Here is a 144,179-nt window from a genome sequence, read left to right as displayed (position 1 = left end):
CACAAAGATATTCCTCTAGAAGAGCAACCCCAAGGCACATAATCATCAGATTTGCCAGGGTTGAAATGAAGGAGAAAATACTAAGGGCAGCCAGAGAGAAAGGTCGGGTTACCCACAAAGGGAAGCCCATCAGACTTACAGCAGATCTCTCAGCAGAAACCCTACAGGCCAGAAGGGAGTGGGGGCCGATATTCAACATCCTTAAAGAAAAGAACTTTCAACCCAGAATTTCATATCCAGCCAAACTAAGCTTCATAAGTGAAGGAAAAATAAAATCCTTTGAGAACAAGCAAGCACTCAGAGATTTCATCACCACCAGACCAGCTTTACAAGAGCTCCTGAAGGAGGCACTACACATAGAAAATAACAACCAGTACCAGCCACTCCAAAAATGCACGAAATGGTAAAGAGCATCAACACAATGAAGAATCTGCATCAACCAATGGGAAAAACAGCCAGCTAGCATCAAAATGACAGGATCAAATTCACACATAACAATATTAACCCTAAATGTAAATGGACTAAATGCCCCAATCAAAAGACACAGATTGGCAAATTGGATAAAAAGCCAAAACCCATCAGTGTGCTGTATCCAGGAAACCCACCTCACAAGCAAGGATACACAAAGGCTCAAAATAAAGGGATGGAGGAAGATTTACCAAGCAAATGGAGAACAAAAAAAAGCAGGAGTTGCAATTCTCATCCAGCGGAAGTTTAAAGGAACTCCTTTCATAGTCCTGGAAGCTGAAAGGAGGTGGAAATTCCTCCCAGGTTAAAAGTCCCCTTCGTCCACACCTCTTCGGATTCCATATTTGGGTCCCCTCCACAATCTCATGGAAGCTTTTCTCTCTTATCTTTTTCTTTCCCCTTTTTCTCTTTATCTGCCTAAATAAATCACTTTCTGCAAAAACTCTTTGAGGTCTGATATTTACTTGTGAGTGCACGGTGCCTGGCGCGGTCCCCTCTCCCATTCTTGGGTGAGTGAGAGACCGAGAGCCTGGAAGAACATCCTCTCAGGGGAACTGAGTCTCCCCTGCACCCCGGAACCCGGTCACAAAACCACATATACACACAGAAAATCTCCGCATACACACTCTGGATGGAGCGTACATGCATGCAGTGGAATACTACTCAGCAATACAAAGCAGGAACTATGGATGCAGTCAGCCACTTGGGTGGATCTCAAGGCAACCATGTTTACCGGAAAAAAGTCAGTAACGAAAGGTTACATACTGTAGTGTGATTCCATATCCTGTATGATAACACTTTGAAAATGACCAGACTATAGAAATAAAGTACACATTAATCATTGCTGAGAGACAGGGGCGGGGTGCAGGAGGTGAGCGCAGCTATGAAGGGTAGCCCGGGGAATTTCTTCATGGTGATGAAATACTTCCATATTGATCGTGGCGGTGGTCCCGTCATTCTACAAGTGAGATTAAATCACAGAGAACCACACACACAAATGAGTACATATCAAAACTGACGAAAGCTCAGTGAGGTTTGTAGTGTAATTACCAGGATGGTACCATGTCAGTTTCCTGGGTTAGCTTTGCACTGCAGTTTCATCAGTAGCAGCACTTGACGGCAGGTGAGGAAGGGTACTGGGACTCGAGGTACTGGGACTCTGGGTACTGGGACTCGAGTACTGATTTCACAGCTTCATGTGAATCTATAGTTATTTTATCATTTTTTTTCTTTTTGTAAATTATTTGATTTCTTCCATGATGATTTAGAGGGACTATCTTCAAACCAGTCCAAATATTTCATAAATAATATCTGTTTTCTAACCAATTGAAAAGCCATACTCTGTCATCTGTTACACAACAAGCTACCTCAATCTTTCAGCAAGAAATACATTAAATTTGAAGAGTAAAGTCATTGCAGAATGAATTAGGACACAATTAAAATTTGCTTTAAGTATTTCTTTGGGAGAGAGGACATCACATTTCTACTCAATGAAGAGAAACATCTGCACAGTCCAGAGAGCTTTCATTTTTTGTTAACACCTATTATGCCATGAATTCATAGGGAAGAGGTTCCAGCAGCTCAGGCTCCTTCCCATGGGTTCTCACACACTGCCCTTCTCTGGGGTCAGCAGGCTGGCGCTTCAGCGGAACCCAGGTGCCTTTCTCTTTGGCTTCCTTCTTTTGCTGATCATTTTCCTTCACGTGTTTCAGGAAGCTGTCTCGGCTCTCAGAGTGCTTGACATGTTCAATACGCACGTGAATTCTCTCGGCAGGAATCTTGCCCTTCACTTCCTTGTTTACAGCAACGCCAACAGCACACCGGGTAACGCTGTAGACGCTTGCAGTTTTGCCACGCTAACACTTGTGGCCATTCCTCTGTGAACAGTGTGCGTTCCCTTGATGTCCACAATATCACCTTTCTTACAGATTCGCATATACATGACCAGAGGAACAACTCCATGTTTTCCAAAAGGCCTAGAGAGCACATATCAGGTGCCTCTCCTCTTTCCCTGTGTTCCTCATTTTGGCGAATTACTGGAAGATGGTTCCAGACAAAAAAGTTATATTTTACTTTATTTATTTATTTTTTGAGACAGCGTTTCACTCTTGTTGCCCAGGCTGGAGTGCAATGGCACCATCTCAGCTCACTGAAACCTCTGCCTCCCAGGTTCAAGTGATTCTCCTGCCTCAGCCTCCCGAGTAGCTGGGATGACAGGCATACATCACCATGCCCAGCTAATTTTTCTATTTTTAGTAGAGATGGGGTTTTGCCACGTTGGTCAGGCTGGTCTCAAACTCCTGACCTCAGGTGATCCACCCCCCTCAGCCTCCCAAAGTGCTGGGATCACAGGTGTGAGCCACCGCGCCTGGCCTATAGTTATCCTAAAAAGGTTTTAAAAGAAAAAAAAATTACAAAAATGAAAAAGCAAGCCACAAATGGAGATAAATTATTTCCAAAACATATACTTGTATCTAGAATACATATAAATAACTCTTACAACATAGTAAGAAGATAAACAGTTCTTTTTTTTTTTTTTTTTTAAGACAGAGTCTCCCTCTGTCTTAAAGTTACCCAGACAGCCTCCCTCTGTCTCAGAGTTACCCAGGCTGGAGTGCAGTGGCGTGATCTCGGCTCACTGCAACCTCTGCCTCCCGAGTTCAAGCGATTCTCCTGCCTCAGCCTTCAGAGTAGCTGGGATTACAGGTGTGTGCCACCACACCCAGCTGATTTTTGTATTTTTAGTAGAGACAGGGTTTCACCACATTGGCCAGGCTGGTCTCGAACTCCTGACCTCAGGTGATCTGCCCATCTCGGCCTCCCAAAGTGTTGGGAGTACAAGTGTGAGCCACCGTGCCCGGCCAGTTCAATTTATTTTTAAGAACAAAATTTTGAACAGAGACTTCACTAGGAGATGTTCTACAGGTGGCCAATAAGGACATGAAAAAATACTCAATCACTAGCATTAAGGAAATGCAGATTAAAACTTCAATGAAAACAAAAAACTTGTATAAGATATCACCATATCTCTGCTAGAAAGGCCACTTTTCATTATGAGAGACAGGCTCTCGCTGTGTGGGCCAGGCCTCAGCGCAGCGGCAGAAGCTTGCTGTAACCTGCAACTTCTGGTCTTAAGCGATACTCCCACCTCACCCTCCAGAGTAGCTAGGACTACAGTTATGTAGGCTAAACTGTTTTATTTTATTTTATTTTATTTTATTTGTAGAGACAGGGTGTCGCTATGTTGCCCAAGCTGTTCTCCAACTCCTGGCCTCAAGGATTCTCCCACCTTGGCCTCCCAGGCACTGAGATTCCAGGCATGAGCCATCATGCCCAGCCCCAGAATGGCTAAAATTTTAAAACACTGGCCATACCAGGTGTGGGCAAGAACGCAGCGGAATAGCCAGTCTTACGCCCTGCTGGTGGAAATGAAAAATGGTACAATTATTTTTGGAAATCAGCTAGGCCGTCTCCTAAAAAGTTAAACATTTACTTTTCACATAATCCCAACTTCCCATTCCTAAATATGTACTCAGGAGGAGTGAAAAGCCACGTGCCCGCAGAGGCTTGTGCACGAATGTTCGCGGCAGCTTTCTTTGCAATAGCTGGCTGCCACGTGACTGCACCAGGGTCCCACGGCCAGGGCGGGGCGGGGTACATGTTCACCCTGGAATCCCCTTTCGGGTCATGCGTAGAGCTTAGGTTTACTCCGATCTTCGTGTTTGTATTTATACTTGCACAGAGGGATGAGAGGAAGCAGAGCGGGCCCGGGACACCAGGGAGCGGCTGCACAGGACCTTGCCCTGCCCCATCTTCCCGCGGAAGGCGGGAGCAGGCCCAGGTCCTGCCTCACACTTCCCGGCACCTCCCACCCTGCCAGAGCCTGCTCTCTAAACATCATTTTCCTCATCAAACTGACAGACAACTTTTACAGTGTTGGTATCCAGGGCTGATGAAAATGCAAAAACAGCGCAATCAAGGGCGCCCAGGTCGGGTGGTGCTGGAAGGCAATCTGCAACGTGTATTGTTTTAAACCTGTGAAATGTGTGTCAACCTTTGACCCATTTAGGACTTTATCCCAGAGAACTGGTTTAGGCGTTTAAAAAAAAAAAAAAAAACACGCGGCTGCGCGTCGTGGTGTCCACCTGTAGTCCCAGTGCTTTGGGAGGCTGAGGCAGGAGGATCACTTGAGGCCAGGAGTTGGGGGTTACGGTGAGCTATGATGGCCTTACTGCACTCCAGCTTGGGCTACAGAGCCGGACCCTGTCTCTTACAAGGAGAAATAAAATACGTAGCACCTAACGCAGTCAGTACACGAAAAAGTAGACACAACAAAAATGCTCAACGATAATGTAGGAAAATAACTCAGCCTCAGATTTCATTTTCAGCCAGTGTCAGGGAGACTTAAAGCATCTTCAGGCGTGCAAGGACACCAGGATGCCTGCTGTGCATTCTTGTTCACAAAGGATGTCCTCTGGGAAAACAAGATGGGAAGCCGAGAGACAGGAAGCTGTGGAACGCAGAACACAGGCTTCACCAGGGGAGAGTGAATGGAAGGGCGGGCTGGGGTGTGGCGGTAGAACCCTGGCCTCGAGCCCACCGGCCAGGATGGAGCCCACCCGAGGATGGAGGGTGGCAGGCGCAAACTGCCGATTTGGGGCTGTGGAGTCGGGAAGAAGATAGAAAAGCATTTCCTGTTGGACCACTTTGGGGGGAAATTGAGCTGGGCACGAGGCCAGGGGTGGTGGCGGGCACCTGTAATCCCAGCACTTTGAGAGGCCAAGGCGGAGGATCACTTGAGGCAGGAACTCGAGACCAGCCCGGCCAGCATGGCAAAACCCTGTCTCCACTAAAAATATAAAAATTAGCTGGGCACAGTGGTGCACGCCTGTGATCCCAGCTACTCTGGAGGCTGAGGCAGGAGAATTGCTTGAACCCAGGAGGCAGAGGCTGCAGTAAGTTGAGATTATGCCACTGCACTCCAGAGCGGTATAATCTTCTGGGCAACAGAGTGAGACCCTGTCTCAGAAAAAAAAGGAAAAGAAAACTAGACACAAAAGAGACTGAGACAAAGACAGAGAGACTTCACCCTCTGGTGAAAACAAAGTAAGTTATTCCAGACGGGAGAAGAGCTGTAGCACACAGCTTGTTTCAGCAGCAAACGACATTTACATAATTACAATTATTAGATCGCTGTTGATTTAGCCAAATTGTTTCTGTATTTGTCTACTAATAACTGATGGTTAACACTGTATTAGTTTCCTAGGGCTGCCATAACAAAAAAGCACAGACGGGGAGGCTGAGACAGCAGATGTTGCTTTGCTCCCAGCTCTGGAGGCTGGAGGCCCAGGACCGAGGTGCCCGCAGGGTGGTTTTCCCACAGCCGCTCTCCTTGACTTGCACCTGCTCTCCCGCCCTCTCCCTGTATCCTAACGTGGCCTCTCTCTGTGCACACCCACACCCAGTGTCTCTTCCTCTCAGAAGGTCCCTTATGACCTTATTTAAGCTTACTTACCTCTAAAAGCCCTACCCCTGAACACAGTCACATGGGGGGTTGCGGCTTCAATATATGCAGGGGAACACAATTCCAGTCATAACAGCTCCTAAGCTCCTAAGCTTGATGCCGTAGGAGGGGAAGTTGGGGGGCAGGAGACGCAGCTGGAGGGGAGCGGAGTCCTCGGTTTCCACACCAGGTATCAAGCAATGGCAGTGCAGGAGGCTATGAGGATATGCTTGAGAAATTTGGAGGGAAATCCTGGGAAAAACAGCATAAAGAGTTGAAAAATATTTGCCTCTAGATGAAACAGAATGAATGGGTCAGCAACTTGCTGGTGTGTGTGTGTGTGTGATTTTTAAAAAGCAGAGAGGGTCTCGCTATGCTGCCCAGATTGGCCTCGAACTTCTGGGCTTTAGTGATCTGCCCTCCCTGGCCTCCCAAAATGCTGGGACTGCAGGCGCCAGCCACCGCGCCCAGACTCATTGATATTTGTAAGCACTACTTGATTTTTTTTACGTTCATGATACACACTGCAATAGACGTGCTAAAGCCAGCCCCTTCTCCTAGCCCACCTGAAATAGCACGAATAAGGCTGAGGAATTAGCCCCAGCTCAAGAGACAGGCTTGGTTGGCGCCCAGTGGCTGGTTATGGAACAGGAGAGGCTTGCCCAGTCTTCGGGAAAGGTCTCTCCTGACACTAAATACAGGGTGATCGATGCGGGAAGCCAGGGTCCTCCCACCACGTGGACAAGGAAGCACGTAGCGCCAGATGTGGCAGGCAGCCGTCCCAGCACAAAGCCGACGCTATGGATGACGGGCAGGGAGGCGGGAAGAACCCGAGAACTAAGGACATCTTTGAACACCTGAGCCTGTCAGCCAGAAGACCGTCCTTGCTCTGACCTCTGATGTGTAAGCGTTAGAATCTTTTCTGAGTGGGTGTGTGCCAGCCTGAGGAGGGCTTCCTCTCAGACGCAGCTTAAAGCGCCCAGAGAGACACACAACTGCATTCGTGTACAAAATTGCTAAGTAAAACTGTCTTTTAAAAAGTAAAGTAGTAGATACAAGGCTGGACGCAATGGCTCATGTCTGTAATCCCAGCACTTTAGGAGGTTGAAGCAGGTGGATTACCTGAGGTCAGAAGTTCGAGACCAGCCTGGCCAACATGGTGAAACCTGTCTCTACTAAAAATACAAAAATTAGACAGGCGTGGCGGCACCGTGCCTGTAGTCCCAGCTGCTTGGGAGGTTGAAGCAGGAGAATCCCTTGAGCCCGGGAGGTGGAAGTTGCAGTGAGCTGAGATTGTGCCACTGCAGTCCAGCCTGGGCAACAGAGCAAGACTCTGTCTCAAAAATAAATAAATAAATAAATAAAAATAAAAAGTAGTAGATACTATACGTCCTACTTTTAATATATACGTGTGTGTGGATACAGATACAAATATGTGAAGATGTTAATAGTCGTAACCGCTGATCGGTTTTTTCTTTTTCTTTTTCTCTGTTCTTTAAGTTTTCAACATAACAAGTATTGTGTGATCAGAGAATTTTATTACTTTTTCCCCTTGCTTTGCTCATTGTTAACCTTGTTAAGTTTTATAAAAATATATTTTGTATTATTTGGTAAGGGCATTATAAATGTGGATTTATTTTCTCAAAATAAATACTGCTAACTCCCATTCAATATGAGGTCAAAACCAAATTCAAACAAAAACATTACCATTACAAGACAAAATACAGAGAAATATTTCTTATGTGTAGAGATGAAATCCTCAACAAAATACAAAAATTTGTTCAAAAAGATACAAAAATTAGCCAGGCATGGTGGCGCATGTGTGGTCCCAACTACTGGGGAGGCTGACATGGGAGGGTCACTTGAGCCCAAGGTGTCGAGGCTACAGCGAGCCATGAGCGAGCCACAGCACGCCAGCCTCGGAGACACATCGGGATACATGTCTATAGATATGTACGTATCTGATAAGAGCCTTGTATCCATAATATAGAAAGGACTCTCTCAATTCAATAATGAAAAATAACCCATTTTTTTTAAACTGGGCAAAAGATCTGAGTAGATATTTTTCCAAGGAAGATATACAAATGAGAAAAAAGCAAATGAAAAGATGCTTGGCCAGGTGTGGTGACTCACGCCTGCAATTCCAGCATTTTGGGAGGCCAAGGTGAGCAGATCACTTGAGCCCAGGAGTTTCAGACCAACCTGGGCAACATGGTGAAACTCTCTCTCAACAAAAATACAAAGATAGGTGGGCGTGGTGGTGTGCGCCTGTGGTCCCAGCTACTTTGGAGGCTGCAGTGGGAGGATCACGTGAGCCAGAAAAGGTCAAGGCTGAGGTGAGCTGCGATCGCATCACTGCACTCCAACCTGGGTGGCAGAGCAAGACCCCTGTCTCAAAAAAAACCAAAAAACAAAAAACATTGATGTCTCTTGGCAAAAACACAAACAAACAAAAAAACAATAAGATACCACTTCACACCCAGTAGGATGGAGGAAGGAAGGTAGGAATGCAGGAAAGAGGGAAGGAAGGGAGGGAGGGAGGGAGGGAAGGAAGCAGGAAGGGAGGAAGGGAGGAAGGGAGGGAGGGAAGGAGGGAGGGAAGGAGGGAGGGAAGGAGGGAGGGAAGGAGGGAGGGAGGGAGGAAGGAAGGGAGGAAAGAAGGAAGGGAGGAAGGGAGGAAGGGAGGGAGGGAAGGAGGGAGGGAAGGAGGGAGGGAAGGAGGGAGGGAGGGAGGAAGGAAGGGAGGAAAGAAGGAAGGGAGGAAGGGAGGAAGGGAGGGAGGGAAGGAGGGAGGGAAGGAGGGAGGGAGGGAGGGAGGGAGGGAGGAAGGAAGTCAGGAATGCAGGAAGGAGGGAAGGAAGGGAGGGAGGGAAGGAAGGGAGGGAGGAAAGAAGGAAGGGAGGAAGGGAGGGAGGGAAGGAGGGAGGGAAGGAGGGAGGGAGGGAAGGAGGGAGGGAGGGAAGGAGGGAGTGGGGGAGGGAGGGAGGAAGGGAGGAAGGGAGGGAGGCAGGGAAGGGAGGGAGGGAAGTGGGGAGGGAGGGAAGGGAGGGAGGGAGGGAGGAAGGAAGGAGGGAGATGGAAATGAAAAAAGGGAGAGAAGGAGATAAGGAAAAAGAAAAAATGACCACTGTTAATGAAAATGTGGAGAAATCAGAACACGTGTGAGTTCCTGGTTGGAATGTAAAATGGTGCCGCTGCCATGGAAAATAGTACGGTGGTTTCTTAAAAAGCTGAACATAGAAGTGTATGATCCAGAAATTCCACTCCTGCCTGTTTACCCAAAATAATGGCAAGCTGAGACTAGACACCGTACGCGTGTTCAAAGCATTATTCACAAAGAGCCAAAAGGTGGCAGCAGTCCAAAAGTCCGTTGACGTATGAATGAATAAGCAGAATGTGGTGTGTCTATTTACTCAGCCTTAAAAAGGAATGAAATTCTGACACGTGCTATGCTATGGACTTAACCGCGCCCTCAAAATGTGTATGGGAGGCCTAACCCCCAACATGATGGCATTGGAGACGGGGCCGCTGGAAGACAGTTATGTCTAGATGAGGTGATGGGGGCAGGGCCCCCGATGGGATGAGCGCCCCACAAGAAGAGGAAGAGTCGTGAGTGCTCTCCCCTGTGCCACGTGGGGACGCAGCAAGAAGCCAGCCTCTGCAAGCCAGTAAGAAAGCCCTCAGCAAACCCGGTCCTGCTGGCGTTCTGACCTCAGCCTTCCAGCCTTTAGAACTGAGAGAAGTACATTTACGTTGTTTAAGCCAGGGTTCCCAAGCCCTGGGCTGTGGCCCGGTGTGGATCGGAACCAGGCCACACAGCAGGAGGTGGGAGGCGGGTGAGGGGCGCAAACCCTCTCGTGAACTGCGCACGCTGGGGGTCTAGGCTGCACACTCCTTATCAGAACCTAACGCCTGCCGGTCTAGGGTGGGACAGTTTCGTCCTGAAACCATACCCTCACCAACACCCCGTGGAAAAAGTTGTCTTCCATAAAACCAGTTCCTGCTGCCGAAAAGCCTGGGGGTGCTGGCTGAAGCCCCCCAGTCCGTGGTACTTTGTTACGGCAGCCCGAGCTGACAAAGGCACGCTACAAAGCGGATGAACGTGGAGGACACTATGCTAAGTGAAATTAAGCCAGACATAAAAGGGCACATATTGTGATCCCACCTATACGAATAGGCAAATTCATAAAGACAGAAAGTCAAAGTTACCAGGAGCTGGGCGGGGCGCGGTAGTCACACCTGTCATCCCAGCACTTTGGGAGGCTGAGTCGGGCGGATCACCTGAGGCCAGGAGTTCCAGACCAGCCTGGCCAATATGGTGAAACCCCATCTCTACTAAACATACAAAATTTAGACAGGTGTGGTGGCACGCACCTGTAATCCCAGTTACTTGGGAGGCTGAGGCAGGAGGAGACTGGCCTCCTTGAACCTGGGAGACAAAGGTCGCAGTGAGCCAAGATAGTGCCACTGCACTCCAGCCTGGGTGATAGAGTGAGACTCTGTCTCAAAAGAGAAGAAAAGGAAGTTACTAGGGACTGGAGAGAGGAGAGAAGGGGGAACGATTATTTAAAGGGCACAGAGTTTCTGTCAGGATGATTAAAAAGTGCTGGGAACGGGCAGTGGTGATGGCGGCACAACACTGTGAATGTACTTGAGACCACTAAACAGTACATGTAAAAATGGTTCAAATGGCAAATTGTATGTGAATTTCACCACAATAAAAACTGCAACAACAACAAAAATACGTGGAGCAAGCCAGGCTTGCTGGTGGACACCTGTACTACCAGCTACTCAGGAAGCTTGAGCCCAGGAGTTCAAGTCCATCCTCAGCAACGTAAGGAGACCTCGTTTCTACAAATAAGCAATAAATACATGCAGCAATAATGGCCAGCTAAAAGGGGAAACACACTTACTGCATAATTACGCTGGAGTTTTAAAATTGAGATTCTGATTTGTAATTCTTTAATGACTAAAGATGTAGAAGATCTTTGCCTGGCCTGATTGTCCATTTGTACCTCTTCTTCGGGGAATGTCTATTCACGTCCTTTGCCCAGTTTTTCATTGGGCAGGTCTTTTGTTTGCTTTTTTTTTCCTGCAGAGTTGTAGCAGTTTCCTGTATGATCTGGGTATTAATCTGTCATCAAATGTATGATGAACGAATATTATTCTTATTCCCTAGGTTGTCTTTTTCACTCTCATGATGTCCCCTGATGCATGAAAACTTTTTATTTTAATGAATTCCAATTCATCTGCTTTTTTCTTCTGTTACCTGTGCTTTTGGTGGCGTCCTGAAGAAACCATTGCCAACTTAGCAGAGCTAAACTCCATCCTCTTGCATGTGGCTATTCGGTTGTCTCAGCACTATCTTTTGAAAAGACTGTTCTTGCTTTGTTGTTGTGGTACCCACATCACAAGTCAATTGACCACGTATACAAGGGCTTTCTTTCAATTCCATCAGTCTACATGTTTATCCTTACACTCATACCACACTGTTTTGAATACTGTAGCTTTGTAGTAAGTTTTCAAATTGGGAAGTGTATGGCCTCCAACATTGTTCTGTTTTATCAAGAATGCCTTGAATATTCAGGGTCTGTTGAAATTCTGTATGTATTTTAGAATAAATTTTCTTTTTTTTTTTTTTTTTTTTTATAAAGATGGGGTTTCACCATGATGGCCAGGCTGGTCTTGAACTCTTGACCTGAGGTGATCCACCCACCTCAGCCTCCCAAAGTGCTAGGATTCCAGGCGTGAGCCACCACGCCCAGCAGATTTTCATATTTTTACAGAAAACAACAGTGGGATTTTGACAAAAATACATTGAATCTTTAGATCAGTTTGCAGAGTATTGTCATTTTAACAATATTACATCTTCCAGTTCATGAACACAGTATGTCTTTACATTTATTTAGAACTTTAATTTCTTTCTTTCTTTTTTTTTTTTTTTTTTTAGACGGAGTTTCGTTCTTGTCACCCAGGCTGGAGTGCAATGGCGCGATCTCGGCTCACCGCAACCTCCGCCTCCTGGGTTCAGGCAATTCTCCTGCCTCAGCCTCCTGAGTAGCTGGGATTACAGGCGTGAGCCACCGCGCCCGGCTTGAACTTTAATTTCTTTAAGGAATGTTTTGTAGTTTAGTGTATAGCTTTCCTCACCTTTGTTTTACTTCTAAGCATTTTATTGTTTTTTGATGATATGTAAGCGGAATTCCTTTTTGGATTGTTCATTTCTAGTGTTTAGAAATACTATTGTTTGTGTGTTGATTTTGTATCCTACAACATTGCTGAATTCAGTCTTTTTTTCTTTTTCTTTTTTGTCAAAGACAGGGTTTCACCATGTTGGCCAGGCTGGTCTTGAACTCCTGACATCAGGTGATCTACCCACCTTGGCCTCCCGTGAGCCACCACGCCCGGCCTGAATTCATTCTTTAGCCCTAACAGTTTTTGTGGCTTCCTTAGGGTTTTCTATATATCAGGTCATATCATCTGTGAACAGAGATAACTTCTTTTCCAATTTGGGTATACTCAGGCACAGTGGCTTATGCCTGTAGTCCCAGCACTTTGGGAGGCTGAGGTGGGAGGACTGTTTGAGCCCAGGAGTTCGAGGCCAGCCTAGGCAACATGGCAAAACCTTGTCTCAATAAAATATACAAAAGTTAGCCAGGTGTAGTGGCACATGCTTGTAGTCCCAGCTACTTGGGAGGCTGAGATGGGAGGATCACCTGAGCGAGACCAGGAGGCTGAGGCCATGGTGAGCTGTGATCATGTCACTGCACCCCAGCCTGGGTGAGAGTGAGATCCTGTCTCAAACAAACAAACAAACAAACAAAGTTGGGTGTCTTTTATTTCTTTTCCTTGCCAATTTCTCCAGCTACATCTTTCAGTACTATGTTGAATAGAGGTGGCAAAAGCGGGCATCATTGTCTTTTTCCTGATCTTGGAAAGCTTTTAGTCTTACACCACTGAATATGATGTGGATTTTTCACATACAGTCTTTATCATGGAGGGGATACTCTTCTATTCCTAGTTTATTGAGTGTTTTTATCATGAAAGGGTGTTGAATTTAATCATTTGTGTGTGTGTGTGTGTGTGTGTGTGTGTGTGTGTGTGTGTGTGTGTGTGTAGACCGAAGTCTCGCTCTATTGGCCAGGCTGGAGCGCAGTGGCGTGATCTTGGCTCATCTCAACCTCCATCTCCCAGATTCTCCTACCTCAACCTCCCGAGTAGCTGGGACTACAGGCACCTGCCACCACAGCTGACTAATTTTTTTTGTATTTTTAGCAGAGATGGGGTTTCACCATAGTGACCAGGCTGGTCTTGAACTCCTGGCCTTGTGATCCGCCCGCCTCAGCCTCTCAAAGTGCTGGGATTACAGGCGTGAGCCACTGCGCCTGGCCGAATTTAATAAATGTTTACAAATCAACTGAGATTTTTTTTCTTTTTTGAGATGAAATCTCACTCTGTCACTCAGGCTGGAGTGCAGTGGTACAATCTTGGCTCACTGCAACCTCAACCTCCTGGAGCGATTCTCCTGCCTCAGCCTCCTGAGTAGCTGGGATTACAAGCACCTGCCACCGCACTTGGCTAATTTTTGTATTTTTACTAAAGACGAGGTTTCGCCATGTTAGCCAGGCTGGTCTTGAACTCCTGGCCTCAACTGATCCACCCATCTCATCCTCCCAAAGTGCCGAGATTACAGGCATGAGACACCACGCCTGGCTGAGTCTAGTATTTTTCCTTCATTCTACTGATATGGCAAGTTACAATGAAAGATTTTTGTATGTTGAACTACCCTTGCTCTGGGACACATTCCACTTTCTCATGGTGTCTAATCAATTTCATACATTTCTTGATTTGGTTTGGTAGTATTTTGTTGAGAATTTTTACTTCCTCAAAAGGAAGATGAGCCCCCGGTTTTCTTGCAGAATTTTTGTACCCTACAAGATACAAAGCTTTGGTATCAGGGGAATGCTGGAGTCAGAATGAGTTCCGAAGTGCTCTTCCCTCTTCGATTTTCTGGATGAGTTTGAGAAATAGTGTTACATTAATCTCTAAATATTCAGTAGAGTTCACCAGTGAAGCTATCTGGTCCTGGGATTTTCTTTATTGGGAGGTTTTTGATTGTTGGTTCAATCTTGTTACAGGTTTAGTCCGTTTTTTCAGTTCTTCTTGTACCAGGTTTGTTAGTTTGTATGTTATTTGTTCTTGGCTGGGTGCGGTGGCTCACGCTTATAATTCCAGCACTTTGGGAGGTGGAGACAAGCGGATCACTTGAAGTCAAGAGTTCGAGACCAGCCTGGCCAACATAGCAAAATCCTGTCTCTGCTAAAAATACAAAATTAGCCAGGCATGGTGGCAAATGGCTGTAAGGTCCCAGCTACTCGGGAGGCTGGGGTGGGATGATTGCTTGAACCCAGGAGGCAGAGGTTGCAGTGACCCAAGATCATGGCACTGCACTCCAGCCTGTGCCACAGGTGCTATTTGGGGTGAAGCTTTCAGGAGCACAGTCTTTTGAAGCTTCTTAATTTCATTCTTGATCATTCTGTTCCTCATTTTCTTTGCCTTCATGACTAAAATGATCAGAATCGATTATCTTGGCTTCCCCTTCTCCGGCTTCAATCTTCTTGGCCTGTCGCGTGGCTGTCCCTTCTCTGGCTTCAATCTTCTTGGCCTGTCGCGTGGCTGTCCCTTCTCTGGCTTCAATCTTCTTGGCCCGTCACGTGGCTGTCCCTTCTCCGGCTTCAATCTTCTTGGCCATTGCATGGCTGTCCCTTCTCCGGCTTCAATCTTCCTGGCCCGTCGCGTGGCTGTCCATTTCGTGTCGATGGCTGCCTTCTGCCAGGCTTGCTGACCATACCTCTGTTGGGCGCTTTGTGGGAACTGGAGGATGAAGTCAGGGAGCTGCATGCATTTGAACAGCATGGCCTGTCTCCTTACCTGAGTGCAAGGTCCACCAACCAAAGCCCTGTTCTCAGCAACATCTGCAATCGCAACCAGGTTTCCGGCCTGAGGTCCAGAGATGTAGGCCACTCGGTCAACCTCCACGAAGTCCCTGAACACCATGTTGGTGGCACCCGTAGAGAAGCTAAATCTTCTGATGGAAGGGTAAGCAGCTGCCACCACTGCCAAGAGGACCCAAACTAAAGCAGGTGCCTGTGCTGCTTCCTCAGGGAACACCAGACCAGTCAATGTGCACAGATCCATTGCTTCTGGAGGAGGACATCACCACTGCCCACCCTGGTACCAGTCAGATGCTCGAAGAGTGCAGGCAGCCATCCCTGCCGTGAGGCAGCACTGAGGAAGGGACGGTGGCGGTTCACAGATGCCACTCACTCACAAAGCAGCAGTCTCTCCCTCCAGAAAGTGCTTCCCTGGTGGTTGTAAGAGTTTGAACAGGGTTCAGAGTTCCAGAATCGTTGCTTCGGGTTGGCTCAGTGAAGTGACCACCCGCTAGATCTCTTTCACCCTCTCTGCTTTCATTTCATGTGCAATTCTGGTAAATTGCTTTTTAAAGTCCAGTGTGCAAACCTTAGCCTTTTATTTAGAGTGTCTAAGAAAATTAACTTCTAATGTAATTCCTGGTATTTTCAGCTTTGAGTTTGGGGGCTACTGTTTAGTCACTTGTCTCATCTGTACTTACTCTTTTGTCCTCAGTTCCTGTCTTCTATTGGGTTGATCAAGTTTTATGTTTCAAGGGAATTTTTTAATTAAAAAATTTTTTTTCCATTTTTAAATTTTTTGTAGGGGTGGAATTTCACTATGTTGCCCAGGCTGGTCTCGAAGTCCTGGTCTCAAGTGATCCTCCCACCTTGGCCTCTCAAGGTGCTGGAATTACAGATGACAGCCAGTGCACCCAGCCTTAATTTTTTTTTTTTTTTTTCTTCAGACAGAGTCTCGCTCCCAGGCTAGAGTGCAGTGGCACAATCTTAGCTCACTGCAACCTCTGCCTCCCAGGTTCAAGTGATTCTCTTGCCTCAGTCTCCCAAGTAGCTGAGATTACAGGCACCCATCACCACACCTGGCTAGTTTGGGTACTTTTAGTAGAGATGGGGTTTCTCTATCTTGGCCAGGTGGTCTTGAACTCCTGACCTCAAGTGATCTGCCCGCCTCAGCCTCCCAAAGCGTTGGGATTATAGGCATGAGCCGCTGTGCCCAGCTGCCCTAATTTTTAAACAGTTTTAAGCATTCCATTATACCTCTTCTTTTGCTTTTTGGCTGTAACACTGCGTTTGTTAGATGGCTGCGCTAGAGAAAGCGATCTGCCCTGAGCTTACCAGTTTCTCCTGCTGTGTCCTCGTGACAAATCACAGTAGCTCTACGAAACTCAGGGCTCACATCCTCTGTGTGACTGTCGTATATGTTACTTCCACGTGCTGCACACCCCACAACACACCGATGTTATTTCTGCTTTAAGCATTCAATGGTCTTGTAAAGAACTCAAGCAAAGAAAACACTAGTGTATTTACCCACACATTCACTATTTCCAGTGTTCTTCCTTCCTCCCTGGAGGCCTGAATTTCTTTTTCTCTTTAGCACTTTTCGGTAGTACTTTTCTCCTACAGTGAACTCTGTCAGCATTCCATGAAGTCGTTTTTATTCCAACTTTTTTTTCTTTTTTGAGACGGAGTTTCACTCTTGCTGCCCAGGCTGGAGTGCAGTGGCATGATCTCGGCTCACTGCAAACTCTGCCTCCCGGGTTCAAGAGATTTTCCTGTCTCAGCCTCCCGAGTAGCTGGGATTACAGGCACCCGCCACCACGCCCGGCTAATTTTTGTATTTTTAGTAGAGATAGAGTTTTGCCATGTTGGCCAGGCTGGTCTTGAACTCCTGATCTTAAGTGATTCACCCGCCTTGGCCTTCCAAAGTGCAGGGATTACAGGCGTGAGCCACCGCGCCTGGCCCCAACTTCGTTGAATGCATATAGAATGTTAGCTCTTCTTTCCCCATTTCAGGGCATCGTTCCGCCGTTCCTGATGGAAAGTTCCCCTACACACCCGGTGTTTTTGTTTTCCTGGCTACTACCTTTTCGTGATTGTATCTTTAATTTTCAGCATTTGACTATGATGCATCTAGGTGTGGCCTTCTTTATATTCATCCTGCTTTTAAGAGGAGGGAGTGGCGATTCCGTGAGGCCAGATGCAGATCAAGAGAGAAATGGTACATTTGACATGCTGTACTCACACCACGCACAGCCACTCAGTGGAAGCAAGCACCAGTTATGGGGCACAGCGAGCAGGGGAATATGGGTAAGACCCCTTATGGTGGTTTCCCAGGAAGGAACAGGTGAGGCAGGGTCAGCAAAGTGAGGCTGACTGGAATAATCTCAGCAGGCGCTGGGCCACGGGGGCTGTCACAGGTTGTCTGGTACTGCCTGGGGTTGTCAGGGTGCTGGCCTGGAGCTTGAGTCCAAGAAGGGAGGTAGTTATGTACGTAAACTTGATTGGCTACTCCAGAGGACTGACTGGCCTCTAGCCAGGACCTCAAAGCTAGAGCCTCAAAACTAGGTCAAGACCGCAATTTTAAAAAGCCAACAGAATTTTGGCCAATATTTCTCCGTATCTTTTTTCTGCCACATTCTCTCTCCCATCCTGGGACTCTAGTTGTGTAGCTGTTACACTGTCTCACAGTTTATTGAGTCTCTGCTCATTTATTTATTTTACAATCTTTTCTTCCTGTTTTTCAATTTAGATAATTTCTTTAACCTGTCTTCAAGTTCGCTGCTTTTCTTCTGAAAATGGGGAAATGGGAAGATGCTGATCAAAGAGTACGAACTCTCAGTTTAAAGATAAGTTCCGGGGAGCCGGGCACGTGGCTCACGTCTGTAATCCCAGCACTTTGGGAGGCCAAGGTGGGCGGATTATCTGAGGTCAGGAGTTAGAGACCAGGCTGACCAACATGGTGAAACTCTCTCTCTACTAAAAATACAAAAATTAGCCAAGTGCGGTGGCAGGTGCCTGTAATCCCAGCTACTTGGGAGGCTGAGGCAGGAGAATTGTTTGAACCCAGGAGGCAGAGGTTGCAGTGAGGCCAGATCGCAACACTGCACTTAAGCAGTCTGCAGCACTGGCGGGGACAGGTGTGCTAATTCAGTGGTGATAATCACGCAATGCACATGTGTAACAAATATCACACTATATACCTTGGATATACACAATCTTTGTCAACTGAATTAAAAAATACACACACAGACAAATTCAGGACATTTCAAAAGGCAATAAAGAAGCATCCACTTAAGTCTAAGAAAAATGTTTATAATTATTTTAACATTCTTATTGAATCATTTCAACTCCTTGGTTTTCTATGGGTGGTTTTGATTTTGTTTTTTTGTTTTTTTGAGACGGGGTCTCGCTCTGTTGCCCAGGCTCGAGTGCAATCGCAGTATCACAGCTCACTGCAGCCTCAACCTCCCAGGCTCACATGATCTTCCCGCTTCAGCCTCCTGAGTAGCTGGGACTAAAGGCACACACCATCATGCCTGGCTAATTTTTTGTATTTTTTGTAGAGATGGGGTTTCACCATGTTGCCCAGGCTGGTCTTGAACTCCTGGGCTCAAGCAGTCCATCCACCTTGGCTTCTCAAAGTGCTGTGGTCACAGGTGTGCGTTACTGTGCCCATCCTATTGATTACATGTCATATATTCTCACTTCCTCTCATGCCTCCTGATGTGATTATATACTGGACATTCTCAATAATATACTATAGAGACTCCGGATTCAGTTTGTTTTTTTTTCCTATAAAACCTGTTCTAGTAGAGTTCGGTTACTAGTCATCACCTTGAATCTGTGAAGCCTTAACTTTAGGCTGAATACGGGTAGGCCTGTTTTAGTTGTGCCCTCAGTCCTAGACCCTAGATTTGAGTTCTGTGATGTGGTCCTAATCCTAAGGCCTACACCCTGGGTTTTTAATAGAAAGCCTGAAATAGTTACCACATCCCTCTAATTTGATGGAACATGAATTAGAAACTTTTTCTCCCCAGCACCAGACATTCTGAAATCTCTGCTCAGCTTTTCCAGCCTTCCAAGTGTTGCTTTCCATTTGGAATCCTGCCCTGTTTATGTACCATACAGGAACCCGCCAAGAACTCACCGAGAAAGTTGGGGGCTTCTGTGGCTTCCTCCTTTCTGGATGTGCCCCCACACCAGTCTGCAGCTGCTGAGAACGTCCTGAGGTGACTCGGCGCCTGGGCCTAGTCAGACTGCCACCTTTTGTTTTACTCCCTGTGAGCCACATGAGGAACAGCGACTTGGGCGTGGATCGTACCCAATGTGCTTCCCTTCTTCTGAAGGCTGCTCCCCTCCCTCCCTTGCCTGTATCTCAGCAGGCTCCAGTGCATTTCCATCATTTCAATAGCGTGTGTAATGATCAGGAGTAGGCTGGTCTGATACAAGCCGCTCTGCCCTTACTGGAAGCCAGACTGTAATCAGATGTTTAAGTGTTAAAATAAACTCCAAACTCCAACTTCAGTTTCTTTATCTGGGTGATGGATAGGTAAGAGCTCTCACTTTGTGAAAATCTATCAAGGTGTGAGTTTATGTACTTTTCAATTTGTGCTATAGATCTCAACAAAAAGTTTATTACAAGAACAAACCCATTGCCTGCCAGCACCCAGTTTAAACCCCCTCTGGGGCCTTCCTGTGCCCCCAAGATCAAACCCAGTCCCCCTCTCCCGGCCGTGCGCAGGTTCCCATGCAGCTCCTTCCATGAGATACACACTAGCTCAAGCTCCTCCCTCTCTGCCCACCCCTCACCCACAGGGATAGCCGCTACGTAGTCTTCAGGCTTCAAGCTAAGCATCAGCTCCTTGTGGCAGCTTTTCCTGACCACCAAGTCCCTGCTCCTGAACCTCAGGGCCCTCTCTTGTGCCATCACAGGCACCAGGTGCCCCTCCCTCCCCTCTCCATCATCACACAGAGTCCATATCCTCAATGCATATCCACTCTGGAGGAGGAGCTCGGAACTGGCAAAATGCAAAGTCCACGCCACCCTCCTAAGGAACTCCGTGGCAAGGCTAGGCCCAGGGGTCTCGTGACACCATTCTTGCCTTGAGGTTCCTCCTCTCACCTCACCTGTTATGCCTGCCTGGGGCAGCTCCCAGAGGTTGAGGACCGAGAGGTGACCTAGGTGCCATCCTCAGAATCCAAAGAACTGGATGCAACCCAAAGGCAGCCCCAGCAGCAGACAGACTTAGGTAAAGCCCTCCTCCTTCTGTCCCGGCTTGCAGCTTCGGCTAGATGAAGGGCTTGGACTTCACACTCTATCAGTTTGCCCTTCTGAACACAAAAGCCGAATGACCGCGCAGTTTTAAAGAAGAGAGGAAAAGTTTATTGTGTTGAGCAGACCTTATTTTCATTACAGTACCAGGAAGTTCTTTCTCAGTTCCCTTCAGATGCAGAGATTCTGCAGACATTTAAAACCCCAATGCTGTTCCCAAGCAAGGGGCAGCACCTGAGCGCATTGTTGCATTTAATGGAGCAGAGTTACAGTAAAATCAGATGTTCATGAAGAAGATTTGCAAAGTAGTTTCCCGAACAATTCTAACATTTTCCCCCCTTTATCTTGTTATTACCATGAATCTTTGCTGTCAACCTTCAGTTAATGTATTCTGCTTTGTTGTTGCTGTTAAAAGGCACTCTGCCCATTTCTCTGGCAATCTCAATGGTGACAAGTAAGGTAAGGCATACAGTACACTCCTGTCCCACCGCAACCTTCCACGGCTGGCTCTGCGCTGCTGGGTACCTGGGAAAGACTCAGGAGAGGACCTCTTGCTTGCAAATCTCGACCATGGAGCTTAACCTTTATATGTTCCTTCTAGGGAGCATGTGGCCACTTGCCACAGACTTTGTGGTTTGTTTTTAAAAATTGTCACTGCTTAATGACAGCCTGAGGGAATGGGACCCTCTACTCAATTCATTGACTCCCTGCCACTACTGCCTTCCAGAAGTGTCATTTCTGTATATAGAGAAATGAAAGACAAAATAATGAATGCGAAATCTGTATCCTCTAGGTATTTCAGGTGTATATCCTGAAATATCAATACCACTGAAGTTCATGATGTCTCATTTGCTTGAATTCAATCAGGTAATTACCAAAATCCTGATTAAGATCTCTCCCTCACTACCTCAAGGCAGAGAAAACATGAATTTAGAAGTTATCTTACCAGACTAGACACATGACAAGCTATATCTGATTAACTCCAATGATCCCACAAAAATGTGCCCATAAAATCAAGTACTTAAAAAACTAATTATTAAATTACACAACAATGGGCCAGGCGTGGTGGCTCATGCCTGTAATTCTAGCCAGTACTTTGAGAGGACGGGGTGGGTGGATCACCTGAGGTCAGGAGTTTGAGACTAGTCTGACCAACATGGTGAAACCCCATCTCTACTAAAAATCCAAGAATTAGGCCGGGCATGGTGGCTCACTCCTGTAATTCTAGCACTTTGGGAGGCCAAGGAGGGCAGATCACTTGAGGTCAGGAGTTGGAGACCACCCTGGCCAACATGGTGAAACCCTGTCTCTACTAAAAATACAAATTAGCCAGGCATAGTGGCAGGTGCCTGTAATCCCAGCTACTCAGGAGGCTGAGGCAGGAGAATCACCTGAACCCGGGAGGTGGAGGTTGCAGTGAGCTGAGATAGTGCCATTGTACTCCAGCCTGGGCAATAAGAGCAAAACTCTGTCTCAGAAAAAAAAAAAAAACACAACAATAGAATGCATATATTTAGATAACTCTGCACATAATACACCCTCCATTTTTGTTACCAAGAGAAAGCTTCCATCAGGTGGCTTTACCAATACATTTCCATTCCCATGAAATGTAATACCACAGGACAAACATTATAATCAGAGAAATAGACTACAGTTCCCTTGTAACTCTTTTTCTTTTTTCCTGTAACTCTTGAGTTATTTATTTTAATCATTCAGGCCAAACTAGGTATGACAGATTTAGAAAAGGATTGCTTTCAAGTATCTAAATATAATTCCAGAGGGTGGGAGAGAAAGGGAGTCATTTTACACTTGTCATTATCAGGGTTGTGTCTGATTGTCCATGTCATGGGGTCAGTAGAGTAGGTTTCCTGGCGGAAGGAAACTCTGGGAGTTCTTTCCTCCCTGCCACCTGGGTCTCTTCCACACACTGATCCCCTATCCCTAGCTCTCGGCCCTCTACTCAGGGACTTGGTCCTCACGATCAGATGAAAGCTCATTCAGGCAGACCTCGACAAGGTTCGGAACACGAGGCTTTGGCTGGACGTGGCTCAAGCCAGTAATCCCACCATTTCGGGAGGCCAAGGCAGGCAGATCACCTGAGTTCAAGGCCAGCCTGGCCAACCAACATGGTAAAACCCCGTTTCTACTAAAAATACAAAAATTAGCCAAGTGTGGTGGCAGGTGCCTGTAATCCCAGCTACTTGGGAAGGTGAGGCGGGAGAATTGCTTGAACCTGGGATGCAGAGGTTGCAGTGAATCAAGACTGCGCCACTGCACTCCAGCCTGAGCGACAGAACGAGACTCTTAAAAAAAACAAACGAACAAACACAGGGGCTTAAGGAGAGCAGAGCAAATTAAGGTCCATTTCTGGAAACTGTTTCTTAACATACACCATGCATGTAATCTTTGCCCTTCCAAGAGGCATTCACCCAAGTAGACAGGCAAGCATCTATGTGTTCAATCTGAAATGCAACATTGGTAGATGCACAACTTTATCTCTCTTAGAGAAACGAACATGTCATCCATCACTCTCCATGTGGTAAACATTCAGCAAACTTCTAAAACCAAACACAGTACCCTGGCATATCCCACAGCCCCAGCAGCAGGCTGTGACAGGCTTTGATCTCAATCGAATGCCACTGTTTACAGAACATAAAAACAGGCTGACTGTGCTGCATGTCACTCTGACATATCACATTATTTCATATTTCTCTGTCTCTTATTCAGAAGCAAAGTTTCCACTATGGCATGATTAAGAGAAAAAACAATTCATTATATATAAATGATGGCTAAGAACAACATACTGTGAACAGTTTCCGGAGTCTGAACATTCAGCACAATCAATTCTTACTTCTTGGAAAAAAATCTCTTACCTATCTTTTCCATCATAGTATGCCTTCTTAGAGACAAATTTTGGTGGTAACATCATTTTCTGGGGCATTTGGTTAATTCTGAAAGATGATTATGCCACACGAACCAAAAAAAGAAACTGACAGGAGGAGGAGGGTCCTAGACCATTTTGGAAGCAAGCTGGGTCTTGCATTATTCAGAGTCAACGATTAAGCGGACTTATGTCAGGGTGGTGACAGGTAAGAGGCAATGAGTGACATCAGGACGTGCACACCACACAGAGAACATGGTCTACTCTGCACCTTCCCTGCGTAGAATAAACATAAGAGGCTTGGTAGAAAGACATGGGGAAAGGTTCCATGGGGCCAGCATTTGGAAAGCATATATCCCAGTAAAGACTTGAGTATCCCCCATTCAACCTTCTGGAAAAGAAACAGAAAAGGCACACTTCTGCCCACAGTTGTGGACAGCAGCCATCACCTCTCTGAAGGTTTCATTCAGTGTGAAGATGCAGCTTGAATACACGTTTTTTAACCTCACTGATCCCATCTCTCCAGCTGCTCTGACCACAGGGGCAGAGTGGGGGAAGTCATGCTACAGACTTTGTCAACAGCGGCCATTCTCAGGTACCTTTTCAGTCTCTTATCCTCTTTTGAGCTCTCCTCTCCTTAATTTTTTTTCATTGTACCATTAATCCTCTCCTCAATTTTTAATGGAATTACAAAAGCAAAGTCAAAAGGTCCTTTGGGATGAATGGGACGCTTCCTAGGCTAACTTTTGCATTGAAAATGGAAAAAATAAATTACGTGATATTTGTGATAAGACTATGATTTCTTTAAAAGTCTGCACATCAGTATATTCCCTGGCTTAGAAGGGTGAGGGTACAGCTATCCATCTGCACCCTCTCCCCATATTTTTTAAAAACAAGTAATATATGTAAGAAAAGGCCAGTGTGCGCTGGAAGTGTGCCTGTCTATGCCACTGCTGCTGTGCCCTGCAGCCTGGCAGATGGAGTCGGATGCCAGGGCCTCACGCCTACTCAGGCCAACAACACATCCAAGACTTTACAGCCTGTTCACCAGCACAGGCTGCCCCAAGGGGCACTAATGACTGTGGAAGTGAAGACACACAAAGCAGGGACTAAAGGCTAATGGGGCTTCATGACGCAACAACATGAAGACAGAACTGCCGTGGGCACCAAAGGTAACTACGGTGCTCAGATAGAGGAAAACAGGACAGGAAGCCACGAGTTCCATGGGCAGAATTGTTCCTGGTCTTAGATCTGAGGGCATTTGCAGAGAAAGGTCCAAGGCAACTTCCCCTGGGTCTGAAAGAAAATCCCCCACAGGAGAGGACAGACAACGTGGTGCTCGTCTTGAAGGGCCTGAACCCTAAGGACTGGACACGGCTTAGCATGGCTGTATCCAGTAAGGAAACTGATAACAGACTTTTTTAGAAAGTGGAAAAAAGAAGCAAAGACGTTCACAAATACAAAAATTGTTTACAAAACAATTACCTAGAAAGTTCACTGCAGTTGGTTGGGGAATAAGAGTGATGTTTTCATTTCAAACGAGCCATGATGCTACTAATGGTTTATAAAAGGGAATGGCCAGTTCTTGGTCTTCTTTCCCTTCCCATAACCCTCAGAACCTTCCTACTCCTGGTATTTTCCCTACCCTCACTGCAACCTACCCCATCATGGCCCCAAATTAATCTGCCCAGCCACTGTACCGAAGCAGCCTTGACACACCATGTTGGTTGTATTTTACTTAATGCGCCTAATGCTTGGGAAGAGAAGGTGGGGAGGGCACAGGTAGCACGTTGGCATAAACCTGGAGGTGTGTGGGCCTTGAACAGAGCTTCTCCCGGCCAAACCCAGGGCAGGGTGGGCATCTGCAGTACAGTGCAGGCTGCAGGTAAACTGAGGTAAGGAAGAACATGGCAGCTCCAGCTGGCCTGCTTTCCGACACAGTGCAGCATGTGTGTACTCTTGGGTGGAGGCACCAAAAGACTCATTTTCTTCCAGTTGCTGCTGCCATTCCACCCTCTGGCTAGAAGAATGCTCTTTACAGAGTCCAAAAGAATAGCCACTTGGTCTTCCTCTGAGGTACAAATCCAATAGAGCCTTAATCCCAAAGATCCAGCGCCCACTGGAGTGCAGAAGTCAGAATCAAATGCTCAGAATCAAAAGGTATAGCACTCCTGCCCAGCCAGTTTATCAGCAGTTGTATAGACAGATCAGAAAAAACTAGCATTTAGTATAAAAACTGTTTTTCAAATGGGGTAATTTCCTATCCTTCTCCAGAGATCATAATTCTTCACGTTTCTGAGGACCTAAGGAAAAGAACCACAGAAAAGAAACAGATGATCTTCAAATTATAAACCCCACCAAGTGTTTACAATTTTTCACTTTTCATCACTGTAACCTATTTTTTGTACCTCCACCTCCATCTTATCTCACTTATTGAATCTTTGGGACCTTGGCTGGGTGTTTTTGTACTCTATTTTAAAAGCAAAAACTAACTTCAGGATTTTTAAAAAACGGAAACTATCTGTAAATCCTACTCCAAAGGAATTGTTTTCACAAATACAATATTTGCTTTCAGTAAATTTACTTTCAGTAAATATGCATGTATTTTTTAGTCAGGATTTTTATTTTATCATTTAATAGCATATGGACATTTTCTAGGTATTATTATAGCTCATTCTTGGATGTTTAAACTGTTTTTAATGCTTTTGGCTTATAAGTAATAGTAAAATAAATTTCTTCATACATAACTTTTTTTTTCTGTTGAATTATTTCTTGAAGGCATATTCTCAAGAGAGGAATTACTGAGGGTATAAATGCCTTAAAGGCTCCTACTGGCAGATATACTGCTTTTTAACAAGGGCTATTCTAATACACAAAGCTTCATCAAGGCTCACAACAGTTTCACCACCATCTCCCAAACAAATGGCAATAAACTATGTCTATTTTTTTCCACGTAGCAGATATTAGTAACAGACTGCTTTAATTTGATTACTGTTTCCTCAAATTCATTTCTCATTTGTGTTTCCTCTTACTGAACGTGTGTCCACATTCTTTGCCCAGTTATCTACGGAAACCCTCAAGATTCAGCTGCTGAATCTGAATGAATGATTTTTACAGTGACTATATGACCTCCCAGCTGTGATGTTTAATGCCATGGGACAGTCTGAGGGATGCACAGGCAAATCACTCAAGATCCATGTTATGCAACTGCTTTTTTCAGTTGATTTTGAGACAGGGTCTTGCTCTGTCATAGAGTCTCTCTCTGTTACCTAGGCTGGAGTGCAGGGGCTCACTGCAACCTTGACCTTCCAGGTTCAAGCAATCCTCCCACCTCAGCTTCCTGAGAGGCTAGGATTACAGGTAGGAGCCACTACACCCAGCCACTTTTTTAGAATTAGTCTAAAGCAGAATAAATCTTAAAAATCCAGAGCCCATGTATATACCAAAACAGCACCATGTACTCCATAAATATGTACAATTATTGTGTGACAATTTAAAAGTAAATAAATTAAAACTTTTTCTTAAATCTAGAGCCCAGCTTATTAATATTTTTAAAAGTCACTTTAGTGTTCTAATGATTTTTTCAAGTAGTTATCATTCAAGACACACACAATAGGGAAAACATTAAAGACTAAATTCCTGTTCTTACACTAAACTAAATACAAGCATTCCATCTCCTTCCCAACATGCTTGTTTTAAAGAATACATTTTCAGCCAGGTGCAGTGGCTCATGTTTGTAATCCCAGCACTTTGGGAGGCTGAGGCGGGTGGATCACTTGAGGTCAGGAGTTCAAGACCAGCCTAGGCAACATGGTGAAACCCCATCTCTACTAAAATTACAAAAAATTAAAAATAAGTAAATAAATAAAAAATTAGCTGGGTGTGGTGGTACATGCCTGTAATTCCAGCTACTTGGGAGGTTGAGGTATGAGAATCATGTGAACCTGGGAGGCAGAGGTTGCAGTAAGCCAAGATCATGCCACTGCACTCCAGCCTGGGTGACAAAGTAAGATTCTGTCTTAAAAAAAAAAAAAAAGAGGCCAGGCACGGTGGCTCACAAGGTCAGGCAGTGGCTCACAAGGTCAGAAGTTCAAGACCAGCCTGGCGAAAATGGTGAAACCCCGTCTCTACTAAAAATACAAAAATCAGCTGGGCACAGTGGCAAGTACCTGTAATCCCAGTTACTCGGGAGGCTAAGGCAGGAAAATTGCTTGAACCTGGCGTAGGTTGCAGTGAGCCTAGATCGTGCCACTGCACTCTAGCCTGAGTTACAGAGGGAGACTCCATTTCAAAAAAAAAAAAAAAAGAATTTCAAATACATACTTGTCTTGATCTAAATTTATTCATTCACTAGTACACTGATAGATTTAATGAAAAAAACAAAGAATCAGACAAGAAATCTGCAAAAAGTTCAGTTTATTTATCATAAAACTCATGAACCTAAATAACAATAGTCACAATTAAAATACTCTTTATCCCTCTCACCAGAAAAAGGGGAAAAAAGGCAGTAAGTGCATTAATAAATACTGTTTAGAAGACCAACATAAGGCCAGGCACGGTGGCTCATGCCCGTAATCCTAGCATTTGAGGAGGCCGAAGTGGGCAGATCATAAGGTCAGGAGTTCAAGACCAGCCTGGCCAACATGGCAAAACCTCGTCTCTACTAAAAATACAAAAATTAGCTGGGCGCAGTGGCAAGCACCTGTAATCCCAGCTATTCGGGAGGCTGAGCAGGAGAATCACTTGAACCCGGGAGGCAGAGATTGCAGTGAGCCGAGACGGCGCCACTGCACTCCAGCCTGGGCAACAAAGCAAGACTCCATCTCAAAAAAAAAAAAGAAGACCAACATAAAAGGAAAATGAAAAACATATAATGGTTGATGTCAGAATGGAAGAATTAATGGGAGATTTTTCTCTTCCTTTTATTCATTATTCTATTGTCTTTACAACAAGCAGAAATCATAAATGAAAACAAGTATTGACGTAAAGCCAACGATTTGTGCTTACCTTCTCGGCTTGGTTCTTTTGTCTTCTCTTTATACAGCGTTCCTGTTTCTTTCTCCTTCTGAAAGCGGATCTGTAGCTGTTTGATCTCTTGATCGTAGTCCTGCCACTCTGGGACAATTCGCACAGCTGCTTCCAGTTTGGGCTCTTTGGTCATTGGATTATTACACTGTGAAAGTCAAAAGAACATGCTTCAACTGAGTTGAAGAAAGGCTACACAATAGAGAATTCAAAGGTTCTTGGTTCCAAGTCCTAACTGGACAAAAAAACAACAGTTAGGAACCAAATGAGGTACTACCAGAAGCAATATGGCAGTGGGCTATGTAAGGCTGTATTTACGTCTACAAAGAACCTATGAGTGGCTACTGGAAGGCAGGAAAAGTAAAAGCCCAAAATTACAGGGCACAGAGATAAACTGGAAGCCAAGGAATGACTCAGCAGATTGTAAGTTGTGAAAACAGTCCCATTAAATGCTAGGGGATTTGGTTTCCTAATGTAAGTGGGGAAAAAAAAAACCACTGAAATATTCTATAAGTCCACAGTTTTAAGACAAGCTGCCTCAGAAAACCCCCTCTTAAACCGGAGTAAGCTGACCCCCTCTTCCCCACTCTGAGTGCTCTGTAGCTGCATTTCTGAACTTCTATTGAGGCATCACATCACGGCTGCCAGACGTGTTAAAATTGAGTAAAGCCTGATTACAGCCATCTGGGCAGCTTGGGGGAGGACAGGGAAAACAAATGTTTGCTATCCATACTTGCAAATTCCTGTTTTATACATACTGTAAAATCTTGTCTTTTAAAACTGCCACCACAAAATCACAGGAAGTTAAACTATCTCTGTGCCTGTTACAAGCTAATGGATTATCTGAGTCCTAAAACTCCCTTATGCCCCTCTCAGCCCATATAAACCCCTCGTTTTGTAAGCTCCTGACTCTCTCCTCTGATTGTTACAGAGCAGCCTGGCAGGTTAATAAAACTTGCTTGCCTAACTTTGGGTCTACTCCCCTTTCTCTCGACTAACCTTACATTTTGGCGCCGAAACCTGGGAAGGGGTAGGCTCTGGCCAGGCGTCCTTAAGGGACTCTCTCTCTCTTTCTTTCTCTCTCCCTCTCCTATCGCCTCTCTCTCTTGGCCAACCTTCCTCCTTCCCGAACCTGCCGAACACCTGGAGGATCTCCCAGATTCTCCCATTGCTAGCGACCTCATCCACCATCAGAGCCTCAGCCGGGGTAAGAGGCACTCTTGCTGTTTACCTGGAACCCTTGACCACCTCTGCCTTTTCAAAAGACCCAGCGCTGGGCCTAGGGATTCCTCTGGCCTCCAGGCCTCCAGTTCCTCCGTCTCAGGGATGCCTGACTCGGTGGCTACCTCCTCTATTCCAGACAGGACCTGTGGGACAGGGGACGCCCTCTCCTGCTGGCCTTGTCACAACAAAGGGTTTCCTTCCAAGGAAACTGGATAGTCAAAGATCAAAACCTCATCCTGCCCAAGAACAAACCAAAGAAAATCTAACATCTCTTCACCAGTCCTTCCATGTTGGTGCACACCCCCTGTACCTTCTCCTTTGCCTTTATTTCTCTTCCCCTGACCTATTTACCCACTCAAAGACATAACCTCAAACTGTCATATATGCTCTGCCACTTCCTCCCAAGGGGCTCTCCTCTCTCCTCCTATCCCTACACATCAGGTAAGAGGAACATTCCCAGGGAAGACTAGCAAATAGACTTTACCCGTATGACTCCTGTTAAAAAGACTAAGTTTCTTCTTACTCTTATAGCCACCTTCTCCGGGTGGGTAGAAGCGTTTCCCACCTCCTCCGAAACAGCTGCAGCAGTCTCCTAAATTCTTTTAATAGAAATCATCCCTAGATTTGCTCTCCCGCACTCCATACAATCAGACATCTGCCCTAGCTTCATCTCCCAAATCACCCAACAAGTCTCTTAGTTCCTCAACGTCCAGTGGCACCTCCATAGCCCATACCAACCCCAGTCAGCAGGAAAAGCTGAAAGGGCAAATGGGATCCTTAAAACTCACTTAACCAAACTCACTCTAGAAGTCCAGAAACCCTGGACCTCCCTTCTGCCCATAGCCCGAGCCCACATCAGAGCCAGCCCAAAAGCACCCTCCTTCCTCAGCCCATTTGAGTTAATGTATGGACACCCTCTCCTCTTGCAAAGCAGGCCCCCTTCTAACTCTTAGCTAGGAGAATATCTCCCAATACTTTTCCTCATCCACCATCTCCTCCATGAAGAAGCAGACTAGGCTCTCCCAAAGCTCCACAAAGGCCCTACCAACCGGACTTTCCTACCAGGAGAAATGTCTGCCTAAGAACTCTTAACCCAGCAAGCCTTAAACCAAAGTGGGAAGGTCCCTTTCAAGTTCTTCTCACAATCCCCACCGCAACTAAACTGTCAGGACATATCTCTTGGTACCATCTTTCCAGATTAAAAAGAGCTCCTGAAGCGCCCACTGACCTGCCAACTGCCATCCTCTGCCGATTCTCCAGCACCCTCCTTATTCCAACCGAACTCCACCTTATGCCCATTCCCAAGGAAGACTCATGAGCGGTAACTCCTTCATGTATCACCTCTGCCCCTGCTCCAGGTGCCAAGGTCCTCATGACGAGAAACAGCCCCCCCACCCACTCCTGACAGCATACCAAATATTAGAATTCTTCTCCTCTCTCTCCATTCCCACACGTAGGAAAGTCTTAACTCACCTACCTATTCATTGCTCATTTGCAAGGAGAATTTGACTATCCATGGGATGCTATCAGACCCTCTAGAAGAGGCCACCTCCCAATACAGCCCCTACCAACTCCTTCCCCCAGATAGAGACTCCGATTCTTCCTCAAGCTCCTAACTCTTCTAATAGTCAACCCCACTGCCTCTGCTCCCTCAAAGTCCCCTCTCACTTCTACAAGGCTCAGATGATCTCTCAGTCTCAGTCACTTCTTGTTATTGTACTCCAACTCTACACTTGCTTCCCGTCGCTGGACTGTTTTTCCCTTTCCTCTACTGCCAACTCAAGCATCCCAGTTTCTCAGCCCTGGGACCATATTCCCATTTGCGTTTCATACACCGTCCAAAAAGGCTCTGCCTTGGTAGACAGAGTCCTCACCCTCACTGGGAACTGCCCCACTGCCCTCGCTAATGGAGCTACCAAACTTCTCTCCATATACACTGCCAATTACAACCATACAAAACTCCCTCACCCTGCTATCCAGGGTCCCATTCTTATGTGTTACCTCTTCCAACAGACACATACATGTAGGCACCATCCTTCCCTCTGCCTGTGGCTCAACTCAAACCACCTCTCATCCCTCTTCCCATACCTCATTCCGAGTAGATTATTCAGTTTCCCCTGACGCTAACCGCCTCTTTACCCAGCCCTTCCGCATGACCTCCCTTCCTGCCTCTCAAACATGGAAACCCCCCACCCCACAGACAGAAGTTCTCAAAGGGGTCTCTCTTTCCTCCTCACTCTGAGTTGTTGAAGCTGAACCAAGCCCCTCCAAACGAGGAACCTACACACTCCAACACCTATTCTCAACCCACTTGTCTGTTTGCATTAACACCGCAGGCATCTTCTTCCTCTGCGGATCCACAACCTACTTCTGTCTCCCTATCAACTGGACAGGTACTTGCACCCTAGTCTACCTTACCCCCAACATTAACCTAGTCTCTCCAAACCAAGAACTCTAGTCCCTGCTACATTACACACTTGCGCAAAAAAAAGCAATTCAGTTCATTCCCTTATTAGCAGCTCTTGGAGTCACAACTAGTGTCAGGTTAAAAGCAGGATGCCTAGGAACCTCATTATCATATTTCCAGTCACTCTCCCAAGACTTCCAATCGTCACTAGAGGAAATAGCAAACTCTATCACTCACTTCCAAAACCAATTAATCTCTTTGGCAGCAGTCATCCTACAAAACTGCAGAGGCCTAGACCTCCTCACTGCTGAAAAAGGAGGTCTGTGCCTCTTTTTAAATGAACAATGCTGTTTCTACCTCAATCAATCTGGGCTAGTATGAGATATTGTCAAAAAGCTCAAAGATCAAGCACAAAAACTTAAAGATAGTCAGTTCACCTGGCCCCAGTGGTTCTGTGACTCCTGGGCACCCTGACTACTGCCCCTCCTGGGTCCTGCCATAACCCTTTCCCTCCTTCTAGCATTTGGCCCCTGCCTCTTACGACTCCTCACCCGGTTTTTACAGGACCGTATTAAAGCTTTCACCCATGGAACAATACAAGATATAATGCTGTTCCAAGAATAGCGACAGCTCCAGGAACGACAATCCCTGCAATCTAGCCTCTCCCCAAACATCAACCCTATCCAGCAAGAAGCAGATGGATGTCAACAGTGCCCCTCTTCTATTACCTAATAAAGGCTGGAATGGTCTATTCTCCTTTCTCTCAGCTAACCTTACGCACAGCCCCAACAAACTATACAATTACAGAGAAAGTCTAAATAAGAATCTAGGAAATTCCTAAAGAATCTAAATAAAAGTCATTAATCATGATTCAGTTATACATCCACTAGACAAACATGCAGACAGCTTACCAAATCAATGGTTTTTGCCCTCTTCTTAGAGGCGTCATCACACCACGTTTCACACCAAAGCCATTCTTGAGGGAGGGATTTAATTGGCACCTGATGAATCATGTTATTGGGCAGATCCTGTTTGGTAAATAATAATAATAATAATAATAAAACACATGTATCTAAAGTTCTGGTGGTATTTATTTATTTATTTAGAGATGGGGTCTCACTGTCACCCAGGTTGGAGTGCAGTGGTGTGATCTCAGCTCACTGCAACCTCCACCTCCCAGGTTCAAGAGATTCTTGTGCCTCAGCCTCCTGAGTAGCTGGGACTACAGGGGACTACCACCACACCTGGCCAATTTTTGTATTTTTACAAAACATGGGGTTTTGCCATGTTGCCCAGGCTGGTCTCAAACTGCTGAGCTCAAGCGATTGACCCATTTCAGCCTCACAAAGTGCTGGGATTCCAGGCATGAGCCATCGCGCCCAGCCAGTTGAGGGGATCACATGCCAATCACAAATGTTCAGAATAGAAAAGTCCCCACCAAAGCCTTAGAGAAATTATTTAAAACTATACATTTTAGAGGATCCATAAAATATCTGCCCATAATAAGCAACTGAAAAGCTTTGGCTTAAAACTTACAAAGAGCCTGCACCTAAGCCTCCCTTCATTAGGTCAATCCTGAGAAAAATACTCCTCCTGACTTTTGAAAGTCAACTAAATAGAGTGGTGGTTCGTAAATTTTACAGCCTCCCGTCAAGGAAGCTTTGAATCTACCTTGTCTATTGAGACTTGATCCCAAATAGATGACATTATTTTTTCTAGCCAATTCTACTCTATACTTTAAACCTTTTTTCTGAGGAGACCGTCTGACTTTGCCACAATAAAATGTTCCATCGTCCTAAGATTTACATGGAACAGAGAAATGTACAGAAAGTATTAACTGTGATACTCGTAAAAAATGTTCCATGATGGTACAAAAATAAATAGTTGATACTTCTCTACAAAACCCTGTCAACAAACTAAAAATTTAAAATAGCTGCTGAAGTTGGTAGATCACTTGAGCCCAGGAGTTCCAAGACCAGCCAAGGCAACATGGCAAAACCCCATCTCTATAAAACATACAAACAATTAGCCGGGCCTGGGGGTGCAAGCCTGTCGTCCCAGCTACTAGGGAGGCTGAGATAGGAGGATCGCCTGAGCCAGGGAGTTCAAGGCTGCAGCGAGCCATGATCGAGCCCATCACTACACTCCAGTCTGGGTGACAGAGTGAGACCTTTTCTAAAAAAAAAAAAAAAAAGAAAGAAAAGAAAAAAGCTGGATTAAGGTATCAAATACTCATCTTGATTTATCTTAATTTCACTTCAAGTCTTACAAACTGTTGACCTTGTGGCACTGCTACAGAAAGCTGAATCAACACAGTATCAGTTCCAACCCTGTGCTCTGCTTGAAAAATAGTAGAACTCTACTTTCAGCATTTGGGGACTAGATAAATGAGACTAGGACACCTCCTGAGGAAAACTAGAATAGCTGAATGAATTACAAAAAGCATACACCTTTTGAAGGCACCAGAGAACTAACAAGACAGTAATTACTAAACCAGGGGAGAACAAAGACCAGAAAAGATAACCCAGGAATTGGGTTTTTCCCTCTGGATCTATGCTGCTACTCAGGCCTGAGGTAATGAAGATTTGTACATAAGATCTGCGGTGGTTGAGGGGAGTTCTAGTGAAACCCTTTGCTTTGGGTTGGTGTACCAAAAGAATACACATTACAATTTAGAGTAAGCCAAAAAAGGCCTGAGAAAAATGCAGCTCAACTTCCAGTCATCAGAATCCTTAAAATGGATTAAAATAATCCTGGATAGCCAGGGCCCCCAAGTTTCTGAAAAAAAGTGTGACAAAACAAAACAAATACTGTTGAATGGTATCATTTTTAAACTCAAATTATTCCCCAAAATAATCCTGCAAAAACATGCCTGACACACTATAGAAAATAAACAGATACGTGAGAGACGGTATGAACAAAAGAGTAACAGAAATAATACAACAGAATCAGATCCACAGTAGCTCTATCAATTAGAAGATACCAGGTATCACACAAATTTTAAAGTAAGTAGAGCCGGGCACTGTGGCTCATGCCTGTAATCCCAGCACTTTGGGAGGCCAAGTGGGAGGATCCCTTGAGCCCAAGAGTTCAAGACCAGCCTGGGCAACACAGGGAGATTCTACCTCTATAAAAAAATAAACTAGCCAGGCATGGTGGTGAGTGCCAGTAGTTCTAGCTACTCAGAAGCTAAAATGGGAGTAATGCTAGAGCCTGAGAAATTGAGGCTGCAGTGAACTATGATTGTGCCACTGAACTCCAGCCTAGGTAACAGAGTGATACCCTGTCTCTGAAAAAAAGAAATGAAGCCAATCTTACACAAACCAGTTACAAGTAAATGGAAAAGAATAAAATCCAGCTTATTCTGTGAAGTCACCATAGCCTTGATATCAACCTGATAGGGATATTACAAGCCAATGTCACAGAAAAATATAAATGAAAAAATCTTAAATACTAGCACAAAGAATCCAGAAATATATTAAAAAGGTAATAAATAATGACCAAGTTGGTATATAATACACATTTTATAATTCAGGGATTATATTTAGGTATATAATTTGTCATCAAACACAAAGAAAATAACTCAGAAAGATATAGTAAAATTAAAATGATATACTAGAAAATACTTAACACAAAACAAGGCAGTAACAAAGAAACTGAGGAACAAAAAAGATGTAACACATAGAAAACAAATAAGAAATGACAGCGCTAAATCCTCCCTCATTAATAACTGCATTAAATGTAAATGGATTAAACTCTCCAATAAAAAGCCACACTGGGATGTCAGCTCACACCCACCAAAATAACAGACTGCCAATACGTATTGGTCAAAATATGGAGCAACAGGAATTCTTACACACCTGATGGGAATGTAAATTAGAACGACTTTGAAAAACTTTGGAATTAGCTAGTAAAGATACACATGTCTGATGACCAGCAGTTCCACTTGCAGTTGTATAAACAATTGGAATAGTGCACACGTGCAAGAGTAGTCACAGGAGCAATATCCATGGAAGTCAAAATTGAAAACCACCCAAATGTGAATGGATAAACAAAACGTACCACAAACGTACCACCACACACAGCGACACGGATGAATCACACAACATAATGCTGAGCAAAAGCTGGACTCAAAAGAGGTCATCTGGCTGGTCGCAGTGGCTCACACCTATAATCCCAGCACTTTGGGAGGCCAAAGAGGGTGGATCACTTGAGGTCAGGAGTTTGAGACCAGCCTGGCCAACATGGTGAAACCCCGTCTCTACTAAAAATACAAAATTAGCCAGGCGTGGTGGTACACACCTGTAATCCCAGTTACTCAGGAGGTTGAGGCAGGAGAATCGCTTGAACCCGGGAGGTAGATGTTGCAGTGAGTGCAACCCAGATCATGCCACTGCACCCCAGCCTGGGCAACAGAGCGAGACTCCATCTTAAAAAAAAAAAGAAAGAAAGAGTTTATCTTTTATTATTCCACTGAGATACAGGCGAAGAAAATGAGCAAATTACACTAATGTTTAAGGATACATGCTTATGCTTAAACAGTGAATCTATACACAAAGAAAAGCTAATGATTACCACAAAAGTCATGATGCTAGACACTTTTGTTAGGAAGGAAGGGTGGCTTCTGGAATGTTAATAATGTTCTATTTCTTGAACTAGGTTGTGGTATATGGGTATTTGCTTTGTAAGAATTCCTGGATGTATGTGAATATGTATGTATTTGTTTTATATACTTTTCTTTATGGATGTTACGTATCACAATAAAGGTTTGAAAAAATTGAAGTAGACTTCAGTGAAACGAAATGCTTAAAATATGTGAAACATGTATCTAAAACCCTTAAACTACAATCTCACCTCTGAAAAATGCTTAACATTAACAAACAGTAACTTAGCTAGCCTTTAAATACACCACGGTTTCTGACATAGAGAAAGGGGAAACTGTGATACTATACTGTGATTCTATACTATGAATCCTGAGCTATTTAGTTCCCACAGTAGAAAAACAAATTGACCCTAGCAAGTAGAGAAACAAATCTATGAGAATTAGTTTGAGTACAAAATACAAAGACATGGTAATGGTTCAGAGAGGCAGCATTCTCCTTCCATCTCTCTCCCCGACCAGCATCAGATCTATGACATTTTTCATGCTGATATGTCTACTCTTGAAGGCAGATAAAAATTCTCTCTCTCTCACACACACACCATGAGAAAACAAGACACCATCCTAAGAGAGGAGAGAAGTGAAGACACAAATAATACTTCATTTTCTGATGCAACACTGTATACCTGTCACTCAAAGTTAACCATAAAAAATGGATACTTACTTGATCAAGATTTGAAAGGCTGTTAGGATCTTGACTCAGACCTTGGTACTGTCCCCTGAGTCTGTCACCAGCAGCTATTTTCCTAAACTTCTTCAGATCCACAACATATAGTGCACTGAATAAAGAAGACCCACTTGTTACAATCAACCATGGATTATGACAGGAAAACTAAACCCACTGAATAATGGAACAGGTCACTAGCCAAATATTCTGGCTTTTCTTTGAAAAGGTATGCTGCGGCCCTACAGTGGAGTCTAAGTGTGCTACTTTAAAGATCTCTAAGAAAGTCACTGTAAAATCTATACTGTGCTATGCTTTTGTCACTGTTCCATATTTTTCATCCAAAAGAAATAATCTCTGACAAAGATTTCTAGCAAATGCAGCAGTAATAAATAAAAGCCACAGTAACTGGTAAATGAGCATTATTCAATGATATCCTGATGATGTCTTCAGTGTTATGAGGGGGAAACCCCAGTGTTATTATAGTCCTTACAGTTCTTTTGGACCAGGAACATAAAGAAGGAAGCTGCAATCACTACCCCAGCAGGGATCTCTGCATGTGCCACTTTCTACAGGCTCCTCTTCCCTGCACATCCTCCAAATCACACTTCTCACAGAGAAAATCATGGAGTGCTCATGAGAAATCTAACGCACACACTGTTAGACCTAAAAGGTCTACTTCTAGGAATTTATCCCACAAATATATCTGATATATGAAAAATCATTTATTTAGCAGATTATTCATCGCAACATTGTAGGTCATAGGAAAAAACTATAAATAACACTCACACACTGGAATAATATGCAGCTATGAAAAGGAATAAGGTATCTCTCAATATACTGAGAAGATGTATATGACATTAAGAAAAAAAAAGCCAAGTTACAAAATGTATAAATAGGCAGCCTATTTTGTGTAAAACAAGAATACACATTCACAACTGTTTATGTAAGAAGAACATCTGGAAGGATAGACAGTAAATAAGTTGGGAGGTTATCTGTTGTGACAGCAGGAATAGAGTAGGAAAGAGAGAGACAGGATTACGAATTTTTTTTACACTGTGTATTTTTTTTTTTTTTGAGATGGAGTCTCACTCTGCTGCCCAGGCTGCAGTGCAGTGGCGTGATCTCAGCTCACTGCAACCTCCGCCTCCTGGGCTCAAGCGATTCTCCTGCCTTAGCTTCCTGAGTAGCTGGGATTACAGGTGCCTGCCACTACACCTGGCTACTTTTTGTATTTTTAGTGGAGACGAGGTTTCGCCATGTTGGCCAGGCTGGTCATGAACTCCTGACCTCAGGTGATCCACCTGCCTTGGCGTCCCAAAGTGCTAGGACTACAGGTTTGAGCCACTGCACCTGGCCACTGTGTATTTTTTATAATTTTTATTTTGCAAGCATACTAATATATTGCCTATTCACAATTTTAACTACACAAAATCAATTTTAAGGAAAACTCCATACCAGTGTTAGGAGTGATTCTTTTCAGTACCTGATATGATACTTTCGCCCAGCTAAATGACTGGCCCAGTACCCCGACTTCCAGAACCTGTAGCCATCCATTTCTCTTCGGCTGTCACAGAAAGGAGTGTAACCATAAGGAGCACCGTCCAAATTGAAATCTCGTAACTCTTTCAGATCTGTTCGTACAATCTGGAGAATACCAAAAGTCATCTGTTAAGCAACCATGCAGACAGCTCTAAAGCAGTTTCCTTAAGATACAGAGTGGCTCACTTAAGGCAGCAGGGAGGGCTGCTCAGTGGTTAGTGGTACAGGCACTACCGATGGATGCACTTTGATTCCTCCACTTATTAGCTGGTTGACCTCACTAACATGTAAGACACTCGGCAAGGTGTGTGGGAGTAGAAATAAAACAAACTTCAATTGCTTAGCCTTTCTGTGCCTCGGTTTCTTCATCTGTAAAATGGAGATAATGATAATACCTATGTCACAGCGTTGCTGGGAGGAGTAATATGTAAGTTAACATATGGATGGACAGATGTAGAATAATGCCTTTTCCATCTTAAGTACTCAATGAGGATTAAATGTGGCTATGTTAGAGTTAGGAAGGCAAGCTTCAGGCTGAGCCAGCGGAAGAGAATTCCAACGAGGTGAGTGAAGCCTCTGTCCCAGTGCCTTTCACACACATTACATCCTTCCATTCAGGTGACAGACTCAGGTTTCTGCCTGCTTGGGCTGAAGTGGAAGGCTGTGAGCAGAAGTACAGTTATGCTGTTTGAGTTTGTATGCTTTAAAATCACACGTTCCCTTTCAGTAAGTCAAATCCTGACAGCAGGAAGAATATCCGGAGGTTCCCTATTGCCAAAGCCATGCATCCACTTGAGCTTCATTTATTACCAGTGACAAAAACTCTATATTTTGGGCAGATAATTAGAAATGATGGCAAGCACTGCTAAATGCTAATTTTCTAATTTTTAGTTTTCATGTTAAATGAATTAAGTCAGATACAAAAGTGCACACATTATGTTATCACAATGATGTTAAAAAGACACAGAAAAAGATACAAAGGAGATAAACTAAACGCAAATTTAAAAAGTGATCACATCTGTGCAATACGTTTCCATATTTTCTAAATGTAAAATAAGCATGTTCTTTGTCATAACTGAAAAGAGAGCATTTAAGAAGAAATAAGCCATTTGTTGTTTTTAATACAAATTGTCAAAACTTGGCCTTTAAGGGCCTACCTGATCAGCATCCACAAACAGGAACTTGTCAACAACTAGTGGGAAAAGTACATCCAGGAAGAGGATCTTGTAACCCCAGATGATGCGCTGCTTTTCAGTCTGTTGATGAAGCCACCGGGGCCACTTGTACTGAACAAGCTCATACTGGAAATTGTATTCATTTGCCATGTAAGGTATAAACTCCTATTTGTAGACAGGGGGAACAACAAATAATCATTTCTTCTGATTGAGAAAACTGCTTTCATAATGTAAGCCAACCACCATGATACAGGACAAATAAAACACATTTACCAAAACAGTGGTCTTACAAAGACTGGCCCTGACCCACTCATAACAATATAGAAGAGTAGATGTAAACCTCTGTCAAATCCCCATTTCTTTATGACTTCTGGTCACCAGATGAAATGACAGAATGTTCAAGAGAAGGATTTTAGATTTATGCCCCTCTGTGTGTGTTTTTATAGCACATGAATTTTAAGTCCATTTGTCTAAACTTGATTTCAGTAAAGCATTTATTGAGCTTGACGATAAGCCTTCCTAAAGGCCAGATCTAACCCAGGGAATAACATGGCAAAGCCAGAACTCTGGACAACTGTGTTGCCCTTAATGAGTAAGTCTTTCATATTCTAAGTACAAGCACCTTTAGGGGGCCAGCAGTAAAGTGCTTATCAAGGAGAATGGTTACTGAATATATTAAAAGTCATTTAGTAAATTCTACAGAAAAAAAAAAAGGATGCAAATAAATCAACTCAGATGACAAATACTGGCCGACATAAATAATGCAGAAAACATTTCAAGTGCATGTTTTGCTTTGCACAGAGGAAGCATTACTCCCACACATCCTCTGGGAGTGGTTCACGCTAACACCAATCATTCTCCTCAGTGTAAACCACTGTTGTGCTTTCTACATTAAAGCAAGCACGCAGGCTTCAGAGGAAGAGAATGTTATCTCAGTAAGACATTGCTCCTAACAACAACAAAAGACTCTCCTATTGTATTATCCAAGTTTCAAACAGGTCACAATTTAACTGTTTCCCTCAAATAGACCAATCTGGAAGAATAATTAAAATAGAAATATGCAACCAAATTAGGGTATCTTAGCAAATGGAAAATTTGTTAAAGTATACAGACAAAATAAAACTCATCGAAAATATATAGTAAATATCTCCTTAATAAGAATGTTTTCCCTTTCCCTGTGAAACAAACCTTAAATGTGGGGGACAAGTAATTCTTCAAGAACCAGAATTTCACAGGTGTCTTGGTATTCTTCAGCACAGATAGCATCATTATGCTGCCAAACAAAAGTAGATAATAATAATAGCTTTCCAATGTGTTTTAACCTCAACATTATGTAGAGTCAATCACAAGACACCTAAATGCTCTTTATGGCAGAGCTAATTAATGGCTCAATTAGGCAGATGCCCAGTGATGGAAAAGGAAAAAATGTACTTATTCCAGCTTATAAAGTTATCACTGAAGAGAAGAGGCACTCCTTACCTATAAAACTACACTTAACTGACAGAGGCAAATGTTTTAATTCTGTTACACCTCTAAATAAACTGCTTCATGAACTGATATACTAATTATGGTACAGATGAACACTGGACATTGGGGTAACTGATATCACTCTCCAAAAACCCCTGCCACGTGACAGCAGCAACTGGTATTGAGGGAAGAATGTGTAATCACAGCATCTCCTGGAGCCTACACAGAGGCCCTGCTTGAGAGAGGGAGGCTACCAGCTCAGGCCTCCTTACTCAGAAAATAAAACCACATTTTGAATTGAGGAATGTAATCAAATTCAGTTGTTATTAGTGTCACTATTTTAGGTAGGATATTATTTCTTGGAAATAAAAGGGCTAAAAATAAGACAAATGACATTTTGATTTTCTATACTAGATCTGCAGTGAAAAATTAAGAGTGAACAGAACCCTGGTAATGAGAAAAGTCACTCTCAGGCTTTCCTCACACTGTAACAAGGCACTCCCAAGTGCCTTTGGTGACCACGACACCAACCAGCCCTAGCCCATGGCCTCTTCTGGCTCTGGCTGTGTGACCTTAGACAAGTCCCTTCATACTTGGGGCCTCAGCTTCTTTATAAAATAGAAGTGTTCATATTTAAGAACTAAGGTGTCTCCCAGCTCTAAAATGCTGTGAATCTTTTCCATGGTTCTCATTCTATTCTCTATGTCAGTCTCCTAACCTCTGGGTTAAGCAATGTCTGGCAGGCAGTAAACAGCACAGTCCATGAATGTGTATTATTTACGGTGATGTTAAAAAGCTATAGCGTTGTGATATCCAGAGGCACTGACTACATAGCTCAGCTTCACAGAGTTGATGAGATCAAAACAAATACATTTATAAATGGCAAGCTAATCACAATGCTCAGAGTGCTTCAAAGACACAGAGGTATAATGAGCAGAATCCCACAAAACCTTTTCACTCTAAATAAGAACACTGACAAGTTCATACATATATAGTGAAATAATCAACAAGACTGACCGAAGAAATCTTTCGTAGAGGTGACCAGATGCAACGGAGAAAATATTAATTATGTCATCTTTATCTTGCTTCACTTCCTCAGTCTTCTGTCCTCCTGTAAAGCCCCTACAACGATAAGGGTAAAAACAAGACCATTTGAAATACTGGTACGGACACAGAGTCTTTTAAAGTAAGAGGAAAGAGATGGCGCTTCCCATCCTTCCCTAGCAGATAAGCTGCAGCAGGAGTGGTTATGAAGCTTCCCTCACATCCTAGAGAGAGCATAAGACCGACAAAACCAACCTATGGGGAAAACAAAAAGAATATTCACTCCCCAATAGTGTCGCTTTAGGAAGAGACTGAACCAGAATGCAACTTATACAACAGGAGATAAATTGAACAAGGAGCAGTCAAATTTCCAAAGAGCCAGCACAGGCAGTGAGAGTCGCAAAGTACGGAGCAGAAGTAACTGCTGCATTAGGAGAACCTCTTTTGGGTTCATCAAGTGTAAAATACCCATCTACGTCAAATTTAAGTGCGAGATGTAGCTGCACAAAGTAGAATGTGAAAGGCCCAGACAGGATCAAGAGATGCAAAAAGGAGGGATAGGTAGTCCTTCTATCTCAGTTTTTCTTAGAACCGTAACTCTTTATAATGTCAATTTACCATTTGAAGGAATCCCAAAATCCAGATTCATTCTCATTCGTTCCATCACTCAGCAAATCTTCGTTTACCATGTCTGCCTTCTTCTGAACCTGCAATCGAATGTGAGAAACCTTACTCCCAGTATGTCTCACAGGCATAAAACTGCCTCTCACTGGATGTACACTGTGAGCCTGCCATTAATAGAAAATTATTAATCAATTCTCTCACAAACAGGCACAACCTCACTCAGAGTCTAGAAGGATTCATTAGAAGTATCTTCATCAGGCCATTCACATCACACCCTTATGTGAGGCGAGAGCAACCTCTTTTAATTAGACCAGCCCCATTTTCAGCTTGCAACATAGGCAAAGAACTGCAAATTCAACTGTGCAAAAAATACAGTCTGAGTGAAACCAGAAGCATGATTCAATGACCAACAGCTAGTTCCAGGGAAGAGTGTGGCTGCTGGGGCTCTAGCTGTTGGGAGGGAGGTATTTCACGTTATGACCAGTTTTCAGGATTCACTAGCACAAACAGGGGTTGCTTCTTGGCAGCACTGGAACCGTTTTTCTGCTCAACAATGCATGGCCTATTTTAGGTTTCACTGTGTGTAATGATTACTTATTCCAGAATATACTGTACTTGAATTTAAGGCACTAAGAACTTCAAAATTCTGAGAATGGAAAGTAGAAGTCAGAAGAAATTAAATAGGACTATCATTTTATTATCACTGTTGAAAATTTTCATTGCCATTTTGTGGCCATATAAACAATATAGCATCTATGAGAACATTTTATATAAAATGGGACATGTTCTGCTCACTGAGATCACCCAAAAGGTACAAGCTTTCAGTTGAGTAAAGCCACAAACTCACATTTACGAAGACATTTTGCCTTAAAGCAATATCCCTACAATTGCCACAGCAAATTCCAAAGAGACTCTTGGGCTGGTTCCAAGATACATATTTTTACATGACAGCTATCTAATAACAGAATACCACTACTTTTACCAAACTCACCTTCACTTTAATAATTTTGCTTTTGAAGTTGTTGAGGACGATAACCACCTCATCAGCGTCAGGGGGAGAATCGGTGCCATCATGGCTTTGCAAGAAAAGAAAGACAGATATTACAAGGCACAATTCTCAAAAGGCAGCAAATGTTCTCAGAGCATCTGAGTCCATCATCTTTCTCATAAAGGAGTTTTCCAGATCAAACTATCTTCTTGCTCCTTAAGCTCCTTCAAGCTGCACAGAAGAATATGTTGAAATCTTCTCTCTTTATACAGGGTGCGTGCCCAAACCTCCTTCATGAGTCCTCCTTCAAATTACCCATCACACAGTGAGAGGCATCTATGTGTGGCAACCACATGGTGAGTACTAAACAACCACCTGTATTCACAAGCTCTGAGCCAAGCATAGTGTCTTTGAGTGCAGGGGGAACAGGCCCCTCTCAACTTGAACTGCACTGCTTCCACTTTTTTTTTTTTTTTTGAGACAGAGTCTCGCTCTGTCGCCCAGGTTCGAGTGAAGTGGTGCAATCTTGGCTCAATGCAACCTCTGCCTCCCAGATTCAAGTGATTTTCCTGCTTCAACCTTCAAATAGCTGAGTTTACAGATGCCCACCACCACGCCTGGCTAATTTTTGTATTTTAGCAGAGACAGGGTTTCACCATATTGGCTAGGCTGGTCTCAAACTCCTGACCCCAAGTGATCCACCCGTCTTGGCCTCCCAGTGTTGGGATTACAGGCGTGAGCCATCATGCTGAGCCACTACTCTTTAACTGGAATAGTGTTGTAAAGGAATCTCTTTCTGCCTGGAGGCAACAATCAGTCAAGAACAGGCCCTGTACTCAACCTGATGTCTGTACGCTACAAGAAGAACTATAAAAAACTCTATTTGCAGGCAGACAGGAACAGAGGAAGAAAAATTAATGTTTCCCTACTAATCAACAGCAATGCCAAAAATTTCCAGCAAAGTGAAGAAAGTCATAATTATAATAGGAATTCACTGCATTTGCTGTCATCTAGCAGAGAGTAGAGTTCTCAGGCAAAGTAACATTCTGCTGGGGGAGCCCTGAACAGCCAGGAAGAGGGGGCACCACACTGCTGGGAAGGGGAGAGCTGGCAAGAGCCAGGGCACCCAAAAGAGAAGGAATTTGGAGGTGCATCCAAAATTTTTTAAAACCCTATCTGAAGATGATGTTATTTGGAAGAACTTCTACTTTTTACAATGATGTTATTATAATACAGAATTCTTCTATTTCCTGGGTAAGAACCAGGCACTAATCCACTGTTTCACATGTGTCACTATGGAGCTAAGGCAAGGACATACTACAGGGTGCTTCAAATGTACTCTAATGGACATCATCCCCTAAACAAATTAGCAGGAAGTCTTTTCACACAGCTTAAAACTAATTTAAATTGTGTTAAGCAGAACTGATACCAAACTTTTTTAAAGGCAACATTTATTTTTTTTTTGAGACTAAGGAGTCTCACTGTGTCATCCAGGCTGGAGTGCAGCGGCACGATCTTGGCTCACTGCAACCTCTGCTACCCAGGTTCAAGCAATTCTCCTGCCTCAGCGTCCTGAGTAGCTGGGATTACAGGTGCCTGCCACCGTGCTGACTAATTTTTGTAGTTTTAGTAGAGATGGGGTTTCATAATCTTGGCTAGGCTGGTCTTAAACTTCTGATCTTGTGATCCGCACGCCTTGGCCTCCCAAAGTGCTGGGATTACAGGTGTGAGTCATCATGACAGGCCAACATAATTTTTTTAAACTAATAAATCTGTGCAGTAAACGTTAAGGCAAAACCTGGCTGTAGAGGGAATGTTTTAGGAGTACTACTGTACCACCAGAGATCAAGGAGGACCTGCACTAACAGCACGGCTTGAAGACCAAAGCTTATTTGTACTGTGCATTTGCCAATTACTCAGGGTCAACACATATTCTCTCTGGGCAGAAAAGTTTGGCTGTTCTTCCTTTCTTTTCTCCTTCCTTCAAGTTTCTCATCTGCCTATCTATGAGCTGCATCACAGTAATAGAATGATCTGATTCTGGGATATTGTTAGCACAAAGGAATAGTTAAAGAATAAAGCCTCACTATACTCATTAGCATCTATACCTCTTATTATCCAATTCTATTCTAACAATTCTTCCATGTTTAATTTCCTGGAAAAACCATTGTTTCATTACACACACAACTGCAAATTAAATTCATGTTGCCTGGTTAACTGCCAGGGTAGTATTCAATTAGAGCTAGTGCTCATTTCTAAAGGTTCTGGGAAAATGTACCTGCAGCACTTACTCCTACCTGTAGATTCTATAAATATCTTCAGAGCGTCCCTTCCTAAGTCTGAGGATCCAAGCTCCTGGGTTGGCTTTCAGCTGAAAGTAGCCCTAGGAAAAGAAGAAAAGTCCAATGTTAGCTCTCTTCAAAACACCAAAATGCTATTTCTGAGAAATAGTTACTTCTATTTCTGAAATATCAATCACCTATATTGTAAGATACTAAAGAAATCAATGCAACTCTTAAACCAAAACTACACATTAAAAACTCTAGCACAGGCCAGTTTGCAGTAGCTCATGCCTGTAATCCCAGCACTTTGGGAGGCCATGGTGAGTGGATCACTTGAGGTCAGGAATTTGAGACCAGCCTGGTTAACATGGTGAAACCCCATCTCTACTAAAAAGGAACAAAAATTAGCTGGTATGATGGTGTGCACCTGTAATCCCAGCTACTCAGGAGGCTGAGGCAGGAGAATCACTTGAACCCAGGAGGCAGAGGTTGCAGTGAGCCAAGATCACACCACTGCACTCCAGTCTGGGAGTCCACCTCAAAAACAACAACAAAGAAAAACTACTCCAATAAAGGCCAGTCACGCCAATAAATCGTCTGCTCTTTAGCTGTGCTTCAGGAAAGGATCAACGTGTGATGCATGAATAAGCATCGCACTTCCAAAGGCTGTCAGCTCATGAACAATCTATTTTGAGAGGACAATTCAGTTATAGCTGAGTATTCCACCAGCATGATTTTTCTTGCATGTAATTCTAACCTACAAATTTAGCTGAACTAATGATTTCTGTATTGACCAAATTCAGCCCATAATCAATTTTAATCTCACTCTACGGTTAAGAATGCTAATTGCTCCATCATAAATTATAGTGCCCAAATTAACATAACTACAATATCACTATCTGGTGAATGGATTATTTACCAGATTGGCCATAACAATGGTGTCCACAATGACCGGGTTGGCTGAAGTTCCTAAAGTAAACTGCAGTCCCCGTGGAGGTTGGCCTGTGGTGATGTCGTAGCAATGACCTTCTAGTAACAGGTACTCCAGCTCATACTCAGCAGCCACTACACTGTCCACCTGCAATACCAAAAATCCAATCACTTGAAGGCACTCAGCGACAACATGAATAAATATGAAATGCATTATGCAAAGTAAAGGAAGCAGGCAAAAAAGATTTACATAATATACAATCACATATTAAGAAATTCAAGAAAAGACGAAACTATAATGACAGAAAGCAGATTAGCTGTTGCCTAAAACCAGGGCAAGAGGAGTGTACTGTCTGCAAATGGGTACAAAAGAACTTCTGGGGGTAACGGAAATGTTCTGCATCTTGGCTATGGTTGTGGTTAATGACTGCATACAATTAAAAACACTGGGTTGGAAAGAGAAAGGAGAAAAAAACATAAGGAAGTTATTCAAAAAATATGAATGAGGATAAGACACTAAATGTTGTTGAAAAAAAGACCTAAATAAATGCAGACATCCTGCAGTCACGTATCAGTAGAAAAACTTGCACACAGTGTTCACAGCAGCATTATTCATAATAGCCAAAGAGTAAAAACAATCCAAATGTCCATTTGTGAAACGATAAATAAAATGTGGTATGTCCACAAATGAAATACCATCTGACAAGTTAAAAAGAATGAAGCACTGATACATACTACAACATGGATGAATCTTGAAAACAATTTGATACGTGAAAGAAGCCAGTTACAAAAGACTACATGATTCTATTTAGACAAAAAGAATAGGCAAATCCATACAGACAGAAAGTAGACTAGCAGTTTTGAGAGGCTGGGGGGAATGGAGAATGACAGCTAATGAGTATGGGGCTTTTGCTGGGGATGATGAAAACATTCTAAAATTACATAGTGGTGATGGCTGCAACACTCTGTGAATACACTAAAAACTCTGAACTGTACATTTTAAAGGGGCAAATTTTATGGTATATGAATTCCATGTGAATAAATCTGTTATTTTAAAAAATATATCATACCTGGACACTAATGTCTCAGAGGCCCACCTAGACTATAATTCAATCTGTTGTATTATACATGATTAGATTTGGAAGCAATGATATTCTTACCTCTTCTAAATAAATATTATCAAGATCATATGGTGTTCTGACAGATTCTACCATCCAGCTCTCAGGCGTGTTCAAATTCAGAGTGAATAGTGGAGACTGAGGCATATCCAAAAATTTTGCTATTGGACCCTTAGCAAAGCTATTGTCCGAAGTAAAAGAAATCTCTGGTTCTAAGACATAACGGTAAAAGCTGAAATTGAAAAGGAAAGTGTTAGTTTTTTTCAATGTGGCAACAGTACTTGAGTGTATAAGCCCCCACACAGGTAAACAACTGGTTAAAACAAGTAAGATGTGGAGAAGTATCCTTCCAGATTGGGAAAAGTGTTTCCAAAATCATCTTTTGACCTAATGATGCCGCCTGTGGTTGCTGCAGATGCAAGAGAAGGCAAACAAGGACAGCGCTAAGGAGGAGGCCACTACTTCACTCGGATGGCTGCTGTCGGGGTCACAATTAGGTCCTGGGCATTTTCTTCCCTTGAGGGAGGATTAATTTTTCTCTTTAAAACCAATTCCTAAATGCTGATTGAGTTCTCAGGCTAGTCCTGAAAACACTAATAATCTAAACATTTCTCCTACACAAGAATAATGATGAAACAAAACAAAACAAACAAAAACAAAAACAAAAGAATAATGATGGAAGCTCAGAACCCTTTGGTTACTTGTAAATGCTGTTTCAATCCACTTAGAAGCTAACCTATAAAACACAGCACATTGATAAGTTAGAAATTCCCCATAGCCACAACACTAACGGCTTTTTCTATCACTTTTTTCAGAAATGACCATTCCAAAAACTCGTGACAATATATAGCTAAACAAGCTTCTTCTAACATGTATATTCCAAGTTGAAATGAATATTCTTCTTTTAAGATGAAAAGCACAAATGAGGCCAGGCGTGATGGCTCACACCTGTAAACGTAGCACTTTGGGAGGTGAGGCAGGTGAATCACTTGAGGCCAAGAGTTTGAGACCATCCTGGTCAACATGGCAAAACACTGAGTCTACTAAAAATACAAAAATTAGCTGGGCATGGTAGTGTATGCCTGTAATCCCAGCTACTGAGGAGGCAGAGGCTGCAGTGAGCCAAGATCATGCCACCGCATTCCAGCCTGGGCGACAGAGCAAGACTCCATCTCGGGGGAAAAAAAAAGAAAAGGCACAAATACAAATAGGCTGGGTTAATGCTACCTAAATGCTCTAAACACACTGTTTTTAGAACTTCTGATTAGAGTGAAATTTGACAAAAATGAACATTTAGTAAATGACCATTTCAAACAATTGAAACCATTTCAAATGATGTCCACCTATAAACCCATCTGATCCACTAACATGCAGCATGTAACAGAACTTGGATTTAGCACCATTTCTTCAACTGTTTTCTTACATAGCATGTTTTACCTTTTTAAAGGCATGTCAGAAAGTTTAGATTGGCAGTTCATAAATACTCTCAGATTCATGTTTATCAGCTGAGCCAAAACCTAAAAGGAAAACCAGATGACAAAATATTTAGAATTTTTTTCTTCAGAAATGTGTTACTTGACACTGATATTAATACCTCAAGAAAAGATATAAAGATAATAACAGCCACAGAGTCTGCACTGGAGAAACTTCTGGAAATGACAACTCTACTGCAAAATCTAAATCACACATACATAGGACACAGCCAAAATAATGGGAGGTAGGCTGCTGCAGCTCACTGCTCTTCACATGAAGGCAGTTCCTGTGGAGAAGCAGCAGGCAGATCATAGAAAAACTACAGGCCTCATAGTGACCACATGCCAGAGGATGAAAAAACAGAGACACCAATATTCACAAAAAAGGTCAGGGATTTATTCGGCAATGAATGCTGGAGTGGCTGTGTCTTCGTCAGAGCTCTTTTAAATGTCCTAAAATTGTAACATGTTATACATGTCTAAAAGACATGTCAAGACAAAAAATCCATGGTAGTTATAAAAAAGAACAAACACCAAAACGTACTTAATTTACCTCTTTGTCATTATAAATTAAAATATAGCATAACTTAATTCCAGGACGTTTTACTCTGAATGAAAATGTTAATCACTTTTTTTTATTACATGAGGCAGCCAACCACACTTGCACCAACTTTCTAGGGCTGTGAAGTTGTTTCAGAGCCACTGCCAATCTTTGTGAAAACTGCTCTGCCCTGGAACCCCACAGCATTGTCCAGTGCCTGTTGAAGATAACTCAAGGAAAACGAAGCTCTCAGCAAATTTCAGAGCTCGTGACAACTTCAGACAAAGGTGACATACACTGCCTGCACGGCGTTCCTACCAAGAGCAAGGGAGCAAGTCTCTGTGCGTCTCTGGTGACAGGGTCAACGACAGCCACAACATCAAAGTACGTCTCCCCTTCCTTCGGCCTCAGTTTAATTGTACTGAAAGATCAAAAGGATAAAACATTAACCTGGAGGACACAGGAAACAAAAGGTTTTTTTCTTTTTTGTACAATATAACCTTCAACCTTCTTGGCATTTCAAAGAACTGTAGATCTAGAATGACTAGACTATGACAGTGGCCAACTATATAATTCTGTCCATTCCAAAGATTGCAAAACCTTAATAATGGATCTGAAATGGATTGAAAGGTCCATGTAAAGAGAGGAAAAACAGTTTGAAATTGTATTTAACCAAAAACTGCGAAAAGCTACTGAAGTTAGCTTCTGATTGTTATTGAACCTTAAGCCAATTTTTAATTCTTAGCAAGAAGAGTACAAAGAGAAAAGGAATAAATTAATTTTTTAAAAAAATAAGAAAAACATTCCAGAAAACCTGCAAAACAGAGAAAAAGGAAAAATATAATCACAAAATATTCACTATCCCAGTTCACTTAGCTGCATCTCTACGTAATCCTTTCTAGATACCTGTATAAACATTAGTTGAAGATACAGATTAACAATTTCCTTCCTTCTCCGACTACTGTAGCATAAAGATTTTCACATGTTGTTACACAGGAAGCATCCTGAATAAGAAATAATATGCCATTTACCAAATGCATCTGTCAGAGTTTACTCCAGCTCTTCTTTACTGCTGGACATACAGATGGCTTTCAACCTGTAAACAATTTGTATATCCAACTTTCTCCACGTTTGGAAATTTCTTTAGAGTCAAGAAAATATCAGACATGAAATTATGGAATCAAAGGATACAAATACTTTTGTGGCTAGTAAGTATTGCCAATCACATTTCCTGAAGAACTAAACAAATTTACAAGGCCAAAAAATAAATTTCACCACATCCTTCATCAGTATTAAGTTATAGATATTTTGCCTGTTCTTTTTCTTATTTACTTTTTTAGAGACATGGCCTCACTCCAGTCCAGGCCGGAGTGCAGTGGCATGATCATGGTTCACTGAAGCCTCTAACTTCTGGGTTCAAATGATCTTCTCAACTTAGCCTCCTAAGTAGCTAGGACTACAGACACATGCCACCATGCCGGGCTAATTAATTTTTTTGTAGAGATGGGGGTCTCACTATACTGACCAGGCTAGTCTCAAACTCCTGGCCTTAAGTGACCCTCCTGCTCTCGCTTCCCAAAGCGCTGGCATAAGCCACCGCACCTGGCCCTTGTCTTTTTTTTTTTTTTTTTTTTTAAGACAGTCTCATCCATTCACCCAGGCTGGGAGTGAAGTGGTGTGATCTCAGCTCACTGCAACCTTCACCTCCTGGCTCAAGCAATCCTCCTGCCCCAGCCACCAAAGTAGCTGGGATTACATGTGCATGCCACCGTGCCCAGCTAATTTGTATGTTGTTATCAGAGACGGTGTTTTGCCATGTTGGCCAGGCTGGTCTTGAACTCTTGGCCTCAAGCGATCCACTTGCCTTGGCTTCCCAACATGCTGGGATTACAGGCGTGAACCATTATACCCAGCTTCCTTGTCTCTTCTTAACTACATGGTAACTTCTTGTTGCATGTACTCCCTGTGAAGTCATACCGACTTAGGTGTCTTAAAAGGAGCAGGGACCTCTGATGTACTTTTAAAAGGACTCAACTTTAAAGAATTTAAAACTATACCCAATTTTCAAAAACCATTAACTGTTTAAACCATAATATGTTGTTTGCACTGAACAATACTATAATGTGGTTACTATACTAACCACTATTTTTTTTTTTTTTTTTTTTTTTTTACCAAACAACATTTACCTAAGTGGGATGAATACAAAAGAATACCACAAAACAGCATAGCCAAGAAAACTGGCAACAATTTACATGCTCATGAAGGTTACTTCACATTTTAACTGCTTTGGAAGTAATCATCAGAACAGCTTTGTGACTGTGTTGAGGTAGGTGCTTTCAATCTCTGGTATTATTAACAATTTCAGATTGAATCCCGTGCCAATGATGATCCTTCTCATACAACAAAACTTCTGTTACTCTAATACAACTGTTCTCAAAGTGTGGCTCCAGAGCAGTGGCATCAGCTTCCCCTGGGCATTTGTGAGAAGCAAGTCAGGATCCAACCCAGACTTACCGAATCAGAAACTCTGGGACGGGTCCAGCAATCTGCATTTTAACAAGCTCTCTAAGTAAAAGCCAAATTTTGAGAGCCACTGACCTAATTTGTACCTCTGCTATTCTAAAATTCTAGAAGAAAAAGTTCATTAGAAAATAGCATTCTACAAATGCTCCCAAGGGAACCAGAGAGAGAGCATTTCAAACAGGACCATACACAAGAGTGTAACATCTGATCATGCCTGCCCACATCAGGTTTGGCATAGAGTTTCACATGACATGTTCACGTTCTGAGCCAGCCGTGTTCTAGGTGATCAGCAACAGGCACTCCCAGAAACTGACACTGTGAGGTCCTTTACTCATCCCACATCTCTAGAAAAGAGAAAAAGGAACTAGAAAAAAAACAAGGAAAGAGGAGTATTTGTGTGGAAATGGTAACAATATGAGCTAAAAACATCATGTTTAAATATATTCACTATATTGGTCAGAGAAAAGACCAAAATAAAACTAAAAAGTGACAGAGACAGGAACAAGATTTGGAGATTATACACATTTGCGTAGGGTGCATAGAGTAAATGTCAAAGAATACCAGGCTTACTAGCATTAACGCACATGGGACTCCCCTGGGAGCAACTTGCTAAAATGCAGATGCTGATTCCTCAGGACTGGTGTGTATCCAAAGCCTGCATTTCCAACAAGCCCCGAGGCAATGTCTTGCTGCTGGTCCACGGACCACACTTTGAGGGCAAGAGTACATATAACGGATGGTTGAGACCTTTCTATTTCTAGCATAAATGAGAAACTTCTGATTTAAATATAATAAATACTCGTTTAACTGACACAACTCCAATAAGAGAAATTTCTCTAATAATTATAATTTGTCTCATAATAGAATTTACAATTAAGGTATTTTAATTACACAAAACATGGAGACTCATGGAAAAAAAAGACTTCTAAAAAGGGAAGAGAGGTCTTTGCTTAGGACTCCCTACCTTGGCCAAGAAGGGCAAACAAGATGGCAGGTTGATTAGGAAAGGTTTCCTCCTGCTAGTGACTAGATAATGAGTTACTTCCTGAAAGTTCACAAAGTGTTGAGAAAATGGGTGCACTCTGGGTGCCAATGGCCAAATTCAACAAGGATTATGCAGGAGCCATTAAGAATCTTCACCCACTGCTGACATGAAGAATTAGGAGACACAGCCAGTGCAAACAGAAAGGACCTACACTACAATCATCAATCAATCTGATCATGAAAACCTGATCCCCACAAAGATTGGTCATAAGAAAAAACAGGCCCACTAAACCAAAATCCAATCCATGTCAGACTAATCAGATCAGAATCACAGAGGACTAGGACACAGGCATCTATATTTAAAGCCTCCATAGGGATTTTGAGGCACAATCAGTGTATATATATACTTGCCATATAAGGCAAAGGCTGTACATTACTGTACAGGGCTCTCTCTAGAAACAATTAAATCTAATCAAGAAGCAACTCAGACCGTGAGACATTCCATAAGACAACTGGCCTGGACTCTTAAAAAATGTCATCATAAAAGACAAAAGACTAGACCAAAAAAAAAATGGCAGAGAACTCTTCCAGATGAAAAGAGACCAAAGAGACACAACTCTGTAATATGTAATCTGGACCAAAACAAATACAAAAAACGGTTGTTAAAAAGTCATTACGAAGATACTAGAGACATGTGAATAGGAATTGTGTTTTAATATCACCGTACCAAGGTTACATTTCTGAGGTCAGCTAACAGTACTGCAGAGAAGTCCTAGCACTCAGGAGACACATGCTGAAAATGTCAGACACATGATGTCAGGATGTCTGCAATGTATTTCCAAATGGTGCAGGAAAAAATATGACCGTGTATATACGAACATAAATAAACTACTCAAGTAGTTATTATAAAGTACTACACAGACACACACACATATACACACGCACACACGCAGATGACAAATATAAAGCAAATGTGACATACCAACAACTGGCGAATCTAAGTGAAGGATATTCAGGTGCTCATTATATTAGTCTTACAGCTATTTCTAGGTTATAAAGTTTTCAAAACAAAAAAGTGAAGAACGAGAAGGCAAACTCCCTCATTATGCTAAACTTACTTAAAAACAAAGTTTTTGGCCAAGCACCATGGCTCACGCCTATAATCCCAGCACCCTGGAAGGCTGAGGCAGGTGAATCACTTGGGCTTAGGAGTTTAAAACTCACCTGGGCAACATAGTGAGACCCCATCTCTACAAAAAATACAAAAATCAGCCAGGCATGGTGGTAAGCGCCTGTTGTCCCTTCTACACAGGAGGCTGAGGTAGGAAGATTACTTGAGCCCAGGTAGCAGCGGAGGCAGTGAGCTCATATCACGCAAATGCACTCTAGCCCAAGTGACAGAGTGAAACCCTGTCTTTAAAAAGAAAAAAGTTTTCAATAAAAGATGAATGAGATAAGTACTTTAATAATCTGTTTATTTATTTTTTATTATTATTTTTTCTGAGACAGTCTTGCTCTGTCTCCCAGGCTAGAGTACAATAGCACAATCTCTGCTCACTGCAACCTCCACCTCCCAGGTTCAAGCAATTCTGTCTCAGTCTCCTGAGTAGCTGGGATTACAGGCAGCTGCCACCACACCTGGCTAATTTTTGTATTTTTGTACAAGATAGGGTTTCACCATGTTGGTCAAGTTGGTCTCAAACTCCTGACCTCAGGTGATCTGCCGGCCTCAGCCTCCCAAAGTGCTGAGATTACAGGCGTGAGCCACCATGCCCAGCCAATCTGTTTATTTTTTTGTGAAACAGGGTCTTACTCTGTTGCCCAGGCTGGAAGTACAGTGATGCAATCATGGCTCATTGTAGCCTCTACCTCCAGAGTAGCTGGGACAACATGCACATGCCAACACACCCAGTTAATGTTTGAAAATTTAAAATTTTTTTTTAATTAAAATTTTTTTTTTTTGAGACAGAGTCTCACTCTGTCACCCAGGCTGGAGTGTAGTGGCGTGATCTCGGCTCACTGCAACCTCCGCCTCCCAGGTTCAAGCGATTCTCCTGCCTCAGCCTTCTGAGTAGCTGGGATTACAGGCACATGCCACCGTGCCCAGCTAATTTTTGCATTTTAAGTAGAGATCGGATTTCAACATCTTGGCCAGGCTGGTCTTGATCTCCTGACCTTGTGATCCACCCGCCCTGGCCTCCCAAAGTGCTGGGATTACAGACGTGAGCAACCGCGCCCGGCCTGTTTGAAAATTTTTTTGTAGAGACAGGGTCTCACTTTGTTTGTTGGTCTTGAGCTTCTGGATTCAAGCAATCCTCCCACGTTGTCCTCCCAAAGTGCTGGGATTACAATGACCTGTCTTTGTTCATTCTTGAATTTAAGTACAACTGCTCTGTTTAATTAAATGCAGTCTGTTTTCTACTACAAGGGCGCACTCAGAGTTATTTCAGATTAATTTTGAAATAAATCTCAGTCAGCAACTGAGATTTATGAATTTTATATATGAATACAAATATATATGTGAAAACTACACACCAAATAAATGTTCGATTCCTGTAAGAACTTACATATAAATCTTATATGGTAAAATGAAGGAGCTGAGGTAAAGGCAAACTTAAGAGTTTAATATTCAAGAACACGCACAAATTCAACATTACCTATGTCTGTCTTCAAAAAACTGGTACTCGATTCTTGCATCTCCTTTTGGTTGTGCTGACAGGAGAGCATCCACCTTCATTACCAAGTCACTTGCCCTGAAAGAAGGGGTTAGAGATATCTTAGCATCTTTTTAACGGCAAGTTTTCCAATTATTGCCAAACATATCACCAGCCCAAATACTGAATGCTAACAAGATGGTTTGAACAAGGTTTAAGTCTGTATTAACAGGCATGAGAGATTGATTAATGTTATAACCTTGAAGAAGTTACTCATTTTCCCACATGTGAAATGGAAACAGCACCCTCTCTGCATGAATCTTGTAAAACTGCACAACTCTGCAATGCACCTAGCTGAGGCCCTGGCCTATCTACTACAGGCTGTATTGTGTGTATTCTCCCTTGTCCTTTTAAAATATTTGTAAAATAACTATTACTTTTTATGACTATTAGAGTAATAATTGACTGGAAAAGCATACTGAAAAATAAATATAAAGAAAATTGAAATTACACATTACATCACCAAGAAATAAGCTCTGATATTTTGGCTCAAAATTCTGTATTTTTAAATATCTATTAACAAAATGGAATTATACTGACAGCCTGCATTTTTACTTAGAAATATATCATAAAAATCCTTTGGGGGGTTAATAAATACAGCAGTATTTTAATATTTTTGTTTGTTTGTTTTAGACAGGGTCTCACTCCAGTTGTCCAGGCTGTAGTCCAGTGGCTTGATCTCAGCATCCTTGACCTTCCACACTCAGCTGATTCCCCCACCTCAGCCTCCCAAGTAGCTGGGACTACATGTGCGCAACACCAGGCCCAGCTAATTTTTTGTATTTTTAGTACAGACAGGGTTTTGCCATGTTTCCCAGGCTGGTCTTGAACTCCTGGGCTCAAGCAATCTAACTCCCAAAGTGCTGGGATAACAGTCATGAGCCACCGTGCCTAGACTATTTCAATGTTTTTTTTATGACTGCATTATATTATATTTATGGACACAAAATAATCTAAATATTAAACCAATCCACTATTGAACATCTATGTTGTTTCTAGTTTCACTATTATAATTAACACTGCAGTAAACAACTTTAAAAAGAATTTTATTGCCCCTGGCTCTTCTAAAATTGATTTCTAACAGAAAAAGATCTTGAACTAAACCTGAAAAAAAAAGCTCCAATTTGCTGAACCAAAGACTAAATCCTGAGTAAGAATTTAAAAAGAGTATTTGTGAATGTATCTGAACTATCATTAAGCCTATACATTTTCTTTGAATGCAGCAAATATATCAAATTAACTATTTTGGTTCAACTTCTCAATATAAATGCCAAATATATATAATATAGGCCATTCTCTTCCTGATGTGTCAACATGGTCACAAAACATGTCAAGGGGCGCTTGCTTACATGGACTGGGGTGAGCAGGCCAACAAGAAACTCCCTGAAGGCTGATGAAGTACCATGATCAAAGCATCCAGAGCCAAGCTTCAGGACAGCCTTGGGATGCAGGTTGGGTCATGAGTGACAGCTGTGGCTGTCACAGGGAAGGAGACCACTCCAAGGTGGGGCAGCGCATGCCTGTGGCGTGGCTGCTTCGAGTCATGATTACCTCCTGGCCTACATCAGGGAAGTGTTTCATAGGCCGGGACGAAGGGCATCACTCAGGAGCCACTGAGATAAGAGGGACGCTCCTTATTTGTAGCCCCAGTATTGGCCAAAATGAGAAAAGATTTCTTCCCATATCATACAAGACATGGCAACAGCTGACTTTAACAACTTTCCAAGTCAACATTTCTCTAAAACATGCCCTGCAACTCTGTAGCATGATGATGTAAGGGAAAAAAACCAGCAGAACTTTTTTTTAGTATATATTTATTTTGTTACTTTTTATGAGATGGAATCTCACTCTGTCACCCAGGCTGGAGCGCAGTGGTGCAATCTCGGCTCACTGCAACCTCCCCAGAAGAAGTTTTAAATTTTATATCCTCCAACTATGCATCAAAGAACACATCTCCACAGAATGGGAGAAAATGTTTGTAAATCATGTATCTGGTTAGAAAGTGATATCCAGAATGTATAAAGAACTGCCACATCTCTACAACAATAAAAACAACCCAGTTAAAAATAAGCAAAGGAGCTGGGCATGGTGGCTCACACCTGGAATCTCAGCACTTTGGGAAGCTGAGGCAGGCAGATCACGAGGTGAGGAGTTCGAGACCAGCCTGGCCAACATAGTGAAACCCCATCTCTACTAAAAATACAAAAAAAAAATTAGCTGGGCATGGTGATGCATGCCTGTAACCCTAGCTACTCAGGAGGCTGAGGCAGGAAAATCACTTGAACCCGGGAGGTGGAGGTTGCAGTGAGCCAACAGGGCGCCATGCACTCCAGCCTGAGTGACAGAGGGAGACTCCGTCTTGGGTGGGGGGAGCACAAAGGACTTGAATAGACATTCTCCCAGAGATACATATGTAGCCAATCTGCACATGACATGATGCTCAACATTACCAATCATTAGGGAAACGCAAATCAAACCACAAAGAGATAGCACTTCATACCCACGAGGATGGCTATTATAAAAATCAAACAAACAAAAATCCAGAAAATTACAAATGTTGTGAGGATGTGGAGAAACTGAAATCCTTGGGCATTGTCAATGGGAACGTAAAATGGTACAACCACTGTGGGAAAAGGTATTGCGGTTCCTCAAAAAATTAAACATAGAAATATATCCTCCAACTACACAGTCATCTGATATTTAATGCAGAAACTAGGTATATATAACATGGACTACAGGTTCCATCCAAACAATTTATTTTCTTCCATTAAGAGAAATAACACACTAAAATACATCAGCTTATAATAACACTGAAATACTTAAAATAAAAACAACAACAACCAATTCATCATCACCTTTGAAGACACAAGGGAAACAACTCAGTAGTCTCACTGGTAAATAAAAGAAAGATTTAAACTGCCTTTCTTTTCCTGAACAAAATAAATCTGAAGGGTAACCAAATAGGTAATGAGGGAAAGTATCACTTTACATAAGTATTCCAGGTAATAAATAAACTAGCCTCTTTACTTCTGCACATGTTTGAAATTTTTCACAACCAAAAGTTATAAAAATAAAAACAGAGAGAACTAATTCAGTTCTTTAAATAGTAGACTACAAAATAAATTCTCTTGTTTCAACAGAAGCATACATTTGAATTGAAGAGAATTATTAGATTTTAAAATTAGAAATAAAACACCGTGGGATATGTAGTGAGTGACAATATACAATCCTAACTGACCAATGAAGAAAGTCCAATTATATAACCCCTGTAATTCCTCCTATGGCAAAACTTACACATCTTCTTCTACCCGAAGCTGTTGAACGTGAGATTTTATTTTCTGTCCTGAGGTTTTTAAGATGATATTTTCGAGGAGGTGGAAATCGTCTTGATTAAAGAGCTCACTATCCTTCAGTGGCCCAATGATCTGTGAAGGAGAAAAGCAGGCGCTCAGAGCCGGAAGGCTGCCTGCACTCAGCAAGCTGCTAAGAAACCCTCTGATGTCCTCAGGCGATCTCATACACCAGGTCACCTTAAAAAGCTGAGACAGGTACATGTCTAGACAAAATCAGTGAAACAATACAAAGTGAAGCCCAAAACAATTATTTATAGCTACCTGTTTACTTATCGATTCCTCAAGGACACAGTGTAAACCTGTGTACATCACAGTACTTTACAGTAAGCAAACTGCAAAGTAAAATAAAATTGCAATGTAGTTTTCATTAATTCTCCCTGAATAAAAACAACAAAGGCCACTTTATGTGTCAAAGGCCATACTGATTTACTGTCTGAGAGCCACCACACTCTCTCACTGCCTCGTACAATGGCAGGACACAAATCGACGGCAGGAAGGCTCCACCCAGGGATGTTTGCCTATGTCAAAAAGCACAGCCCTTGGAAATAGGAGGCAGAAATATCATTGGCACTTCATAAGCCCCAATCACCTTTGAAAAAAGAGTGGCTCTGTTTGAAGAGTTTACTAGCTTCAGAGAAGAATTCTGCAAAGACTGGTCACAGAGCTAATGTGAAGTCAAGCTTGACAAATCCTCACCCTTCCATTGCTGATCACTGCCCTCTGTCCCTTCTTCAGCTTCAGAACATCCCTGCAGTACACGGCATGAGACAAAATGAAATCCATTTTGGAAGACTCAAAGACCTCTTTAAAAAGACTGAAATCCATTCCCTAGGAAAGTAATCATTATTAAGGAAAAACAGTCGTTATTATGCAAACCATATAAATGAAAAAACACAGTGAATAAACCATAAAAGTCTCTTTTCCTGGAAAGTAATAACTAATTTTCATAATTAACATTAAGCTGTGTCAATTCTTCAGTCTCCCCACCATCTCCCTACTACTTAAGAGTAATTGCTATTTCCTTATCTTTTCCTGTGATTTGTTCGACTGGCAGACTATTCTTCATTTCTTTATTCTGTATTTTAAAATCTTTTTAATTTCCAGTGACAGCTTCTTTTCCTAACTGAAGTTTCAAATAATGTATACTCATCATTCTGTAAAAAATTTAAAAACTACAAAACTGTGTCAAAAAAATAAGTAACAGATAATACAAATGAACAAACACAGGCTTACTCTGGAAACACATCAAAAACCTATACGCCTTGAACCCATAAGTGGCTCAAATCTCCATTTTTTTGCTCTATAAATAAGTCATATTGTCTCTTTTAAAAACTGTACATAACAAAATGGCCCCATACTTAACACAAAACTCAAATCATGTACCACAAGAAAGCTAGGGAAGGTTAAAATAAAGGGAATGTGACAATTATTTCTTGAAAAGATTCTTTCAAATTAAAAAAAATTCCCTGAGACTCAGGACTAAAATGACAAATCATGATCATGATCCGGACATGTAAGCCACAGGGAGTGAGCTTCTGCAGAGAGAATGCAGCCTCGTGAGAGGCTTGGAGCCTTACCCCAACAGAGAACTCCGCAATGTCAGCTCCTGAGGCCAGGGCCTCTGCAGCCCCCTCCTTGGCCATTTTGGTGATGAAGTTCTTAGCAGCGTTGGAGGTCTGAGTTTGGAGAGCTGCCCAGATTGCTCTGGAAATCTGAGTGTTCTCATAGCTTATCTCTTTGGCAGGATTATTTATCATGCTTATTCTAACATTGTTACTGGATTTCTGTTCACAAAATGGGAAATGAGAGTCATATGGTAGATATTTTTGAACTTAAAAAGCAGCATTAACATCAGTCATGTTCAATAAGTAGCAAATAGAATCTCTCTTAAAAGTCTCAAGTAGTTCTCCTCTGCATTCAGAATAAAATTAAAATGCCATCATCAAGCATTCAAAAACCTTACATGAAGTGGCCTCCAGCCCACCTTTCCAATTACATTTCTTACTAGCCCTGTATGTTTGAAGAATATAAAATGTGGTATGCCTCACACTGGCATACCAACCCCAACTACATTACATCTTTACTTCCTTAAGTTCTAACCATTTTTCGGTGCTCTGCTCAAACCCATGGCCTTTCCACATTCCGAATACAACTCAATCTCTCCCTGGGTGAAAAGACAAGAATCCAAGTGGAAGAATATACCCAGGACACACAAAGCCAAAAAATGGCTTGTACCAATAACATAAGCAACAGAAATTTATATTCGTGTGTACCAAAAGACATATAAGAATATTCACTGCAACAGTCTTATAATGGCACCAAACTAAAAACCCAACTGTCCTTCAAACAGCGTAAACAAACAAAACTTTGTGGTACAGCCATATGATATAATATTACAGGATGAAAAATGACTATATACCCCTACTTGTAACATCACGAATAAATCTCACGAGAGATTGAGCAAAGAAACCAAACACAAATGAAATTGCATATGATTTCATTTTAATAAACTAAAAGATAGGCAAACCTATTATCTAATGTGAGAAGAGGGAAGAGGGGTAGTGCCTGGGCACAAGTGTGGGAGAGCTTTTAGGAACTTAAGAATTCTTTATTTTTTGACCTGAGTGGTGGTCACAAGAGTGTGTTCTCTTTGTGACACTGTGTATCCTATGATTTGAGCACTTCCTGTGAACCTACATTTTACTTCAATTAAAACAGTTATTAAAAAATGTAACTCTCCCTCCCCATTCTCCTACCCTAGTACCACTTGAAGATGTATGCATTTGTGTTAGAGTGCCTTTCACATATAACTATCACCCTTAGCTAGAACTGCCCTGATCTAACTTCGAACTGACCACAGTATTTGGTCCACTCCTTGAACACCAGGACACACAAAGCCAAAAAAGGACTTGTACCAATAACATAAGCAACAGAAGGGCACTCAGCACATAAGTACAATTGAAACCACCTGGATATTTCCTTATTTCATTAAGCCTTCCCAGGTACAAGGTGGAAAGGGGACCATGAGGAGGGCTGTGAGGTACGGATGAAGATGCAAACTGAAACAGCTCAGGAAAAATAATTTTGACATCTTATCCTCTAACAATGATCTTCTCCAGGAGAATCAGCTGCTTCTCAACCACCTGCCACTGCCACTTACTCAAGCCCAACTATTCACGGCAGCATATCTTTTCAGAGCATCTATGTGTGTATCACTCAGTGCATCTGGATCTACCTCTACTAAACACACACACTACCATTGCTGTGTGCCACTGCCCCCACGCCCAGACCTCTGTCGTGGGAAGGGCCCATCTCCCCGATACAGTACACAACATAATCGCTGGAGCAACTCTGCTGCAAGAACATGAACAGACATGCGATAAAACTTGTCTATGATGAGGAGCTCACTATTTATTTTTGTCTCTATAAGAATCTATTCCTTTCAACAAAGCCTGGATACTGCAGTCTTAGATCTCTTTTCTTGTGAGCTGGCAGATCTCTAGAGATACGATGCTCTGTTCCCTCGAGCATTAAGAAAGCAGGACTCCCAACTCCCACTGAACAATCTGAGCCACACAGCAATGTCCATGAGGACAACTACAGCCGCAAACAAAAATATAAAATGAAGTCATAGATACTTGCCTGATGCCTGATGGCATCATACAATAACTGCCGTCCAGAAGGACTATCAAAATCCCCAACAATCCAAAAAGTTACTGGCCTAATAAAAGAATCATCTGTAGAAAAACAAAAATAACTAATTGAGTTGGAAGAGAAAAGCACATTCTGTGTTTCAACATTCTGAAAATGAAATTGACCAAATAATTTGTGAAAACCATGCAAAAAGAAGAAAATGACAAGCTTAATAAAGACAGAAGGAAAGGTAGTACAATTTACTATAAGGAAAGCAGGGGAATCTTCCACAGAGTTTAGTTACAGACTAGGAACATGCACTAATGAATTCTACTGTGGTCTGGGCATCTGTCAGCATGTAAAGTAAAAAACAGCCTTTGAACATGTGGGCAACATACTGTCATTTTTTTAAATTGATTTTTTTCTGGCAGGAACAAGGAGAAGAAGGGCATACTGTCATTTTTAACCATATTCATTTGTAATTTTCTGAAAATTCTTTAGAAATATTTATACAAAATTTATCTACATTGGCCAGGTGCAGTGGTTCATGCCTGTAATCCTAGCACTTTGGGAGGCTGAGGTAGGTGGATCACTTGAGGTCAGGAGTTCGAAACTAGTCTGGCCAACATAGTGAAACCCTGTCCCTACTAAAAATACAAAAAATTTAGCTGGGTGTGGTGGCAGGCGCCTGTATTCCCAGCTACTTGGGAGGCTAAGGCAGGCAAATCACTTGAATCTGGAAGGCGGAGGCTGCAGTGAGCCAAGATCACACCACTGTACTCCAGCCTAGGTAACAGAGCAAGACTCCGTCTCAAAAGAAAAAAAATTATCTACATTGATATAGCCTCCTGTTACTCACAGATTCCAGAAACAGTACAATTAAGTGTTGATAAATTCTAAATTACACTGGTTGCTGAAACCACTGAAGAAAATTAAGAAATAGAACATTCTGAAGTTTTAAGTTACCATAGATTTCCTTGGAGGACATTCCTGGACAAAGGTAAAGAGAAAAGAGTAGAAGAAAAGAAAATATCATTTCTGTAATGAATGCCTACTATAAGAGTCAAAAATCTAAACAATGGCTAACATGGTCTATAGTTCTTCCTGTTGCTTAGTCTCATCAGCGTCACAGTGCTGTCCTAGTATCCTGAGAAAGTTTCTTTCAAGAACCAAATGGAGTAATTGCCTGTATTCTACATACTGCTGGAAAAGCAGGACTTCTCTCAGGGAGAGACCACAGTGGAAATTTAAAAAGTGGATAAAAATAGCTGCCTTGAAAGACAGCCAGTGCTTTTTTGAAGCACTGATCAGAGGGGCACAGAATCTGTCTGCCACTAAAGGGGCATCATCTTATAAAATCTTAGCCTAAATAAATACTTCTACATAAAATCAGCTTCAAAGATTATACGAGGCTTTCTAAAACCAACTTTTATAAACCCCAAAACAATATTAACCCTGTACTGTCATTTTCAATCCATTAACCCATTTTTACAATATAAATGTTTTTTCCATTTGAACTATGAAATATTTTCCTTTTGACTTAACAGGTAATACAACATTTATAAAGATGTTTGAATTCTTAAAGAAATGTATATTTTAAACAAATATACAAAGGATTACATTTTAAATATTTTCTAGATTCAAAGCATTATAAGAAATAAGAAAAATTATGAAGTCTCTTTCCCTTAATTTGCACATTAAGATGAATATGCAAAAACTTTTTTAAAAACATTGAATGCAAGATAAGCCTCAAATGGATTACCTTTCTTTGTCAGATAGTTCATACTATTGACTACAGCAGCAGTCTTGCCTTGGGAATCCAAGGTAGTAAATCTAGCATAATCATCCACAAAGAAGTTATCTGGGAGAAAAAATGAAATAGGTATATATTAAGTTCCAGTTCAATTTAATGTTAATATTCAACTGATAACCTGACTTGGTCATAATAATAAGATATATAAAAATGCATGAGCCAAGTATATTAAGTTCCATGTTTACTGAACAAGTTCACAACATGGCCCCTAACCCTATTGAAGTCACATATCAAAGATACAAGGTTGATGAAAACATACATATCTCATACAGCTATCATATAAGTATGTGTCAGTTTAATGGCTGAAATTCATCCTATTCCCATTCCTGTCACTTGTCAATTGGAGAATAATCTCAAAGAGATCCCCTTAACTCATTTCTCCCTTCCCCAGTCCGACCAGTAGAGTAAGGTCTTCCCATTCCTATGGAGGAAGCAGGGGTAAAAGAGAAAATATATAACAAAACTGGTTTTTATTTTGTAGGTCTAACAAAATATCCCTTTTTAAACCCTTAACAGAAATAAAAGGTCACTGTCACTCTTTTCAGATATGTACCTTCTCCAATTAGTGTCGAAGGGCGATCCTCATTATTCATTTCCCCTCAGATGATTATTCCTACAACTCCAGTTTCATCAAGTCATTCTCTCGCTCTAAACTACCCACTAATTTCCTGCAGACTATTAAATGGTCTCCAGCCTAGTATCATAAACCCTCTGTCTCTAACGACCTCCCCAATCCTAAACATTATTGCACCCTACACAAATGTCAGTCTTCTCATCGCTGTCATATACAGTTTGCCTGCCTACCCACCCATCTATTCATCTGTGCACATGCTCATTCATCTACGCTATCACTTGACAATGCACACTGAACACCTACTATCCATAGAATTCTATCCAGGAAAACAGCAGGAAATAAGTCAGACACGGTCCATTTTGTGAAGGAAGGGAGAGCACACCATACCAGTAAAAATTAGTATCCTACTAAAAAGGCTCCAGGACAGTCAAAGCCAAAGAAATGTGGGTGACGGTGCCATCACCACCAGGTCAGAAGGATGTCAGTGCCTCCTAATGGACATTTGCACTGGGTTCATCTGACAGCCGGCATCTTTGCCACTGTGGTCTAGCATTGTTTCATAGCTCAATACAGCAACACTCAATGGAAAAGGAAATTAAAAAACAACTGTTATTATGCTCCTTATTCATGTGCATTCCAGAGACAACCTTTCAAGTTTAAATAAAAATGATGAAAACAACAAACACTTAGGACCAAGAGTCACAACACGCTCACCTTGCTCTACTGAAATTTCAGGGAAGAAAGGAAAACCCAGCTGTGAAGAAAAAACTTACTTTCTGGGTAGTTTCTTTCTCAAATATAAGCCTATATTTACATCTTTTCCTCAGTGTGTATGCTTATGTATGTGTGTGTATTTTCCTCTACCTAAAAGAAACTTTCAGTTTCAAGCGGATTAGAGATAGTGCATTAACAACCACAGATTGCTATGCTCATTATACTCAACTATAATACTAAATAGTTGGTTATGCATTACACACATCTTTCCTTCCCCAGTGAGATTTCATGGGCTAGTGATGACAGTTCCATCTCATTTCCAGGTGTTTGCTGAAGTGGCCTTCAGAGTCTCGAGGAAGGCACAAAGAACAAATTGCACCTGGACTTAACGTATTTTTTTAGCTCTTATAAGGTATTCCAGTGGAAAACACCCAAATGTCCACCAACTGAGGAACAGATACATGTGGACTATCCACAAAGTGGACTATAAAAAGGAACGAAATGCTGACGTATCAACAACATGCATAAACCTTAACATGTTAAATTAAAGAAGCCAGGCACAAAAGGCTTCCAATTATATGAAATGTCTAGAATAGGCAAATCCATAGAAACAGAAAAGTAGATTAGTTGTTGCCAGGGGATGGGGGAAGGGAGGAACAGACAGTGACTACTAAAAGGTACATGGAATTTTGGGGGGTGATAATGACATAAAATTAGACAGTGGTAATGACTGCACAAACTTTGTGGTTTTCTCATTAAAAAAACCATTAAATTGCATACTTTAAAAGGTTGAGTTTTACGGAATATACATTGTATCTTGATGAAGCTGCTAAAGGCCTTCCTAAGTTCCTACAGTGAAATTCAGTGAGATATTTGTGGATTTTATGGCTGATTCTAGAATGAGGATGAAGAAAGAGAACTGCTTTATGACTAGGGAAGCCAAAAATCCAGGTCCATTCTCATTATCAATTGTCTGTTTAGTTGACATTTAAAGGGCAATAAATATTTTTCAAAGTTTACAGGGTTTTGCCCAGGAAGATGTTTTCTTCTTTACGAGGAAACTCCTACGAATTTAGAAGCTCGTATTATGAACTAAAGGTGCAAAGAGTTTACACATAAAATTTTCTCACAATCTTGGGCTATTTTCTGAACACTGCAGAAGATAATCAGAATATTAAAAGCTGAAAAAATGTAAAGATTCTGAAAATCTATAAAAGTCAAAAAAAAAGTATAAGGTTGTTCCTGAAATGCTCCTTACTACTCGCTGTTAAATCCAGGTAGTCTCGTTCAGCTGTCAAAATCCTAGAATTGATTCGTGGAACAACATTTGGCTGATTCATGATATACTCTACCACATCTTGATCATGGGGCAGTTCACCCTACAAGAAAAAAAAAGGAGGTTGAGGGGGAAGCGTAAAGCACATTTAAGCAATAATAATTCATTAGTTACTAGAAACTTATTAATTTTATAAGCAGCTTCCTCTGTGCTAATAATAGTTAAGACAGAAGTTACCGTGCTATTGGTCCCTGTCACTGCCAAGCATACCTGGGCACATTGCCTACAGCATCTCTACCTCTATCAACAATGTGAGGCAAACGTTGTTGACATTCATTGTAAAGATGAGGAAGCTAAGGCACAGAAAGGTTAAATAACTTACTCAAACTCACAAAGCCAATGCAAAGTGATTATGAAATGCAAACCCAGACCAGGAGCAGTGGCTCACACCTATAATTCCAGCACTTTGGGAGGCTGAGGCAGGCAGATTGCTTGAGGTCATGAGTTAGAGACCAGCCTGGGCAACATGGTGAAATACACTAAAAATATTTCTGTATTTTTAGTATCTCTACTAAAAATACAAAAGTAGCCAGGCGTGGTGGCAGGTGCTTGTAATCCTAGCTATTCAGGAGGCTGACGCAGGAGAATCACTTGAATGTGGGAGGCAGAGGTTGCAGTGAGCCAAGATCACACCACTGCACTGGGATACAGAGTGAAACTCTGTCTCAAGAGAAAAAAAAAAGAGAGAAAAAAATGCAAACCCATGTTTATTTGGTCTCTCCACACACCACTGCGCTTTCCCATAAGCTCAACAAATTAGTTAAGGGTTAACATAAGCAAAAAATCCATCTGTAGAACTACTCATAGTTAGCTTCTTTCTTAAGGAGAAAACCAAAGGTCTTCTCTCAAACAGTTAATATGCTTTGTAATAAAACCACTTCCATCTTTGTTCAATCTCAGTCATCCAAGTAACCCTGTATCTCCAGAGTTAGAATTACAATGAGAGGAGGAGAAATCATCTGTCATTTATTCTTCCCTTTTCCATAGCTCATATTACAGAAAAAGTTATACTTCTTGAAGGTGACCTCAGAGCCATGTGTCAACAACTATGCAAATGTGCAGATTTACCAAACTTAAAATATTTAACACACAAGTATATTTTAAAGTCATTTTTTTTTTTTTGAGATGGAGTTTCGCTCGTTAACCAGGCTGGAGTGCAATGGCGCAATCTCGGCTCACCGCAATCTCGGCTCACCGCAACCTCCGCCTCCCGGATTCAGGCAATTCTCCTGCCTCAGCCTCCTGAGTAGCTGGGATTACAGGCACACGCCACCATGCCCAGCTAATTTTTGTATTTTTTTTAGTAGAGACGGGGTTTCACCATGTTGACCAGGATGGTCTCTATCTCTTGACCTCGTGATCCACCCGCCTCGGCCTCCCAAAGTGCTAGGATTACAGGCTTGAGCCACCGCGCCCGGCCAAGTCATTTTCTTTTTTATCCTGAGACAGGGTCTTCCTCTGTCACCCAGGCTGGAGGGTATAATGAGATCCATAGCTCACTGCAGTCTCTACCTCCAAGGCTCAAGGGATTCTCCCACCTCAACCTCCCAAATAAGCTGGGACTACAAGCATGTGCTATGACACCCAGCTAATTTTTGTATTTTTATAGAGATGGGGTTTCACCATATTGCCCAGGCTGGTCTCAGACACCTGAGCTGAAGAGCTCTCTCTCACCAGGTCCTTGCTAAAGTCATTTTCAAGATAAAGATGTGAATCAATTATACACATTCAATTCTAAATAATTCCAATTAGACATTGCTTGTAGCTACTTAATAAGGAGCATATGAACCAAGCCATACCAATCAAAAGACTTACAAAGGTATTAGATGGCTCACTGTACATGTTGGCCCATGTACAAAACTTTGGTCAATACTGTAAATCTACCTGATTCCAATTAGAAGCCTATCTAGTTCAAGGAGGGGAATTTGGCAGTCTATAAAAATTTTAAATGTAAGCTGGCAGGGTCTGGGGAAGGTGCAGCAGGTGCCATGTCCAGCTGTGAAGGTGCTGCTGAAACAGCCCAAGAAACAGGCCAAGGAGATGGATGAAGATAAGGCTTTCAAGCAGAAACAAAAATAGGAATTAAAATTGAAGGCCATGGGGAAGGGCCCCCTGGCCACAGGTGAAATTAAGGAATCTGGATCCAGGACAGTGGCTCATGCCTGTAATCCCAGCACTTTGGGAGGCCAAGGTAGGTGGATCACCTGAGGTCAGGAGTTCAAGAGCAACCTAGCCAACATGGCAAAATCTGTCTCTACTAAAAATACAAAAATTAGCCAGGCATGGTGGCAGGCGCCTGTAATCCCAAATACTCAGGAGGCTGAGGCAGAAGAATTGCCCGAACCTGGAATGCAGAGGTTGCAGTGAGCCGAGCACACCATTGCACTCTAGCCTGGGTGACGAAGCAAGGATCCATCTAAAAAGAAATAAAAAAAATCTGGCAACAAGCAAGCTGTGCCTTGCGCCTGAGGAGATGGTGACCCTTGATTTCATTCGTATTTAAACATCTGTATCCCCTACCATAACATCTTTTGCCACCATTTAAGAATAAACATTTGTAAAAAAATTGTAATTAAAAAAATTAAAAATTTAAATGTAATACCTTCTGACCAGCTCTTCTATACACACACATGTGCATGCACATACATACACACACACACACACACACATACAGAGTAGTTGAGGAAGAAATCACGAGTAGCACAAGACAGTAGTGTATGAGTAAAAGCTTCTCTTCACTTACATCTCTATGTTTTGAATTTCATACCATCGGTGTAGCATATCTTGTATTCTTTTTAAAGGAACAAGGTCATGGTCTGTCGTATAGGCTAGAGTGCAGTGGCATGATTATCGCTCACTACGGCCTCAATCCTCAAGCGACCCTCCTGCCTTAGCCATCCGAAGTAGTTCAGACTACAGGTACATGCCACAATGCCTGGCTATTTTTTTTTTATTTTGTAGAGATGGGGTCTTGTTATGTTAGCCAGGCTGGTCTCAATCTCCTGGCCTCAAGTAATCCTCCAGCATCAGCCTCACAATGTGCTGTATTACAGGCATGAGTCACCACAACTGGCTGATAATACAACTTTTTTTAGTGTATTTAGTTCAAATTTTCTAATACTTGGTGTTTTTCAAGACAATGTACAAAGATACACACATATTAGAATATTCACTGTAGCACTGTCTGTAACTAGTGAAAATGTAGAAGTAATGTCCAACACTAGGAAATGAAGTAAACATTTATTTATTCAAGAGTTGGAGTTTCGCTCTTGTCCCAGGCTGGAGTGCAATGGCACGATTTTGGCTCACTGCAACCTCCGCCTCCCAGGTTCAAGTGATTCTCCTGCCTTAGCCTCCTGAGTATCTCAGATTACAGGCATGTGCCACCACGCCCAGCTAATGATTTTTTAAATGGAATACTAGCCAGGCACGGCGGCTCATGCCTATAATTCAGCACTTTGGGAGGCCGAGGTGGACAAACTGCTTGAGTCCAGGTGTTGGGAGACCAGCGTGAGCAATCTGGCAAAAACCCATCTCTCCAAAACAAACAAAAATTAGCTGCGTGTGGTAGCACACGCCTATGGTCGCGTCTCCTTGGGAGGCTGAGGCAGGAGGATCACTTGAGCCCAGAAGTCCACGGCTGCAGTGAGCTATGATCACAGTCCCTGCACTCCAGCCTGGGTGACAGAGAGACCTGTCTCAAAAAAAATTATGGTAAGAAAAGTGATCTTTGAGGCAATTAATTTGCCACATTACTATTTACATCTCCCCAGTTACACAAAGCCTTAAAAATCAAGGGCCCCAAAATAAAACAACTAGGACACTAGAGGATTCTCAGGGGTTCTCTTTATTTGGGCTGAACCACATCTCACTCAGTGCCAACAGCCTTTCCCCTGGTGGTATTTGTCAAAAACAATTAGGCAACTGTTTAACACCTGAGGGGCAGATAACACATGGGCTAACATGAAGCTGGTCAAAAAACAAAGAAAAGGCTGGGGAATGGGGGTGTCCATATGCGGCTTTGAAAAGCTCTGACAAATTTCTTGGAATTTGAAAGACCATAAGCATCATGCCCAGGGGTATGTGAATGCCCAGGGAAAATCTCAGAAGGCCTTAAACCCTTGCCTCTAACCTTGGGGCTCTGTGCAAGCAAAAATGGAAGACTAAGGCAGAGTTGTCAACTGTCTGGTTGAGTGTGGAAAGTGTGCCCCAATACAACACAGAGACGCTTGAGAAAAACTGGGAGACTTTTTGAATCGATGCATCGAAGAAAATCTCCGTTCATTGATCAGCTGACCAGTAAGTTAAACAGCTGAAACTTGAGAAGGCACACATGAAAAAGAATACAGATGTGAAAGAATTGATTCAGGGCCAGGCGTGATGGCTCACGCCTGTAATCACAGCATTTTGGGAGGCCGAGGCGAGTGGTTCACTTGAGGCCAGGAGTTCAAGACCAATGTTCTGAAATTAGAGCCTGGCCAATGTGGTGAAATCTTGTCTCTACTAAAAATACAAAAATTAGGTGGGCGTGGTGGCATGCTCCTGTAATCCCAGCTACTCAGGAGGCTGAGGCACAAGAATAACTTGAACCTGGGAGGTGGAGGTTGCAGTGAGCCAAGATTGCACCACTGCACTCCAGCCTAGGCGACAGAGCGAAACTCTGTCTCAAAAAAAAAGGAAAGAAAAGAAAGAACTGGTTCAGAAAAGTCATTAAATAAATAATAGTTACAACAATAAAAAACAACAAAAACAAATCCTGGTACAGTGAAGAAGTATCACATTATATTATTTCAAATTTCTAGTTATCAAAAACAAAATTATTAAATATGCAGAAATGGTGGCTCATGCCTGTAATCCCAGCACTGTGGGAGGCCAAAGCAGAAAGATTGTTTGTGCCCAGGAGTTCAAGACCTGAGACCTGCCTGGGCAACACAGAAAGATCTTGTCTCCACAAAAAAGACACAAAAATTAGCCACATATGGTGGCATGCAACTATAGTCCCAGGTAATTGGGAGGCTGAGGTGGAAAGATCATTTAAGTCCAGGAGTTGTAGGCCACAGTGAGCTAAGATGATGTCACTGTGCTTCAACCCGAGTGACACAGTGAGACCCTGTATCCAAAAAAGACATGCAGAAAGAAAAAAGTATGGTGTACACTCAGGAAGAGAAAGGGCCAAGACAAACTATTCTAACTACTATATAAATAAAATGTGTAATGTATATTCTTACATTATATTCATATTCTGTGTAAGCCCAAACATTGGACTTAATTAGACAAAGAATTTAAATAAATGATTTCAAATATATTCAAGAACTAAAAGAAACCATGTCTACCAAAGTAAAGTTTAAGACCGATAGCTCATCAAATAATATCAATAAACCAAAGAAAATTATCAAAAAGAACAAATAGAAATCTGGATTCATAAAAACTGAAATGAAGCATTCACTAGAGGAGCTCAACAGCAGATTTTAGTTGACAGAAGAAAGAGTACGTGAATTTGAAGACAGATAAACTGAGATTATCTAGTCTGAGGAACATAAAGAATGAGACCTGTGGGACATGAGAGAGTACCAACATACGCATATTTCCAGAAGGAGAGGAGGGAAGAGAAAGGACAGTATGTAGTAAATAATTTGGCTGGTCCTAGTTCTTGGGATGTAAACTCTAAATCCAGTGATAGGAGTGTCCTTGTCATTCATGGTAAGCCCCTTAGATCACACATGATGGTTTCTACTATGAAGTGATGCACAGCGAGCCCCAAGAGGTTGTGCTAATGAGATGGCTCAGGTTGGGGGCTAGTAACACTAGAAAGACCAACCACATGATTAGAGGGTTGGGGTTCTCAGCAACAAGCTATCTGTCCAATATCATGCTGACCTTTGCAAATTCAATCTGTATAAAATGTCCAGAACAAGCAAATCCATTAAGCAGAAAGTAGGTTTGTGTTTGCCAGTGGCTGGGGGGCGGGGGAGTAGGACAAAATGGGCAAAATGGAGAGGAGTAATTGTTACTGGATATGGGGTTTCTTTTGGGGGTGAAGATAATGTTCTGAAATTAGAGGTGGTAGTTACATAACTGTATGTAGAGAGTAAAAACTACTGAATTATACACTTTAAGCCTAGGAGTTTTATGCTGTGTGAATTACATCTCAACAACTATATATAAATATTTACATATAAATGAAAAATAAGATTGAGTCTCTCCAAAATCAAAATTCCCTACAAATAGAACAAATGTTTCTTAGAACTGCTAGCAATTTGTAAAATAAACATTTAATCCTGAAATCAGTAATACTAGTTATTTCAATTACTGTATATAGATTTATGAATATTTTCATCATAGCAGGACTTGCCAAGAGTTTGCAAACCAATTACTAGTGACACATAGAAAATAGCTTTTCTTTTCTTTTTTTTTTTTTTTTAACAGGACAGGGTCTCACTCCATCACCCAGGATGGAATATAGTGGGGCAATCGCAGCTCACTGCTACCTCGAACTCCTGGGCTCAAGCAATCTTCCCACCTCAGTTTCCTGAGTAGCTAACACTACCGGTGCGCACCACAAAGCCTAGCTAATTTATTTATTTCCTTTTTTGAAAAGAGGTCTTGCCATATTGCCAGTTTGGTCTCGGACTTCTTACCCTTAAACCATCCTCTCGCCTCAGCTTCCCAAACAGTGATGCTAAAAATTTTACTGCCTACTATGGAGGCAACAAAAAATGTAAGCCAACTTATTCATTCATTTATTTAGTGAGACGGAGTCTCACTCTGTCACCCAGGCTGGAGTGCAGTTGTGCGATCTCAGCTCACTGCAACCTTTGCCTCCTAGGTTCAAGAGATTCTCCTCCTTCAGCCTCCTGAGTAGCTGGAATTACACGCACATGCCACCACGTCCAGATAATTTTTGTACTTTTAGTAGAGGTGGGGTTTCACCATGTTGGTCAGGCTGGTCTCAAACTCCTGACCTAGTGATCTGCCCGCCTTGGCCTCCCAAAGTGCTAGGATTACAGGCATGAGCCATTTCGCCCGGCCTCCAACTGTTCTCTCAAAATCAGCCTTGAAGCGTGACTCACCAAGTACACTGCTCTTTGGAAGAAGGTGGTGGTCTCCAGGATTTTATGCATCGTGATGGTTTCTAACTCATCAGGGTCTAGCTGTTCCTTTTCAAAGGGCATTCCATTGAATAGCACTACAGGAAGGGGGCCAACTCCAGTCTGCTCATAGTAGCCTCTTGCTTCCTGAAACAAAAGAAACCACAAAAACAACAGCATATTTTTGCCTTTTGTAAGACAAATGGAACAAAGCCTATTTTTCTTACATGCCTGTTCTAACAACAAAACAACAAAAATCAATAGAAATATGGTAAAGAAAAAATAACTCAGATTTCTTTTTTAAAAAATAAAAAATGACATCACAGTTAATATCCTACTATGTCAATCTGAGACTGAGTTACTGAGCTCGAGTTTTTATAAAACCACAAAAGCTTGCAAATTATGAAGTGGGTGTGTGGGTGTGTGTGAGGGTGTGTGTGTGGCACAGGGCATCAAAACTGAACTACATACACTACAGTCAGCACTACACAACAGAACTTTCTGCAATGAGGGAAATACTCCATCTGTGCTGCCCAATGCAGGGGCCACTAACCACATGTAACTATTGAGCACCCGAAACCTGCCAGCTACGACCAAGTAACTAAAGCTTTAGTTTTAATTAATTTCCATTTAAAATTATACATGTGACCACAGGCTACCACACTGGGGCGCACAGGTTTTGACTACCATACGTTTTAAGTGCTCTATGCAAAAAGCCTGAGGTAAATATTTACACTCAATTCTAAATAAGGGTCCATGCCACTAACAAAGAAATTGCGCCCACAGAAAACAAAACAAGGTTTGTAGGGGGTGATCAGAAATTGCTCTAAGACATAATACACCCAATTTTTTCCCTTCTCCATGGCAAAAGAGGTTCATCGGCCGGAAAATACTGGAGCAACAAAAGGCAAATGTATCTGAGATGCACATTCTTCCTGACTGTCAACATAGGCACTCTTCCCTCAGACTAATTTTTCGGAGTAAAAATTGTATTACTACCCAAGACATAAAGTGGGCAACGTTACAAATGCCTATTACACATCTTGTAATTGTCGTTTTCTGAAAGTAGCAGAGTTAGCGATTTATAACCATTTTAGACGCAGCAGCAGAAAAGGACTTCCATTAGGTACCTAATATGAGTCACAGGTAACAAACTGCTGACTTTCTAATCAGACTAGCACAGTAACAGACTTCACTGACGGACTGAAACATGGCACAGCCAAAAAAACCTTCTTGGTTGGTTTCAGCCATTTCTATACATCATAGTCTAAATGTTTTAAATATACACTCTTAAAACTCTTACCATGTTCATTCTGTTCTTTAAAATCTCAACTATTACATAGATGTCCATTAAAATTCAATTTTAATCTAATTTTAGTTTTGAAAATCACCCCCCTCAACCAATTAAAACAAGACCAGAAAACTTACATTATAAATCCAAATGACAATAAGATAAATAACATTGGTTTTCACTGCGAACAGTAATTGAGTGAAAGTTAGGAGAGGAAGGTGTTTTCACTATGTATCTTCCTTTTCACCACTCGTAGTTTACAAGACCAAATAACAGAATGCTGCACAATTATCAAACAGCCAAACTGAAAATTCATATGGACAAATTTTCTATCAATAGCTAACTAAAAATGTTAGATAATAATAAATAATTAACAAACATTAATTTTTGGTAGTCTTATACTGAGCCACCCAAAAATAACTGAGATTAGTAAAGACTCAAAGATAATATGCTAAAGGTTAAATGTTTGCATGTGTAACTTAGAACTTTTCCTAATGTCATTATCTTACTGGCTTTGAAAGATATAAATATATACCTCTGACTATATTCTCAATAGTTTAAAATTTCTACTTTAATTGCATTGCCTACTTTTTAAAATAATTATTTCTTTCAGGCATAGATCTCATAGCTTCACTATAACAAAGGAACAGATTTACAAGTGCAATAACATATATTAAAAGCAGTCATTTTTCCTAAAATTAACCATTTCAAAAGAATCCATTCCATTGGGCTTTTTGTATAGGGGTAAAGCTCCTGTAGTTTAAAAAAAAAAAAACTCATTAGATTGTTAGGACTTCTGGGATACTCTCAACATCCCTGCCTTGAGAGTATGTCTATTCAAATAGCTAGACAATTAAATGGATGAAATATAAATAATATGACCTGCTTGTATACAGAAGAGCCTCTAATCAGTACAGATGGCTGAGTCTAGGAAACTAAGAAGCTTGGTGTGTAATACTCTCATTCAATTTTTCAGCACCATCAAAATTCCAACACATGTAAAGGTATAAAAATATCCCTTTCCCCTGTTTGTCTACTCTATTCAATATTTTTTAAGTAAATACTTTTGATATAGTAATCATCCACAATAAAAAGCTACTGGTACTTTTTCTTCAACAGGTTAAGAGTAAATGAGACTTAAACATTTTCCAAATATGAAATACAAAAAAAATTCCACAAAGTCCCTCAAAACTTTCATATTCTCAAAGTGGCCCTCTTTTTCTTTTATTTCACTTATTCTTTTTCTAAAGAGTACTATTCTTGTTGTTTGTGTCTATCTGGGAGAAAAACAGTTACTAGGTACCCATAGCAATATTATTTTATTTAAAAATCCAGAAAAGATAAATGACTGGACAGAACGCTGCAATAAAATAATGGTAACCATTCTCAGGCTACACTGAGTGGATCTCATTTCCAGCTTCAATTCCAAGCTTGACTAGATATACCTTAAAATGAGCAGATATAATACTAACACACAGAATCAAAAACAGAAAAGAGAAAGAAGAGAGGCAGACTGGGATGCTCAAAGACATTCTAACTCCTGGTATGAATTTACCTTTCTAAAAGAGCTGGCACAGAGCTAGTATTTTAATTCGTCTTGTACTGAACATCAGCTTACACATATAATAAACATGTGTCCCTCTTCGAACTTGAATTCACAGAGTAGGCAGCTGTCACTGTACCTGGGAAGCCTTCTACAATCACCTTGTCCCCCCAGCACTGAGCCTCCTCGTACAATGTGAAAATACTCAGAACCTCACCATCACCAAAACCATAGTGCTCTCATTTGCTGTCTCCCGCAATGAGGCTGTGTGAACTGCCCAAGTTTATACCACATCTTGTTCAACTTTCTAGTATTACGACTGGAGCAGTTACACAATACTACTGTGTTTTAAAACTAAAGCTTTATTACTTATTCTAAAGTCATTCAGAAATTTCTCTAGTTGTTAAATTCTTGTGTTTTGATCTTGCTAAAAATGATTTTTAGTCCCTCTAAAACCTGAATTGACTTACAGTAGCAGATCTCTCAACCAGTCTCAATTAACTAATTTATCTGATTAACAAATACCAGCTATTAAAGTATGCTGAACACTTAAACTAGCAAGCAACTCTCTAGAATGCCCACATGCTTTTTTATTTTTATTTATTTTTTATTTTTTAGTAGACATGGGGTTTCACCACATTGGCCAGGCTGGTCTCAAACTCCTGACCACAGGTGATCTTCTGTCTCAGCCTCCCAAAGTGATGGAATTACAGGAGTGAGCCACACACCAGGCCTATAATTTATGTCTTTTTTTTTTTTTTTTTGATCTGTGATTTTGTTTTTAATTATCTTAAGCCTTATGATCACACATAATTTTTAACCTTTTATCTCTCTACTTAAAGCCTTCTAATGAGGTGGCAAAAGTACCATTATCAAGCACACATACATAGTAGTTTCAGAGTTTTACGTGTTTTTGAATAGCGGTTTGAAGGCAATCCTAAAGTATGAACTAGTCTAACTTAGTAACTCTAAAGTTTAACTTGTACTATTTTTGTCACACTGACCTTTAAAAGCATCTGACCTTAAAAATCATCTATAAAATGTAAGAGGTGTTCAATTTTCTTTCTTTGGTATTACACACAAACCACACTAAAACACCTCTTAATAAATAAAAGGCAGCATTTTAAATACAGGGAATAGGATGCCCACATCCTTCTGCTCCTCCCAGTTAAGCTATCTTTTCCCAAGGATCAGGCTGTGTCTGTTCCCAAACCAACTATTCCTGTCAGTGAAATGATTTAATAGTATATAAATCAATAAAATATGAGTACAAAAAGAACGTTAGTCTTCTCTTCCCACTAAAACAAACTGAAAGACTAGAAAACTCACAAAGACGAGAAGCTAAAACCAAACGATGCTGTCTGTCAGACAAGTATAAAAGACCTGGGAGGGAGATTAGAAAAATCTACAAGGTTCTAGTCAGCCATAAAAAAAAAAGAAAAGAAAAGAAAAATCTACAAGGATTCTGTATCAGATGAAACAGGACTCATAAACAATTCATGCAGAATATAATTTATAAAGGGATGATAGCTCAAATCTACAAACAGGAATGAAAGGCTTTGTCTTTCATTTGGGGAAAAAAAAATTCCTCCCTTGAAAAAGGAGAAAAAACATTGAAACACTGGTAAATAAATATTTTTTTAGTGTTTAAAATCAAAATGTCTCAGAAATATACATTAATTTCTTTAATACAGATTTTCAACAATTTGTACTTGCAATAGGTTAAGACCCTTTACTGTGTTTAATGTCTCAAAAGTATCTTTAAGTAAAAAAATGTTAAACTTTATTAAATCCTTATTACTACAATACTTTGCCATTCTGTTTGTTACATTTCATAATATATTTCCATTCTCAGCCTAAATAACTAAATGAAGCCAGTATGATACATATTAAACTGTACATCATATCCTGGCTCTATACATCCAGTAGGTGTTATCCAGAGCAAACTCCACGGAAGTATTACCATTGCGTTCTGAAAAATAAAATTGTTTTTCAATTTAATAGTTAATAAGCACATTAAAAATCAGTGACATCTTCACAAGACTGAAGTAAAAACTTTCTCAAACACTGAAAAGTGATCTGGTTTCTAAACTTTTGAATGCTAAGTACTGAAACACTTTAACCACCATCACTATTACTAGCAAAAGCCCCAAACAGGGGGTTAAGGACAGTACAGTGTTGCAATCAAATGAGAGACACAAAGAAATTCTTTACCTTCCGATTCTGATCATAAGCAGAATCAATCCCCAAAATGCTATTCACTTCTACATACGGGTACTTCTTCTCCAGGACACTGACGACATGTTCAACTTTCACTTTTTCTCCAGTCCTCACCTTGTTATAGATCTGAAGAAAGACAAAACAGTTGGTTAACTACACTTTTAAGTTCAAATTTAAAAGTGTTCATTCCACATTTTTTTGAATGTAGAGGAAAATATGATTATTTTTCTTAAAAGGTCAATTGGGACATGTTAGCAATTCTTCCTTTTCCATATACCTTATTAAGATGGCTCTTTAGGTTGAAAATTTAAAAATATATATTTGTTTTTTGAGACAGAGTCTCACTCTGTTGCACAGGCTGGGAGTGTAATGGTGCAATTTCAGCTCACTGCAACCTCTGCCTCCCGGGTTCAAGTGATTCTCCTGCCTCAGCCTCCCGAGTAGCTGGGATTACAGGTTTGTGCCACCATGCCCAGCTAATTTTTATATTTTTTAATACAGATCAGGTTTCACCATACTGGCCAGGTTGGTCTTGAACTCCTGACCTCATGATCCACCTACCTTGGCCTCCCAAAGTGCTGGGATTACAGGTGACAGCCAACGCACCTGGCCAAAAATTAAATATTCTTAAAATGAGCCAATCAGTTCAGCCAAGTTAAGTCTCAAATGCAAAAAAAAAAAAAAAAATTCATTAGTTAAGAAAAATCTGAATAGGCCAAGCAGGCATGGTGGTTCATACCTATAACCCCAGCACTTTGGGAGGCTGACGCAGATGGATCACTTGAGGTCAAGGGTTCAAGAACAGCCTGGCCAACATACTGAACCCCTACAAAAATACAAAAATTAGCCTGGTATGGTAGTGCACACCTGTAATTTCAGCTACACAGGAGGCTGAGGCAGGAGAATCAGTGAGGGAGACAGAGATTGCAGTGAGCCAAGATCACTGCACTCCAGCCTGGGTGATGGAGTGAAACTGTCTCAAAAAAAAAAAAGAAAAAAAAATCTGAACACTTATAAGTAGTCCTTGAAATAAAAATTATGTCCATGATGTTTAAGAGGGATGAAGATAGGGACAGGGGAGAGATAGAGAAATCTAAACTGACACTAAAATTATTTATTTGAAAAAAAATTTCTTTTTTTTCAGCTGGAGTGAAATGGTGCAATCTTGGCTCACTGCAACCTCTGCCTCTTGGGTTCAAGGAACTCTCCAGCTTCAGTCTCCTGAGTAACCGGAATAACAGGCATCTGCCACCATACCCAGCTAATTTTTGTATTTTTAGTATAGATGAGGTTTCACCATGTTGGCCAGGCTGATCTCGAACTCCTTATCTCAAGTGATCCACCCACCTTGGCCTCTCAAAGAGCTGGAATTACAGGCGTGAACCACCACACCTGGCCAATTTTTGTATTTTTAGTAAAGACAGGTTTTCACCATGTTGGCCAGGCTGGTCTCAGGTGATTCACCCACACTGGCCTCCCAAGTGCTGGGATTATGCATGCGAGCCACTGCACCTGGCCTTAATTGTTTTTACAGCAAGCAGTATTACTTTACTTCTGAAATAAAAACAGAAGCCATGCACCGGTGGCTCACACCTAAAATCCCATCATTCTGGGAGGCCAATGCAGTTAAGACTGCTTAAGCCCAGGAGTTTGAGACCAGCCTGAGAAACATAGTGAGACACTGTCTCTACCAAAAATTTTTTTTAAAAAATTAGCTGGGTATGATGGCACATGCCTGTAGTCTCAGCTACTCTGGGAAGCTGAGGCAGGAGGATCACATAAGGCCAGGTGTTTGAGGCTGTAGTAAGCCCTGACGGTGCTGCTGCACTCCAGCCTGGGCAACAGTGAGCTCCTGCCTCTAAAAATTTTTTTTTAAATGAACAGCGGGTGGTGGGTGTAGCTGGTCCTGTTGTGCTGCGGCTCTGCACAGCCTGTAGTCTCAGGCCACATAGTCCACCAGACATGGAACCTGGCTTCAATGGTCATGCTGCCATAAGGAGGTCTGGTTCCATAAGATCTGCAGCTTGAGGCCCAGGGAAACCTTATCAGTACAGATGAAGCAGCTACTCCACTGCCAGCACTCACGCTCCCAGGATATCCTTGTTTTCCACAGTAAGACCTACAGCAGTAGGCCGGGTGTGGTGGCTCATGCCTGTAATCCCAGCACTTTGCGAGGCTGAGGCTGGCAGATCACAAGGTCAGAAGTTCAAGATTAGCCTGGCCAGTACTGTGAAACCCCATCTCTACTAAAAATACAAAATCAAAATTAGCTGGGCATGGTGGCACTCACTTGTAGTCCTAGCTACTCGGGAGGCTGAGGCAGAAGAATTGCTTGAAGCCAGGAGGCAGAGGTTGCAGTAAGCCAAGATCACACCACTGCACTCCAGCCTCCATCTCCAAAAAAAAAAAAGCTGGGCGCGGTGGCTCATGCTTGTAAGCCCAACACTTTGGGAGGCTGAGGTGGGTGGATCACGAGGTCAAGAGATCGAGACCATCCTGGCCAACATGGTGAAACCCTGTCTCTATTAAAAATACAAAAATTAGCCGGGCGTGGTGGCACACGCCTGTGGTCCCAGCTACTCGGGAGGCTGAGGCGGAAGAATCACTTGAACCAAGGTGGCAGAGGTTGCAGTGAGCTGAGACTGCGCCACTGCACTGCAGCCTGGCAACAGAACAAGACGCCATCTCAAAAAAAAAAAAAGAAAAAATACCTACAGCAGTTTGCTGGTGTTGGATGGCATCATCCCCTTTATGAACAGGGACAAGTTCTACCAGAAGACGAGAATCAACCTGCCACTCTGCAGCCACCCCATCCCACAAAAGTTGCTGATCATCGGGGACAGAGACGGCATCCTGCACAAGGTAGTGAAGCACCCCTCTGTGGAGTCTGTGGTCCAATGACAGACTGAAGAGGACAGCATCCAGGTCCCTAACAAGTTCCTGCTGGGTAAGGCCATTGGCTACTCTAGCTCTGAGCTGACCCTGCATATGGGTGACAATTTTGATTTCATGAAACAAAACCAGGATGCCTTCAATATTATGATCACTGACTTCTGGGCTCTGCTGAAAGCCTCTTCGAGGAATTCTATTACCACTCATGAAGATGGCCCTCAACGAGGACACCATTCTCTGTGCCAGGGTGAGTACAGTGGCTGTACCTGGACCTCATCAAGGAGACACGGTGGTTCTGCCAGTCACTATTCCCCATGGTGGCCCATGCCTACTGTACTGTCCCTATCTATCACAGTGGCCAAAATGGCTTCATGTTCTGCAGCAAAAACTCAAGAACCAACTTCCAGAAGCCCAAGCAACAAATGACACAGCAGCAGGTGGAACAGGTGCAGCTGCTCAGATGTGTACAGTGCTGCCTTTGTACCGCCCCAGTTCGCCTGCAAGTCCCAGAATGATGTGAGCTGAGCCCAGGCACCACAGCAGATGCCAGTCGGGACCTCAGATCTGGGAGCCTCCAGGGTGCCTGGGCTCCCTTTAGCCCTAGGCCAGACCCCCTGCTGACTGCTACCTGCCAACCAATTGTTACAGGCCCCAGAATACTGCCCAGCCTTCCCTGCTGAGTGCTGGACTGTTTCTGTGTCTGTCTCTGTGTGGCATTCAGCCTCCAAGCCTACACCAGCTGTGTACAATACAAATACAGTCTCTCTGCCTTTGTGACCCCCTCAATCAAACAATAAAAAAAAAAATGAATGAATAAATAAATAATTCAAAAAGCAGACTTTAAAATACTTATTCCCTGGGCATGGTGATAACACAGCCGTAATCCCAGCTATTTGAGGCTGACGTGGGAGTATCCCTTGAGCCTAGGAGTTCTGAGACCAGCCTGAGCAACATACCAGACCCAGTCTCAAAAAGTACACAAGTAAATCAAATTTTAAGGTGGTTGTTTTGAAAGACATATTAAAACAAACAAACAAAAACAAACTTTAAGCAGAGACAAAGTGAATAAAATAATGAAGTATAAAATATTGCTTATTCTGAGTGACTTCTTTTGAACCTATTTCATTCTCCTCAGCCCTGCTGCTACCTTCCCCGTTACTTCTCAGGGAGATCACTGCAACAGCTCATCAACTGGCATCCCTGCCATTTTGCTCTGCCCTTCCTCAGATCCATCTCTATACGCTGCAGCGGACATGACTTTTAAATTCAGGATCCACTCCTGAGCTCTAGACATCCTAAGTGCCTGACCTACAATGGCCACACACTGTTTTTAAGAGTAAATTAGATCTGAAAAAAGTATGTGCCATTCTGAACAAAAACGTACATGTGTCAGAGTCTGGAAGGCATGATAATCATCCACATCTTGGGCAACATAATTATATGCTCTAAGAACAGCCACTCCAGCATCTTGCATCCCATCAACATCTTCAGAGTCATTAACCACAAAGATAAAACCAATTCTGGAGGGAAAGGGAAAAGAAGAAAAAGAAACATGTCAAAGAATACAAATGGTTAAAAAGAATGACATTCTTATACCCTTCTCGTACATCGTAGCTAAGAGAGGAAAACTCTGAGTGAAAAGCATGATTCACAGCCTACTCTAACATGATTGACACAGAAAATTATACATACACCACTTACAAAGTATTTTTCTTTTCTTGAGACAGAGTTTCATTCTTGTCACCCAGGCTAGAGTGCAATGGTGCAATCTAGACTCACCGCAACCTCTGCCTCCCAGGTTCAAGCGATTCTCCTGCCTCAGCCTCCCGAGTAGCTGGGATTACAGGCTACTACCCCTGGCTAATTTTTTTGTATTTTTAGTAGAGATGGGGTTTCACCATGTTGGCCAGGCTGGTGTCGAACTCCTCACCTCAGGTGATCGATCAGCCTCGGCCTCCCAAAGTGCTGGGATCACAGGCATGAGCTACCACACCCAGCCACTTATAAAATATTAAAAAATCAGGCTCTCAAATGTGACTTAGACCTTTCTACAGTTAAAGCAAGCCATTTCCATGTCATGAAATGATTCTTTTACTGAAATGAAGAGTGTTGCTACAGTTTTAGGATTTTTTTTTTCTGCTTTTAAACAAAATTTAGAAGACATACAAATTTTCACACTGTAAAAGTAAACAGAAAGGGGGGGATTGTGACATTTAGCATATGCAGTATGAGAATTATTGGTAAAAGAAAAGCCAGAAAAGGTTTACGATCGTCCCAAAACAAAAAGCAATAACCAAGGTTAAAGTTTACCTGATTTTCAATTTTAAAATAAAGGAATTAACCACAGAGACACCATTATATATCTATAGATGGGCTGGCAAAAAAAAACTTTGCACTAACTATACTGGGGCAAAAGCAGTTGAATGGACAAAGAATCACCTTTTCAACAAATGGTGCTGAACAACTGGACATGCACGTGCAAATTAATCGGTCTAGACACGGACCTTATTTCTTTCACGAAAATTAATTCAAAGTGGATCATAGGTCCAAATGTAAAACACAAAAACTAAAATTCCTAGACAACAGCAAAGAAGAAAATTTAGGTGATCTTGGGATTGGCAATGATGTTAGATCCAAAAGCACAATCCATGAAAGACAACATTGGGTTAATTTGGACTTCACTGAAATAAAAAATGTCAGCTGGGTGCCACGGCTCACGCCTGTAATCCCAGCACTTTGGGAGGCCCAGACGGGTGGATCACGAGGTCAGGTTCAAGACCAGCCGGGCCAAGATGGTAAAACCCCGTCTCTACTAAAAATACAAAAAAATTAGCCGGGCATGGTGGCATATGCCTGTAATCCCAGCTATTCAGGAGGCTGAGGCAGAAGAATCACTTGAACCCGAGAGGCAGAGGTTGCAATGAGTCAAGATCATGTACTCCAGCCTGGGTGACAGAGTGAGACTCCGTCTCAAAACAGGAAAAAAAAAAAAAAAAAAGTCTGCCCTGTGAAAGACACTATTAAGAGAACAAAAGGGCAAACTGTAGAGTGGCAGAAAATCTTTGCAAAACAACCATCTGATAAAGGACAGGTAAACAAAATATGCAACTCCTCTTGTTTGTTTCTCAGACAGGGTCTTGCTCTGTTGCTGAGGACAGAGTGCAGTGGCATGATCAGCTCACTGCAGCCTCAAACCTCTGGGCTCAAACAATCTTCCACTTCAGCCTCTACAGGCATGTGCCACCATGCCTGGCTACTCTTTTTTAATTCTTTGTAGAGAAAGGGTCTTCCCAGGTTGCCCACAGTGATCTCAAATCCTGGCCTCAAGCAATCCTTCCACCTTGGCCTCCCAAAGTCCTGGGATTATAGGCATAAGCCATTGCGCCTGGCCTACAAAGAACTCTTAAAATTCAACAATAAGAAAACAAACAACGGAAGTTTTAAAAATGGACAAAAGTGCGGAGGGAAAAAAAAGGAAAAAAAGGACAAAAGATCTTAACAGACACTTCACCAAACAAGATACACAGATAGATGATAAATATAAGTAGATCCTGAACATCATATGTCATTAGGGAATGGCAAATTAAACAACAATGACATACCATCACACACCAATCAGAATGACCAAAATCCTAAATGCTGGCAACACCAAATGCTGGCAAGGCTGTGGAGCAACAGGATCTCTCATTCACTGCTGGAGGGAATGCAAAATGGTGCCGCTACTTTGGAACACAGTTCGGCAGGTTCTTACAAAACTAAGCACAGTCTTAACACATGAGGCAGCAATCATGCTTCTTCGTTATTTATCCAAAGAAGCTGATGGCATGTCCACACAGATACCTGCACGCAAATGTTTATAGCAGCTTTATTCATAAATGCCAAAACTTGTAGGCAACTAAGGTATCTTTCAATTAAGTGAATGGATAAGTAAATGGGGGGACATCCATATAATGACTATTATCCAGTGATGAAAAGACGTGAGCTATCAAGCCATGAGAAGACATAAGGGGAAGCCTAAATGCACATTGCTAAGTGAAAGACACCAATCTAAACAGGCTATATGCTGTACAATTGCAATCACAGAACGTTCTGGAAAATAGGAAACTATGAAGACAGTAGAAAAATCAGCAGTGACTGCAACCATAGAACGTTCTGGAAAATGCAAAACTGTGAAAACAGTAGAAAGATGAGCAGTTGCCAAAGATATAGGGGTAGGGAAGAAGAGATAAACAAGTGAAGCACAGGAGATTTTTAGGGAAGTGAAATAATCTGTATTAAACTGTATTGTAATGTGAATACTTGACATCATACATTTGTGTCATCAACACAATGAATCCTAATGTAAACTATGGAGTTTAGTTAATAATAATGTATCATTATTTAGTAGTCAACATGCAGGACCACATGAGCTCCTACAAAGAAGAAAAGAACAGCCTATATGCCTAGCTCTCTCCAACTATTCACAATCTCTCAGTTGTGTAGGAGTTCAAGTGCCTTATTCTCACCTACCTTTGCAACCTGAAGACCACATGCCCTCTTCTCATCCCTCAATTCAACAAATATTGTATTAGTGCCAACTGTGTGCCATGACCTAACTTCTGTGTTCTTATATTTCTCTTCTAATCAAAACATAGCTCTGGCTTTAATCCAGTAATAGGTTCTTCCATCTAACCAGATGTATTCATGCTTTATATGAAAAATGTCATTATTCAACTACAGAACCCTCTGTCTTCCTCAAAGCCTCTCTGAAATCCAACTTCTCCATAAACCTTTGTGCTTCCCAAATATCCCAATGAGTTTCTGTTTCCCTGAAATTCTAATGCACTTATAACTAACCAGTAGGTTACAACTAACCTTGTAGTTGATCATATATCTCCCTAAAGCATCTGAAAGTATACAGAGGATCTTTTCCAAGAAGGTAGAATAAGGCACATATATTCACAACATTTAGCTCAGTAGTAGTCAAGGAACACACAATAATATTTATTGAATAAAGAGTTAATTTCTTCTTTATTTTCACATTTTCTAAGAATTAAAATTTCATCAACATGCAGGAGAATTATTGAGAATGTAGGTAAAAATATCTTAGCATTTATATGCAAAACCTTTAAAAAAAAAAACTGTTCTTGAGAGGACAGTGGAAATCCAGTCATTCAGTACCCTGTTGGTAGGTTTGGCAACAGAAATGAAGTAACTGTTACTGTTTGCATTACAAAAGGCTATGTATATATTTGGTCCTTGACAGTCTAACAAGTCATTGGCAATGCTTTATATCTCTTCTGAAAGTGGAAATAGGTTTTGTGATGTGGACACTCACCTGGAAAAATTCCCTTCCATTGGGAAGCAAGCTGCAGCCACAAACTATTTTTACATGGGCTATTTATTGATAATTCAATGGTGGTAAGCTTCTATTCACTGAGAAGCAAATTCTCAGTCCCAAAAGACACTGGCTTCATACTGACCAGAAGATAAAATTGCCATTAGTGATCTACACTATTAATTATCCTACAACTAAGTAGCACCAGACTTGCATTTAAAAATGGCAAATAAAATCTCAGCTAAATTAGATAGATCATCAAATCAGTAACAGTGTTACCTTAGTGGTATATGATTACTAAGGAACATCTCAGCTGTGTTAATCAACTCTGTTGTGGTCTCATGTGCAGGATCAACTATGAAAACCTGTTGAAGAAAGGGACAAGAACACATGAAATGACATTTACTCAAATATCTGTGGGCCAAGAAAAATGTTATTAGTCACCGTACATGAAGCCAACCTTTTCTGAACTATGCTTGAACCACATAAAAGATGAATTATACAAATAGCAGCTACCTCCCTCTATGCTCAAAAAATGTGGTACTGAAAGGCTAGGTGATTTTCTCATGGACTTACACTGGTAACATGGGAACTGTACTCCAGAGTGCTGATGTCTGTCCTTTAACTACACTAAACAAAAACCAAGTTTAGCAATTCTCTCACCTTCACAAATGGAGCCTACCTTTCTGTATATTCACTTCTGAGGATCTGTGAATTAAGAATTCACTTAGAACCTAATTATGACACCACAGTCACATCTGTCAGGTAAGCACATAAGTTGCCTATTATGTGCTAGGCAACTTACACATATTCTCTCACTTAGCAAAATTCAGACATACAGTAAAACAGAACAAGATTTAAATTCTGACTAAAAGGGAGAGAAGCGTTTTCAAGAGAAAGAAAACTGGCCAGGTGTGGTGGCTCACACCTGTAATTCTAGCACTTTGGGAGGCGAAGGTGGGCGGATCACCTGAGTTCAGGAGTTTGAGACCACCCTGGCCAACATAGTAAAACCCCATCTCTACTAAAAATATAAAAAATAAGCCAGGCGTGGTGGTGCATGCCTGTAATCCTAGCTACTTGGGAGGCTGAGGCAGGAGAATCGCTTGAACCCTGGGGGCAGAGGTTGCAGGGAGCCGCGATCCTGCCACTTGCACTCCAGCCTGGGCAACAGAGTGAGACTCCATCTGAAAAAAAAAAAAAAAGAGAGAGAGAAAGAAAAGTAGAGAGGGCAATTTCCCCTGCAAGTTCTGAGGAGGCAAACCTCGGCACTAACCCTACCCTTATCTCTTTCCCAGCTGTGTCAGGGAAGGAAAAGAAATGAGAGGAAAAAAGTGGGCCAGTTAAGAACCCTGATTCTCTCTCTCTAAAGCAGTGCAAGAAGGAATAACAAGTAGGAGTTGACAAACAGCTTTATTTAAGGGAATAAACTGCTGAATTTTAGGGATTAAGATATTAAAGAAAAACAGTAGCAATATGCATCTTCTTACATAAAAAAAGAGAGCTATCTTAAAACTAATAAAACAACATTGCTTATAAATCTAAAACTGCTCTAAAAAACATAAAGTCTTAAAACAAAAACAAAAACATCATTGAATGGTGTGAAGAGTATGAAGAGAGAAATTTTTCAATCTGGAAAAACTGATTCGAAAAAATAAAAATTATAAAATAAAAAATGTTTTAAAATTAAAAATAAAATGTTTTAAAACTAAAAACAAACTAAAAAACTAAAACAAAGTCTAAACCTTCGTGTTAAAAATGAGCATTTCCCTACACTCCAAGCGGGGCTGAAATGCTGCTGTTACATCCCTCAGCCCCAAAAGTGGTCGGTACATTACAGTCCCTTCCAGTGTGAACAGAGAGAGTATTTGATGGGGGCCTGGGGAGGAAGCAGCTAGCAAAGGCGAGAAGTGACCATTCTATATATGATAAAAAAGGGGGGACCAGCCAAGGGAGAAACAGAGTTCACAGCCAGACAATAAGTTTTACTTACCATATTATGTAAGTTTTTCCTGATCTGTCGAATAACACCAGGAAAAGTGGGTCGAAGCAACTCTTGTAAACTAGAAGGCCACGAATTATATCTGCTATCAACCTCCAGGTTGTTGACCCACTACAAGAAACACCGTAAGACGCATGCACATTAGTCACCAGTTAGTAATACTGCAATAACAACAGTAAGTCTTCAAATTATTTTTAAGAAGAATCACAAGACAAGACCATTTTTAAAGATAAAAAGATTGCGTGCAGTGGCTCACATCTGTAATCCTAGCACTTTGGGAGGTCAAGCAAGGCAGGAGGACTGCTTGAGCGCAGGAGTTCAAGACCAGCCTGAGCAATATTATGAGACCTCCATCACTTTCAAAAAAATATAAAAATTAGCCAGGCATGGTGGCTGCTGTCCCAGCCACTCAGGAGGCTGATGCGGGAGAATCACCTGATCCCAAGGGGTTTGAGACTACAGTGAGCCATGATCGTGCCACTGCACTCCAGCCTGAGCAACAGAGCAAGACCCTATCTCAAAAAACAAAAAAATAAAAAATAAAAAGATCGAGTAGAAAAATGAGTGACTAAAAGATGAGTCACAGAATAGATGAAGACATTTGTAACCAACAAACCCAATAAAGGACTAGTGTCAAGAATGAAGAAAGACATAAAAATAAGAGAAAGAAGCAAAATAACTTATTTTTTGAGATGGAGTCTCTCTCTTGTCAACCAGGCTATATAGAGTACAGTGGTGCAATCTTGGCTCAATGCAATCTCGGCTCACTGCAATCTCTGCCTCTTGGGTTCAAGCAATTCTCATGCCTCAATCTCCCAAGTAGCTGGAACTACAGGCACTCGCCACCATAACTGGCTAATTTTTATATTTTTAGTAGAGATGGGGTTTCACCATGTTGGCTAGGCTCATCTCAAACTCCTGACCTCAAGTGATTCGCCCACCTCAGCCTCCCAATGTGCTGGGATTACAGGCATGAGCCACTGCACCCAGACTAAATTTTTTAAGAACAAAGGGAAAAAAAAGTAAAAAACAATTTTAAAAAATAGTACAAATAAGAAATTTACAGAGGAAACCCAAAATGGGCAATACACATAAGAAATGTGTACACCCTCAACTGCAATCTAGGAACTATGAGCTTAGACCTCAATGAAATTTCACACTTGCTAGACAAAAAAAGTGAAAGTGTGTCAAGATCCAAGAATAGGAAAAGATATAAAGCAAAGAGAACTCTCGTGCAATGCTGGTGTGTGGACAATCACTTTAGAGAACTGGATCTAATAAAGTTGAAGACTATATTGGCACTAATTTTTCTAAAACAAATCCAGTACCACTAAGTACTCTAGATCCAGGTATCTACCCCAAATAAATTCACATGTATACACAAAAAGAGAGGAAAAAAAGAACCTAACTACAGTTGTGTTTACAACAGCAAAATTAGAAACTACTTAATATCCACAAAGAGCAATGGATCAGGAGGTTGAAGAGGAAGGACCTCTCAAACACAGGAGTTCAAGGCTACAGTGAGCTATGATTGCTTCCCTGTACTCCAGCAGGGTTTTGCCATGTTGGCCAGGCAGGTCTCGAACTCCTGAGCTAAAGTGATGTGCCCACCACGACCTCCCAAAGTGCTGGGATTACTGAAGTGAGCCACTGAGCCTGGCCAGATTATCAAAATTTTTAAATTATTAAATAGGAGCCAGGCAAGGTGGTGCATATCTATGGTTCCAGCTACTCGGGAAGCTGAGGCAAGAGGATTGCTTGACCCCAGGAATCTGAGTCCAGCCTGGGCAAAATAGTGAGACTTGTCGCTAAAATAACAAAAGAAAGAAAGAAAAAAAAATTTGATAGGAAATAAAAGGATAAAATAAGAGACAAGGGAATGCACACCAACTTGAGAAAAGAAACAAACTGCAGGAAGGAGGGGGAGGCTGGTAAGGGACAAAGAAGGACTTCAACTAAAACTTTTTTTTTCCAAAAAAAAAATTAAATCTAACACAAAATGACTAAACGTTAAGATAGTAAGCATAATGATGTTTGTATGATCCCTTTATGTTTGTATAAACGTGTGTCATGTTGATGTTATTATCCTTTATTCCTTATATGTATTGTTAACAGAAAAACAAATGACATTAACAATGTCTTCATCAAAATAAGTTGTATCACCAAGTGTGAATTCAAGTAATGATCATCTACATTCTACATTATTTCTCTTAAATAAATATGCAGTACAGAAACCAAAAAAAATCAGGTCAGCTCTCCCCTTTTATTTTTACCATGACTGCCCACACTATTCCCCACCTTCTCTCTCTCTCTCTCTTTTTTTTTTTTTTGAGATGGAGTCTTGCTCTGCCACCCAGGCTGGAGTGCAGTGGCATGATCTCAGCTCACTGCAACCTCCACCTCCCAGGTTCAAGTGATTCTCCTGCTTCAGCCTCCTAAGTAGCTGGGATTACAGGTGCATGCCACCACACCTGGCTAATTTTTGTATTTTGAGTAGAGATGGGGTTTCACTATTTTGGTTGGCCAAGCTAGTCCTGAACTCCTGACCTCAGGTGATCTGCCCATGTCCAGCTTCCCAAAGTGCTGGGATTACAGGCATGAGCCACCACACCCGGCCCTATTCCCCACATTCTCTGACAGATGACGAGACAACAGCTCAGAAAGATCACACAGCAGGCAAAAATCTATATAAATCCTTCAAATACCACATACCAAATACCAAAATCCTACTAAAGAAGGTTCTTAACTAAAAAGTGACATTTTTGATAGTGGTTTTAATTTACAGATGTCACAAAATCACGCAAGATCTGTATGCAATTGAGAAAATATAAATTAAACACTTTTTCCCAAGAGATGATCAGCTGAACCCTAGGGGCATGCTGAAGTGAAAAAAAATCAGTTTGGTGAGGCATGTTGGCTCACACCTATAATCCAACCACTTTGGGAAGCCAAGGTGGGTGAATCACCTGAGGTCAGGAGTTCGTGACCAGCCTGACCAATACGGTGAAACTCCGTCTCTACTAAAACTACAAAAATTAGTTGGGCGTGGTGGCATGCACCTGTAATCCCAGTTACTCAGGAGGCTGAGGCAGAACTGCTTACACCTGGGAGGCAGAGGTTGCAGTAAGCCAAGATCGCACCACTGCACTCCAGCCTGGACGACAGAGCAAGACTCTGTCTCAAAAAAAAAAAAAAAAATCACTGCATAACTCAACTTTTTTGGAGCATTTAAGGGCCTACTTTATTACATACACAAAGTCCCATATAAGTGACTATAAATCTTTCACATCAACAAAAGAGATGGTGTAAGTGACTTCACCCTCATAGGAGACAAATTAGAAAATCATAATAAAGATTCCTGGTCAGAAAGTCCTTTGATCACCCTAAAAAAAATACTCACTGAAATAGCAGGACTCCTGATGTCTACTGCATAGTCAGCCTCAGAGGGCTGGATGTTCAGCTTCAAAACATTATGCAGAGAAAGGCCTTCTATTCCCAATCTATGCAGACCCTCCATTACCCGAGCTTCATTTCTCAACACATCAAACAGACTGCGGGGAGAAACAGAAAGGTATTTAGTAGGAGAAAAATGCTTAAAACAATTCTCACCATGAAAAAAAAATGTATCAGTTCAACCTCAATGCCAAATCAAATTAATTAAGAAATTAAGAAATGGAACTCCTCTCCAGTTTCGCCTGCTCAAAGTATGCAGAAGAAAGCAGTTGAGACTGGTTTCCTGGTTCATCTTTACTCATACTCACTGTTGTATATATAGGTTATCTCAAAGAATAAACATACAAATTGAGGATGAAATAACCCTTTAGGGTATTTTAGGGTATGCACTTTTATACCACATGATTTTAAAAACAGTACATTAATCTCTCTGTATTCTTTCTTATAACTGCATATGAATTTATAATTATCTCAAAATAAAAATTAAAAAGAGATACATTATATATGCTTAATATATGTTTCAATGTCAGTACTAATTCACAGAGGCAAGCATATGACCACAGAAAAAAGTCTGGAAGAATCCACACCCAACTTAGAAGTTTGCTGTGAGAGATAGAAAAGATAGAGAGGAAGGAGAAATAAGATGATGTGACAAAAACACTGTCTGAAAATAACAAATGAATAAAGTCTGAATTCTAACTGAGTGCTACCCATCCCAGAATCATGAAGACAATAGAATGCAATTTAATCCTGAACCACATTTTAACAAGAAGTAGATATTCGAATAACATATTTAGACAGAACACCTTCGGAGACACAAGAGACAGTATAGTATTTTCTTTCTTTTTTTTTTGAGATGGAGTCTTCCTCTGTGGCCCAGGCTGGAGTGCAGTGGTACAATCTGAGCTCACTGCAACCTCTGCCTCCCAAGTAGCTGGGACTACAGGTATGTACTATCACGCATGGCTAATTTTTTTTATTTTTAGGCGAGATGAGGTTTCACCATGTTGGCCAGGCTGCTCTTAAACTCGTGACCGGAAGTGATTTGCCTGCCTCAACCTCCCAAAGTGCTGGGATTACAGGTGTGAGCCACTGTGCCTGGTCACCAGAGACAGCATTTTTTTTTTTTTTTTGAGATGGAGTCGTGCTCGTGTTGCTCAGGCTGGAGTGCAATGTCGTAATTTCAGCTCACTACAATCTCCGCCTCCTGGGTTCAAGCGATTCTCCTGCCTCAGCCTCCTCAGTAGCTGGGATTACAGGCACATACCACCATGCCTGGCTAATTTTTGTATTTTTTTTTTCCTGGCCTTGTGGGGACATAAATTTTTTTTTTTTTTTTTTTTTAAGACGGGTTTTCACCATGTTGGTCAGGCTGGTCTTGAACTCCCGACCTCAGGTGATCCGCCCGCCTTGGCCTCCAAAGTGCTTGGATTACAGGCGTGAGCCACTGCGCCCAGCCAGAAATTTTTGTATTTTTAGTAGAGACAGGGTTTCACCATGTTGGCCAGGCTGGTATCAAACTCCTAACCTTAGGTGATGTGCCAGGCTCGGCCTCCCAAAGTGCTGGGATTACAGGCGTGAGCCACTATGCCCACCCAAAGACACTATTTTTAATAAATCTACTTCACACTGTTCCAAAAGCCAAAGCACCTCTTCTTTTCTCTGTTCCTATGGTTAAGTGGAAAGGTATAGCTCTAAAAGGGCAGCCTCTGAAAACACTCAGGCCTTGAACACAAGATGGAGACATGTCATCCTGCCCATCCTAGTCACAGCATGTGCCCACTACCCATTTCCACCCAGCTGAGCCTGGTAAGCCATCAAGCTTTCCATCATGCCATATCAAGAAGGAATGGCAATATGAACATGTCACAAGGAGCCACACATTACAAAAATTTTTCAGAGAATGAAAAATATTATCCATACCTGAATATATCCTGTGTATCTAAATCAATGTGAAGTCCATTGATGAAGAGAGCTGAATCTCCAGGCTGTAATCCTAAAGTTCCCTTGAAATACTGAAAAATTTTAATAATTATTAGGGAGCTGTGAGAGAATCTTTTTTAAAAAATTTCAGTGTTTCTGGGCTTCACTATCTTTACAAATCTTGGCATCCTAAGGCAGGGCTGACTTGCTTCAAGGTGCCATTGTGATTCAATGGCAAGCAAGACGGGGATAATACCTTAGTGTATACACGTTTCAAAACACATTGTATGCCACAAAAATTTCCAAGTTTTACTTCTCGATTTTAAAAAGAAGAGAAAAAAAATGAGATCATTGAAAGGTGTATCACTTGAAAACTGGAATTTCTTCCAAGGGAGAGAATTCACATTTACTTACACCTGGATACGTCACCCTCAGATGATAACAAAGACTAACCTGGGCCAGGCACAGTGACTCACATCTGTAATCCTAACACTTTGGGAGGCCAAGGCGGGTGGAGCACAGGAGGCCAGGAGATGGAGACCAGCCTAAACAACATGGCAAAACCCCATCTCTACTAAAAATATAAAAATTAACCAGCTATGGTAGCGTGCACCTGTAGTCCCAGCTGCTTGGGAGGCTGAGGCACAAGAATCGCTTGAACCCAGGAGGTAGAGGCTACATTGAGCTGAGATCACACCACTGCACTCCAGCTTGAGTGACAGAGCAAGAATGTCTCAGAAAAAAAAAAAAAAAAAGACTGACCCTGAGCTGCTGAATACAGTCATATCTATTTCCAGGTATGGATGATGGTAATATAGATGGGTTCATTTTGGGAAAGTTCATCAAACTAATGACTGAGGATTTGTGTACCTCTTTGTATGTGTTTCATATGAAATGTATACATTTTGGGCCGGGCACAGTGGCTCTTGTCTATAATCCCAGAACTTTGGGAGGCTGAGGCAGGGGCTTACCTGAGGTCAGGAGTTTGAGACCAGCCTGGCCAACATGGTGAAACCCTGTCTCTACTAAAATTACAAAACATTAGCTGGGCTTGGGGGCAGACATCTGTAATTCCAGCTACTCAGGAGGCTGAGGCAGGTGAATCGCCTGAACTTGGGAGGCAGAGGTTGCAGTGAACCAAGATCGTGCCACTGCACTTCAGCCTAGGTGACAGAGCGAGGCAATGTCTCAAAAAATGTGTGTGTATGTGTGTGTGTGTGTGTGTACATAAACACATTTTGGCTGGGTGTGGTGGCTCATGCTGTAATCCCAGCATTTTGGGAGGCTGAGGAGGGCAGATCATGAGGTCAGGAGTTCAAGACCAGCCTCACCAAAATGGTGAAACTCCATCTCTACTAATAATACAAAAATTAGCCAGGCATGGTGGCGCACACCTATAATCCCAGCTACTCGGGAGGCTGAGGCAGGAGAACTGCTTGAACTGAGAGGCGGAGGATGCAGTGAGCCAAGATCATGCCACTGAAGTCCAGCCTAAGGGACAGAGCAAGACTCTATCTCAAAAAAATAAAATAAAAAATAAAAATAAATATATATATACACACACACACACATTTTATGCTTTGATAAAATGTCTTACTCAAAATAAAGACTCCATGAAACAGCAATACAGTATAATTTGTCTTCCTTAGGGGGAAAAAGATAATAAATATAAGATAATATTTGATACTTTTATTTTGGAAATTAACAAGTAAAAACTCTCAATAAGGTTTTTCAATTTAGTGAACATTTGAGAAACATTTATTCTTCATATGTACTTAATTAACTAATATCTCAGATGTAAAGATTAAGGAAATCTGGGGTAAAGATAGTTAATTGAACATAAGAAATTTTTCCCTCCTGAAACTCTATTGAAATGTAAGCAGAGGGACTTTTCCAGTTATAAATCCACAAGGACAAAAAGAACAGGTTAAAAAAAAAGCCACCAAATTTTGGAAGCTGGAAGAGAGGTGGGTAAGGAGTTACTGTCCCAGCAGATCTGAGAAAGCTGAATGCTAAGCCAACAATAGGAAAGGTCAACAAGAAACCTGTGTCACCCTGTGGAATTCACCAAATTCACCAAAGACTGGCAGCACACAGGATATGTACAAGGGGTGATTATCAGCTAAACAAGTTCTGATATAAAGACAAAATCCTCCGGCCCCCCAAACTGATTTCCCTCAGCCAAGTGCTGCAGTCAGTGCTCCCCCTATTCCAGCAAAATGAAGGCTCATTCCCTGGAAAAGATCAAAACAGAACATCTGTGGACAATGGCAAATCGAGCACACAGAGGAAAGGGACCCTACAAAGAAAACCAGGAATCAAAGTCAAGTCACCAAATACTCTTGCCTACTTTGTTTCTACAGCTCTAGCAAACAGATTTCACCCTCCAGACGGAAGACTGACGGATCCTTTTCTGGAGACTGTCATTGGGGTTCACTAGGAAATGGTCACAACAGAACACCCTACAGTCACAAAGTCACATAATTAGGATTTCCAACCAGGTCCTCAGTGCCTCACTCTGAGTGTGATCACTAGACACCTGAGGAACCTAAAGAGACCAAAACCCAAAGACGCAGCTTAAGAGAAAACAGATTTTGCAGACAGAAAACACAAGCACCACTGTCTTCAGAGAGACACAGGAACACCACAAAAAGAACAACAGAAACATCTGAAAATTAAATACTTGACAACTAAAGGAAAAAAAATACAAACAGGTTGAAAACTCTTCCCAGAAAGTTTTTTATTTTTTTGAAAAAAAGAATAGGAAAGAAAAGACTTAAAATTAAAAGGCTAAACTAGACAGAGGTGCAACATTTTAAAAAATAAAGAAATAAAGAAATAAATATCTCTAGGAAAAGAGGAAGATAAACCAGAGAAAAGAAACACACAGAATTCAAGAAAATTTCCCAAAACTAAAGGATTTTCCAGATTTTAAGGGCCCACCAACCATCCAACAGCAGAGATTTTTGAAGATTACTCAAGTCAAAGAAAAGATCCTAGAGAGATCTTACACAAAGGCTTCAGACTTCTCAACAGCCATAATGGAAACCAAAATTCCAAGGGGCGATGCCTTGCTTCAAATTTCAAAGTGACTTCCAACCTAGAATTGTATAACCTGCCAATATTGTACAACCAGCTATCAATAAAAACTAGTAGAAACTTGATTTCTCAGAATTTCAAATCTGCCTCCCAGGCAACTTTTCTCACAAAGAATGATGTGCTGTACCAAAATAAGGAAATAAACCCAAACCAAAGAGGACATGGAATCAAGGAACAGAGAATCCAACAAAGGAGGTTAAAGAAAGGTCCCAGGATGATGACCAGCATGCACTAGGCACAAAGAGCAACTAGTCCATGTCAGACCATAGCAAAGCCAGATAAAATCACAACATCCAACGTGGGGAAGACAGACAGACAGAGCAGTGCCAATATGGAACAGTGGTGGGACACAGAGGGGGAGGCAGTGAAAGAAAATTAAGCGTCATTGTTTAACTAGGAGACCAACATATACAGTCTGAACGTAAAAAATAAAGTACCAATGTAAGCTAGAATTCTGGAGAGAAATATCAGAAGAATCAGCTAAATGTTGAAAATGAATGTCTTCAGGAACAGGGTGAGACAGGGTAGGGGCACTGCTTTCCTTAACAACACAGTAGCACCATTTCATAGTCTCAGTTAGATGCATACTGAACTTCAATTAAAAACCGAAAATACAAAGATCACAGAAATAAAAACCGTATCAGCATCTTAGATAAAAGAAGACTGACACTGTTAAATGCAGCTGATTTAAACCCAGATTTCCTTATAGAATACAAAACAGGTGTCAACATTTTCCATCGGTGAATACCTTCTGATTCTCTTCCACTTCGGTTCTAAGTTCTAAGCTCACAGCTGTTTTTGTTATTGCTCTAAGGAAATAAAAACATGAGTGCTTAATATTTGATATAAAGTCTTCAATTTCCATATTCTTAAAAGATGAAACACATTATTCAATAAATTAGAAAAAATTAAATGGAAAAAACCTTAAATCTTTATAATTGATAAGTACATTTCTTTCTCAGATGTGTATATTTTTTGTAAGATACAAAATCAAAGAAATGTAGCAGCCACAGCATTATAAAACAAGTGCAGTTGTTCCCAAGTTCTTAAACATATGTACCCTATTTCTATATATGATCTCTACTACTCACAGACTAAAGGATAATGTTGAATACACCAAGGCAGCAGATTGCTCTTCCCACTTGAGCACCTATGATGGAGGTGGGATCATTCATGTACAGTTTCAAGCAGCACGCTGGACTAAATGAGAATTTACTACGCGTTGCCTAAGTCCCAAATAAACAAACTTAGTTATAAAATAACTAACATCAGAAGTCAAAACACTTAATTAAGTGACTCAAGAAAACTGGGAACCATTTAAGTCAATAGTTTCTAAAACTTTGGCTTTTTAAACAATCTTGCCAGCCGGGCGTGGTGGCTCACGCCCATAATCCCAGCACTTTCGGAGGCCAAGGCGGGCGGATCACGAGGTTAGGAGTTTGAGACCAGCCTGGCCAACATGGTGAAACCCCATCTCTACTAAAGATACAAAAAATTAGCCAGGCGTGATGGCGTGCACCTATAATCCCAGCTACTCTGCAGGAGATGGAGGTTGAAGTAAGCTGATATCGCGCCATTGCACTCCAGCCTGAGTGATGGGGCGAGACTCCATCTCAGAAAAAAACAAAACAAAACAAACAAAAAAATACTTTGCCTTGCATTTATGAGATGTGGAGCAATATTACAGAATTGAAAGCAATGTCAGAAAACTTACAAACAAAATATTTTTTCTTGAGATGGAGTTTCGCTCATTGTCCAGGTTGAAGTGCAGTGGTGCGATCTTGGCTCACTACAACCTCCACCTCCCAGGTTCAAGCGATTCTCCTCCCTCAGCCTCCCAGGTAACTGTGATTACAGGCTCCTGCCACCACAGCAGGCTAATTTTTTGTATTTTTAGTAGAGACAGGGTTTCGTCATGTTGGCTAGGCTGGTCTCAAACTCTTGACCTCAAGTGGTCTACCCACCTCGGCCTCCCAGAGTGCTGGAATTACAGGCGTGAGCCATCACAGCTGGCCCACTTCCCCCTTCTGGACACCAGACAAGGCCGGCAGATCACCTGAGGTCAGGAGTTTGAGACCAGCTTGGCCAACATAGCAAAACCCCGTCATACTAAAAATACAAAAATTAGCCAGGCCTTGGCCTCCCAAAGTGCTGGGATTACAGGCATGAGCCACCACGCCCAGCCCAAAAAAAATCTTATTCTGTCACTATGAACCAGTCACTTAGCCTCTATGACTGAGTGTCAAGATTCAGTAAGATGACATATATAAAACCTTTCATGAAGAAAACCACTATGGTGTGGGATAGACTCCAGATTAGTTATTTACATGAGTAAGACTCATCCAATCCTGAAAGACAAGTATTTTTCTTCCCATTCCACTGCTGAGGAAAATGAGGTAATGAGAGGTTGTTTACAAAGGTCACACAACTAATAAGTGGAAGTGGCAAGAACATAACCTAAATCTTTCACTTCAACCACACAATACATGGTCTTTCCATCTTCAAGACACAGAGCACCATCTGCAGTAGTAGTGGTGGTGGTCATAAAGAATCTTAATTTTCTAAGCATTTTCATATTTTTATTACCTCATTTGGCAAATGAACATGACAATAACTGGGTATGATGTTAAGGAGAAGAGCATTATTCTATATTACCTGGCTTTGGTAGGAAAATTTTGACTAAGATCCTTCATAACAACCAAAGCCAACTCAACAGGAGAAGCCAAGATTCGAGCAGCAGTCTGGAAACTGAGATCTGCAACGAAGTCAAATGTAATTAAAAGTGGATTAATCTAATGCAATGAGAAGCAGAAAAGAAAATCATATTTACTTCCCACTCTTTTCTTGGTAATTAAGAATGTCTTAGAATGCAATCATTTCAGTGTGTGCCCATGATTTAATTTCAGGTTTTATTCACTTCAAAGATCCCTGAGGGTTCAATTGAGCCATTTGTGATATATCCGCAGAAAACACTGTAGCATACACGAATGCATGCAGCAGAGGCTAAACCAGACCCAAGTCTTTTTCTTTTTTCTAGTTTGTGATGTAAATACATCACAAATACAGCGTTAAGACTCTCAGTAAATTATGTTAGGAAAAAACTTGAAAACCGGCTCTTTGGACAGAGAAATACACACGCATCCTACCACACTGACATGTCTTTAATGCTCTGGAAACAGCTGAAGAAATATATATACATAGGAACTTAAAGACTAGGACCTATTTCTCGTATTACAATTTATGTATGGTCACACAGAAAGATTTGCCACATGTTTATATATATTACTTCTATCTAGTGTTATCTGTTTACAAAAGGACTTCCTTTCTTCCCTGATTAATCCTAAGTAATCACTCTTATCTTTAAAATCTGAGGCACCCTCAGAATCAAGTACTACGTACTCTTAAATTCAAATTTTGCATTTTTTAAAGCCACAAAACTTAGCCAAAAAGTAGGCCAATGATCTCTCCCTGTTTTCATTACCTTGCAACTGCCAAACTTTTAATGGTGCCATTTCATTGGTGCTCTCTACAAGATGCTTTCTCAGTTCTTTCAACTGTCCCTCCAGGTCAGGGTGCAGGTCTCTAAAAGAAACATAAAAATCAGTCCTTTTCATTATTTTTTCTTTCCCAGAGCACAAGAAGTAATAAACCACCTTTATCTTCACAGTTTTCCTCTCCCAACCCTAGGAAAGTTTCTACACTATAGGGGAAAAAATAAAGTATAATTATTTCTCTTTAAAAAAATACAGAAAATCAGAAGTTAGTTTAAAAATCATAAAATTTATAGAAAATTTTCTAGAATAGTGATTCCCTATGAGGTAGATAAGGAGACCAAGAGTGGTTAACCAAAGACTTTTCAGGCCAGGTATAGTGGCTCAAGCCTGGAATCCCAGCCACTGAGGAGGCCAAAGCAGGAGGATCACTTGAGCCCAGGAGTTTCAGGTTAGCCTGTGCAAAATAGCAAGACCTTGTCTCTTTGTTCTTTTTAAAAAGGAACAAAGGAGGCTTCAGCTATACCTGCAGTGTCTACTGACCTGTTTTATTTTTTGTTTATTTTCTTTTGTTCTTAAAGTAAAATAAAGCTTATACTGGGGGAAAAAAAGAAAACAATAAATAGTTCTATAGAACAGAAAAGCAAGGATGATAACAACAGCCTATTCTGGGTTGTAAGTATGTAGGAATATATTCTCCTCCATGCTTTTGTGAATCATTTTAATCTCTCAAAGTAAAACTGAGGAGAAAAAAACTGCTGCCAGCCCCAAAATGAATTTCTTTTAGCCTACATGCTCATAAATCTTTTAGTCACATGAATACAATTCAGGCTAATTATAGTTACTGGGTTTTATCTTTAAATATAGCATATTCCACTATAGTAAAAGAGAGGTGTTCTGGGCAGAGATATAATATTTGCATTACACAGATAGATGGCTAGTAGATTACTTTTGTCCTTTAAATGCTATAAACTCAAAATTTCTTAATACAACATACAGAAATTAAACTTCCCTCAGACTGTTCACTGTCCAACCAACCCATTTCCAGTCAGTTACTACAGGCTAAGCATCCCAAATCCAAAATTCGAAATCCAAAATCCTCCAAAACCCACTAAATGTCAATATGACATTCAAAGAAAATGATCATTGGAGCATTTCAGATTTCACATTTTCAGACTTGGGGTGCCCAACTCATAAGTATCATGTAAATATTTCAAAATTGAAATCTGAAACTCTTCTAGGGTAAGCATTTCAGAAAAATACACTCAACCTGTACAAACTCTTAAATGCCAAAAAATGAGGCCAGGCGCAGTGGCTCACACGTGTAATCCTAGCACTTTGGGAGGTCAAGGTGGGTGGATCCCTTGAGCCCAGAAGTTCAAGACCAGCCTGGGCAACACGGCAAAACCCGATCTCTACAACAAATACAAAAACGGAGATGAGAGGATCACCCAAGCCTGGGGAGGTCGAGGTTGCAGCAGGCCATGATGGCGCCACTGCACTCCAGCCTCAGTGACAGACTAAGAACCCGTCTCAAACAAACAAAAAAATAAGATCCAATTACTTTGGAAGGCAGCTATGCTCACCACTATACCACCAACGCACCTAAAGATCCAATTACTTTGGATAGCTAAATAACTATTCTGAACGTCTAAAAGGTAAAATAGCCTCAATATTCTATATAATACCTTTGTGCTATGAATGTATAAAACCATAATGCTACCAATATAAGTACAAACAACATAAATGTGAAAAAGGATTCTGAAGCTGGGAGTGGTGGCTCCCACCTGAAATCCCAACACTTTGGGAAGTCAAGGCAGGACAATCACTTAAACCCAAAGTTCAATACCACCCTGGGCCACATAGCAAGACTCTATCTCTACAAAACATTTAAAACTTAGCCAATAAATAAATAAATAAATAAATAAAACTTAGCCAGGCATGGTGGCATACACCTGTATTCCCAGCTATTCGAGAGGGTGAGGTGGGAATATCCATTGAGCCCAGGAAGTCAAGGCTGCAGTGAGCCATGATTGTGCCACTGCTCTCCAGTCTAGGTGACAGAGCAAGGCCCTGTTTCAAATAAAAATTTTTTTTTTAAGGATTCTGGAAGCCTAGGTCAAATAAAAATAGAATGTGATTATATTCTAATGAGGCCAAAACTGATGTTAAACAAGAAAAAATGTATATATGTGTAGAATGAACTCAACATGTAATTCAATGTAAACTAAGATATCTCTTCTAAACTGTTAATCTGGTGGCCAAATGTCAGAGCTGAAGTATGTAAAACTGAATCTAGCATATCATACACTATTTCTACATGATCACTTTCTCTCTCTCTCTCTCTCTCTCTCTCTCACACACACACACACACACACACACACACACACACACAAAGTCCTAATAAAAATTTCCAGATAAAGCAGAATTCAGGGCTCTAAACAGTTATCAAGCCATGAGGGAAATAACTACAACTTTTAGAATAACAACTAAGAAGACTTTCCAGCTATAAAATACTACGATGCTTTCATTAAATGATTATGGAATTACGGAATTTTAAAAAATACCATTCCCCTTCACATAAAGCAAATTCTAATAAAATGTTTTTTTCTGGGCCGGGCTCCATGGCTCATGCCATGGGATTCCAGCACTCTGGGAGGGCGAGGCGGGCAGATCACTTGAGACCAGGAGTTCAAGAGCAGCCTAGCCAACATGATGAAACCCTGTCTCTACTAAAAGTACAACAATTAGCCGGGCATGGTGGTGGGTGCCTGTAATCCTACCTACTCAGGAGGCTGAGGCAGGAGAATCGCTTGAACCTAGAGGGCGGAGGTTGCAGTGAGCCAATGCATCAATGCACTCCAGCCTGGGTGACAGAGCATGACTCCGTCTCAAATAATAATTATAATAAAATGTTTTTTCCATTGAGCATGTATAAAATTTACTACATCTGTTTTTCATTTTTGCTCAGACTATATTTGAAAAAAACTTTTAAATACCTTTTTCTCCTGGAAAAATATTAAGTGAAACAATTCAATTTCTCCTATTACAGCAATCAAAAATAGTGTGTAACTTAATGCCATCAACTGAGAGGCAAGAAAAAGAAACGCACTTAAACTGTGGGCAGGTAGCCAAAGTATCAATTAAGAATAATGTGGGACTGGGCACGGAGGCTCATGCCTATAATTCCAGCACTTTGGGAGGCTGAGGCAGGTGATCACAAGGTCAAGAGTTCCAGACCAGCCTGGCCAGTATGGTGAAACCCTGTTCTACTAAAAATACAAAAATTAGCCAGGCGTGGTGCTAAGCACTTGTAGTCCACTACTCGGGAGGCTGAGGCAGGAAAATCCCTTGAACCCGGGAGGCGGAGATTGCAGTGAGCCAAGATAGAGCCACTGCACTCCAGCCTGGGCAACACGGCAAGACTCTGTCTCAAAAAAAAAAAAAAAAAAAAAAAAAAGAAGAAAGTGCTTCAGAATAATATGAAATCATAAACTGTACCATAAACTAAGTGGTTGATTCTCCACTTTAGGACTGCATACAGAAAGTACTGTTAGGAGATAGGTAACTCAGACAGTAATGAATGAGATGACGCTTAAAATGCAAGAAAGCCTGGAAGCTCAAGGAAAATGAGGACATCTCCCAAAATACACAGAACATACATACCTTAATTTTCCAAAGAGGAATCCCTGAACCTCATCAATAGGATCATTTTCGCCAATCACTGTGGTGTTTACCTCAGTTCCTATGAAAAAAACAAAAAATACATGTTATTAATAATTGCTCAGATTAGAAACAAAAATGTTACTAGTCTCATGAACTTCATAAAATTGAATAATGTGAAAAAAATCGGAAACCCCTGAAATTATACCATTTAAAATGCTGAATATCACAATACTCTTCGGCAATAGTTCTTTAAACAAACAAAATAAATGCATTTTAATATCTCCTGTGTTCCTGGATAAAGAATACACTTTTCCCTTAAACTTTGGAAAATTTTGTATGCTAAAAAATGTAAAATTAATAGTTTTAAACATTATGAACAAAGAATTTTCCAATTACCAAAATTCTGAAGAATTTATAGTCAAACTTAATCCTAAATACAATTATTGAAGAAAACAGGATGAGGTAGTAGGTTATTTTCCATATGCTATACTACTCAGATTTTTTTTTTATCTTTAAAATGAGCTTAAAAGAAAGAAAAGATAGCACATAAAACTTGTCAATGAAATAATAAATTCAAAACCCTAGAGTATTACAACAGAAAATATCCATAGTAAAACGTTCCATGTACAGAAATAATAAGCAACATAAAATTGTTAAATATAGGATAGTTTAAGAGTTCATGTTAGAGTCACAAATGAATGGCTATTTGTAAACTGATAACATCAACAATTGCTACTACTTAATGAACATTTTTGTGCAAACCAATGTGCCAGGTTCTTTTGTTGTTATATATTTTTTTCAGTGCATGAAAAACTTCTTTACTTACACATCTTATCGTTCCCAAATAATGGAAGAGACATGCATCATTACCTGCATTTTACACAGGAGAAAACTGGGACCTAGAGAATTTGCTTAAGCGTCACCCACTCACATGAAACAGAACCAGGATGCAAATACAGGTTCAGCATATGCCTAAATTTATTATTTTTCATATAGAAACAAACTCCCTTTTAACTCATATTTGAAGAAAACACATTAGTCCTATTTTTACAAATTCACCTTTCACCTGAGTATCATCCTTGGCTTTGTACTCAGTGCTCTTAATGGCCAATTCCACACCATAGCCAGAGAGGTAAACAGGCTCCTTCCTGGGATTCTGCAAGAAAAGCAAGAATTCCATCATCACCACCTCACAGCGTACACGGCATGACCATGCTAATGTTGCATCTAGGAGCCATACCTACGATTATGCACTCAAAATATCTTTAAATTGTTTTTAAAGGATATTAAACATATGGCTAAGAAAGTCCATTAAACAAATTTTTTTAGTCCAAAACCTACCAAAAAATCAAGAGTAATAAAAGCACTTATCTACCATTAAAATATTGATTATACTTTTTAAAAATCAATTCAGACTGTGTATCTCTCTCCTTATAGAATCCTAGCCTCCTTTTACGTAGGCTGCTACAACTGTGAGAATGGAATTCCAAGGTAGAAGCAAAACCAGATGAATGGACAGCTGAAAAGGCGAAGGTCCCAAACCATTAAGAAATGGAGAAAGAGAAAAAGAAGTTCCAGAACCTACAGAGCAGGGTTAAAAATTGATGAGTTCTCAATCCCAGAGGTGCTTTTTGAGGCCCATGGGAGTACAGTTTTTATTAAATTTAAATGCCTTCGAGCAGAGCTTAGGCTGACCAGATGTCACAGGCTCACCAGCATCCTGACTGAAGATGGTCCTTCAGATATCAACACCTATCCTAACAGCAGTGGAGGGGATAGAGGGAGAGTTAAAAACTGGACTTCGAGAAAACTTTCTGCTTGTACAAATTTTCATGTAAAATGTTATGGCCAGGCACAGTGACTCACACCTGTAATCTCAGCACTTTGGGAGGCTGAGGTAGGCAGATCACGTGAGGTTAGGAGTTCAAGACCAGTCTGGCCAACATGGTGAAACCCTGTCTCTACTAAAAATACAAAAAATTAGCCGGGTATGGTGACACATGCCTGTAAGCCCAGCTACTCAGGAGGCTGAGACAGGAGAATCACTTGAACCCAGGAGGCGGAGGTTGCAGTGAGCCAAGATCAAGCCATTACACTCCAGCCTGGGTGACAGAGCGAGACTCCGTCTCATAAATAAATAAATAAATAAATAAAATTTTTATTGTTTTTTTGCATGAACTTAGTACTGAACTTAATATGATATAGAAACTTTAAGGGCTAACAAACTTCACATTAAATATTTTAAATGACTAAATATTACACAGTCTTAAAAGCTTAATATTACATCAAGTCTACCTATGAAGACTCTGTTTAGAAAATCCTTCCAATTTTGCCAAATAAAAAGGTGGCAAAGAGAAAACAGAAGAAAAAAGGTTGAAAAAGAAACTGAATTCAACAGTCAGTTCCATAGTATGATGACCATTACTAAAGCCAGAAAAGATTATTTACATGGTTCATTCTGAAATAAAATGTAAACTTTATCAAGCCACTTTTTTAGCATAAATGTTTTATTATATTTCTTCAGAATATCTGCAAATAGACTCAATGAAACTACTGGATTTCTCAAGGAGTTCAAATAACTACAGTATTTTATAAAAAGGGAGATTATTAGCTTATGTTCTAAGATCATGCTGGGCAAACTGCATTCAAAACAGGTGTAAAATAAGTCAATACTTACAAATATATAATGTCTGAATACATAACTGATTTTGCCTGCATTGCTTTTTGATATAAGTTGACGGTGAAAATTAGAAAATTCCTCAGAGCCAATCTCAGAATAGAAAATCACCACTGGGCTTTCAGGATTAGATGAGGGATATCTGTGGTCTCCTTTGAACAATAAAGGTTTGGGTCTGAAAATAAATAATAAAAACTTAAAATTTTATAAATAATTGCAAAACACTAAAAATGTCACAAAATATAAAGTTCTGCTATGAAAATTTAAATATGATAAGCATCAATATGAAGGGTAGCATGATCTTAAATACTTTTCACTTACTAAGATTACTATCAGGAATGAGTCTTATTTATTCATGATTAAAAATAACAAAAGTACATTATAAAAAATACTAACTCTACAGTGTAAACACTGGCCAGGCCCAGTGGGTGATGCTTGTAATCATAACTAAGACAAACCTGGGCAACATGGCAAAACCTCGACTCTACAATAAATAATAAAAATTAGCTAGGTATGGAGGCATGCACCTGTAGCCCCAGCTACCCAGGAAGCTAAGATGCGAGGATCACCTGAGCCCAAGAGGACAAGGCTGCAGTGCTCCATGATCATGCCACTGGACTCCAATTCCTAAACTACCAAATCCTAAAAAGGGAGAAAAAGGGACAAAAAAAGGACACATATTCAAATGACTACTAAAACTTGAGTACGACATAATGTACTATGTTTGTTTGTTTGTTTTTTTGGGAGATAGAGTTTCATTCCCGTTGCCCAGGCTGGAGTGCAATGATGTGGCCTCGGCTCACTGCAGGCTCCACCTCCTGGGTTCAAGCAATTCTCTGCCACAGCCTCCTGAGTAGCTGGGATTACAGGTGCCCACCACCATGCCTGGCTAATTTTATATTTTTAGTAGAGATGGTGTTTCACCATGTTGGCCAGGTTGGTCTCAAACTCCTGACCTCAGGTGATCCGCCCGCCTTGGCCTACCAAAGTGCTGGGATAACAAGCATGAGCCACTGCACCCGGCCAATGTAATATGTTATACCATGTTATATTTTGAGAAGTCTCAATCTGTCACCTAGACTGGAGTCCAGTGGTGTGATCTCTCAGCTCACTGCAGCCGCGACCTCTAGGGCTCAAGGAGGGACTACAAGTGTGCGCCACCATCCCCAGCTAAATTTTGTATCTTTTGTAGACATGGGGTTTTGTCATGTTGCCCAAGCTAGTCTCAAACCCCTGGCTCAAGTGAACCAACCACCTCAGCCTCCCAAAGTTCTGAAATTATAGGTGTGAACCACCATAGATGGACAAGTATATTTTTCTACCATACAAATAAAATATGATTACCTTTTTATTTAAAAATATAAATAATGCAAAAAGCAGAGAATGACATCAAGCATATTACTTACCAATTTACTAAGTCTATTTCCTCTACTATTTTTACTACTATGATCTTCCTAATGGATGTTTTTGTTTCTGCATTTGTTTTGGAGTCAAGGTCTCACTCTGGTGCCCAGGCTAGAGTGCAATGGCATAAACACAGCTTACTGCAGTCTCTACCTCCTGAGCTAAAGTGATCTTCCCACTGCAGGTTCCCGAGTAGCTGGGACCAAAGGCATGTGCCCGGCTACTGCCACAACACCCAGCTACTTTTTGGAGAAACGGGGTTGCACTTTGTTGCACAGGTTGGTCTGGAATTCCTGGGATTAAGCGATCCTCCTGTCTCAGTCTCCCCAAGTGCTGGGACTACAGGCTTGTGCCCCTGATGAACTTAGTATTTCAGTTTTCCTTGTAAATTTTAGAACTTCTCTCCAAAAAATTTATCTAAGGATGGCATCAAGATATTAATAGATCTTAATGCAGAGACTTTATGACCTACCAATCTCTATTATAATAAACTATATAATTCAGCAGAAAGCAAAGATATGAATAAGGATGCTCAATATAACCTTATTGTAACACGGGGAAAAAAAGAAAACGACTTAAAATCCATCAGTAGGAGGTAAATTACCAATTATGAGACAGTCTTACATAGGTTATGCATGTGTTAAAAATAATGAGGTACACCCACTCATACTAAATGGAAAGATGCCTTTTATAAAAATAAAACTACCTTCATGTATAAATTTAAAACCATAGGAAAAAGTCTGAAGGTATATATGCCAAATCATTAAAAGTAGTTACCACCTCTCAGAGGAGACACTGTTGTTCTTTTCTTTATAAAGGTGTGCATTATTGTTGTAGCAAATTAAAGTTTTTTAAAAGAATTACAAAGTCACCAATTTTGTTTCCTCCAAGAGAGAGCACTACTGTATTACCATGCAGCTATTTCTGAATGTCCATGCCTTGACCCTGAGAAGGCTGGAACACACACTATGTTTTTTGGTTGGCACTCTGAGTGAGAGGCACAAATGCCATTTGGTGGGCAGACAATGTCACTAAAGAAGACCTACACCACTAACTGCCATTAGCAGTGCTGACAGGGCAGGCCAACCCCACGTAGAGATCACTGTTCTATCTATGAACAGCATTAGAGGAGGTACAGAGGGCTTGCTGCCCTAGCTAGACAGCAAAATGATACACAGCAGAGTTGTCTACCACAGGAAACCTACGATTGGGCCAAAAAGCTGGCACACTAGTTACCAAATTAATATCCAAATCAAGCCTGCAATTATCTTTCAAATATCCTCCTTTGTCTAAAACTAATTATATCCTGAGAGATCATTATCACTAATATCATTACTTCAGGCACTGGCTTTAATACACATAGTGTTCCTTACTAAGCTAATGACAAAGCCTATGTCATTGCTCAGATGCAGTCATTACTAAATAACAACAGTTAATACCAAATACTTTATTTCCATTTTGAAATTAGATTAGGAAAGTAATTTCTTTCACAAAACTACTTTAAATGATAGAGCTGAGATTCAAATCTAGTCAGTCTGGTTCCAGAAACCATACTCTAAACCACCATACCTAACAATACAAAACAGATGAGAAAATCAGAAGGTAGACTAAATACAGAAGCAGCACTGGAAATGCATATGAAAATAAACACAAATCCATGTGTGGTGGCTCACGCCTATAATCCCAGCACTTTGGGAGGCCGACGTGAGCAGATCTTGAGGTCAGGAGATAGAGACCAGCCTGGCCAACATGGTGAAATCCCGTCTCTACCAAAAATACAAAAATTAGCTGGGCGTACTGGTGCATGCCTGTAATCTCATCTATTTGGGAGGCTGAGGCAGAAGAATCGCTTAAACCAGGGAGTCAGAGGTTGTAGTGAGCCGAGATCGTGCCACGGCACTCCAGCCTGGCAATAGAGCGAGACTCTGTCTCAAAAAAAAAAAGAAAAAGAAAAGGAACACACAATCTACCTTTCAGAGGCTGTCAGTAGAAGAGTCTCCAGGGAATCAAATTCACAAGTCTTCTTTCCATGCACTGAAAAAAATGAATTACATCCTTCTGGCGGAGGTTCATCAGTTGCTATCTGTCACATAAGACATAATACATACTTTTTAACTTCCTAATCAAAGATGAAATAAAGACGTGTATAATCAAAATAGGTGGTTAAAATATGACAAAACAACATCAATGAAAGTGGCTAAGTGTGGTAGCTTATGCCTGTAATCCCAGCACTTTGGGAGGCCAGAGTGGGAGGATCACTTAAGCCCAAGAGAGTAGCCTGGGCAGTATAGTGAAACCCCATTTCTACAAAAAATAAAAACATAAAAAATTAGTTAGGCAGGGTGGCATACACCTGTAGTCCCAGCTACTGAGGAGGCTGAGGTAGGAGGACTGCTTGAGCCTGAAAGGTTGAGGCTGCAGTGAGCCATAATCACAGAACTGCACTCCATCCTGGGCAACAAAACAAGACCCTGTCTCAAAAAAACAAAATCAATAAATGCAAAAACAGTAATGGCTCACACCTGTAATCCCAGCACTTTGGAATGCAGAGGTGGGTGGATCACCTGCAGTCAGGAGTTCGAGACCAACCTAGCCAACATGGTGAAACCCTGTATCTACTAAAAATACAGAAATTAGCTGGTATGGCAGCAGGCTACCCCAGCTGAGGTTGGAAAATCATCTAAACCCAGGAGGTGGAGATCATGCCATTGCCCTCCAGCCTGGGGAGACTGCATCTCAAAAAAAAAGTATCAGTATCAGTATGAACTCACAAAGTTACAATGTATATACAGCTTTATAAATTACAACTTAGACATGTCTTTTTTTTTTTTTTGAGACACAGTCTTGCTCTGTTGCCAGGTTATAGTGCCATGGCACAATCTCAGCTCACTGTAACCTCCGTCTCCCGGGTTCAAGCAATTCTCCTGCTTCAGCCTTCCAAGTAGCTGAGACTACAGACACATGCCACCACGCCCAGCTAATTTTTGTATTTTTAGAAGAGACAGGGTTTCACCATATTGGTCAGGATGGTCTGTATCTCCTGACCTCATGATCTGCCTGCCTCATACAGATACTTACATATCTGGCCGGGCAACGTGGCTCACGTCTGTAATCGCAGCACTTTGGGAGGCTGTGATTACAGGCAATGAGCCACATGGCCCAACCAGATATGTAAGTATCTTAAGTTATTTCCTATCTCTGTCCATTTAAAAGGCCTAAGTATATGGCCGGGTGCGGTGGCTTCTTAGACAAATAACTGATTGCTAAGCTAGTGACAGAGATACAAAATGAGCCTGAAATTTCTTGATATACCAGATGGCAAGAATGCAGTCAAAGAATACCAGGGTGGCATCAAAAGAACTCAGTTGAGGATTCACACTTTCTCATTTCCAAAATTAGTACAAAGCAAAAGCAATCAAACAGTGTAGTAATGCTAAGCACAGACATACACCCTAATGGAATAGAATAGACAGCCTAGAAATAAACCCTCACGTATGTGGTCAAATGATTTTCAACAAGGTTGCCAAGATTATTCAACGGAGAAAGGACAGTCTTTTCAACAAGTGATGCTGGGAAAACTGGATATCCACATGCAAAAGAATGAAGTTGGAACAAATGTGGTGTTGTGTCCTTACAGTCCCTGCTACTTGGGAGGCTAAGGTGGAGGCATCGCTTGAGCCCAGGAGTTCAAGTCCAGCCTGGGCAATGTAACAAAACCTTGTCTCTTAAAAAAGAAAAAAGGTGGACTCTGACATAGCGTGGATGTTGTGCCCTCTAAATCTTATGCTGAATTATAATTCTCAATGGTGAAGGTGGGGCCTAGTAGGAGGTGACTGGATCATGGGGACAGATGGATGTCTAAAGGCTTGGTGCTGTCCTAATGACAGTGAGTTCCCTTGAATAAAAAAAAAAAAAAAATTTATTCCCTTGAATAAAAAAAATAAAAAAAAACTAGGTTTTTTTAATTTTTGTTTGTTTTGAGATGAAGTTATGCTCTTGTTGCCCAGGCTGGAGTGCAATGGCAAGATCTCTGCTCACTACAACCTCTGCCTCCCAGGTTCAAGCAATGCTCCTGCCTCAGTCTCCAGAGTAGCTGGGATTACAGGCATGCATCACTACGCCCAGCTAATTTTATATTTTTAGCAGAGACGAGGTTTCTCCAGTTGGTCAGGCTGGTCTCGAACTCCCAACTTCAGGTGATCCACCCACCTCATCCTCCCAAAGTGCTGGGATTACAAGCATGAGCCATCACACCCAGCGACATCTACTGGTTAGAAGTGTGTGGCACTCCCCACTGAAATGCCTGCTCCCCTTTCACCTTCCACCATGATCATAAGCTTCCTGGGGCCTCACCAGAAGCCAAGAATCATGAGCCCAATCCCTTTTCATTATAAACTGTCTAGCTTCATGTGTTCCTTTTTTTCTTTAACTTTTCTGTGTTTTTTTTGACATGGAGTTTCACTTTTGTTGCCGAGGCTAGAATGCAAGGGCGTGATCTCAGCTCACTGCAACCTCTGCCTCCCAGGTTCAAGCAATTCTGCCTCAGCCTCCTAACTAGCTGGGATTACAGGTATGTGCCACCATGCCTGGCTAATTTTGCATTTTTAGCAGAGACAGGGTTTCTCCACGTTGGTTAGGCTGGTCTCAAACTCCTGACCTCAGCTGATTTGCCTGCCTCGGCCTCCCAAAGTGCTGGGATTACAGGTGTGAGCTACTGTGCCGGCCCAGGTGTTTCTTTACAATAAGCCAAGAATGGACTAACAAAGACCATTACCTTATACCATATACAAAAATTAATTCAAAATGGATTCAAGTCCAAAACTTAAAAGCTAAAATTAAAACTATAAAACTCGTAGAAAACATAGGGAAATCACTTCTCAGCCTTTTGGCTTAAATAAAGAATAAAAATCATATGGGGAGGCTGGGCGCAATGGCTCACGCCTTTAATCCCAGTACTCTGGGAGGCTGAGGCAGGCGGATCACAAGGGAGGTCTTGAGGTCGGGAGCTCAAGACCAGCCTGGCCAATAAAGTGAAACCCCAGTTCTTCTAAAAATACAAAAATTAGCTGAGCATGGTGGCCTGTGCCTGTAATCACAGCTACAGGCAGGAGAATTGCTTGAACCCAGGTGGTGAAATGGCGCCATTGCACTCCAGCCTGGGCGACAGAGGGCGACTCTGTCTCAAAAAAAAAAAATCATACAGGGAATCATCACAACAGTGGACACTTTCTTAGCTATCACACCAAAAATACAAGCAACACAAGGAAAAACAGGAAAATTGACTTAAAAATTTCATACTTTAGTGTACTGATGGACACTATCAAAGTAAAGAGGCAACTCAAGGAATGAGAACAAATATTTACAAATCACATATCTGATAAGGAGTATCCAGAATATATGAAAAACTGTAACTCAAAACAAAAAAACAAACAACCCAATTCAAAAATGGGTAAAAAGCTTGAATAGACATTTCTCCAAAGAAGACATACAGATGGCCACTAAGCATATGAAAAGACACTCCACATCGTTAGTCATTAGGAAAACGCAAATCAAAGCCACAATGAAATATCAGCTCCTACCCATTAGGAAGGCCTCTTTTTACAAATCAGAAAGTAACAAGTGCTGGAAAGGATGTGGAGCAGTAAGAACCATCACACTTTACTGGTAGGAATGGAAATGGTACAGCAACTATTAAAAAATTTTGTTGGCTCCTCAAAATGTTTAAACAGAATTACCATGCGATCCAAGAATTACACTTCTATGTGCATACCCAAACAAACTGAAAGCAGAGACTCAGCCAGATACTTGCACCCCAATATTTCACTGCAGCATTATTCACAACAGCCAAAAGGTGGAAACAACCCAAACGTCTCTTAGGGGACGAATAAACAAAACATGGTATATACATACAATGAAATATTACTCAGCCATTAAAAGGAGTGAAATTTTGACATGCACCATACATGGATTAGTCTTGAAAACATTACACTATGTGAAATAAGCCAAACACGAAGAAAAACATTAAGATTCCACTTATGAGGTACCAAGAATGGTGCCTAAACTCACAGATTTACAAAGTAGAATGGTGGTTGCCAGGGGCTGGGGAATAGTTGGGGATGAGAGGGGAAATAAGGAGTTATAATATTATGGGACAGAGTTTCAGTTTTCTAAGATGAAAAAAGTTCTAAAGATGGAGGGTGGTGATGATTGCACAACAATATGAATGCACATAATACCTGTAAACCATACACTTAAAAATTGTTAAAATGGGCCAGGCACAGTGGCTACACCTGTAACCTCAGTATTTTGAGAGGCCAAAGTAGGTGGATCACCTGAGGTCGGGAGTGGCTCATGCCTGTAACCCCAGCACATTAAGAGGCCAAGGCAGGTGGATCACCTGAGGTTGGGAGTTTGAGACCAGCCTGACCAACATGGAAAAACTCCATCTCTACTAAAAATAAAAAATTATCTGGGCGTGGTGGCACATGCCTGCAATCCCAGGTACTCAGGAGACTGAGGCAGAAGAATCACTTGAACCTGGGAGGCGGAGGTTGCAGTGAGCCGAGACTACGCCATTGAACTCCAGCCTGGGCAATAAGAGCGAAACTCCATCTCAAAAAAAAAAAATTTCTTGCCTGCTTTTAGACCTACAGCAGGCTGTGACTAAATGCTGGCTCACTAGTTTAACAAGATTACATCTCCCAGGCTGTGTTGCATAAAGTCTTGCCATCTCTTTTCTAGATAGATATTCCTTTTTTTATATATTTTTTAATCTGTGGTTTGAAGACTTAACATTGATTTTGCTCATTATTTAAAAAAAATAAAATAAAAGAAATCCTAGAAATTTTCAGGCAAAAAAAGCTATGGCTCTGTAATTCAATTCTAGGACAACTGCAATCTATCCATTCATCACAACATACGCTCTAAAATGCTGTTCTTTAAGAGCACTGGACCCACCTGCTGGAAGGCTTGGATCGTAGCTGAGTAGGAACGAAGAGACAGGCAAAATTTCAACAAATTCTGCTGGAGAGGTGACAGAAACCGAAATGCAGCTTCCAATATTGCATGATAATAGGAATAATCAGTACCTGTCAAGGAAAAACATTAACCAAAGTAATTGCATGTGACTAGAGATATCTAAAAAAGATAGTTCATGAAGCATAAAGCTGTGTTACAAAGGTATGTGATGGAAGTTTTACAAGTATATTGTCTTGAACTATCAACAAATGCTTAAAATTCCCTGAAGGACACAATGCAGCTGGGCTCTTCCTCTCTTATTCTCTTCTTCCCAACTATTCCCGCCCCTGGACCACTATTTTCCCACTTACCTGGATGACTTAACTGGTATGTACTTCTTCAGAAAAAATGTAGCTGTAAAATCACCTACTCCAAGAAGTCTCCACAATCCCTACCCCATGCTTCAATGGACCAGTTAAATCTCTTCATTGATCCCAGAACATTTCTCTGTTTACCTCTTGCACTTATCATATCATTTACTAAATTATTTATTGACTGTCTGTCTATACCCCAACTAGATTTTTGGTCCCCAGAGGCAGAGATTATGAGCTATTTATCCTTATATCCCTGATGCCTAGCACACGGTATCTACTCCAAAAACTAAACAAAACTGAGTAGTGTGATGATGAACTATTAAAGAATACTGATGAAATTGTAAAGTTTGAAAAGAAGCATTTAAACAAAAAGTTGGACCAAACTATTTTGAAGAAAAAAAAAAAAATCCATGTACTAATGTGAAAAAATCTCCAGCATAAATGAAAAGCAAAGGCACAAAACAATGTATAAATTATTTTTTTTAACCAGGAGAAAGAATGAGAAATAAGAGCATATATGTATATATTTGCCATTAAAAACACTGAAGGCGCCGGGCGCGGTGGCTCACGCCTGTAATCCCAGCACTTTGGGAGGCTGAGGCAAGTGGATCACGAGGTCAAGAGATCGAGACCATCCTGGTCAACATGGTGAAACCCCGTCTCTACTAAAAATACAAAAAATTAGCTGGGCATGGTGGTGCATGCCTGTAATCCCAGCTACTCAGGAGGCTGAGGCAGGAGAATTGCCTGAACCCAGGAGGAAGAGGTTGCGGTGAGCCGAGATTGCGCCATTGCACTCCAGCCTGGGTAACAAGAGCGAAACTCCGTCTCAAAAAAAAAAAAAAACACTGAAGGCTATATAAACTAATTTAAAATGTCATAAAAAGCAGGAAAAACACAGAAGAAACACGGTCAAGAAGGAAACAAGATTTTTCTGTGTATAACCTTTCATATAGCTTTGACTTCGGAATCACATATTATCCATGCAAAAAACATAAATTTTCCATTTTAAAAGACAAGCACAGTGATTCATGCTTGTAATCCCAACACTTTAGGAGGCTGAGGCAGGAGGATTTCCAGAGCCCAGGAGCTCAAGAGATCAGCCTTGTTAAAATAGTGAGTCTTCTTTTAAAAAAATAACAATAGGCTGGCACAGTGGTTCACGCCTGTAATCCCAACACTTTGGAAGGCCAAGGCAGGTAGATTACCTGAGGTCGGGAGTTCAAGACCAGCCTAACCAACATGGAGAAACCCTGTCTCTACTAAAAATACAAAATTAGCCGGGCATGGTGGTGCATGCCTGTAATCCCAGCTACTTGGCAGGCTGAGGCAGGAGAATAACTTGAACCCAGGAGGCAGAGAGGTTGCAGTGGGCTGAGATAGTGCCATTGCACTCCAGCCTGGGCAAGAAGAGCAAAACTCTGTCTCAAAAAAATAAATAAATAATTTTACAAAGTAAAATAAAATAAAAATAGGCTGGGCACGGTGGCTCACACCTATAATCCTAGCACTTTGGGAGGCCAAGGCGGGCGGATCACCTGAGGTCAGGAGTTCGAGACCAACCTGGACAATATGGTGAAACCTCATCTCTACCAAAAATACAAAAATTAGACAGGCAAGGTGGCATGCACCTGTAATCCCAGCTGAGGCAGGAAAATCACTTAAACCCAGGAGGCAGAGGTTACAGTGAGCTGAGATCACACCACTGCACTCTAGCTTGAGCAACAGAGGAGACTCCATCTCAAAAAATCAATTAATTAATTAATTAAAATTTTTCATCTAAAAAATAAAATATAAATATTTTATGAGGTACACTATAAAAGGTTCTATACTTTTATACTATAAAAGATTCTATAGCATCTTCTATGTAAAAACTAGATTTAAAAAAATCTCAAAATGAGGCCAGAACGTTAGTGGTGTCAATCTTTGGGTGGTAGGAATATTAATATTTCAAACAAAATGTTTAACATACTTTCATGTTGTTCATGGAATTTATACTCCTATAACTTTAATGAATATGTATTATCATTTATACCGAAGAAATTTCATTTTAAATGTCAAAGTTCAAATTTGATTATAAACCCACTTAGATAAATCTGTTCCATAAAATCTTAAAAATAAAAGAATTTTTGATAATTTAATTATAGTTGCCTTTAAATTAATAAAACTTACAGATGCTTGTTTAAAATCTTTACATATATACATTGTAAAAAAAAAAAAAAAGGGCCGGGCGCGGTGGCTCACGTCTGTAATCCCAGCACTTTGGGAGGCCGAGACGGGTGGATCACGAGGTCAAGAGATCGAGACCATCCTGGTCAACATGGTGAAACCCTGTCTCTACTAAAAATACAAAAAATTAGCTGGGCATGGTGGCACGTGCCTGTAGTCCCAGCTACTCAGGAGGCTGAGGCAGGAGAATTGCCCGAACCCAGGAGGCAGAGGTTGCCGTGAGCCAAGATCGCGCCATTGCACTCCAGCCTGGGTAACAAGAGCGAAACTCCATCTCAAAAAAAAAAAAAAAAAGATTCAGGCTGGCATGGTGGCCCATACCTGCAATCCCATCACTTTGGTAGGCCAAGGCAGGAGGTGGGGCAGGAGTCTGAGACCAGCCTATGCAACACAGCAAGACCCATCTTTACAAAATTTAAAAATCAGTGGCCTGGCGCGGTGGCTCATGTCTGTAATCCCAGCACTTTGGGAGGCCGAGGCGGGCGGATCATGAGGTCAAGAGATCGAGACCATCCTGGCCAACATGGTGAAACCCCATCTCTACTAAAAATACAAAAAATAGCTGGGCATGGTGGCACCTGCCTGTGGTCCCAGCTATTCGAGAGGCTGAGGCGGAAGAATCGCTTGAACCTAGGAGGCGGAGGTTGCAGTGAGCCGAGATTGCGCCACTGCACTCCAGCCTGGCGATAGAGCAAGACTCTGTCTCAAAAAAAAAAAAAAAAAAAAAAAAATTAGCCATGCCTGGTTACACGCACCCATGATACCAGTTACTGAGGAAGATGAAGCAGAAAGACTGCTTCAACTCAGGAGTTCAAGATTATACTGAGCTATGATCATACCACTGCACTCCAGCCTCCAGAGCAAGACGCTTGTCTCTAAAACCAAAACTAGGCTGGGCTCAGTAATCCTAGCACTTTGGGAGGCCAAGGCAGCCGGATCACCTGAGGTCAGGAGTTTGAGACCAGTGTGGCCAAGATGGTAAAACCGCATCTCTACTAAAACTACAAAAAGTAGCCAGGTGCGATGGTGGGCACCTGTAATCCCAGCTACTTGGGAGACTGAGGCAGGAGAATCACTTGAGCCCAGGAGGCAGAGGTTGCAGTGAGCTGAGATAGCACCACTGCACTCCAGCCTAGGTGACAGAGTGAGACTCTGTGTCGAAAAAATACATAAAATAAAAAATAAAATCTAGCCGGGTGCAGTCATTCACACCTATGACCCCAGCACTTCGGAAGGCCAAGGCAAGAGGATCACTTGAGCTTTTTTGTAGAGACCCTCTTTTCGTACAGACCCTGTCTCTACAAATAAAAATATGTTTTTAATTAGCCCAAATAAAAAATAAGTATAAATAAAATAAAAAAAATAAAAACAATCTTTGGCTATATTACAGAGTGAAAAAAGTGAAATAAAATAAAACAAAACAAAAAGATTCAGCCAACTTTAAAAATATGTTTTTTGTTTTTTTTTTTTTTTTTTTTTGAGATGGAGTTTTGCTCTTGTTACCCAGTCTGGAGTGCAATGGCGCAATCTCGGCTCACCGCAACCTCCGCCTCCTGGGTTCGGGCAATTCTCCTGCCTCAGCCTCCTGAGTAGCTAGGATTACAGGCATGCACCACCATGCCCAGCTAATTTTTTGTATTTTTAGTAGAGACGGGGTTTCACCATGTTGACCAGGATGGTCTCAATCTCTTGACCTCGTGATCCACCCGCCTTGGCCTCCCAAAGTTCTGGGATTACAGGCGTGAGCCAAAAATATGTATTATTTTAATAAAAATTAAAAAAAATCAATCCAGGCAAGGTGCAGTGGTTCATGCCTATAATCCCAGCACTTTAGGAGGCCAAGGTGGGAGCATCACTTGAGCCCAGAAGATCGAGACCAGCCTGGGCAACACAGCAAGACTCTCTTGTATTAAAAAAGAAAAAAAAAGGAAATAATTTTAAAAGAAGAAAAAAAAAAATCAACTCATTAACATCAATAGCAGTCACACAATTTTGAAACATTTCCTCTTCTATAAGAACCTATATCTGACCAGGGACAGTGACTCATGCCTGTAATCCCAGCACTTTGGGAGGCTGAGGTGGGTGGATCACTTGAGGTCAAAAGTTCAAGACCAACCTGGCCAACATGGTAAAACCCCATCTCTACTAAAAATATAAAAATTTGGCCGGACACCAGTGGCTCATGCCTGTAATCCCGGCACTTTGGGAGGTTGAGGCAGGCAGATCATCTGAAGTCAGGAGTTTGAGACCAGCCTGGCTAACATGGTGAAACCCTATTTCTACTAAAAATACAAAAAATTAACTGGGCATGGTGGCAGGCGCCTGTAATCCCAGCTACTCAGGAGGCTGAGGCAGGAGAATCGCTTGAACCAGGGAGGTGGAGGTTGCAGTTAGCCGAGATCACATCACCACACTCCAGCCTGGGCGACAGAGCAAGCAAGACTCTGTCTCAAAAAGAATAAATCAGCCGGGCATGGTGGCAAGTGCTTGTAGTCCCAGCTACTCAGAAGGCTGAGCCAGGAGAAATGATTGAACCCTGGAGATGGAGGCTGCAGTGAGCCTAGATTGCACCACTGCACTCCAGCCTAGGCAACAAAACTTCTCAAAAAATAAAACTTTTAAAAAAAAAGAACTTACATCTGTCAATGTAAATTAATATTCAAGGTTCTAACTACTCACATATCAGCATCTCCAACTATTAATGTTTACACTCTATATAGCTTATATCAAGTTTAAAAAATGTGAAAGCACATCATAAAAACTGCAAATGAGGTTTTACAGGATGGATAATCATTAACTTGATACCTTACTCAAGTTGTGGGTGGCTGGCAGGCATAATGGAAAACATTCTGGATGACACTAACTTAGTGATAGTGAACTTAACAGACAATAGCTCAGTTTTGTAATTAGTTCATAACAACAACAAAAACCAGTCAATCAGATTAGATGGTTATTAATACCGAATGATTTGAAATGAAATGTACTTGTACAAAATATTCACAAAGCACTTTAATAAAGGATTATGATAGAACAAAAACAAAAGGGAAAAAAACAAAGGTACCATTATAGCCAAAGTTATAAACTGCTTCAAAAATATTTGTGTTGTGTTGGCTCTTCCTGAGAGCCATCATAACTCCAGTCATTAAAGACAACAATGTTTTTCATTAACTGCCATGCCACACATAATATAAAGAGACTGTTTTTTCCTAATATTTTCCCAGACACCAAAGTCAAAGAAGCATTTGCTTCAATTTTACCGTGATGATCTGATGATCCAACATTTTGACTGGCTTCTACAAAATTCCAAAATTTCTCTTGACTGTCTTCTGCTAAAAACTCACTGGGAGAAAAGGGGGAAATGTCAGAAATAAAACAATAAAATTTTCTAATATAAACTGTATTACTAAAAAGAGTAAAAATAAGTTTTGAAGTTTCTAAATGTCTGTAGTTTGAATCTATAATCTATATTATACTCCTTTATGTATAGTATATATATTTTTAATGATAAGCAAGTCCTATCAGCTTATTAGTTACTAATAGCTTATGAACTGTTTGACTTATTAGCTATTTCTTAAGAAACCTGGAATAATAAAAACATAACAGGAAAGTCTCAATATAAGAAAGCTTATGAAACCCCACTGGCAAAAATACTATGAGTAGTGAAAGCAGAATTAGGAACTGATAATTCTAGTGCTAGTTTGCTTACTTATTTTCTGAAAGGCCTTAGAAAGAACAAAAAAATATTTTGCCTAAAGTTCTCCCACAGTAAAATATGAACCCTAGAAAAACTTCTGGGAGACTAAAGGCAGCATGATGTAATCTTTTAACACCCATAAATCCAAATTTTCAAGATCACCAAATTCAGTTTAAAATTAGCACTGATCTAACAAAACCAGATCCAAGAACTTAAAGCCATCTCAATTTTTTTTTGACTTTACACTACTAAAATAATGGCCAATCTAAATTTCCCTTCATTCAAGAGTCTAAAACCCCTAAAAGGAAATGCATGTAGTAATTGAACGATTCATGTCAATTGGTTATCCTCTCCTCTGAGCCATAGTACTAATGCAGTGGTGATCTTTCACTGTCTTAAAGCAAACTACAGATCTGGATCTCAGCTTACCTAGCCAAAGGAAGACTTTCCCATTACTTGTCAACACTGGGGTGTACAATCTCACTCTACTCCACAGCTAGACACAGAAATATGGGAAAAATAAGAAACATTTCCTAATAATGCACAGCTTCTCTAAAAATAAGTTTCTGAAAATACTCATTAACATAATATATTAAATTTCTTAATGCCTCCTTGAGAATAGTATTTTCTAGGCTTTCTAGTAACTGACATAGACACCACATCAAGCTTAGCACAGCTTATAGTCTAAGAAAACAGGAACTAAGACAGATACATTAGGATATGCAAATAAACACTAAATTAATTAATTAAAGGCACATTCACAAGATAAGCTAGCAGAGAGGGTCAGGGTGACATACTCATCAGTATGGTGAGAAACAGGCTTCACTCAAGCTAAGACTCTCCCAGTAAAGGCCATACAGAAATAAATATGTGCTTTTCATACGATTACAGGGAAACTTCTTGAAACACGCGTTCTTTTTCACCCCACTGCGTACATTAAGTCTTACAAGGTCTAAACTTGGAACAGTCCTATATTACTTACTAGATCCACTGAAACAAGAAGAAGATATCATTAAATAAATGCTGCTTTTTTTATGTATATTTTTGTTGCTTTTTGTTTTTTTAGCTTCTCATGTAATACTTATTCCACTGAGTATAATAGGGGAGAAGAAGAACAAGATATCATTAAATAAATGCTGGTTTTTTTATAGCATATTTTTGTTTCTTTTTGTTTTTTTAGCTTCTCATATAATACTTATTCCACTGAGTATAAATTATGATTTTACAGGCCAGGCATAGTGGCTAACACCTATAATCCCAGCACTTTGGAAGGCCGAGGCGGATGGATCACCTGAGGTCAGGACTTCAAGATCAGCCTGGCCAACACGGTGAAACCCCTTCTCTACTAAAAACACAAAAAAATTAGCCGGGCATGGTGGCGCATGCCTGTAATCCCAGCTACTTGGAGGCCGAGGCAGGAGAATCGCTTGAACCTAGGAGGTGGACATTGCAGTGAGCCGAGATCGCACCATTGCACTCCAGCCTGGGCAACAAGAGTGAAACACCAACTCAAAAAAAAAAAATTATTATTTTACAAGTTATATGAGCTCTAGGATTTGCTTTAAAATATTCCAGTGCTGTAGGAGAGAAGGTGGTGGTGATGTGGTTATTGGACTTATATTGATAATTGATAAAACAGAATGCTGGGTACAGAGAGAGTACATTATACCATTCTCTCCATATATAAATGTTTTGAAATGCCATAATCTAGGACAAGTTTTTAATCTACAACACAAAAAACTACAAACAACCAGAATGAATGCCCACAAGATAGTACAAATCGGGTGGCAACTTGTTCTCTTAGATTTCCAAAGCTATGGTGGGAGATCAGCATTGGCCTTCCTTCTATGCAGAACCAGAAGGAGAGAAGAAACTACTATTTAAGGAGGGTCTACGGTGTGACAGTCACTATGCTTGGCATATTCACCCAAGCCCTCAAATCCACACAGCCACCCTTAGATATAACCATTTTTCAAATAAAGAAGCTGCAATTCGGAGATGCTACAACTTGCTTAGGGACATAGAGTTAGTCAATGGAAAAGCTGGAATATAAACTCATGTCTATTTAATTTATACCTCTTTCATGCTACATTCTTGGGTCATTACAAAATTTAGCACTCAATAAATGATTATTGGCTTTGACTTTAATAATACCTCCTTGTGATATATTTCTGTAACTACAGCTGCAGAAAACATTTAGTGTTTTACTTCAATTCAAGGTAAGTATAACTTCATGGACAACCACAAAGCTACAACTCTGTCACAAACATCAGATCCAATCTAAAAATATACAACAGGAATATTTTTAGTCCCTAAGGACTAGATGCAAGGAAGGCAAAAGATCTGTGGTGGCTGCATGCCATAAAGTGTAGCAAAAGATTCTGATCCTTCATCCTTAATCAAATGAACAGAGTGCCTCAATCCATCATCAGGGTCTCCCATAGAAATAAGAAGGAAGGATGGTGGGCTCAACTAGCTCTGGAGGCAAATACTACACGGATTCAAATAAGCATAGCTCATTTCTATATGTTGCCTACATGTCCTATTACCTTGGCAAACTGTATACAAATAGCTACAGGAAAAAGAGGCCTAAAAATAGTAAACCAAAATGGCAAGTGTAGCTCTTACTTCACATGTCAAGGAAAAAAATTAATAAAAATAAGCATAAAAGGCTGGGTGCAGTGGCTCATGCCTGTAATCCCAGCACTTTGGGAGGCCAAGGAGGGCAGATCACCTGAGGTCAGGAGTTCGAGACCACCCTGGCCAACATGGTGAAACCCCAACTCTACTAAAAAGACAAAAATTAGCCAGGCCTGCGCCAGCTACTCAGGACATTAAGGCAGGAGAATGAGAATGAGCTTGAACCCGGGAGGCAGAGGTTGCAGTGAGTCAAGACGGCGCCACTGCATTCCACCCCGGGTGACAAAATGAAACTCTGTCTCAAAAACGGGGTGGGGGAGGGGACAGTAAATTCCAATGACAGATTTATACCAAATAAATCATTCAAAATAAGATTAGCAAAAAGGAAAAGAAAAACTTTAGTTTTTAGAGTCCAGGCTCAGGTAGTCTAGCTCAGGCAGTCTCAAAATATCTTTGGTCACTGTTTTTTGTTGGTTTTGTTGGGCTTTTGTTCCCCATAATAAGAACTCTAAAAAAAAGAGCCACTTCATTTTTACAACTACTCCGTATCTAAGTTCTGGCACTTGAGAAGCTTGACCCATCTATCAAATCAGTTATTATAATATCACTATGTATTATATACAATGGTTTTGTCTTTGTTGTGCCACTTCCGTGCTGAGAAAGAATGGCAGAGAGAGGTGATGGAAGGAAGTCTATTTAGCAGAAAGTCGGCTAGGCTCCTAAGCCAGTCAAGACCGGCCCCTGCATGCCCTTTCCCATTGGCCCTCTTAGCAATATCAAATGAGGCTTTTTCCTTAAGAGGTGCAACCACTGGTTCACGCAATTAACATAGCAAAACTCTTCATCCACATTTTTCTAGGAATTAAGGGAAAAATGTTAGAATACAAAATTCTAGAAGCCAGGCATGATGGTTCACACCTGTAATTCCACCACTTTGGGAGGCCGAGGCAGGTGAGCTCACGAGTTCGAGACCAGCCTGACCAACAAGGTAAAACCCCACCTTTATAAAAAATACAAAAATAAGCTGGGGTGGTGGCTCATGCCTGTAGTCCCAGCTACTCGGGAGGCCTAGGTGGGAGGATGGCTTGAGCCCAGGAGGCAGAGGTTGCAGTAAGCTGAGATCACACCACTGCACTCTAGCCTGGACACCAGAGACAGATCGTCTCAAAAACTCTCAAAAAAAAAAAAATTCTAAATTTAAGATGAAGAAGACAGACCACAAAGTGATTGAGGTGATATGATAGTCCAAATTTCTAGTACGATCAAACACCGAGACTTACCAAGTGCTTGCTCCTCAATCTACCTACACTTATCCTTTGGAAAGTTCCTGCTAATTCTACCTCTATATTACTTGGATATAATAAAAATAAGTTTCCATCCATAAGCATATGAACCCTACCTATAAAGACAGTATCTCGTTATAATTATTTATAAATGCTAGCGAAAAAGTACACTTGGAATACAAAATTTCCCATGAAATTATTGACTATATTGTATTTCACTAATTTTTAGACAACTATTGTTTTATGAAAAAAATCTACCCATTTTAATTGTAAGATAACGTCTTTCTTTTTTTGAGATGGAGTATTGCTCTGTTGCCCAGGCTAGAGTGCAATGGCACAATCTTGGCTCACTGCGACCACCATCTCCTGGGCTCAAGTGATCCTCCCACTTCTGCCTCCCAAGTACCTGGGACTACAGGCACGCACTACCACACTCAGCTATTTTTTTTTTTTGGAGAGATGGGTTTCCCCATATTGCCCAGGCTGGTCTGAAACTCCTTGACTCAAGCAATTCACATACCTCAGCCTCCCAAAGTGCTGGGATTACAGGCATGAGCCACCAGGCCTAGCCATGTTTTTAATCATTTAAAAAGAAAGATTGAGCTTCGTGGGCATAATCTCCTAATCTTATGCTCAGGCATGCACCAGCAGGCCCAGCTAATTGTTGCCAGGCTGGTCGTCAACTCCTGACCTCAAGTGATCCACCCACCTCGGCCTCCCAAAGTGTCGGGATTATAGTTGTAAGCCAACACACTGAGCCTTCTTCTAGGTTCTTAAGGGAAATATGTCCTCTTTCCCCGACATTGCTAAGCCATCTTCTCTTCCTTTTATCAATTACCTCTTAAAACTTTCTTCAAATAAGGAAAAAATTTAAATACAACTGGCCAGGCATAGTGGTTCACGTCTGTAATTTCAGCACTTTGGGAGGCCGAGGTGGGCAGCGGGCAGATCAAATGAGGCTAGGAGTTCGAGACCAGCCTGGCCAACATGGCAAAATCCTTATCTCTACTAAAAATACAAGGATTAGCTGGGCATGGTGGGGCACTTCTGTAAACCTAGCTACTTGGGAGGCAGAGGCATGAAAATCCCTTGAACCTGAGAGGCGGAGTCGTAGTGACCTGAGATCTCACCAATGCACTCCAGCCTGGGCAACAAGCAAGACTCTATCTCAAAAACTAAACAAATAAACACAACTCTCTTCCCTTGTTACGCTTTTTGGAAAGTAACATACTAACTTACCCAACACAGTTATTTGTCTAACGTTCCTACATATCTCTATAAACCCATAGAGCCCTTGTCCTACTGAACAATGCTGTGCCCTAACAGCCTTTGTACAACACATACCACAGTGCACACTGAAAGAGGCTCTTCATAAATGCATTTGATGATAATCTCACTCCTTAAAAAGCTCCCAAATGTTCACTGTCAGAGCCTGTATTTATACTCAAATACGTGAAGGGAAAAAAAAATGTTCTCTTACCTGGCTTCTAACAACAATGGAGTGGAAAACCATTTTGTTGTAAGAGAGGTTGTAATGGCTTTTGAGTCTGCCTTTACTGAGGAGAACAGCCACAGAACCATGAGTACAATCAGAACTCCCATTTTATAGCAAACTCCTAAAAGGAAAAAAAGAAAAAAAGTTTTGCTACAAGGTAATTTTTTTTTGGAGACGGAGTCTTGCCCTGTCACCCAGTCTGGAGTACAATGGCGCGATCTCAGCTCACTGCAACCTCTGTCTCCTGGGTTCAAGTGTTTCTCCTTCCTCAGCCTCCCAAGTAGCTGGGATTATAGGCACATGCCACCACGCCCAGCTAATTTTTTGTATCGTTAGTAGAGACAGGGTTTCACCATGTTGGCCAGGCTGGTCTGAACCTCCTGACCTCATGATCTGCCTGCCTTGGCCTCCCAAAGTGCTGAGATTACAGGCATGAGCCACCGGCCAGCCTGCTATAAGATAATTTTAACCTCATACTTGGAGACACAAAATAACAATCCTAATACTTGGAGACACAAAATAAGTTAGTGAAACAGAAATGCTTCTGACATATAATAGCACCTAATATCTAGCTAGTCCAACAGATATTTGCTGAGTGACTGACATATAACTGAAGGCATTTAGGTTATTACATTCTTTCCTACAAAGGCTCTGCTTCATTTCCAGAGGAATCTACACTGTATCGGTATAAAAACCAATTGGTGGCACACCAGGTTGCACACAACCATACTTTATAAAGAATGTAAGCAAATAAAGCTGAGATGGGTGAAAATGTAAATGATGGGCATTAAGGGTTGAACTGTTCCCCCCCTAAAAAAATATGGAAATCCTAGTCCCCAGTACCTCGTAATGCCAACTTATTTGTGAGTATGGTCTTTACAGAGGTCATCAGTTAAAACAAGGTTATTAGGTGGGCGCTAATCCAATGACTGATGTTATAAAGAGAAGAAATCTGAACAGAGATAGCACAGAGGGACAACTACGTAAAGAGACACCGGGGACTGCCAGGTGAACACAAGAGGCACACACTAAAATTATACTGTAAACTAAGGAATGCCTGAAATTGAAGCTGAAGAGTCAAAGAAAGATTCTCCTCCGAAGATTTCAGCGACAACAGGATCCTGTGAAACCATAATCAGGACTTAATCAGGACTTCTAGCACTGTGAGACAGTAAATGTCTGTTGTTCTAAGCCACCCAGTTTGTGATACTTTGTTATGGCAGCCCTAGGAAACTAACATAATGGGTCTCAAATGTAAACTCAGACTGGTTCTAAAATGCAGAAATGTAAGATTTTAGTGGCTTCCCAAGCCATCTACAAAATGAGGAATCTGGTGTCACTGGCAAAGTGGATAGCTACAGAATGCAGGCCTCCTGACTCCCTCAGCAGCCTCTCCAAGCCTGTCAAGATCCTCACAGACAGCATCCAGAAAATTTCAGAAAAAGGTCTCCAGCTGCAGATTTCTCAGATCTGATTTTCATTGCAAAAGTCCACCTAACAGAACCCTAATCAGACCTCCCCTGAGCTATATAAAAGTCAGTATCCAAGCTCCACCCATGTGAATGACAACTAAAAGGGGGTGTGAATATGTGGAAAACACTAACCTATCCTTAGGCTTCAGAATGTTAGCTCTGGTAAGGCTCACTTCCATCTCATCCCAGTTTCTTAATACTGGTTATAAAATCTATCACTGAGGGAGGCTGTCCACATTAAGAACCAGTCAACAGCATCTTTTTATAAAAAGCATCATTAGCATTAACATCCTATTTCATATAACATACAGTATCTCCGAAGAACAATCGTCAAAAGCAAAATAAATTATACCAAATAGAAAGTGGCTTTTAGAAGCATTCTAAGTTCAAGGCACTGCCAGCTTCTTTCGAGACAAAAAAAAAAAATTAATAAATTAGCCAGGCTTGGTGGCATGCACCTGTGGTCCCAGCTACTTGGGAGGCTGACGTGGGAAGAGAGTTTGGGCCCAGGAGGTCCATGCTGCAGTGAACAATGATGGCATCACCGCATTCTAGCCTGGGCGACAGGGCAAGACCTGTCTCAAAATCTAATAATAAGATGAACATCTCACTTATAAATAAAAACACTCAGAAGTGCTTTTCAAAATCAACATTTGTAAAAACTGCTATAGAGGCTACAAAAACGAATGAATACACACACAAAAATGGAACCTACTGAAATTAGAGATAACCAAACTAGATTTTATATAATGAAACCTGCTAGCAGTAATTCCTGGCTGGGTCAGGGAAGAGGATATAGGCCTTCTTTGGAATCTAGTAAAGTTACTGACATTTCTCACAGTGGAACAAACTTTTTTTTTTTTTTTTTTTTTTTTTTTTTTTTGATACAGAGTACCACACCATCGCCCCAGCTGAAGTACAGTAATACGAACTCAGCTCACTACAACCTCTACCTCCTGGGTTCAAACGATTCTCCTGCCTCAGCCTCCCAAGTAGCTGGGATTACAGGCAGCCACCACCATGCCAGGCTAATTTTTGTATTCTTAGTAGAGATGGGGTTTCACCATGTTGGCCACGCTGGTCTCAAACTCTTGACCTTATGATTCGCCTGCCTCGCCCTCCCAAGTGCTGGGATTACAGGTGTGAGCCACCATGCCCGGCCGCAAGACCCAAACTTTTATGTACAACTTCAGATCACCCAAGAATTCTCTTAGGACTGGCTGGGCGCAGTGGCTCACACCTGTAATTCCAGCACCTTGGGAGGCCGAGGCGGGCAGATCACTAGGTCAGATCAAGACCATCCTGGCTAACATGGTGAAACGTTGTCTCTACTAAAAATACAAAAAAATTAATCGGGCATGGTGGCATGTGCCTATAGTCCCAGCTACTTGGGAGACTGAGGCAGGGACTGCAGTGAGCTGAGATCCTGCCACCACACTCCAGCCTGGGCGACAGAGTAAGACTCCATCTCAGGGAAAAAAAAAAACATTCTCTTAGGTCTAACCACAGACACCCTTTCCCACAGGCCCACAGACTGCAACCTCAAAACCCTGTTCTATAGGACACAATAAACACGGTTTGTTTAAAAAAAAAAAAAGAACCTTTTAGCATCAGGGCAGCTGTGATCAATTCCTCAGTTTGCTACTTACTATCACTTTAACCATATATATGTTACCTAACTTCTCTGGCCCTTAGTCTCCAAGACTACTATGAAAGTAGGACTAACAGTATCTGCCTCACAGAGTCAATATGAAAATGAACAGGCAGGCCCAGCACAGTGGCTGACGCCTGTAATCCCAACACTTTGGGAGGCCGAGGCGGGCGGATCGCCTGAGGTCAAAGGAGTTCAAGACAAGTCTGGCCAATGTGGTGAAATCTCATTTCTACTAAAAATACAAAAATTAGCTGGGCGTGGTGGCAGGTGTCTGTAGTACCAGCTACTTGGGAGGCTGAGGCAGGAGAATCACTTGAACCCGGGAGGCAGAGGTTGCAGTGAGCTGAGACTACACCACTGTACTCCAGCCTGGGCAACAGAGCTAGACTCTGTCTCAAAAATAAATAAATAAATAAAATAAAATAATAAAAGAAAAAAGAAAAGTGAAAGCTCAAAGACACTAAGTACCTTGCCTAACTAATAGATAGCAGTGCTTAGAACTCACAACTTCCTGGCCGAGCTCAGTGGTTCAAGCCTGTTCCCAGCACTCTGGGAGGCCATGCAGATCACCTGAGGTTGGGAGTTCAAGACCAGACTGACCAACACGGAGAAACCCTGTCTCTACAAAAAAATACAAAATTCGCCAGGCAAGGTAGCACATGCCTGTAATCCTAGCTACTCGGGAGGCTGAGGCAAGAGAATCTCTTGAACCTGGGAGGCAGAGGTTGCGGTGAGCTGATCTCGCCATTGTACTCCAGCCTGGATGACAAGAGCCAAACTTCATCTCAAAGAGAAAAGAAAATGATCACATCATCTTGTGTTGTTACAGGGAAACTTAAAAAGAAAATGCTCACGGACAGCTGCAGGGAAGTTTTAAAAGAATTTTCTTCATAGTTTAATGTATTCCCCTGAAGTTCAATACACATTATAAGTGTGCCATGCTACTGTACAAAGTATTATGCTTACTTCCTTTAATAAGTTTCATGTGGCCAGGAGTTCAAGATCAGACTGGGCAACGAAACAAGACCTCATCTCTACAAAATAAATAAATAAATAAATAAATATGAGAATTTTAAATTTTTATTTAAAATTCTCATAAATAAAAAATGAGAATTTTTAAAAAATAAGCTTCAGCTAAGTTTATCAAAAACAAAAGCAAGTCAAGTGTTGCTAAATTCAACTAGCTTTATTAAAAAAAAAAAAAAAGCAAGCCAAGTGCAAAGGTTACAATCATTCCAAGTTTTGTGGTGGTGTTAAATAGCTATTTAAAATGTCTTCAAAGGCTTGCAAATGTAAGATTCTTGAAAGAAAGAGGGCACTTTACACTAAAATTGGCTGGCAAGTGCATCAATGAATGTTTCCAAAACAGTGTAGCACAGTGAGGCAAAAGACCCCAGGACTTCAAACGAACAAAATATGCTCCTTCTCAAATCTGCCAAGAAATGCAGAACAAGCTGCAGATTCTGGCCAAGGAACAAAAACAGTTCACATCTATAAATTACTGGCAACGGACGTAGATCTCATTCTGGCAGGTCCCACACTAAAAGTGAAACCGGATCATCCAATTCCCAGCCAGGAGATCACAGTATTAAACGAAAACAGCAACCAATACGCATCAACCCGAATTCATTTTAGGAAAAACACAAATCTATTTTTAAAAGCACGTCGTTCTGCAGTCAGGGACCTGCAAAGTGCTGGTTCTCAACTCACTGAGGCTCAAGCTTGGTCTAAATTCATGGTAGGACACTTCCCTCACTTCCCTATGCAGTTGGGCTCAAGGATCCAAAGCTCTTCAAAGAAGGTTCAAGACGGCTGAACAGAGCCCGCCGCCACCCCCGCGGAAGCGATACCTTGCCAAGAAGACCACTGAGGGCAACTCGGGGCGCTAGAGAACAGGGGAAGTGTTGGGACACCGGATGGGAAACTGAGTCACGGTAGAGACGGAAGCTCAATGTGACGGGGGCACAGGGTCGCCTCGCGCCTCAAACCCTCTCTCCGTCCATGAGGCCTCCTCATGCCACCCCTGGGTACCTGTCACCGGCAGCGCAGCCGCAGCACACGCACCGCTCGCGTCTCCCTTGCTGCCCATGCCCGGGCCGCGGTTAGTCCGCCACAGCGCCAGAGACAACGCCAGGGCGGGGCGGGGCGGGGCGGCAGCGGCGGTGAAGGCTGCGCCAGTGAGAAGCCGACACGCGCCTTTCCCGCGGCTCGCTCTACAGCCTGCCTCACAGAGAAACTGCCCAGCGGCCGGCCGCCCTTTTACTTCCGCTTCCTAAAGACGAACGCTGGAGGACTTCCGGCTACCGAGTCGAGACCTGGCAACCCAGAGCGTCGCGCGGTGGCCATGTTATCTCCGAGGGAGTCCCGTCACTCTCCTCACTTCCGCCCTTCGGGGTGGTGGGGCGGCTGCCAGTCTTCAAGGTCTTGGGAAGGTGCGTTGGGCGAACAGCTGAGACCCGAAAGATTTAACAGTCGGTGAAGTTCCAGTTTGGACTCTGGGACTTAGTCCCTTAAACCTTTATTAAAATCTTGCTTCGGTGGCACAGTAAGGACAATTGTCTTAATGTTTCTAAGCATCTTAGACTTTATACTAAACCCTAAAGTTTTGATACCTACTTTCCAGGGGGCATGATGAAAGGAAGACTTTTTAAATTTTATGGGCCGGTTTAGCTTATCTTAGTCGGGCAGCGGCAGCTTAGTCTACAGGGACTAATTTGTCCTTTGATTTTTTTTTCTTTTGAACAATCAGGACACTGATGATTTTTTTCTTTAACTAATGTAAACCAGTTTAAAATTGTTCTGGAATAGGTAGCGTTTCACCCACCCAGAAATGAATACGTCTTTGGAGGGTATATTTTTTAACTATATTAAGTCAAAATGTTCCTGCTGACAGGTGGTGGTTAAAAAAATAGAGATGTCAAAGTGAATGAAAAGCCAAAAATCCTTTTTGATTTGGAGTCTTGCTCTGTCGCCCAGGCTGGAATGCGGTGCCGCGATCTCACCTCACTGCAACCTCCGCCGCAGCCCCCTCCCGCCCCCACCACCCCTCGACCGATTCTCCCACTTCTCCCACCTCTATCTCCCGAATAGCTGGGATTACAGGCGTAAGCCACCATGCGCGGCTAATTTTTGTTTGTTTTGAGACAGAGTCTCGCTCTGTCGCCCAGGCTGGAGTGCAGTGACGTGGTCTCGGCTCACGGCAGACTCCGCCTCCCGGGTTCGAGCAGTTCTCTGTCTCAGCCTCCTGAGTAGCAGGGATTACAGGCACCTGCCACCACACCCCGCTAATTTTTTTACTTTTAGTAGAGGCGGGGATTTCACCATCTTTGCCAGGCTGGTCTTGAACTCCTGACGTCGCGATCCACCCTCCTGGGCCTCCCAAAGTGCTGGGATTAACAGGCTGGAGCCACTGTGCCTGGCTAATTTTTGTATTTTTAGTAGACGCGGGGTTTCACCATCTTGGCCAGGCTGGTCTCGAACTGCTGACCTCAGGTGATCCACCCACCTCGGCCTCCCCACTGCTGGGATTACAGGCATGAGCCACCGCGCCCGGCCCAAAATAATTTTAGGAAGTAAACATGAGCCAAGTTGATGATGAAGGGGAGGAAGGAGAGGAGAATGGAGGAGATGACTGATAGAACACTGATGGATTCCAACCTTACTTTTTCTGCATTTTCTCCAGTTCCTGGGAGCAAGTTACAGTTTTGTTTTTGTTTTTGTTTTTTTTCCTTTCCCCTTGTGCTCAGTCACCCTGTTCCTGAGGTTTCTTTTCTCTACACTATGGTTCTCAGCTTATTTTGGGGGAAATACCTGGAGCAGAATACAATGGGAAAAGAGTCTCGAGCCCTTTCTGTCCGAAATTCATTTTTATCCCTTCCTGTCTGAGCAAAAACTATGGAATCAACACCACTGAGCTCTGTGGGAAAAACTGCTTCCTTCACTCTGCTGGAAGCTGGAGGGCTCTAGGCCCCTGGGGAGCAAAGCCTTCAATTCTAGCTTTCTTCCTGCTTCCTCTGTATGTTAGGCTCCGAGAGTATACTGAGTCTCTATGTGAACATGGACAGTTAGCATTTACCAACATGTATCTGTCTACTTTCTCTTAAAAGAAGAAAAGCCCGGGCGCGCTGGCTCACGCCTGTAATCTCAACACTGTGAGGCCGAGACGAGCAGATCACCTGAGGTCAGGAGTTCGAGACCAGCCCGACCAACAGGGAGAAACCCTGTCTTTACTAAAAATACAGAAAAATTAGCCAGGCAATGGTGGCGGATGCCTGTAATCCCAGCTACTCAGGAGGCTGAGGCTGGAGAATTGCTTGAACCCAGGAGGCAGAGGTTGCCATGAGCCGAGATAGCGCCAGTGCACTCTAGCCTGGGCAACAAGAGCAAACCTCTGTCTCGAAAAAAAGAAAAAACTTTCAAAAAATGGGATTATAGAAATCAGCAAAGGTGGCTCTAAGATGTTTGTGTGGGTTAAGTGGGCATTTTGACAACATGGCTTCTCCTTTGGCATGTTTAATTGTGATGTCTAACAGACATCCTTGCAGTTTAAGATGATACTTTTAATATAAATGTTCTCTTAATGATGACTTGAGCCCTGCCACTCAATGGGAGAATTAGCAGAACCTGTAGGATCTTACTTGGAATTGACATTCTCTATTGTAGTTTTGTTCCTTTTATTTTTAAATTTTGTTTTACTAGAAAGGAAAGATGCTCAGTTTTAAACGTTAAAAATGTACAACTTGCTTTGTTACAATAAAACTGAATGTGTACACACAAACAAAAAGAAGAAATAGGAGCATTTTAAAATTTATTTCACAAGGGAGCTGTTTTATTAGCTTTCCATAGCGTGTTTTCTGGCCTTCTTTAAATCACTTCAGGTAATGCTTCCATAAAAAGGAGATTGGTAATTCACCACATTACAAAGTTGATTATATGCTTTTTCTTGGCCTTAACTTGATCTTCTGCTATGTGATAAGTGATCAAAACCAAAGTTTGCTTAGTTTTAAAATGCAACTAAGTGGTAGTGCAGAACTTCTAAGGAAGTTGGATTTCACCTTTTCTAAACCTTTCTCTGAAAAGTGCTACCTTGCCGGGTGCAGTGGCTCATGCCTGTAATCCCAGCACTTTGGGAGGCTGAGACAGGTGGATCACCTGAGGTCAGGAGTTCAATACCAGCCTGACCAATATGGTAAAACCCTGTCTTAAAAAAAAAAAAAAAAAATTATAAAAAATAAAAAGATTCTTCTTTGGAAAGAAAGAAGAAAAAAATTAAATTAAATTAAAAAATAAAAAGAAAAGTGCTACCTTATTTGAACAAAACCAGATTTTTAACTTTCTTAACTTTTTATTTAGAAATAATTATAAATTCACAAGAAATTGCAGGGCACGGTGGCTCACGCCTGTAATCCCAGCACTTTGGGAGGCCGAGGCGGGTGGATCACGAGGTCAAGAGATCGAGACCATCCTGGTCAACATGGTGAAACCCCATCTCTACTAAAAATACAAAAAATTAGCTGGGCATGGTGGTGCGCGCCTGTAATCCCAGCTACTCAGGAGGCTGAGGCGGGAGAATCGCCTGAACCCAGGAGGCGGAGGTTGTGGTGAGCCGAGATCACGCCATTGCACTCCAGCCTGGGTAACAAGAGCGAAACTCCGTCTCAAAAAAAAAAAAAAAAAAAAATTCACAAGAAATTGCAAAGGCAGTACACAGAGGTCCTTTGTACCCTTAAGCCCATTCCCCAATGATTACATTTCAAATACCTATATTACGATATGAAACCAGAAATTGACTTTGTACATTGTGTGGGGAGACAGGTATATTTCTGTCATTTTGTATATTTCTGTACATTTGTGTGACCACTACCAAATGAAGACCCACAGCTATTGCAGCACCACAAAGATCTCCCTTGTGCTACCCTCTTATGAAGTCAGAACTACTTTCCTACCCCCAAGACACCTAGCCTGTGACAATCATTTTGATCACTAAATATAAAATTTTTCTTATTTTTTCTTTTTTTTTTAGAGCCCAATCTGCCAGCATAAAATTATTCAATTCTAAAATGTTATATGAATAGAATCATATAGTATATATATAGCTTTTTTATTTTTATTTATTTTTTTACTCAGCATAACCACCTGTGGAGCCATACAAGTTATAGATATCAATAGCTTGTTCCTTTTTATTATTGAGTAATATTCCATGGTACGAACATACAGATTCATTTTAACATCACCTATTGAAGGACATTTGGGATTTTTCTAGTTCTGGACTATTACAAATAAAGCTCCTATTAACATTTATGTACAGGCTTGTATTTATTTATTTAAGAGATCAGGTCTCACCATGTTGCCCAGGCTGGTCTCGAACTCTTGGACTCAAACAATCCTCTCACCTCCGTCTCCCAAGGTGCTGGGATTACAGCCATGAGCCACAATGCCCAGCCCTATGTACGGGTTTTTTACATAGACCTGTTGTTTGTTTGTTTGTTGGAGATGGAGTATCGCTCTTGTCACCCAGGCTGGAGTGCAGTGGCATAATCTTGGCTTAATGCAACCTCTGCCTTTGAGTTCAAGCAATTCTCCTGCTTTAGCCTTCCAAGTACCTGGGATTACAAGTGTGCGCCACCACGCCTGGCTAATTTTTATATTTTTAGTAGAGATGAGGTTTTGCCATGTTGGCTAGGCTGTTTTCAAACCCTTGACCTCAAGTGATCTGCATGTCTTGGCCTCCCGAAGTGCTGGGATTACAGGCATGAGCCACCATGCCTGGCCTAGATCTAAGTTTTTATTTACCTGGGATGAATGACTAAGAGTACAATTACTTGATCATATGGTTGAAAATTGGAAATATCAAATTTTGCTTGTAAGAAACTGCCAAACTATTTCCTAGAATGGCTGTACCATTTTACATTCTCACCACCAATGTATGAAAGATCCAATTTCTCTGCATTCTTACCTACAATTGGTACTGTCATTATTTTTTATTTTCGTTATTTTGATAAATGTATAGTCATTCCTCCCCATGGTTTCAATTTGCATTTCCCTAATGGCTGGTGGTTATAAACACATTTTCACACGGTCATTTGCAATCCGTATATTCTTCGGTGGAATGCCTTGTCACATCCCAGCTTATTCTCTAATTAGATTATTTGGTTTTTCACTATTGAGTTTTGAGGGTATGTTATATATGATAGATACAAGTTATTTGTCGGCTATGTCATTTGGAAACATTTTCTCCCTGTGTGTAGCTTGCCTTGTCAGGCCCTTAACAGGATCTTTCTCAGAGCAAAAGTTTTTAATTTTGATGAAGTACAGTCTGTCCATTTTTCTCTTATGGATCTTGCTTTTAGTGACATGTCTAAGAACTACTCACCAAACCCTATGTCCTGAAGATTTTATCCTATGCTTCTAAACTTTTTATAGTTTTATGTTTTACATTTGAAATCTTTTTCCCCTCTGAGACAAGGTCTCACTCCGTCACCCAGACTACACCGCAGTGGCAAGATCACACCTCACTGCAGCATCAACCTCCTGGGCTCAAGCGATCCTCTCACCTCAGCCTCCCAAGTAGGTGGGACTACAGGTGCATGCCACCACACCCAACTAATTTTTTAGTTTTTGTAAAGACGAGGTCTCACTATGTTCCCCAGGCTGGTCTCCAAATCCTGGGCTCAGGTGATCCTCCCACCTTGACCTCCCAAATTATTGGGATTACAGGCACAAGCCACCACACCCTTCTGTTATGTTTTCCATTTTGAACTAATTTTTCTATTAGATCTGAAGTTAAGGTTGAGGTTGGTTGGTTGGTTTGTTGGTTTGTTTGTTTGTTTGTTTGTTTTGAGACAGAGTCCTCCCTCTGTTGCCCAGGCTGGAGTGCAGTGGTGTGCTCTCGGCTCACTGCAACCTCCACCTTCCAGGTTCAAGCGATCCTCATGTCTCAGCCTCCCAAGTGGCTGGGATTACAAGTGTGTGCCACTACACCTGGCTAATTTTTGTATTTTTAGTAGAGACAGGGTTTCACCATGTTGGCCAGGCTGGTCTCAAACTCCTGGGTTCAAGTAATCTGCCAGCCTTGGCCTCCCAAAGCACTAGGATTACAGATATGAGCCACCACACCTGGCCCCAGCACCATATATTAAAAAGACTAACTTTCTTCCATTGAAATGCTTTTAAACTTTGCCAAAACCAATTGTTAGTACTTGGATGGAGCGATCTGCAGGATCTATTCCATTGATCTGTATGTTCTTCCCTCCACCAATAAAAACAGTTAAATCTTTATTTTTTATGTAGTTTATTATTATTATTATTTTTAGAGATGGGGTTTCACCATGTTGCCCAGGCTGGTCTCAAACTCCTGAGCTCAGGCTATCCGCCTGCCTCGGCCTCCCAAAGTGCTAGGATTACAGGCATGAGCCACCACACCCAGCCCAGTTAAATCTTTATTACAAAATAATTTGCTTTTAGATATTTTCTGAAAGGGTTGGGCATAGTGGCTCACACTTGTAATCCCAGAACTTTGGGAGGCCAAGGTAGGTGGATCGCCTGAAATCAAAGAAGTTCAAGACCAGTCTGTCTGGCCAATGTGGGTGAAGCCCCATTTCTACTAAAAATACAAAAATTAGCTGGGCGTGATGGTGGGTGCCTGTAGTCGCAGCTACTACTCAGGAGTCTGAGGCAGGAGAATTGCTTGAACCCAGGAGGTGGAGGTTCTAGTTAGCCAAGATTGTGCCACTGCACTCCAGCCCGGGCAACAGAGCAAAACTCTGTCTGAAGAAAAAAAAAGATATTAAGATATTTTCTGATGCTGTTTTTCTCATTGTAGAAAGATACATGAGTCCATCCATGCTGCCATTTAAGCCACATGTACAAGAATGTGGGTTCTTTTCTCTAAGGCAGATTTCTCTCTTGATATTCATTTTTATTGCTAGCCTTTGTCTAGCAATAAAATTCTTGTGGTCAACTGAGTGTTAACTGGGAAGATGCTCTCCTTTTGAAAGAATGTTAGAAAAATGCAATTTGGGCCAGGCACAGTGGCTCACGCCTGTAATCCCAGCTCTTTGGGAGGCTGAGGCAGGTGGATCGTTCGAGGTCAGAAGTTCAAGACCAACCTGGCCAACATGGCTAAACCCTGTCTCTACTAAAATACAAAAAAAGTTAGCTGAGCATGGTGGCAGGTGCTGTAATCCCAGGTACTCAGGAGGCTGAGGCAGGGAGAATTGCTTGAACCTGGGAGGTGGAGGTCGCAGTGAGCCGGGATTGAGCCACTGCACTCCAGCCTGGGCAACAGAGCAAGACTGTGTCAAAGGAAAAAAAAAAAAAGGAAAGGAAAGGAAGAAGGAAGGAATTTGAAGTTATCATCATATCCAAGAGGATTTACTTTGAGCAGAATTTAGGTGATTGGTGGGATAGGAAAGATCATAGGTTAAGAAGCAAAACACATCACAATAAATTTCTCTATGATGCCTGTGCAGCTGAGAAAGTGAAACAATCAGAAATGAGCAGTTAGACTGAAACTACCTTTGCAAAAATTAAAACGGTGATCACATTTCAACTTGAGATAAAAAAAATTAAAACAAAATTATGGCACTGGGGGAGATCTGATCTAGCTAACCTGCCTCTTGCCTTTAGCTTTCAAGCTGTCAAACTACTTTTAGAAGACATTTAGTTTATAGTTTAAGTGGTAATAGACCTTCTCCAAAATGTAGCCACCTTCGTAAAGCTAATGAAAGGCCACCAGGCTAGGAGGAGGAGGGAGCCTGAACTCTGCTAAGGTATAGACTGGCAGCCATTATTCCGGAGGACACAGGATATGCAACTTCATAATTACTCCTGCAGATAACATCGCAATTGTTAATTAGCCTTTAAAGATACATTTTCAGGTTTTGGGAGTTTGTTTTGTTTTGTTTTGTTTTGTTTTGTTTGAGATGGAGTTTCGCTCTTGTTGCCCAGGCTGGAGTGCAAATGGTGTGTTCTTGGCTCACTGCAACCTCCGCCTCCCGGATTCAAGCGATTCTCCTGCCTCGCCCTCCTGAGTAGCTGGGATTACAGGTGTCCACCACCACACCGAGCTGATTTTTGTAATTTTAGTAGAGACAGGGTTTCTCCATGTTAGCGAGGCTGGTCTCAAACTCCTTACCTCAGGTGATCCCCCCACCTCAGCCTCCCAAAGTGCTGGGATTACAGGCGTGAGCCACCATGCCTGGCCTATTTTCAGGATTTTTGCATGTCTGACATCCAAGGCTCCACCTGAACCCACCAGTGGCTCCTGTGACCCCATCCAGAAGCAACTCACACAAGATGACAGCTTCAACTCCCTACGATTTTATCTCTCAGGCAACCAATAAGCAGTAACACTCATTACTCACTCCCACCCCTTTCCCCAAACTACCTTTGAAAAACCCCTAATCAATGACCTTTAAGGAGACTCTGCTAACCACTGCACCCTTCATCTAAAATAGTAAGGCCAGGTGTGGTGGCTCACCCCTATAATCCCACCACTTTGGGAAGCTGAGGCGGGTGGATCACCTGAGGTTGGGAGTTCGACATCAGCCTGACCAACACGGAGAAACCCCATCTCTACTAAAAATACAAAATTAGCTGGGCATGGTGGTGCATGCCTGTAATCCCAGCTACTCAAGAGGCTGAGGCAGGAGAATCACTTGAACTTGAGCGGCGGAGGTTGCAGTAAGCTGAGATGGTGCCACTGCACTCCAGCCTGGGTGACACAGCAAGACTCCATCTCAAAAAAAAAAAAAAAATGGAGCTTTCCTGACTTTTTGAAGTTCATTCCTCAAACTATTACTATATCTCTTCCACCTTTTCTATTTTTTTCCATTCTACATATGTTGATAGTTTGCATCCCCCACTAGGTGTCACTCCATAAGGACAGGGACATCATTTAGTTCAGGGCTACATCCTTAGCCCCTAGGACATTGCTCAACCAATATTGGATGAACAGCCCTCTCTTCACTTCCCCTCTCTATCCGTGAAGATACACTTAGCTGAGATGATCAGCTATTGCTGCTCACATCCAGGTGGCTGGTGGGCACAGGACACACCTTGAAATCATGAAATGCCACTTGAGCTGCTGGAGACACAGCATAGAATCCTCTAGGTTTGTAAGCTCCCACCCAAATCTCATGTTGAATTATAATCCCCAGTACTGGAGGTGGGGCCTTGTGGGAGGTGTAATGACGGTGGCAGATCCTTCAAGGCTTGGTGCTGTCTTCATGACAGCGAGTTCTCTCGAGATGTGGTAATTAAAAGTGTGGGGCACCTCCCTCCTCCCCACTCTCTCTCTTACTTGCTCCTGCTTTCACTATGTGACGTGCCTGTTCCTTCTTCACCTTCTGTCATGATTGCAAGCTTCTAGAAGCCAAGCAGATGCCTGCATCATGTTCCCTGTAAAACCTACAGAACCGTGAGCCAATTAAATCTGTTTTCTTTATAAATTACCCAGTCTCAGTATTTCTTCATAGCAATGCAAGAGTGGCCTAATGCAATAGCCAAATAAGTTGATTGTGGAAAGCAAAGTTGACATTTATTTATTTATTTTTAAAATATCTTTTTTCTTTTTTTTCCTTCAAGATGGGGTTTCACCATGATGGCCAGGCTGGTCTTGAACTCCTGACCTCAGGTGATCCACCCACCTTGGCCTCCCAAAATGCTAGGATTACAGGCATGAGCCACTGCTCCCGGCCACAAAGTTGGCATTTAATATTTGTTTTCCAGATGGAAAAGGGGTGCAACTCAATGAGATTTATAGTGATGAGACCAGGTGCAGTGGCTCACACCTGTAATCCTAGCACTTTGGGAAGCCGAGGCGGGTGGATCACGAGGTCATGAATTCGAGACTAGCCAGGTCAATATGGTGAAACGCCGTCTCTACTAAAAATACAAAAATTTGCTAGGCGTGGTGGCGCACACCTGTAATCTCAGCTACTCAGGAGGCTGAGGCAGGAGAATCGCTTGAACTCAGGAGGTGAAGTGCAGTGAGCTGAGATCTCACCATTGCACTCCATTCTGGGCAACAGAGTGAGACTGTCTCAAAAAAAAAAATGATTTATATTGATGGGCTGCATATGTACAAAAGGTGACACGTGAGAAGGCCATCAGTTGCACTCCAATTTGGTGAAACAATACAGAAAAAGTGTTGTGGTCACTAAAATAGTACTCTCCATACAAACACCGCCCATCCCAGAGGAAACTTGTTCAGCCATGAAAAACAGTGGGTAACCCAGAGGGGGAAGGTGAGTTCATTAGAGAGGTACAGGAAATCACTGCGAGCAAGATTTGGGGGCTGGGAAAGGTGGTTCATACCTGTGATATCAGCACTTGGGAGACGAGGCAGGAGGATCGCTTGAGCCCAGTTCATGAGCAGCCTGGGCAACGTGGTGAACTGCCCCCCACCACAAAAATATTCAAAAAAAGTTAGCCAGGCATGGTGGCTCGT

The 144,179-nt window shown here is 41.6% G+C and overlaps 1 protein-coding gene across 4 annotated transcripts; it reads right to left on the bottom strand.

Moving 5' to 3' along the window:
* Positions 1-24,507: 24,507 nt before the first annotated feature.
* UGGT1 (UDP-glucose glycoprotein glucosyltransferase 1) lies at positions 24,508-133,837 on the bottom strand. Of its 4 annotated transcripts, none has more exons than XM_064382869.1 (41): positions 133,760-133,837; positions 128,588-128,723; positions 122,748-122,830; positions 116,888-117,018; positions 111,901-112,013; positions 108,527-108,701; positions 106,909-107,005; positions 105,850-105,928; positions 102,174-102,274; positions 101,348-101,447; positions 99,441-99,501; positions 95,594-95,685; positions 93,618-93,768; positions 90,209-90,328; positions 88,495-88,580; positions 84,283-84,418; positions 80,001-80,132; positions 74,935-75,099; positions 67,787-67,907; positions 65,190-65,288; positions 64,394-64,417; positions 63,437-63,531; positions 61,372-61,578; positions 60,491-60,622; positions 59,736-59,866; positions 56,385-56,480; positions 50,539-50,641; positions 49,645-49,724; positions 48,250-48,439; positions 47,079-47,237; positions 46,175-46,260; positions 43,881-43,965; positions 42,884-42,972; positions 42,239-42,343; positions 40,943-41,027; positions 39,737-39,919; positions 38,524-38,684; positions 37,038-37,152; positions 32,625-32,741; positions 28,065-28,230; positions 24,508-25,360 (listed from the first exon to the last, which is right to left on the bottom strand). In XM_064382869.1, exons 1-41 carry the CDS (start codon positions 133,815-133,817, stop codon positions 25,335-25,337), a joined length of 4,671 nt encoding a protein of 1,556 aa, XP_064238939.1. In that variant the 5' UTR covers positions 133,818-133,837; the 3' UTR covers positions 24,508-25,334. The 4 variants fall into 4 exon arrangements, with proteins under 4 accessions (XP_064238939.1, XP_064238941.1, XP_064238940.1 ...); XM_064382871.1 differs by lacking the exon at positions 133,760-133,837 and adding an exon at positions 132,695-132,728; XM_064382870.1 differs by lacking the exon at positions 64,394-64,417.
* Between the last annotated feature and the right edge of the window lie 10,342 nt (positions 133,838-144,179).

The sequence above is a fragment of the Aotus nancymaae genome, unplaced genomic scaffold (genome assembly GCF_030222135.1).
Source record: "Aotus nancymaae isolate 86718 unplaced genomic scaffold, 86718_ANA_hifiasm-v0.15.2.pri h1tg000029l, whole genome shotgun sequence".
Classification (NCBI taxonomy): Eukaryota; Metazoa; Chordata; class Mammalia; order Primates; family Aotidae; genus Aotus; species Aotus nancymaae.
The sequence above is the reverse complement of the archived record's forward strand: the minus strand, read 5'-3'. Positions and strand labels throughout refer to the sequence as shown.

Bases quoted from the DNA above. Each gene is read 5' to 3' on its own strand.
- UGGT1 (XM_064382869.1), bottom strand. From the start codon at position 133,817: ATGGGCAGCAAGGGAGACGCGAGCGGTGCGTGTGCTGCGGCTGCGCTG. The intron at 59,867-60,490 runs GTGAGGATTTGT...TCTCCTTCACAG, and splicing joins CAGTGATCAGCAATGGAAGG to ATCATTGGGCCACTGAAGGA. The intron at 28,231-32,624 runs GTAAGCTGTCTG...TGACTTTCACAG, and splicing joins GGGCAAAAACCATTGATTTG to TGTAATAATCCAATGACCAA.